This window comes from Pantherophis guttatus, chromosome 1, assembly GCF_059756535.1.
Source record: "Pantherophis guttatus breed Tessera chromosome 1, ASM5975653v1, whole genome shotgun sequence".
NCBI classification, from domain to species: Eukaryota; Metazoa; Chordata; class Lepidosauria; order Squamata; family Colubridae; genus Pantherophis; species Pantherophis guttatus.
In genome coordinates this window covers 31,400,684-31,544,862 of record NC_142063.1, presented here as the reverse complement: position 1 = coordinate 31,544,862, position 144,179 = coordinate 31,400,684, and the positions used below count along the sequence as shown (strand labels likewise).

Sequence of the window (144,179 nt, the reverse complement as noted above, 5' to 3'; positions counted from 1 at the left end):
GAAGGATACTGCAAAATCTCCATTCCCACCCCACTCCAGGTGGAAGGATATTGCAAAATCCCCATTCCCACCCCACTCTGGGGCCACCCAGAGGTGGTATTTGCCGGTTCTCCAAACTACTCAAAATTTCCACTGCCCGTTCTCTGAACTGCTCAAAATTTCCGCTACCAGTTCTCCAGAGCCTGTTAGAACCTGCTGGATTTCACCTCTGGGTTGATATTAGCCTTTGAAGGTAGTCCTGACAAGAAATCCAACCAGAAACTGTCTTTATTGTAACACAGTACATTACACAGAATCTTGAATGAGTGAGAGTATTTCTCCCTTTCTCTCTTAGCCTTTGGAAAAATAGAGAGGATTCCGTTTGAAAAACTTCCCACACTTTTCCCTCACCTGTGGACAGAACGGCCCCTTATCAGACTGGCTGTAGGCCTTCCTGTTGCCTCCCAAGGTCACTCCCACATACCATCACGTCAGCATCAAAATGCCATAAGATTGTGAGTGTATAGCAAGACAAAGAGAGAAGTTGCCTGCAGGTCAGCCCTGCGAGATAGGCACACCAATAAGAACCTCCTGGATTCCCAGAAAGGTCTTTCTTGCCAGGAGGATAGAAATTGCCACAATCCCATAGAACAGGGGTCTTCAACCTTGGCACGTTTAAGACTTGTGGACTTCAACTCCACAAGTCTTAAACTTGCCAAGGTTGGAGACCCCTGTCATAGAAGAGAATATTTGTAGCTCAGGGTTGAACTATGGAGTCCTTAGTGCTCTCTGAGCTGGATTATTTGCTCACAAATGTTTCATTAGCCAACTAAGTAACATCCTCAATGGCACTAATGATGTTACCCAGCCAAGTAATGAAATGTCCGCCAGAAAATCACAGAGCTCCGAGAGCACCAAGGACTCCACAGCTGACAGAATCAGAGGGCTTAGTTGAAGCAGTTCTCCAGCTCAAATTAGACCTAGCATAATTCAAGCAGAGTTGATGTCCACCTCTTTCTCATGTCTCTCCTCTCACTGGAAGTCAGGAAATCTTTTCTACAACGGTGCTTTTTCTCTTCTTTTTTTATTATTCCTTTAACAACCTTGCTCCTCCACATTCCCAAGGTCTGTAAGACATTCCACCACGTTGTGTTACCTTTCTCCCAATTCCTGCATTTGAAATGAAAATGTTGTTGCCATTGGTGCTGCCTGCAAGTGCTGCTGATTTTAACACTCCGCCGCTGAGTGAGAGCAATGGGACTTAGTGCAGCACTTAGTGCTGATCTCAGCCAGATGCTTCTCTGGATGGGGAGAATGTGCAGCTCTGGCCTCAGGTGTAGCAGGCCACTGAATGGCTGCACCCCTAGCCCTAATTTGAGGCCAAGGACATGATCAGCAGCAGAGGTGGGATCCACATATTTTTACCACCGGTTTGCCTTGCGCATGCACGCTTGCTTGACATGTGTGTGCACCTTCTGCACATGCGCCCGGCCTTTTGCACATGCACTTTGCTCACACGCACACCTTCTGGAGCGCCAGGGCAGGCAGGCCCGCCCATGATTGCCGCTACCGGTTTTTCTGAATACCAGTGAATACCACCACTGATCAGCAGAGGCTGCACCAGGGGTGAAATGCTCCTGGATCGGACCGGATCGCCCAATCAGGTAGTGATTTTTCCTTGTGGTTTGGTGATCCGGTAGCAATCACCACCCGGGTGTCATTACTTCCTGGTTTTAACAGGAAGTAATTTAAGGTTTTGTGCATGCGCAGAAGGTGTGCACGCACGGTGCGTGCGCTTCCCACACCTGGGCTGCACCATCTTTGTTCCTACTACTTGGGCAGTGACAGCAGTTGTGCTCCTTCTCCTTGGGAAATTTGGGCAGCTGCCAAAAAAGCCAATGCAGTTCTAGGCTGTATCAACAGAGGAATCATATCAAGATCACTTGAAGTATTAGCATTGCTAGGTAAAGTCTTGGTGAGTTCAAACTTGGAATACTGTGTCCAGATTTGGTCACTATGATACCCCAGCTTTGCTCCAAAACAATGAAGTTTATGGGTGCTTTGTGGTATAAGAAACAGTCGTAGCATTTGAAACGCCAACTAAGGATCAATATTGATGCCTCTGCAATCATTTTGATTCTGATCTTGGTTAGATTTCTACTCTTGAGAAAGCTCTCCCTTGTACACACAATGCTTCAACTTCCGACAGCAATGTGAGGGAATTGGGGGGGGGGAAGTATAATATTTAGCAGTATCTTGCTACTTAAAGATCCATGTGATATTTTAGTTTAAAACTCTCCAAAAGCTCCTGAAATTGCTAAAAATGAACTTTCAACCCTCTGTTGATGATATTTATAGGCTTCTTTGATTTCAGAAGTCAAAATAATAATTAGAGAGTTGCTCCTTCCTCAGGCCAAAAAACATTGCATAAGAAGAATTCTCTTGGTTCAGATCAAGGCCCGAGTGTTACTGATAGTGGTCAACCAGCAATCTCTGGGATGCCCACAAGAAAAGAAAGAGATGTATCCTTCACTCACAGTTATTCTCTTGCAATGTTTAGCATTTAGAGCAGTATTTCTCAACCACAGCAACCTGAAGATGTGTGGACATCAACTCCCAAAATTATAAACAAAGCTGATGTGTATAAATAGAATTTGAAGGTGTTTGCACTTATATTTTTGCTGATGAGTTGTAGGATTTAACTTGGAAATACTTCAGGAGTGAGAGTGAAGAATTTTGTGTGAGAATTTTGTGTTAGCTTCCTGTTCAAAGCAGGAAGCTAACCTGATGGAAGATTAATAGCTCTTAATGAATCTTTTATCCACAAATTTACCCAATTCTTTTTTTAAATAATGCAAATTAGTGGCAATTACCATTTCATGTGGTAATGAAAATTTCAGATTATTTATGCATTGTGTTAAGAAATACTTTGTGTTGTCTGACTAAATTTCCTTCCACTCAGTTGCATTATATACCACTAGTTCCAGGTTTTTGAGAAAAAGAAAACTCCCTAGCCATTAAATCCTGTTATAAAGTTCATTAGCTGCATGGTTTAGCATTGTAGGAGTAGAACCACCATTGGAGGACAGGTTTGAAGAGACCCACACAGGCACACCAGTGTAATATGAAAAACCTTATAATCAGAAGCTCTTATCATCTTGACTAAGATAAATTGAACTGCTAGATGCATGGCTGAATTATACAGGGAGAAGAAATTGATTTCTATGTCTTTGATACAGCCCTTAGCCCACCAGAGTTACTAAAGGCTTTTGCCAACTTATAATTAACTACCACAAATATATTTCTTCGCCATGTCCCCATGACGATGCCTTAATGTCATCTTCAGTTTATGAATAAGCTAGACCTAAGTCATCCTTAGCTATACCAGTGTTAAAATAATAATTTCCCCCATATTCTTTCCATGGGCAGTCTTATAGTCTACAAAATGGTTGGCTTTGTTGTCCATTATGGAGGAAAATCAGGAAATTACGATGACTTGATAAAGAGGCAATAGAGCAAATGAGTAATAGAGATAGCAAATTTCATAGTGGTGTAGTTTTCTGCCAACTGAAGGATACATAGAGGGCATTAAAACCTTGGATAAAATCCTGCTGTCACACTACATGCTCCATCCTTTTTGGATGTGTATGCAGCATCTTGCAAGATTATGATGCTGCTTTTATCTGAATTATCATTTGACTCTACTGTAATTCAGTAGTGGGGGTAGGGTCAACTGTTCCATCACAGCCCTAACCTGCATCAAACCTGCAATATTTACTAACCATTCTGACAGTCCTGAGGACGGGTGACTAACTTCAGACATTGCTAATAGTGTCTCTTGACCATTTGGGTTAGTTGAGAACGGTGGTGAAATCCTCCGCGGAGTGCCATTGGTTTGCGCATGCGTGGTGTGCGCCAAATGCGTGCTGTGCATGCGCATGTGCATTGCATGCCAAAAGCACACTGTGCACGCATGCACGTTGCACACCAAACGCACGCTTCGCACGGAAAAAGGAGGCTTAACAAGGTAAGTAGAACAGCGAGGGGGGGAACAGCTGTGCTGCGTGATTTAGATTCACTTGAAAGCAGGATTTTCCGCTTTCTAGCAAATATAAATCACGTGGCACAGCTGATCATCGGAAATACCAATATCAGATGAACTGGTAGCTTTTTTTACTACCGCTTCACCTGAACCGGTAGTTTTATCACTATCGGTTCACCTGAACCGGTGCGAACCAGTAGCATTTCACCCCTGGTTCAGACATGGCTCCTCTCCCCACTTTTCAAAAACTGGCAAGATTTCTTGACAGGAGGAAATATTTGTAGCAGTAGTGGGTTTCAAAACCCGTCACTACCGGTTTGCTCATGGGCATTCTCGCGCTTGCGCAACACTTCTGCGCATGCGCAAAAGCATCTGGGTGGGTGGGTGGAGCCTCCCGCTGCCACCCACCCTGATCCAGGACGAACTGGTAGCAACCCACTGATTTGTAGGTGTAAAAGTTTTTAAATGCTTTAGCTACCTACTTTGTCTTGCAAGAACCTCCAGCAGGACAGTTAAATCTTTCAACCATACTAAATGTGAAAGACACAATTCCCATTAACACCTTGCCATAATGACACAATTTTAAAACTCAAAATAAGCTCATCTCAGTCTTGCCAATTAATAGAACTGATGCTCTAACCTTTAATGTCACTAATACATTTTCTAAGATTTTCTAGTGAACTAAATTGAGTCTGTTTTGGTTGCTTAGCATCTCTTTTGATAATGAGGCCTCTCTCTTAATTCAATTAGCATGACACTATGAAGAGGCAGAAAATGAAGACATTATATATAGAGGAGAAAATGGAATGAGCTACGAGAACACACCAGAATTTTAAACACAATGATTGGATTTGCATAAAGTGTTAGACTAGTTTACATCATCACTCTGTCTGCTCTGAGGAATCTTAGCATGATGTGTGAACTAGACCAATAAATTAAACCATAACATTGGTTTATTATTCTAGAGAAAGCATACAAACAAGGCTATTATGTTGCCTTAATCTGGGTTTATTTTGATATGTAAACCCAGTCATTGTTTCTCTACTCTTTTCTTATTGGCCGTATTTATAAGCATTGTTTTAAACAACTTGTGCAACACTTGACCCACAGCCTGATCAGCGGCTGGTGAAACTGGCACTTGTGGATTGCTAGAGTAGGAAAACCAAGTCAATAGTAAAATAAAATCTGATTCATTAAACAGCACACTTGCACCCTTAAAAATGCAGTGTCTAGAATTTTTCTTCAAGCTAAATGTCACTAAAATTATTGACTAAAATCAAAGCACATCAATAAACATGGCTTTTGCAGATTGAAACTTCAGCATCTGAATAACACTTGCATCTCAGAAGTGAGGAACGCAGGGGTGAAATCCAGCAGGTTCTAACAGGTTCTGGAGAACCGGTAGCGGAAATTTTGAGTAGTTCGGAAAACTGGCAAATACCACCTCTGGCTGGCCCCAGAATGGGGTGGGAATGGAGATTTTGCAATATGGTTTATTAAATTTGTATACCGCCCTTCTCCCGAAGGACTCAATAGGATCAATAGGAAGGACTCAAATAGGACTCAATAGGAGTCCTCCTATTGAGGACTCCCGAAGGATTCAATAGGACTCAATAGGATCTATTACAATATCCTTCCCCTGCCACGCCCACCAAGCCATGCCCACAGAGCCGATAGGAAAAAATTTTGAACTTCACCCCTGGAGGAATGAACCCAACTTCTCAGATTGCTTCTTTGGCCTATAACTTTTTCCTCCCACATTATAGTGTCTGAGCTAGTTATTCTCTTACAACTTTGTGTGACTTCTGTTCTTCCAAAAAACCAGGAGATTTATATCCATAAAGTACTTTTCAAAAGGCAACCGGACTTTCTTGGTTTTTTTCGCCCCCTTTGAAAACATTTCACTTCTCATCCATGAAGCTTTTATGAGAAATGAAATGTTTTCAAGGGAAAAAACTAAGGAAATCCAGCTGCTTTTTGAACAGCCCCTTTGGGACAACCATAACCTGGATGATTGAGAATCTTTCATTGACATTCAGAAGAACTATCGTTTCCATTTTCCATAAGTCTCATTTTCCCTACGTTCTAAATTCTAATGGGGATGTATAGAGTGAAAGAGAATGCACAAACCAGATTTCCCTTCTCAAACATTTTTTAAGACCACAGAGGAAAAAAAGGAAGATTTTTAAAAAATCTATCAGGAATGCTTCTTGTAAACTTTCCTATGTTACCAGGAAGCTATTTGGGATGTAGGCAACAGTTGAGATAGTCATATATTTTGACATGCTTGGCAGTTATCTTATTTTTAGCCATTATTCTAACCATATACATCATGGCATTGGAGGGTTTTTTTATTGTATTCCTAAGCATTTATATTGGAAAAAAAAATCAATTTTACTCATCGCTGAATGGCAATAAAATAACAGAAGTGTTTAAAAGAGTGAAGGTGTGTTTGCAAAATTACATTTTGTGATTGTGCCTATCATATTTTAGTTTTGTATGTACCATAAACACAACCTGTGAAGTCAATGCATGGTTAAGTGTGCTCTATGAAATCAGAAAATTGGGATTCAGGTGTATCCCTAACAGGGAGTTGGGTCAGAAAGGGCATGTTGCCTGCCCCAAGAGGAAAATTTTGATCATGAGGCTGCCATTTTGATTTTTTTTTACTTCTTGGAAGATACCCCTTTTGGTACAATTTAAGAAACCGTGGTTAATTGCTCATACATAAACAAAGCCATGTTGTTTCTCTCAATTAGGGGCTAAGCTTTTCCATTAAAAGTTTGTTTCCAGACAAGATTTATTGAAGTATTTCATTTGAAGGTGTGCAGTGAACTGGATTCAAAGTGGAAAGGGTGGTTGGAACAAGTGTGGGCATGTATGTCACACCTGCTGGCATTGCCTTAAAGAAGCTGCACCCACAGATTTTGGTGCCAGGTTTCTATTACAATAACCTAAGTGGCAAAGAATATAATTAAAAACTGTCATGCAGCACAGTAGAAATGATTATTACCTTGAAATAATTATAGACGGTTTTCTTAGGCCAGAGAGCTTTCATGATGCTTACTTTATGGTAATTTCAGTTATTCCCAGAATTTTTAAAAATGTGTTTTGCATATATTTTTTAATATCCACTTCTGTCTCTTTACTGAAATGTTTTATCATGCAATTTTTGGAATGTTGCTAATGGTTCTTTTAGAAAACTGTGTATTTAATTGTATTTTTGTATTTTTTTTCTTTTCGAGCAGAGCAGACTTGTACAAATATTAGTGAATTGGTGAATAAGAAATGTGAATTCTGACAACACTTTCACTCACTATTAACACTGCCTAGTGAACCATTTAAATATGGAACTACCTCCGTCACAGTTAATTGCAACAATCTTCTGGTATTTTTCCATGCTAGCTGTGGCAAAACCAGGTTTATTAGCTCAGAAAATACATAATTTCTTCTTAAATTTAATTTGGGGGATAGACCATTAACAAGCACTTAAAGACATCACTTACATCGTAAACTATTTTAATACAATATGATATATAATTTTAGCAGTTGTATTAAAATGGATTATAATAAAAACTTATAATACTCTATTCTAAAATGGAAAAATAGCATTATAGTAATATAATATAATATAATATAATATAATATAATATAATATAATATAATATAATATAATACAATACAATACAATACAATACAATACAATACAATACAATACAATACAATACAATACAATACAATACAATACAATACATCATTTTAGTCATTGTCTACCTAATGCAGGATGAAGACCTCTTCAGCATGTTTCCAACCAATACAGTTTTGGGTTTTCTTTTGCCAATTGGGCCTGCAATACTTGATGTTGTCGATCCATCTTGTTTTAGGTATCTTTTGTGGATGCCTTTTATCAAGTGGGATGCATTCTAGGACTGCCTTGGTCCACCTGCCATCAGTTCTTCTTGCTATGTGACCAGCCTATTTCCACTGCAATTCTTTTACTCTCTTGATGATATTGTATACTTTCGTTTGTTCTCTAATCTATGTGCAGGCCTTTCTATCTTGCCTTGTAATGCCAAGCATGTATCTTTCCATGGCTCTTTGCGCCACTTGTAGCTTTTGTATCGATTGTGAGGTTAGTTTCCATGTTTCAGCCACATATATTAGAACAGGAAGCACACATGATGGAAAACTTTTGGAGGTTGTTCTTGAAAATTATGCTTAGTTTGCTGAATGCCTGCCAACCACATTTAACACACCATTCAATTTCCTTTATTGTATCACCTTCCATTGAGATATAATATAATATCATCATAATATCTATAATAAAGAAAAAATATATAGCTTTATTTTCTGATTAGTGAAGAAAATCACTTTTTCAAATCAAGTAAACTGCATAAAATATTTCCAAAATCCACTCCTAAGTAACTGGAATATTGTCACTTTTCTGATTTCTCAAAATAATTTTCTTAGCAACCCATCCTCTCTCTCCCCCCCATCACTCCCTTGGGCTTACCACATGTTTGATATGCCATAGTCTAAATTAGGGGTGTCAAACTGGTAGCCTGTGGGCCGGATGTGTCACGCACAGGCTATATCCACCACAGCTCCGCGAAGGGAAAAAAACATCACAATATGTCATGTGACAGCAGTGTGACGCAGCAAGTTTGACACCCGTGGTCTAAATACTGTAAATAAATTAATTAAAGTAACTATCCTCACTTCTGTCTATATGTTCCAATAAAATATTTTACCACCTATTTTTAAAACAGAATTGTTAGAAAGTGTTAAATACTTATGAGGCTCAATATCAAAATCCAAGCTGAACCCCAATGGAGCCTCCAAATTTCTTCCAGCATGCATCCCTGGAAGTAAAACACTCTTACTAGTAGAGTATATATTCATCCACAAACTTACCAGGACCAAAATAAAAAATGAATAATAACTTCCCAGTTAGACCCATTGAGGTTGACTCTTTCCTAAAATTTCAGTCCATGGTCCATAGAATCGGAGCCATATCCAGTAATTTAAAATCACCTCCATCAAACAATAATCTCAATTTAACTGATGAAAGTTTTGGTAAGGAGCTATAAGGGTAATTGTGAGTGTTCTTATCCTGATGTTATATTTTATCTTTTCAATAGCATAATGTTATTGGAAAGAAATATTATAAATTATTTCTCATTTATTCAGAAAAATAGTTGAATATGGACAGTTAAAACTTTACAGTCATATTATATGAACAGATCATGCAGACTTTGTTTGTTGTTTCTGCTTCAAGGTGTATCAACCAAATTCCTGAATGTTTCATTATAGGGTTTCTTTCTTCTGTTATATATTGCTTATTAATCCCTTTTCTTTTTTCTTTATTCAACTGCCAAGTGTCTGCTTTTTTTTTTAACCCTTCCGCTTCCTGCATTTTCAGCTTCCATTAAAAGAAACTGACAATTAAGCCTTTATTTGTTTTAGTACAGTAGAAACCAAGTCCAGGATCATACAATCCTGAAAATCTAATTGATAAAATAAACAATAAGAGCCAACTTCTGTTTCACCTGTTGTCAGCCCTTCTGTCAATTGTCCAGTTGGTGAATCCAGAAAAAAAAAACCCTCCTGGGACATTATTCTACCAAGAGTATAAACTTTACTGAATAAGTCCAAATTGGCACAGAAGAAGCAAAACCAGCTCTGAGCTTCCCGCGCAAATGCATGCATAATTTATTTCCCCTTTCCCCACAGGTCACCCACAGTCCATTAAATCCACCAATCACTTCTGTTCATTTTGTTTTGAGAACCAGCCGATCATGTTGTGGCATCTGCTCTGAGTGTCCTTGAGGAGGGGAGTTATGTCTCACAGGGAATCAACGATGGTTAGATGCCATTCCCCCCACCCTTGCATTCCAATCCCCTCCCATTCTTTATCAAGTTGCAAGGAAAGTGGAATATAGGTGAAGTCTATGGAGATTCTCAGTCATCCAGGTGCTGAAGAAGCTTCTTGGATGAGAAGCGAAAAGTCTTCGAAGAAAAACAAGAAAGTCCAGTTGCCTCTTGAAAAAGCACCTTTGGGACAATATAGATGAAGGTTCGAGTCACTCTTAACACCTTCAAGGTAGACCAGATTAGGTAACAGACTCAACTGGAAGACTAAAACTATATCTGAGACAGATCAATAACAGAGGCTTGCAAACCTGATTGGACTTTACTCCCCTCCCTCTTATATCTCAAGAACTCAGGAAGGATACTGCCTAAGTCTCCTCCAAACATAGTACAAGTAGTCCTCAACTTACGATTGGTTGATTAACAACTGTTTGAAGTTACGATAGACTGGCCAAAAGCTACATGACCTGGTTCTGAAGTTTTGATGGCTGTCCCTCACAGTGGTCAGGTGACTGCATTTTGGGCACTCAGCAACCAGCCTTCATCTACACCTGTTTGCAGTATCCCGCAGTCACATGACCACATATTAGTACATTTTGCCAAAAACTGGTATTTACTTTTGGTTTGGGCAAAAATGCCCCATAGAGAACAATCGGTTCACTTGACAACTGTGGCATTCGCTTAACAATTGCATGTTTGCTTAGTGACTGTGGTGTTTGCTTAATAACAGCCGTGAAATAAAAGTTTGTACAATTAAATCAGTCATGGGATGACCACTGCATGACTATCATGACTTATGACCATAATTGGAAGGACAATTATGGTCATAAATCACGGATTAACTGTGCTACAATATCTTTTTTCCAGTATTTAAGAAGTGTCTCGGCCCTCTTTGCTTAGTGAATATTTGGTGCCCAATTCCCTCAAGGGCGTCTCCCTAATGTTTACTTTCATCCCTTCACCAAGTTCTAATTAAATTTAATTAAAAAACCGTTTATTGACATTTCTACTCATCTATAGTAATAGAGATTTGAGTAGAGGCATGTGCAGGGAGAGAAGTCAAAAAAGTCAAGATGGGAGCTATAGCTATGTGATCAAAGCTTGTTCTCTTTAAAGCTTTGTAACATAGAAACAGGCAGGGCCTCAGTGGCATGGGCCTGGCTGCCATATTGACTTCACGGACATCCTTGAATTAGATCAAAGTATAGGTGGGGGATACCAGTTGGAATGAAAGGGCTAAAAAGCCAAAGGAGGATAAGAAGGACTGATAAAAATCCATTTTATCATTTCAGATTTCTGCCATCTCATTCAGACACAAGTGCAGGTTGCACCTGCTCACCCAAATTCAAAATGAGTTGAAATTATCCTGGGAAGATGGATTGGTAACATCCTTTCTGGGAATATTGTCTTAATTTTTTCCCCTCCATTTCAGCCTTTTCCTTCCTTTTTACTCTGACCTTATTAAGAGAATACATGGGAAAACAGAATAGATGTGAGATTATCTGGAACAGCTGGGGCAGCTCTTAGAAAATCAGTCCAGTGACACAGATAAATGAAAATCGCTCTGAGGAACTGAGGGAGGAGGTGTCTATTATTCACAAATTCACATTCAGTCCAGAAGTATTAAATTTGTGTCAATTTATGTCATATAGGTAATGTATACAAAAGAGGTAAACGGAATGAAATTTGGATGTTATAAAATTATAATGAAATTTACCTAAATGTAACTGCTTTGTGAGGACTACAGATGCAACTGAGTGGTCCATTCTTTCTGAGGGATTGTCTAAACAGAAATTGTGTATTTGCACTAAATGGGGATCCAGTACCTTTATTGTTTGGACATAAAACTAGAAGAATGTTATTTGGTTGGGTTCACATAAGGTGTTAAACACTAAACTTCAATTAACATACTTATTATACTTATGCATAGTTTTTTATATTCTACCACAATCTGACACTTAACCTTTTATTTATGCTTATCCTTATTCATTTATGTTATTTAATGCTATTCCCAAATGAACAATGTGCAGTATGGCTTACTATAATATTCTCATTTAGTCAGCAGGTTCTTACTGCAGAATGTATTCTTACCCTTATTCTGAAGTTCATTAAGATTAAGCAGATGAAACTTGATTTAGTCAGCTGGTTTATCGGCATCAATCTGTGAACTGTAGAAGAAAGACTAACAATTTGTAGAGGGATATCAGGTCATATTGAGGAAAATCTGAAAGCGGGATCTTCCTAGATCAGACCATACAGTTCTTCTAATATAGGGTATGTTTTTCTCAGCGGCCAGCCAGATGTTTTAGAGAAGTGCACAAGCAGTTCTTCAACTGGTATTCTAAAGTAAATTTCCAAAGAATGTGGAGACTCGGTTTATCTCATCCTAGCGCAACCATAAAGGTGAATCACTTGTAAAACCTAGTGTATACAGTGGCCTCCCATCTCATTTGAGCTAATGGCTATTTTCTTTCCTCTTTGAACTTGGGGGGATCAAATTGGTAAAGTAGATCTAGGAATCTGTAACAAGAACTATTATTGTACTCTTACTGAACTATACTCACTACAGTCAACTGTACTATATGTGACTGTGGCTGGCTTCAAATATAAGGAGCACAACTAGATTACCGTAAACCAGTCAAGACTCTCCTGGAGCTGACCAAGAGAAAGCATTAGAAATACTGCTGAGTCCTAGCCATGAGCTCCAGCAGCTCCTGCTTTTAAAAAATCTCATTGCTAATGCTTGATGACATGAGAAATCTCTCCCCAGAATGAATGTCTACTCAGGCTACTGATATGAGGAAAACTACTTGGATAATTTCCCAAATCTCTTGTTTTGAAGTTCCATTAAGTGCTATTAGCAAAATGATGACTACAGAAGAGGTGTGTAGGGTTTTCTTTCTTTCTTTTTTCTTTTTTTCTTTTTTTCTTTTTTCTTTCTTTCTTTCTTTCCTTCCTTCCTTCCTTCCTTCCTTCCTTCCTTCCTTCCTTCCTTCCCTCTCTCTCTCTCTCTCCATGCATACTGTGTGTGTGGTGGTTTTGTTGGAGGACAAGCTACTATGTTCGTGTCAGTGCAAAATGTTGTTTGCAACAAGGCTGTGGACAGAGTCAAGAAGAGGAAGTTGTGGTCATCATTGCCCTCTATAACGTTTCTCGATTGATATTGATTGATTGATTGATTTTGCACACAGTGAATTTTTTCATGGCTCCCCTTTGTGTATTCATTACCTTCTCAATTTCATTCATTCACAGTTAAATGTGTCTCTGTGCATCTTTGGAAACCCAACAGCTATTTCTGTTCCACCAATTTGCCTGCTTTCGGGAGAAAAGAGATGGTTTTCCATCTTGAGAGAGAAGAGCATAGATTTCTTTTGTGCTTTAATACTTAACAAAAAAAAGTATCTTTGTTTTATTTTCTTCTTTTTTGTGTGTGGTTTCTACAAAACAGGCCGAGAAGTTGCTTAAGTTGATTATACCTTTGGATCAAAGGGGCAATGATTGGTTCTACACTACAGAAGATTGTTTATAAAAATGTAGAAAACTGCTTTCTGCTTTGCCAAACCATTGGGTCACCTAAATTGATACAGTCTAAACTTAATGGCAGTGGCTTCCTAGCAATTTTTTTTTTTGTAGGAGACCTTCCCTTGTTATATCTGGAGTTAAGTTAAACCTAACATTTTTAGATTGTACCCATTTTTTCAGAAGGGAGTTTTTCCTTTCTATGAAAAATATTTGTTAAGAACAAACCAAGGGCTTACTTAGCCCATGAAAATGCATAGGAAACAAGGAAATAGAAAGGAATCAATTGCAGATAGTTTACTTCCTAAATAAAGTGGTGTTAAAAATACCATAAAGTATTATTAGAGCAAGTAGAAGAACAAGTTTTGCTAAACAATCAGGACAATTTTGGTCTAAGTCAGGGGTCTCCAACCTTGGCAACTTTAAGCCTGGCAGACTTCAATTCCCAGAATTCCAGAAGTTGAAATCTACCAGGCTTAAAGTTGCCAAGGTTGGAGACTCCTGGTCTAAGTCATATTAATGGGTTTGGAATTCCATTAAAGTAGCATTTCTCATATTTGGCAATTTTAATAAGTGTGGATTTCAACTCCTAGAATTCTGGAAGTGTTCTTAGCTTTGTGGACAGTGAGTTGGCTATATTTGCTGTGGGACAAATGGACAATACAAATCTGGATGGTGCCATTTTTAACTTCTTCTGGGCCACACTTGACCCCCACTTTCAGTTTTAGTGGTCTGGTTTCTCCAAACATGAGACATTGAGAAATTAATGAGTTGTGAGAATATTTATATAAAAAAAGAGCCAGAGTATTCTGCTAGCTAATCTCCTGGGAATTAAATTTAATCTGAACCAGACCAAATTATGCACAAGGGCACACTAATGTTACTAATCACATTGGACATCTTTTACAAATCTAATCTTCCAAGAAAAAAACAGCTGAAAAGTCAAGCTTATCCATCACAGAACTGATTCTCAAGCCTGTCACACAAAATATGTTTCTTAAGCACAGAGAGATTGCAAAGGGTATCATACATGGGCTTTAGGTCACTCTGTAGCTATGTATGCCTCTGTCTGGTATGGATGTATTTATCACATTATTTTCCATATTTTTCGGAGTATAAGATGCTCTGGACTATAAGACACACCTGCCTTTTTGGGGGAGGAAAACAAGAAAAAAAAATCTGCCACTGTCTCCCAGCAATTTGCCTCCTTGCAGCAAAGAGCAAGTTTCAGTTTCAGTTTCAGTACAGCCTGATTAGCATAAGGGGAAAAAAATCTGCCCCTGCCTCCCAGCAATTTGTCTCCTTGCAGCAAATGGGACGTGCGGCAATAGGCAGTGGCAACCCCTGCAGCCTGAAACAGTTGGTGGTTGGGAGGCTGATCCAACCGACAATCAGCTGCTTGTGCTAATCAGGCTGTGCTGAAACTGAAACAGGCTGTTTGCTGAAAGGAGGCAGATTTCTGGGAGGCAGAGGCCAAAGGGTGGGGGCCGGTGGGTGGGCGGAGCTACATTCAGTGTATAAGATGCACCCAAATTTTCACCCTCTTTTAAGGGGGGGGAAGTGCATCTTATACTCCGAAAAATACGGTATTTAGTGTGTGGTTATCATATCTACAAGATGAGCATGCTAGTATTTTGGTTTCCCCCCTACTCCTATCACTACAAATCTTCGTGCTTTCCCAACTCCTTATTTTTCTTCTAATCAGAAAATTCAAAATCTTGATTGCTTGCATCCCACTGAAGTTCTGCAGCCTTAATGAGTTGGGTTCCAGTCTTCGCTGCACAATTAACTTTAGCATGTGAAGTGGGGGCTCTGGGAGGGAATAAGAAAGTATTTCCAGAAGCATTGAAGAATGGCCTTATTCACTGAGAACAAGGTGTGCCAGTGTTCAAAGGGAACTGCTCAGATTTTAAAATACCATGGCTGTAAGCAAAACCAACATAAAAAGTTGTCACTAGGAAACAGTTGAGCAGAAATAACAAAACCAAAAAGAGAAGGAAAAATACAGCCCAAGATATATTTTAAAGGGTGTGTTTTAGGTTTCCTGTGTTGTTTCGATGCCATTTCAGGAACGGATGTAGCCATAGACAGGTGATTAGTTCTAGGGAGCATTACAAGCGGGTGCTGTTTGTTGTACAAGCCAACCCAGAGAATAACTAAAATACACAATTCCAGTTGTGATGTGGCAATGAGCTTGGGTCTCTCTCCTCCTTTTCCTTGGGGGGGTGGGAGGAGGGAACAACATTTTGTGTTTGGAGACAATTTGCACTGAAAAAAATGTGTGTATTAATGTGTCAGTTAGAAGCACTCCAGTGACATCAGTTTTAAAAAGAGGTTCTTCTTTATGGTTAGACAAACCATACTTATATTCAGCCTTCCACAACCTGGCTGTCTTCCAGATGTGGGAACTACACCTATCAACATTCCCAGACAGAATGACCATGGTTAAGAAATCTGAACTTGGACAGCCACAAAGTTGGAGAACCTTTCCATAATGCATTGTTGTTTCACTGTGGCTGGCATATGATTGAAAGTGTTAAGGTAATGATTTAATAACTGAACAGCTGCTGTAATGCTGTAATACTGAAATGATGATGCAATGAGAATGAGTCAGCAGGGTTATTTAACTGTTATCACTTTAAGAGGCTGTTTTATAAGAGAGGCCCTGTGAGGGCGTCTCTCTCTCCGTGTTTGCTTCCATGCTATAGTTGATGATTGATTGCCTGGCTTTGCCTAGTACATGAATGTATATATTCCTTGTAGATAAACCACTATTTAAAAAGACAAACCTCTGTTTACTGTATTTTGCTCAAAATAGTCACACTGTGTGCACTCTGACAGAAAGCCAAAGAGATTTCATAGACATGAGCTCAGCTAGCCCATCCTTTCTCATTCTGATGTCCTCCTGGTGTCCTCTGGATGCAGTTTTACTGGTACAAGAATATAGTAAGACTAGTGATACTTGTGGTACTAAAACAGCTATGGACCTTGGACATTTCTCCCAATGTTCCCATTTGCAGAGCCTGACCATTACAGAAATTGGGATAGGAATCATGGTCCAAAATCATCTGGAAGTTTAAAGATTGCACATTTTTAGTTTCACTGGGGGAGGAATCAAAACAGAAGCAAACCTTTGTTTTCTCTGGGATTATCAGCATTTCTTTGGGTGGGGGAATGTTGCATTCCCAATCCCATCCTTCTGAAGAATTGTACTACACAGGAAAGGTTAAATAATTCCCTCCCCCTTTCTATTGCTATCAAATCGCATGTCATCCTATTTTGAAGTGGGGGGAAAGGTGGGGGGATTTGTGAGCTCTTTATTTCTTTAAAACATGTATACTATATTCTTTGGCTTGCAGGTCTCCCAGATATGTTTGTAGAACAAACAAAGCAAGACAATCCTCACCTTCAGACTTGCATATTGAAAGGACATGGCACAAAAGGAAAAGGAGATGGGGAGGAAAAAGGAAAACAGGCATCGGTCCGTAAGTGTTCTTACCAGTGGCCTGCTGTGATGGAAACAGATGGTTTTGCTGATCTTTCTCACGTAATGGTTGGCCCCTGTGACCTTTGAAGAGTAAGGGGCATCCCTGCTGGAAATAACAAGCAGGAACAGAGGTGACGGTGTCTCTGTGGCTGCTGCTTGTGTTTTGACACTTCCCTTATTTAAATACTTCCTAGAAAGATGGTAACAATTATTATATTATTATAATAATTCTTTCTGAGATTTTCCCTTCACTGTAATCTTTTTTTAAAGGATTGAGTAAAGAGTTTCTATGATGATCAGAATCCTGGATATTAAACTACATTTAAAAACAAGGAGGAATTGTTGCAGGTAGGATAAATGCTATTCAGAAGCAGAGGTTTTCTAGGTCTGGAATGGAGGCTTTATGTTTGCTCTTGCAAAATGTTCTGGTCCCTCAGACCTTTTTTGGATCTGACCCCAAAGAGCTAATTAGATGTTACAAAGGCCTTTCTGGAAACACGCATGAGGTTTTTTGCTCTGTTCAGCTGGCTCACTCTGTAATTTGAGCTAAGAACTCTGTCGTTCTGCCAGTAGCTGATGTCAATTCATGCTATTTAAAAAGCAAAGATCAGGACTGATGTCCAAATAAATCCAGTTATTCAGCAGGGGTTACGGAATGTATTGAAATCAACATGCTTCAGAGAGAGGGGGGGGAGGGGGAGAGGGAGAGAGAGAGAGAGAGAGACCAAGTTGGTACTGTGATGTTTATTAAAACAGTGCAGCATTTCACTTCACAATGCAACTGAATGCCTTAACTCTGTTCAAACCTTGTTTTTATTGCCAAGATGCACTTCTAAAATGTACAAGGACACCCTTCCCATACCAGTAGTCATTGCCCAAGCTGTTTCCTCACCACCATCACACATTCTTAATTATGTTTTAATTTCAAGAAAGAGAAGACTATTGTGTGTGATAGCGCCTGAAGTGGAATGTGGATAAATACATACACATCGTTTTCTCTCTCTTGAGAATAGAAAGAAGAAAATAGAAAGAAGTAGAAAAATAACTCAATACTGGCATTCTAACAAAAGGCAGGGTAGTGTTATGAAAATCCCTGTAATGTACCCTGTAAAGATGCCCATAAATCTTTATTTGTAAGTTTCAAATTAATGTTGTGTCACTAAAGATTAATGTTTGAGTGGCCTTCTGTGACAAAGCACAAGTCTGGATGGCCACAGAAGGTCCAGTATCTGATTTTTTAAAATATAAAAAATGCTGTGTTTCAACAGTTAGATGGCCTAGACCAGTGATGGCTAACCTTTTTGCCGTCGCATGCCAAAAGCGGGGGGAGTTGGGGGGGATTGCGTGCACGCGTGCCCACACCCATAATTCAATGTGCTCCATCCCCCCCATGCATGCGTGCGTGACCCCCCCTGCTTTTGGCACGCGATGGCATGGTGGGCCCAGTAGGCCAATTTTTTGCCCTCCCCAGGCTCCAGAGGCTTTCTAGGAACCTGGGGAGGGCAAAATTGGCCTTCCCCACCCCACTGGAGGCTCTCCGGAGGCCCGGAAACAGCCCATTTCCCAACTTCCAGCTGGCCAGCGTGCTGGACGCTTGTGTGCCCACAGATATGACTCCGTGTGCCACCTGTGGCACCCGTGCCATAGGTTCGCCATCATGGGCCTAGACATTGGAATTTGAACATAGATCTTTTAATTTTATTATGTTTTACTTGTCTATATCAAACGTTAATATATATTGCTAGTCCATGGATGATATACAGAATACAGAATAACAGAGTTGGAAGGGACCTTGGAGGTCTTCTAATCCAACCCCCTGCTCAGGCAGGAAACTCTAGTCCAGTGATAGAGAAACATTTCAGCACTGAGTGCCAAAAAGATTGCACGGAAATGTTGTGTGCGCGCATACTCCTCAGGGCCATGCTCCGGAAAAGCCAAACTTCTGGGTTCTAGTGCGGCTGCATGCCTGATGATCAACTAGCCAGTGTGTATGCGCAGGCCAGTTTTGGCATTGCCGTGTGCGCAAAGGGATCACGCTGTGGAAAAGCCAAAATTCCAGGTTCTCGTGCACATGCACACATGTGCACGGACAGCTGATGCACACCAGAAACCCAGAAGACAAACAGGCAAGGCCACACGTGCCAGGCGACATGGCTTCGCGTGCCACTTTGGGCATGCGTGCCATTGGTTCACCATCCGGGCTCTAGTCTATACCATTTCAGACAAATGATTGTCCAATCTCACCTTAAAAACTTCCAGTGTTGGACCATTCACAACTTCTGGAGGCAAGTTGTTCTGCTTATTAATTAGTTTCTATCTGTTGCTTCTTGTTCTGCCTTTGGCGCTTTGGAGAATAAGTTGACCCCCTCTTCTTTGTGGCAACCCCTGAAATATTGGATCACAGCTATCATGTCATCCCCTAGTCCAGTGATGGCTAACCTTTTTGCCCTCGCGTGCCAAAAGTGGGGGGAGTGTGGGGGGTCGTGGGTGCGGGTGCCCACATCCATAATTCAATGCGCCCCGCCCTCTTGCGCATGCGCACGTGACACCCCCCCATACTTCCCCCTGCTTTTGGCACGCAATGGCATGGTGGGCTCGGTAGGCCCGTTTTTCCCCCTCCCTAGGCTCCAGAGGTTTCTAGGAGCCTGGGGAGGGCAAAAACAGCCTTCCCCATTCCCCCGGAGGCCTTCCGGAGTCCAAAAACAGCCAGTTTCCCGACTTCCGGAGGGACTGGAAGGCCTGAAAATCAGTTGGCCGGTGCATGCATGCGCGCTGGAGCTGAACTATGGCAACACTCGCGTGCCCACCAATATGGCTCTGCGTGCCACCTGTGGCACCCGTGCCATAGGTTCGCCATCACGGCCCTTCTTTTCATTAAACTAGACATACCCAATTCTAGCAATTGTTCTTGGTATGTTTTAGCCTCCAGTCCAGTGGTGGGTTGCCCCTGGTTCGGATTGGTTCTATAGAACTGGTATTAAACTGGCGGGAGGCTCCGCCCACTGACCCTGATGTCATCAGAAGCTATCTGCGCATGCGCATGTGTGCATGATCCTGTTGCAAACCGGTAGTAAAGGTAAGTAGAACCCACCCCTGCTCTAGTCCCCTAATCTTATTCGTTGTTCTTTGTACTCTTTCTAGAGTCTCAACATTTTTTTACATCGTAGTGAACAAAACTGAATGCAGTATTCCAAGTGTGGTCTTACCAAGGCATTATAAAGTCGCCACGATGTAAAAAAGATGTTGAGACTCTAGAAAGAATGCAGAGAAGAGCAACAAAGATGATTAGGGGGCTGGAGGCTAAAACATATAAAGAACAGTTGCAGGAACTGGGTATGTCTAGTTTGATGAAAAGAAGGACTAGGGGTGACACGACAGCAGTGTTCCAATATCTCAGGGGCTGCCCCAAAGAAGTGGGAGTCAAACTATCCTCCAAAGCATCTGAGGGCAGGACAAGGAGCAAATGGGTGGAAACTAATCAAGGAGAGAAGCAACCTAGAACTAAGGAGAAATTTCCTGACAGAACAATTAATCAGTGGAACAACTTGCCTCCAGAAGTTGTAAATGCTCCAACACTGGAAGTTTTTAAGAAGAGATGGGATAACCATTTGTCTGAAGTGGTGTAGGGTTTCCTGCCTAAGCATGGGGTTGGACTAGAAGACCTCCAACGTCCCTTCTAACTCTGTTATTCTATTCTATTCTATTCTATTCTATTCTATTCTATTCTATTCTATTCTATTCTATTCTATTCTATTCTATTCTATTCTATTCTATTCTATTCTATTCTAAAGTGGTATTCATATGCCATACGGTAAGTACATAAATAAATAAATGCTGATTGGCTTATATGCCTCTTTGTCATATCTGGGGCATCACCAGAAGGCTGGGAACACAGCCACATTTCCAACAGCTTGTGGCACTTTTGTAGGATAGCATGCTGTTGCAGAGGCCAAGGGCTGCTTCAGACAAGGTATCTGTTTTCTCGAACAGCATCCCTGTGGAGCAGCTGCCCTACAAAGGTTCCTACAAGAGTAAGATTAAAATATAAAACAACAAAAATATATGCCAGCGAGGCTTTATCTGAGAATATTTCCAATGAAATGCAATGCGATAAATATAAAAAAAATTAAAAAACAATAACTGGCTGATCCAGACTATGGAAGTTGCAATTATTTCCCACCGAAATCTAGAAGGCTTTAAATTGTGGCTAATTTATAATCCAGCCCATCGTAAGCAATAACAAATATCAATAACTATGTTAATAAGCGGCATTGTGCATTGGATTTGGCCACATCCCAAACTGAACCAGGTTATTTTTATAACAATTCTAAAGCTCTGCCAGGAGCAATGTCTTTTCAAAAGAGGCAGTCATGAGGTTTTCAAATGTTTCTTGTTCAGAGGGCTGCATGGAGAGTCCCTGCACCTCAAAAACAGATTTCACTTTTAGATTTGTATCTCTAAATAAAAGAGCAAAGGGGGGGGGGAATTAGAAGATGTAAAACGTGGCATAACTATCAGGGCTACATTGGGGAAATGGTGATTTGGGACACATTGATCAAGAGTTTTGAAGGTGGGATATTGAGCTCCGCCTTATCTTCTCTCTCTCTCCCCCTCCCCCTTCCCCCCCCCCTCTCTCTCAAAGAACTGTTTTATTGGGCACATTTTATAGACACCATTAAATGTAAAACCAACTCTAAATATTTCCCACGGTTTCAGTATCATTAAAGTAGCAAATGATCTTATTATTTTGCTTGCAAATGCCATCTCCTTCTATTCCAAAATTAGAGCTATAAACATATTACTTATTTGGGGAGAATGTAATGGGCTGCAAGTAGTCCTTGAATTACAACCACAACTGAGTCCAAAATTTCTGTCATTAAGCAAGACAGCTGTTAGTTTTGCCCCATTTTTACGACCTTTCTTGCCACACAGTTGTTCAGTCAATCATTACAGTTGTTAAGTTAGTAACACGGTTGTTAAGTGAATCTGGCTTCCCCACTGACTTTGTTTCGTGACTTTGAAAGTCACAAAAGATGGTCATGTGATCCCGGGACACTGCAACGGTCATAAATATGAGTCAGTTGCCAAGCATCTGAATTTTGATCACGTCACCATCGAGATGCTGCAAGTGTGAAAAACGGTTATAAGACACTTTTTTCAGTACTGTTGCAACTTCGAACGGTCAGTAAATGAACTGTTGTAAATCAAGGACTACCTGTAAATACCCGGAAACATACCAGTAACCAATCCAACTCATGCTGAAGTAATATACTTTGTGCCGTATATCTGGCATCACTTGCTACTCGCAAAGCCACGTTCTGCATTAGTTGAAGCTCCCAAATGCTCTTCAGGGGCAACTGACTTGAGTGTTAGACATATCTAGATGGGTAACTCAACCTTGTGCTTTATGATAATACAGATTAGCAAAACACTTCTCTGTAGAGAGCTATTTTTCAGTTCTAGGAAACAATTGGATTATTTTAAAGTCCTCCTTCAACCCCAGAGCCCAGGATCTGACTTGACTTGTCCTCTTTCAATTCATCCTGATGTGGTTGAGTCTGAGAACACACTGGCGTCTTTTGTCCTAGTAGAGAAGAACAAGCCTAGATTGTCCCTTGACCCTGCACAACTCTCCCTCCCATCCTGGCATGGCACAGCACAACCCAGTACTGCCTGCTTTCACACAACAGAATGTCATTGACAAGAGAAGGGGCATGGCTTGTGGTGAAAGAAAAGCAAATCATAAGGAGAAATAAGTAGGGTCTGTTGGTTATCAATATTTATTATTTTTTCATAAGTGTTCAAAAGACAATAGAGGGAAAAGCGAGTCATATCCAGCCGTGACTGCCAAGTTTACCATTTCTTTCCCAGATTAGAAAATATTTATAATCTGTATTTTCATTGTGATTTTTATTGTCTTTTCATATTGGTGTATATATATGTGTATGTATATGTGTATGTGTATGTGTATGTGTATGTGCATGTGCATGTGTATGTGTATGTGTATGTGTATGTGTATGTGTGTGTATATATATGGTTTTATTTTTTTATTTTTTATTTTTTAATTTGAGTTATATGCCGCCCTTCTCTGGAGACTCAGGGCGGCTTACAATGTGCTCAGCAATAGCCTTCATCCTTTTGTATATTTAGACAAAGTCAGCTTATTGCCCCCACAAACTGGGTCCTCAATTTACCTACCTTAGAAAGGATGGAAGGCTGAGTCAACCTTGAGCCTTGGCGAGATTCGAACCTGCAGTAATTGCAGGCAGCTGGTCTTAATAACCAGCTTAATAACAGGGTGCCTTAGACCACTGTACTATCAAGGCTCTTTTTTTGATGTTGTAAGCCGTCCAGAGTTGCCTTGCAGCAAACAAATTTAATAAATACATAAATACATTTGAGTTACTAACAGAGGGAATGGATTAAGAGATTCTGTTAACTACGAATTTGAACCAAGGACTTAATTGAGATAAATTCAAAGGAAGCTCAGGAACTCTGCAAATCATTAGATTAGTAAACAATAAAACCAGTGACAAAGTCGCATCTAGTTGCCAGAATTTTGACTGCACTATCAGGGCCGCCATCTTGATTTTTTTAAACCACGTCCTGCAGACACTCCTGATGGAATTGGTTAAAAAGGCTTGTTTCTATGGTAATCCATGCAAGGTTTAATTTAAAACTACATTACACAGTTTCAATATCACTGTAAATTTAAAAGATGCCAAAACAAATATACACCTTCAAAATTCACCTTGATTTTGCATGGCGTTTTATGTGTAAAAATTTCTGATGTACACTGATAATTTGTTTTTGCTGCTGTTTTCCCAGCTAATGTGTATATTGCCCTTCCCGCTTTTTTAGAACAGAACTTAATTTATACGGTACAGAGTACTTCAGAGTTCAAAAAACAACTGTATGCCAATCACATATTAGTCTGAAAGGTAAGGATCAAATAATTTTTTCTACTCTAGTTCTTAATCATTTTTGAGTCATAGCCTGCTGTATATTAGTTCTCCTTGGCTGATTGCAAAAACTAAGCAGGGTAGACCTGGTTAATGCTTGGATAGGAAATCCCCTCCAAATCCTAAATTTAAAGGCTAGACCAGAGAACCAAAGGAGACCCTGGAAGGAAGGAAAGGCATACCACACCTGGACAGTTTCCCAGATACCTTCTGTGCATGAAGATATATGTGTATGTCCATGAAGACACGGATGCCATCTCAACTTTTTTGACCATACTTTGTAAATGTGCCTGATTTCTATCAATACTTTACAGCCTTTATTGTCGTTAAGAAAATCAAGAAGACAAATATCTGCCTCCTGCAAGTGAAATCCCACTGCTGGATAAGCAAACAGACTTGAAGTGCATTCAGTGAAGGTTATGCTTAATGAAGCATGTAATTTTGTTTTCCAGACTATACAGTCTGCATCATAGTGCAACCCATGGAAAAAAGGTAAGGAAATAGCAAAGTCCCATGGGAATGCACTGCTCTCTAAACAAGGCCTTATTTATGTAATAGGGCTTGGCATTTGTTTCACTACAGCTTTCTTCCATCTATAGATCAGTGTTTTTCCAACTTGGCAACTTTCAGATGCATGGACTTCAACCTCCAGAATTCTCCAGCCAGTACGGCTGACTAGGAAATTCTGGGAGTTGAAGTCCACGCATCTTAACGTTGCCAAGTTGGAAAACCACTGATCCCTAGCCTGACATTGCTGGTCCTGGCTCCTTTGAAAGGCAAACATTTTTTAGCATCCACATCATGGTGACATTGCTGAGCAATACTCAGAGAGCACTCTGGGATTCTGCTGAAGGATTTTGTGGATGTGGTAGAACGTATCTCATTAAAGGCAGTTTGAAAGGAAACACACTACTGGCAATGGGGTGGGGGGGAGGGGGAAACAAGTGCAGTGGCAGCAGTATCATTTATCAGATTAAGTGGGTAAGATTTTGACTGTCTATTCTGAAGAGGATGAACAAGATTTTGAAGTTTTAGGCTGCCTGAAGATGGAGGTATGACACACATGCATCCAGAATTATAGAATGCATTTTTAAAAAGGGATCTTTGACATTCTGATTATTGGTTGGAATTCCTAACCTCCTACGCTTGTCCTTCTGCTCTGCAAGGAATGTTGCAAGGGCCTTTTCTGTCCACTCATTACATTAATTCAGCTTTTTAGTCAAGATTGGCTTCAGAAGCAAATAGCAACAGAAACTTGTATTTCAATAAAATTAAAGGGGGGAGAGGGGAAAATAGGCTGCTCATATGGAGGGAGATCTTAACCCAAAATATGCTTAATGTTTCATGATCACGTGATCTCATAACGTCAAGCCAATAACCCTGAACAGTTAAAATAGAATTATGATTAAAATATGGTACTTTGATATTTTCCAACCAGAGTTTTTACTTGAGGCACAAATGACCAGGCTCAAATGACCCTACCAATGTAGGATAAAGACTGACAGAGCCTGGGGGGAAGAGTCAAAAGAGGAATCAGCCTAGAGCTTCTTCATTGCCACAAACGGACTAAGTCCAACCTTCTTGAATTCCAAAAAATCCTTATCTAGCGCCAAAATAGTGCTAACTATTAGTTGACTAGATTCTTGTGTATAAGCATGAGCAATAAATCAATTTAATTGGAATTTCATGTGTGGCCCTGGTCTTTCTCACCTGACTACCTCAGACACATTATGCAAAGACTTAGCTCTTTGGAAAAGGCAGTTTATTATTGTCTTATATATCAAGTCACAATCTTCCATGTGCCAAAGTGGTTAGTAAATGCGCCCATAGATATTGGCCTGTTCTGCTCATCACAGCTTTGACCGCCTGAAGCTTTTAAATAATATTATTTAGTAGATAGAGAAGATATATCTAGGATGCTAGCCGTAGTTATGCCCTATGCAACATTCTCGAAGAATGATAAGGTAAGAACGGTAGAAATCAGTTTGACCATAGTTTGATAGATGTAAATTTGGATGAGTTTGTCATGGATTGAGTGTGGTTTTCTGATACACCTATTGGCTGTTTTGCTAAGTATGGTCCTGAGATGGCTATTTATGATTAATTATATTTTTCAATATAATGGTCTTTAGAAGGCCAGATCCTGAAGATGAAACTCAAATACTTTGGCCACCTAATGAGAAGGAAGGACTCACTGGAGAAGAGCCTAATGCTGGGAAAGATTGAGGGCAAAAGAAGAAGGGGACGACAGAGAATGAGGTGGCTGGATGGAGTCATTGAAGCAGTTGGCATGAGCTTAAATGGACTTCGAGGGATGGTAGAGGACAGGAAGGCCTGGAGGAATGTTGTCCATGGGGTCACAATGGGTCGGACACGACTTCGCAACTAACAACAACAATATTTTTCAAATTTTGCCTGTTGGTTAATTCATGATTCAGTTTACTATGAAAACACATCAATGGATTACTTTACTAACCAAACTAAGAGTTTTGTGAGGATGCAGCCACCTAGACATGAATTAGCCAAGGTGGTATGAGTACAGCTGTCTTTAATTTTACGGTTATCACTCCAGTGGTCTGCAGACTCCCTAGCTTCTCCTATTTGCTTTAAATCCCATGGGAACAATTCCTCTCATTGGTCTTTTTCCTCGGTATTCATATTGCCTGGAGAAATAATTGGAGAATTTCTCTTTTCCCTTGAGAAAGTTGGAGAAATGGTTCCCACTTACATTTCTATATTCACAAATTGGAACAGAAAACTTCAAAAGGCCATTTGTGCCTAACTTGAAACTGTCTCTGCCAAGGGGTTAGTTTTAAAGACAGGTAGTTCTCGACTTACAATCACAATTGAGCCCAACGTTTCCGTAAATACCGTAAGTAAGACAGTTAAGTGAGTTTGGGCCCATTTTATGACCTTTCTTGCCACAGTTATTAAGTGAATCTCTGCAGGTGTGAAGTTAGTAATAACGTCAATAAGTGAATCTGGCTTCCCAACTGACTTTGCTTGTCAGAAGGTTACAAAAGGGGATCACCTAATCCCAGGACACTGCAAACATCATAAATGCATGCCTGTTGTCAAATGTCTGAATTTTAATCATGTGATCCTGTAGTTGCTACATTACAACAATTGTAAGTATAAAATACAGTCATAAATCACCTTTTTCAGTGCCGTTGTAGCTCTAAACAGTCACTAAATGAATGGTTGTAAAACGAGGACTACCAGTATTTGAGGAAAAAGAAATTGTGGACAGGAGAGAGTTGATGATGGGTCTGTAAAGATGCCTTGGACACTTAACAATCCACAAACACTTTTTTGCAGTCCTGTTTGTTGAAGAGGTTGATAAATATTAGTATAGATCCAACCACTCCCAATAGATAAATCATAGCTGGATGAGTTAGCTGGAGTTCAGTTGGGCTTCTGCCACCATTAGCCTCACAGAACAGGCTGGAAAGGTCTCCCAAGAGTCAAGTATTTTTTTTTTCTTATTGCTGTCATGGCTGACTGCATTCCAATTGCAGAGATGCCAAGCGAAACCAAATGGCCTTTGTTGAGAGCAGAGGGATGGCAAGGAAAAAAGATGCATAGGATGTACTAAGACAGCACCGAAAGGATTAGATCTATTTTTTTTCCCCTAATGCCCTCTCAGAGTCATGCTGTGATGTGAGACTATAATAAGCTTTAATGGAGTTTTGGTATTATCCTTAACCAGACTTGGGCAAGTCATCTGCAGAGTATAAATATGCAGTGCGTATTTAAACAGTCCTGGTCTCTAAAAACAAATAGCAAATCCCTTTAGTGTTTCTCAAGCTTGGCGACCTTAAGATGTGTGATGTTCCACTTTCAGAATTCCTCAGTTAGCATGGGTTGGTGGGGAATTCTGGGAGTTGAAGTCCATCTTAAAAATTATTTTTTTATTTTTTTTTATTTGTCAAGCATATATAAGGTAACAGGTAAAAGTATAAACATGATTATGAATACATGAAATGAATACAAATAAAAAGGGACATTAGGACAGGGACGGTAGGCATGCTGGTGCTCTTATGCATGCCCCTTACAGACCTTTTAGGAATGGGGTGAGGTCAACAGTAGACAGTCTAGGGCAGTGATGGCTAACCTTTAAATTATTGGGGTTTTAAATATGGTTCAGCCAAATTTATCTAACTTGTTTTATTTCTATTTTAAATTTTGTATTGATATGTTTTATTTCATGGCTGTTCACCGCCCTGAGTCCTTCGGGAGTAGGGCGGTATACAAATCTAATAAACTAAACTAAACTAAACTAAACCTTTTTGCCGTCGCGTGCCAAAAGCGGGGGGAGCGGGGGGGGTCACGGGTGCGGGTGCCCACATCCATAATTCAATGTGCCCCGTCTTCCCGCACATGCGCACATGACCCCCCCACATTTCCCCCTGCTTTTGGCATGCAATGGCACGGTGGGCCCGGTAGGCCCGTTTTCCCCCCCCCAGGCTCCAGAGGCTTTCTAGGAGCCTGGGGAGGGCAAAAACAGCCTTCCCCTTCCCCCATGGAGGCCTTCCGGAGGCCAGAAACAGCTAGTTTCCTGACTTCCGGTGGGACCGGAAGGCCTGAAAATCAGTTGGTTGGTGCGCGCATGCGCGCTGGAGCTGAGCTAGGGCAACACTCACGTGCCCATCATTATGGCTCCGTGTGCCACCTGTGGCACCCATGCCATAGGTTCGCCATTACGGGTCTAGGGTTAAAGTTTTGGAGGTTTGGGGAAGAGATCACAGAGTCAGGTAGTGCGTTCCAGGCATTGACCACTCTGTTGCTGAAGTTGTATTTTCTGCAATCGAGTTTGGAGCGGTTTACCTTGAGTGTGTATCTATTATTTGCTCGTGTATTGTTGTGGTTGAAGCTGAAGTAGTCATTGACAGGTAGGACATGGTGGCAGATAATTTTATGTACTATACCTAGGTCAGATCGAAGGCGGTGTAGTTCTAAGTTGTCTAAGCCCAAAATTTCAAGTCTGGTGGCATAATAAAATTGTCAAGGTTGAGAAATACTGCTTTGAATGGCACAATAGTTTTTACTGTTGAAGACAATGTCAGGACTTGGAGCCTTCTGCCAGCCACATAAGCATATTTTCTCTAACATGAACTCTAACTCATATCCTGGCTAGGAGCTTGGGAGTTGCAGATCCACCATCTATGGAGGATATCAGATTAGGAAAGGCTGAGCTAAGCCCAATGCCTTTAAAGACTTATTTTGATTCTAAGACCAGCACCATACAAGTAGTCCTCGACTTACAGTACAACAGTTCATTTGGAGACCATTAAAAGTTACAACACCTCTGAAAAAAGTGACTTATGATTTACCAGGACACATTCCTTAGATCAGTGGTGAAATCCAAATTTTTTTACTACCGGTTCTGTGGGCGTGGCTTGGTGGACGTGGCAGGGGAAGGATACTGCAAAATCTCCATTCCCTCCCCACTCCAGGGGAAGGATACTACAAAATCTCCATTCCTTCCCCACTCCAGGGGAAGGATATTACAAAATCTCCATTCCGACCCCACTCTGGGACCAGCCCGAGGTGGTATTTGCCGGTTCTCCGAACTGCTCAAAATTTCCACTACCAGTTCTCCAGAACCTGTCAGAACCTGCTGGATTTTACCCATGCCTTAGATTATTGTCAGGATGCTACCTCAAGCTTGGTGCTACTTAAGGCCATGGAAGGAGATTAAGACCCATTGTTGTGCTTTTGCATCCATTTAAATGGAGAATAACAGAGCAAGGAGCAGGCTGAGTAATAGTAAAGATATTTAAACTGGCAGAATACCTAGCAGTACAATTTATTACTGGTACATTCAGGTCACAAATTTTTCCATCCATCACCCAGCTTTTTCCAATCTGGTTTCTCCATATTGTTTGATTAGGATTCCCTTGCTCCCGGGCCAGATGTAATCCAATAATCTTCCTGCTCCCCAATATTCTATTATTATCCTTCTACTTTCACAAAGCTTTTGAAACTATAACACGTTTTACAGGTGGTACTGTGACCTTAGATTAACAAAACATTATGGCTATGTGCATATAAAAGTTAGGGACAGATTTGTCAGTTTCAGTTTCTCAAAATTGTTTTTTTTTCTTTTCTGTTGTTAGATCAGGTGTACCCATTCTTGTATTAGATTGTTAATTTTTTTATTTATTTTTTTTCAAAAAGGTATTTTTTATAAAAATAAACTATTAAAATATATTTGATCGTGGAACATATTATGCTCCACTTGTACCCAGCCACAGTGGAAATATATCTTGCTAACATTTTTTTTCTGCTACCGTACATCCCCTTGACATTTATTTATTGGATTTTTAAGTCCACTTGATTCCAAAAACATTCCGTACGGCTTATAATATTTTAATAAAAGCAACCTTAAAAACTCAAAATATTGCCTTTGTTTCATTTCTAGCCCATGAATGAGAAAGGCTTAAAATGTCCTTAGCTGTACTGGTAATAAAGCATTGCTTCTCTTCGTGTTCCCTCCTTATTCGAATGTTATCCAAATATTATCAAAACGTGTAAAATCTTTAAGGCTTTTGCACCTATCACCTTGGAGAGAAATCAATTGACTGCAGATATGAGATCAGAATCAATATATATAGAATAGGGATCATTACTAAGGACAGCGAGGGAATCAAGCTATTCTCCAAAGCACATGAGGGCAGGACAAGAAGCAATGGGTGGAAACCAGGGGTGAAATCCAGCAGGTTCTCACAGGTTCTGGAGAACCAGTAGTGGAAATTTTGAGTAGTTTGGAGAACTGGCAAATACCACCTCTGGGGTGGGAATGGAGATTTTGCAATAACCTTCCCCCTGCCACGCCCACCAAGCCACGCCCACATAACTGGTAGGGAAAAATTTTGGATTTCACCCCTGGTGGAAACTAATCAAGAAGAGAAGCAAGCTAGAACTAAGGAAAAATTTCCTGACAGTTAGAACAATTAATCAGTAGAACAACTTGCCTCTAGAAGTCGTGAATTCTTCAACACTGGAAGTTTTTAAGAAGAAATTGGACAACCATTTGTCTGAAATGGTATAGGGTTTCCTGACTGAGCAGGGGGTTGGACTAGAAGACCTCCAAGATCCCTTCCAACTCTGTTATTCTATTCTGTTCTGTTCTGTTCTGTTCTATTCAGCAAATGTCATCTCAATATAGTTTATTGCTGATTCAAGGATGGTTGGATTAAACTCAAAAGTGGGAAAATGTCCAGGGTACTAATGCATTGAAGTAGAAAATCCATAGCTTATGCATCAAGTACACCTTCTAGAACGCTTTATCAAATACTGCTTTTGGCACAGATGGGTTAGAGGGAGATTCCAGCTAATTAGAAAACAAGCAAAAAAAAAATGAAATATGACATTGTTCAAAATATATGCACAGAATGGGAATAGGGAGCACGCGAGCAACGGTTATCATCCTGAGTCCAGTACTGCCGTCACTTTTGTGCTTTCTGTTTCTTTGCTGCAGTGTTAGCAATGTTGCATTTCAAGACCAGGAGAATGAGAAAGGAAAAAGGCGAGGCTTTGTCTTAGCAACTTCATGGTGCCAGCCATGTTCCATGGGCAAAGGGCAGTGGAGGAGGGAAAGAGGGGAGAAAGGGAACTCCTTCAGTCCCAAGGTCTGTTGAATCATTCATCAGTGCGAACAATGAGAGGCCAAGCATGTTGGATGTGGGCAGCTGCTAGTAGGAAGCAGGAACATTCATTTATTTGGCAGGTGCACTTATCTAAAATTGCAGAAAGGTCAAAAAAATTGCAGTGGTCAAAAAATAAGTATCAGGAGTATGAAATGATAAATTAGGTTAACAAAGGAACTGTCAAAATGACAGGCATGTCTTGAGTTTTCCTTTGAAATATCAAAGGAAACTATAACTGATCAATTTATGTCACTGCATTAGTGGAACCCACACATGCATTAAATTGTGTTTTACTAACCAGTTTTCTAAATGACCTACCAGTAACTGCCATTCTTAGCTCAGTTCTAGCTTTCCTAAATATGTAACTGTAACCTAGCATATATTCTGAAGCAAAGGCATGTGAAATCCGACCTTAAGGTTTTTATCATTCATAAAGATTCTACACTTGTTCACAATTTTTCCTATAGTGCATGTTCATCTTGACTAGTATTTACATAATTGCGGACTAAAAAAAAACAACAACCTCCAAGCAAATCAAGATGCAAATATATAGAACTAATTGGCTAGATAGTTTGCAGTGTCAGAAAGGGTTTCTCAAGAAATGGCCAAGTCTGTGTTGTGATTATAATCAAATGAAATGTGGTGGATATTTCATCTCCAACTATCTATCTTAGTGTAAAGAAATATCAGCTGTAGAGATGCAAATTCTAGTGATGGCATACACTATTTTATTGCTATGGCTCTTGATAAATGATTGTTAATATGTGGGGCAACTACTGTTTAGGAAAGAGAGGAATCATCTTTATTATGCATTTTGGGTAAAAGAACAAGAGGACCAGTTCAAAGAAGGGGAAAAAAAACCTTGCTGAAATGGTTTAACCTCCAACTCCATCTGTAGGCAGTGACCTTTGCATAATTAGAGACTTGTTCTGCATGCAAAATTGAAGGAGCGTTTCTTTGAGTTGGTTGATTACAATCTTTCCTTTATGGACTCCAATTCCCAAAATGGGAATGTCTGGGTGACAGTTTGCACACTGTGAACATTTTGGAACCCAAAAGGTTCCAATTAATGAAATGTGAGAAAGTGAGGAGGGTACTAGAGAGAAGCCTAGCTATTTAATTTAATTTAATTTATCGCATTTCTATGCTGCCCAACTCCCGAGGGACTCTGGGAGGCTTATAGCAAAAATAATGCGAACATAGAAAAATTATTTAAAAACATTATAAAAACATTTTAAAAACATTAAAAGCCCATGCACACCATTCATGGCCGGATCTCGCAAGATTGCAACAGCGAGATCAACGGCCCCAGGCCTGCCGGAAAAGCCAGGTGTTCACCGCTTTCCGTAAGGCCAATAGGGTGGGGATGGTCCGGACCTCAGGAGGTAACTGGTTCCAGAGAGCTGGGGCAGCCACAGAGAAGGCCCTCCCCCGCCAGCCAGCATTGTTTAGCTGATGGGACCTGGAGGAGACCAATTCTGTGGGATCTTACCGGTCGCTGGGAGGTATGCGGTAGAAGGCGGTCTCGAACATAGCCTGGCCCTGAGCCATGTAGGCTTAGGCTACAGCTGTACTCTGCATCTTCATTCGCAATAACTGATTCATACAAAACAGCCAATGGTCCAATGGTACCAATGGTCTCTGTGGTACTGTGCCCTTAAGTACTACTTGGGTCAGAATGTATAAGGAATTTTATTTATTAAGCAGTGTTTATCTGCTGTTCTTGTACATTGGCTGGGAATTTGAACTTCGAAGTCCAGGATGAAGAACAATTTTTGCAGTAATTTCTTTATTTGGATTATATGCTGCTCCATTCACATATGCATCTGGGCATCTTACATTCCTAAAGTCAGGAGAAAGATTAAGGCAATATAAGAAAGCATCAAAATATAATCAATTATTCCTCCACGAGGAGCCTCCAATCACCAATTAACTGATGCTCTCCCTGCAGAACTTATATTCAGCCTATTAGAATTGAAGGCTTGCTGAAACAGCCATGTTTTAATTGCTTTTTGAAAACCCAAGACACTTGGGGTTAATCAGACCACAGGGGAATGCTGTTCCAGAGAAAAAGACAGCAACTGAGAAATCCTGTTCTTGTGGTGCACGCAGATGCCAGGGATAAGAGGAAACCTTATTTTGCATTTATCTTTAGATGGGTAGATGTCACCGGGAATAAGCAGTCCCATATATCTCCAGAACCTAAGCCAGACAGGGCTTTACAAATGACAACCATTTGACAATTGCACTCAGAAACCAACTGGCAATAACTATAGCTCTAGTAAAGTCACTTGGGTAAGCCCATGATTGGGAGGAGAAAGAATGGCATCTTTCTCTGAGTGAGATACAGAGAGGGACACTACATGAGGCTTCTGGAGTGAACCACCAGGAGTTAGTACCACAGTCCTGGGTGACAGAAAGGGAAGTAGATAGGATTAGTTAATCGTGAAGGAACTAGTGAAGGGAGAGGTGCAAAGTTGGTTGGAATTATTAGCCCTTAGAGATAAGCCATGTCAGCAAACAGACTCCACACATTTGATTGGAATTATACTTTATTGTTATGTTATAGGGTACAGTCAGGGTTGGATTCAGCCGGTTCAGGCCAGTTTGGGCAAACCAGATGTTAATTTTAATCTGGTTCACCGAACCGGTTGTTCCAATGACTGGCTGACCCCGCCCACCCTGCCCCGTTCCTTCCAGGAGTCCCCACACGGCCCATTTTGGATGCCAGGTAAGTGCAGGGCACGCATGGAGGCTCTGGGAAGACGAAAAACAGGCCTACTGGAAGTCAGGAAACAAGTCTGTTTCCGGCCTCCAGAGTGCCTCCGGTGCCCGGGGGAGGCCGTTTTCACTCTCCTGGAGGCTCCAGGAAAGCCTCGGAGGCCTGGAAAGGGTGAACAATGGGCCTACCGAAAGTACTGGAAGTCCAGAAATGGGCCTGTTTCCGGCCTCCAGAGGGTACGTGAAGCGAATCGGTTGTTACACCTGGTGAATCCCACCACTGGGTACAGTTATAGAATCTTGGAAGGCCTGTGTTTTCCCTTCCATCCTTTTAGACCCAAGTGACTTATGGACCCACTGTTGGGCCTGACTCAAGAACAGCAAAACAATCCAGCCAATGTTTAGTTCTTTATTTGCTCATATCATGTAGACAGAATCTTGCCAGACTAAACCTATACTATGTCAGAGTATATTCATCAACTAGAATAGGACATAGTAACAAAGTCAGCCAATCGGGAGCTGAGGAAGACAGACTGGAGCCAGGGGGTGTCTTAGTCTGCAGCTTCTGAGTCTGCTCAGAGCTAAAGTGAAACTAGTCTCTCTGCTGTACTCTGTGTGTGAATTTGTCTGGTGATCTGAGCTGAAGAATCAACTGTTGGTATTGTAAATATACTTTATGTGTTATTATGAATATAAAGAAGTTAATGAATCTAGCTGATTCAGTTTATCTGTGTGTGCTTCTGGATTTGATTTTTGCAAGAAACTCTGACATACTACTCTAATGGGTATACCTTGAAAGAGTCTAGGGAGTGGCTATCCTAAAGTTTTGCCTCCTTCTCTGATCCTGCTCAGGGCTGTGTAGTCTCTTGTCTCATCCCCATCCTTGGAGTGTGTTCCTTCCTTCCTGGGAAATTGCTGTTTCACTATAGTCCGAACTACAGCCAGTCTGAACTATTTTCTAACACTTCCTCTGGAGCATAAAGCATGTTCTTGCTTTTCTAGCAATTTCTTCATAGTTCTTCCAAGTTTATTGCTGTGTCTCTGTATAATAGATCAAGTCAAGAAACAACCACCATAAGTACTGCTGGAATGCCAAGTTTGAAAAACACTGTCACAGATTGATCCAAGAGAAAGAGAAAACCACTAATTTTTCAGCACTGGTGTCCTATAGGAGCCACTTCATCAATAAGACCTGCTTTAAGATTTAAGATAGGTCTTACCGAGTTAAATCCCTCCATTATTAAAAAAAATGGCAATAGATTTTAAATCCTCTTTTTCCTAAAAAAGAATTTGAACAACACTAGACTATTTGATGGAATGCAATATACCACTCGTTTCCCCAGTTCAAAATGCATGATATCAACTGAAATAAATAATAGTAAATTTAACTGAGACCATTATCTCTTTATAGAACAAATATTATGTATGATACAACTCTCCATGATTCATTTCTGTTCTCATTTTGAACTTTACGTTCAGGATTTATGATCCAGACATTAACTGCACTGTGTACCTCTGCTTTTGATTACGATTTCAGCTTTGATAAATTTAGCAAGCAGACCTGTCTTTCTTCTGCAGAAATAACTTCGATAAAAACCTCTCTATTTTCTTTTTAGTTACAATCATGAAACCTCGTTATTATGGTTTTTAGTTTGATATTTTCATTCATCCTTTCCTCTATTTATTTATTGAATCAATCAAATTTATATACCACCCATCTCGTGAGAACTTGACTCTGGGTGGTATACAATAGTCAATAAAAAACAACAACACAAACATAAAAACAGACATTTAAAATTAGAAAATTCATCATTAAAATGAAGTTAATTAAAACTAAAAATATACTGTATACCAGGGGTCTCCAACCTTGGGCATTTTAAGCCTGGCTGGGGAATTCTGGGAGTTGAAGTCCGCCAGGCTTAAAGTGGCCAAGGTTGGAGACCCCTGCTGTATACAAATCCCAAACAGAGTGTGAGTGAGTGCATACATCTTAATAGTGGAGCCATCTAAACAAGTTCCTGGTTCCTTGTGATTTCAGGCCTAATGGCAAAACTAGGTCTTGAGGGACATCCAGAACATCTCATCCAAATGACCCTCCCATCTTCTCCTAATAGTGGTGATGTACATACAAAAACAAAACAAACCCTGTAAGCACAGTGGACCTGTAAAAAGAATATACCCATGTCCCACCCTTCCATCCATTCCACAGGCAAAAGCCTCCCCCGACCCACATACGGGTAATCCTAGACTTATATATTCGTTTAGTGACTGTTTGAAGTTACAATGGCACTGGGGGAAAAAAAAACTTATGACCATTTTTCACACAGCAGTTGTAGCTTGTCCATGGTCACGTCATCAAAATTTGGATGCTTGGATACTGGCATGTTTTATGATGGTTGCAGTGTCCGTGTCCGTGTGTGTGTGTGTGTGTGTGTGTGTGTGTGATGTGATCACCTTTTGCGACCTTCTGACAAGCAAAGTCAATGGGGAAGCCAGATTCACTTAGCAACCACGTTACTAAGTTAACAACTGCAGCGATTGACATAACAACTGTGGCAAAAAGTTTGTAAAATGGGGCAAAGCTCACTTAACAACTGTCTGGTTTAGCAAGGGAAATTTTGAGCTCAGTTGTGGTTATAAATTAAGGACTACCTGTACAAAGTTATAAAAACCGCTTAAGAAGTTTTCATGCTATGTAGGCTGAAATTGACAACACGTGTCTCCCCAGGAAGCCAGATAATACCTATGAATCAATCAGGAAGCAAAATCCCCTCAAGATAGGGAAATCTCCTAATCACAATACTGCTCCCAATGCCAGACTTCTCATTCAAAGCTTTGATGCCAGACCCCTCATAAAATTCCACACCTAGAAAAGATCAACGCACCCCACAGGACAAGAGAGAGAGAGAGAAGGAAAGAGACAGATTTCCTCATTGGACTTTATTTATTTATTTATTTATTTATTTATTTATTTATTTATTTATTCGCATTTCTATACCGCCCTTCTCCTTTCGGACTCAGGGCGGTGAACAGCCGGATAAAAAACATCTATAACAAACATCACAATTAAAATAAGATTAAGATAATTTATAAAATTGGCTCATAATTTAAAATTTGTCAATTAAAATAAATATTAAAATTTTAAAAATTTTAAAACTAACCCTAAAATCAGGACAGACCAGCTAGTTGAAAAAAATGAGTTTTTAGGGCCCGACGAAAAATCCGGAGGTTGGAAATCACTCGTATCTCTGGGGGTAGATTGTTCCATAGGGTAGGTGCCACCACAGAGAAGGCTCTCCTCCTGGGGGTCGTCAGCCGGCATTGTCTGGCCGACGGCACCCTGAGGAGACCCTCTCTGTGGGAGCGAACCGGCCGGTGGGAGGCTATTGGTGGCAGAAGGCGGTCCCGTAAGTACCCTGGCCCTAAGCCATGGAGCGCTTTAAAGGTAATCACCAACACCTTGAAGCGCACCCGGAAGTCCACCGGAAGCCAATGCAGCTCGCGCAGGAGAGGAGTCACATGGGAGCGCCCCGTCGCTCCCATAATCCCCCGCGCAGCCGCATTCTGCACCAGTTGGAGCCTCCGGGTGCACCCCAAGGGGAGCCCCATGTAGAGAGCGTTACAATAGTCCAGACGAGAAGTGACGAGTGCTTGAGTGACCGTGCGTAGGGAGTCCCGGTCCAGAAAGGGACGCAACTGGCGTATCAGGCGAACCTGACAAAAAGCCCTCCTGGCCACGGCTGTCATATGCCCTTCTAAGGACAGCCGCGCATCCAGGAGGACACCCAAGTTGCGGACCCTCTCTGTGGGGGCCAATGATTCGCCCCCAATAACCAGCGATGGCGTCAGCTGGCTATACCGGCTTTACACATCTACAGGGCAAAGCACTTCAACTGACACATTTACACACCTCACGATCAAAGCCCATTATTAGTACAAATATTACTTCTCTCAACATTCCCAGTTTTGGCCACCTTTGAATTGCTGATCCTCAGTTTTGCCGTCCAGCTTTTCAAATAAAATTCTATCTCTACATTGAGCAATTGTCCTGCATTCTTCATTGGGTAACTTGGCTCAAAATCGGTCTGAAAATTCTTTTAACAGAACTAACATGTTGTATGAATGTGGACCAAAGATCAATCTATGATGTTTTTTAAACTTGGCAAAATTAAGATGTGTGGCTTTGAACTCCCAGAATTCCCCAGCCAGCATCTTAAAGTTGCCATGTTTGAAAAACATTGATCTATGATTGTGGTAGAACATTTTGTTTTAAGCTTACTTACCTTAATTTAAACCAACTTGTGCCATCCAATCACAGAAATTACACCAACTCTAGGGTTAAGTATCTCTTCCACCCTCCAATCACAAAGATGGGAGACTAGAGGAGCTTCAAAATAGGTCTAACTCTTTCCATGTCACTGTCTCCCTTAAAAAAAAAAATCTTTTGCAGACACATAGGACAATTAAATGAGAGTTTGGAGAAAGGGTTACTTACATGTTCTATAGTCTAGATTTCCAAATTCATGTTTCTGAATAACCAAAATGATATTCATTTGGGATTGGATTACAAGGCAAACCATAAAGATGGGTTGAAGTATGGTGCTGGTGAGGATTGTGATGATGACTTGCACAGATGAACTGAGTTCTTCAGCTCTGTGGATTTCTGCAAACAAGCCTTTTGTGGCATCACAGAGGTTCATCACAGGCACCAGTGAATTCCTTACAGCACTGCCATAAAACACATAAACAATGTTCAGAGTTCCTCCCGGCGGGAAAGGTGATAACCCTAAGCAGAGGCCTCATTTATTTTGTTGAAATGAAAGCCATTTTTTAAAACTACTGCAAGGATGCCAATAGCTGGGGAAAAGAAGCTTGGCCAAAGCTATTTGTAAATGTCATTGAAGAGGAGAACCCTTCAACAAAAGGCCTCCTTCACCACTTTAGGAAGTCGGCCTGAGTAATCCCAAAGCCCCACCTACGAGTTATTTAAAGTTCTTGCCGATAATCGACTGCAGCTGCGGGAGCTCTCCTAAATGACTGCTGTTGTGGAGCTGCTGGGAAAGTATTTGTTGCTTCAGTTACAAGGAGGAATGTCTGCAACTGTTAGAAATTGTGGTTCGGTGCTTCTTCGTCACAGGAGGCCATGGAGGAGGGAGGGAGGGTTCACCCGTATGTAGAAAGACAGATTGAGATGTCTAGTTCAACCCGTCCTGTGAAATATGAACATATTTCCCCCTAACCCCTTTACAGAAACAGAACGGCCCTGCAAGAGTTCAAAAATGGTGAGGAAGAAGAGGAAAAGAACTAAAACAGTCCCTCTTGACCTGATGGCCTTCAGTTAGTTTCAGTCAACGTGTCTCTTGGACTATAGCCTCTGGTATTCCTGACATACCACATATGCTGGTACCAGGTTAGACACCAATAGCCATGTGTCCTATATTACAAAGGAGACTCAGAGGTGGTATTCAGCAGGTTCTGACCAGTTCTGGAGAACCGGTAGCAGAAATTTTGTCTAGTTTGGAGAACCGGTAGTAAAAATTCTGACTGGCCCCACCCCCATCTATTCTCTGCCTCCCAAGTCCCAGCTGATCGGGAGGAAGTGGGGATTTTGCAGTAACTTTCCCCTGGATTGGGGATGGAATGGAGATTTTACAGTATCCTTCCCCTGCCACGCCCACCAAGCCATGCCACGCCCACCAAGCCATGCCATGCCCACCAAGCCACACCCACAGAACCGGTAGTAAAAAAAATTGAATCCCACCACTGAGGAGACTCTTTTATTTCAGAAATAAGAAATAGAGTCCTTTAGATTTATTTATGCTTTTAAAAAACATACTTTTATCCTTGTAGCATAGGTATGTTAGAAACTGGATCTAGCCCAATAACTCAAAGACATAGCCCAATTCTTTTCAGTAGTTTTATTGTTGATCAGTTGGTACTGGAGGTCACTGACCTTGTACCTTTCTCTTTCAGGTATACATCTGGAATGAGCTGTGGACCATGCGGTTGGACCTTTTGTACCCAGGAGGAGGGGTTAAGAGGTAAGGAGTGGTTATAAGGATTATGGGACATGTGGTTAGTTAACCCTTGAGGGTCCGGGGGATCAGGGAGACATGGCAGTTAGGCATTTTATCATGACAAAACCCCCTCTAAATGCCTAACTGGGTACCTGAGGCGGTGTTAGCATACATACAGAGAATACACTGGTACGGGCATGAGTTATAAGCAAACACGCATTTTTGACATGAGGTAAGCATGTTGTTTATGTGGTAGGGGTTTAGTGAGAATATCTGCTGTTTGCTCCTCTGTGTCACAGTGCACTGCCCTAATGAAGCCTATCTCTGAAAACTGCCTGACGTGTTTGTATTTAATGTCAATGTGCCTAGAACGCTGACCTATGGCATCGGCCCTAGAGATTTCTATCGCTGCCTTGTTGTCTTCGTGGATAACTATTGGATATGAGGGTTCAGCCCAGATGTCGCAGAGCAGGTCATCGAACCATACTAAATTGTTTGCGGCCTTTGATAGGCAAACAAATTCTGCTTCCGTGGTTGATGTGGCCACCAGTTTTTGCTTTCCAGTGTACCAGTGGATGGGGCAATTGTTGAGTAGTAGCACGTAGCCTGAGGTGCTTTTTCTGCACTCTATGTCCCCAGCCCAGTCAGCGTCAGCATAGCAGGTTAGCTTTGGTTCCTTGGATGTTTCTGGTTCTAGGCAGAGTAGGGCATCCGCACTAAATTTTAAGTATCTAAGTAGTCTTTTGATGGCGTTCCAGTGTGTTACCGTAGGTTTGCTTACATGTCTGGACAGCAGGTTGACGGCCAAGGCGATGTCGGGCCTGGTCCAGTTGGATATGTACAGCAGTGACCCTATCGTTGATCTATATAGTTTGTTGTCTGTGAAGGGTTCAGATTCCTCATACATGGTTTTCAGGAACTCGGGTTGCATGGGGGTCTCGCTGGGTTTTGCTTCGGACATGTTGCATTTGGACAGCAGCTCGATGATCTTTTCTCTCTGGGAGAGTCGGAAGCCCTTGTTGGTTTTTATCACTTGGACCCCTAGGTATCTGTCAATCTTTCCAAGTGACTTTAAGGAGAAGTGGCTACCCAGGTCAGTGGCGAACTTGTCACATCTGTTCTTGTGCTTGCTGATGTACAAGATGTCGTCCACGTAAACGAGCACACCTTCGAATGAGTCGTTTTCTCTCCTCGTAAAGAAGCATTTGTCAGCTGAGGTGGCCTCGAAGCCCATGGATCTGAGGGCCTTGGCTAAGCAGTCATACCACCTTTTGCCCGACTGCTTGAGCCCGTACAGGCTTTTATTCAGCAGCCAGGTTTGGTTCTTGTCTTTGTTGTACCCAGGCGGGGCTTTGACGTATATTTCTTTATCCAGCTCGGCGTGCAGGTATGCTGTTTGTACGTCGAATTGGAAGACCTCCAAGCCCAGGATGGTGGCCACCACCAGGGCGCTCTTGACGCTCTCTGCCCTGACGGTTGGCGAGTAGGTGTCCGTATAGTCTTCGGGGTATCTTTGGGCGAAACCCTGCGCGACTAGTCTTGCCTTGTATAGGACCTTGTTGTCCTCTAATGTTTTGACCCTGAACACCCATTTGGTTCCTATTGGTTTTTTGTCCTCTGGAACTTGGGCAGGTGAGTATACCTGAAGGTCCTTTAGGCTTTCCATCTCCTTCTCCATGGCAAGCATCCATTTTTCTTTCTCCTCCCGGGGGAGCCCGAGGATGTCTTCATATGAGCTGGGCGTGAAATGGGTGTTGTGGATGGTCATAACGTAGTCCTCTAGCTTCTTTGGTAGCTTGTTTCTGGTTTCTCTGATTGGCCTGCTGGGGGTTGGCTCGGTCTCCTGCATGATGTCTGCCTCTTTGTCCGTCAGGTCATCTATCTTCAGTGAAGGGTGCCCTTCTTTCCAACCTTTGACGCTTGTCTTGCGATGGTTGGCCTTGTGCCCTGTGACCTCTCTGACCTCCCTTTCCTCTTGGCCATGCTCGAACGTGACTCTATTGGCTGGGATGTCGTTGGAGTGTACCTTCGACCAGTTTGCGTTTTCGTGGAAACTGGCTGATCTGGAAACCACAAAACGGTTATTGTTGTCGACAAATCTGTAGCCCTTTGTGCCCGGTTCGTAACCCACGAACCTTAACCTTTTTGATAATTTTTCCCCTTTTCTTCTTAGCTGTCTGGGAATGTGGACATCAGCTGGGGCGCCGAATATGTGTAAATGTGCAATGTTGGGCTTTCTGTTGTATAGCATCTCGTATGGTGTCTTATTGATAGAGCTTGACCACAGTCTATTCAGGGTGTAATTAGCGTAGTGTATTGCCTCTGACCAGAAATGCTGTCCCATCCCAGCATCCTCCAGGGCGCATCTCATCATGGTTTGCAACACTCCGTTCTTTCTCTCTGAGACTCCATTTTGAAAGGGAGAGAAAGGTGAAGAGGTGTAATGCGCTATGCCCTGCTCCCTCAGCCACCTTGTGAATTCTTTGGCCATGAATTCTGACCCCCTATCAGTCATTATCTGCCTTATTCTCATGTTATGTTGCATATCTACTCTTCTGTGGAATTCCTTAAACCTTTGGAACACTTCGTTTTTGTGTCTGAGGGAGTAGACATACCCGTATCTGGTGTAGTCATCTACAATCGTGAGGAAGAATCGCTTCCTATGTCCTACAGAGGGTTTCATTGGCCCTACCAAGTCCATATGCACCAATTGGAAGGGGTATTCCGTGGTTCGTTTGGATCCCCTGGGGATGGCCTTAACCTTGATCTTGGAACGCTTACAAACTGAACACTCTAAGTAGTTTTCGCAGTTCTTTACTTTGAGACCTTCGGTACATTCCGTCATTTTCTTTACAATGGGGAAGCTTATGTGTCCCAGTCTCCTGTGTAGGAGGTGGGCGCAGTTATCATGCAATGGTTTGCCGATAGATACAGACTTGTTTGTCTTCTCATGGCTACATCCTGCCTCCTGCTGCACCCCCTCTGTTTCTGGATGCTTATCTACCTCGTGGTTTGTGCTGGCATCAATGCCTTCTTCCTCCCTTGCGTTGGGTGTGAAGTAGGGAAGCCCCTCGTGTATGGTTACCTTTCCTATCTCTTTCCCTTGCTTGACCAAGTGTGCCTTTCCATCTTTAAATTTTATTTCTATATTTGTGTCTCGTGTCAGCTTTGTGATGGCTAGCACATTGTGGGGGATTTCTGGTACGTACAGTACTCCTTTTAGGTCCCCTACCTGTGTGATGTGTACGTTTCCCTTTCCCACTACTTTGACCTTGCTTTGGTTTGCTACCTTTACTTCTGAGTCTATTTCTGTGAGTGAGTCTAGCAGCTCTGGGTTACAAGTAGTGTGACTTGTGGCCCCTGAATCCAGGAGCCATGTGTTTCTCTCTGCCTTATGTTTGTCATTTGGGTCATCGTGCCTGATCCCATACATGGAGCCAGAGTTACTGTCCCTGGAGTGGTCTCTGCGCTCGTGGTGTTTCCTGGGGTTGGGTGACCACCCTCGCCCTCTTTCCTTTGGGTGCCTGCGTTCGGGTGACCTTCCCCCTCTACTGTCGTGCTGTCCCCTATCCCTATGGTTCCTGGGGCAATCCTTCTTTAAGTGGTTCCTTGATCCACAAGAATAACATTCTGAGGTATCCCTGGCCCTATCCTGGAAATCCACCCTTTTTGTGTGTCTAGGGTCCCCTTTGGCTAGTTGGGGTTCCCTCCTCAGAGTGTCCTCTGCAACGAGCTGACTGGTCAGTGCGCTTAGTGTGAGGTATTGCAAGTTGAGGCTATTTAGTTGGGTCATGAAGATGTCCCAGCTGCTATCAAGAGAGTTTATGATTATGCTTATCATGCTCTCTTCAGTGATGATTTCCCCCCTCTGCATGAGTTCTGCCCTTGCAGCATTCATCTTTAAGATGTGCTCACTCATGGGGACCCCTGCCTTATGCTTGGTGGAGTGGAACTCCCTAGATAGTCTAGTGGTAGTGGCTCTGCTTTGGCTATAAAACAGGTTACATAGTTTTTGCATAATATCATAAACAGTTAGATTGTCCTCAATAGATGGATACATAGCAGATGGAATGGAGGTTAACATGATACAAAATGCCCTGTGATGAATGCAGTCAATTTCCAATGACCAGGGCTTTTGGGGAGGTTTGTTAGCTAGGAACAGTGCATTCTCTCTCATGAGAGCAACCCTTAATTGTTGGCTCCATTCTATAATATTACCCCCATCTAACTGCAGTTTTGGCAAATTGGCATAATTTGCCCCAGAAATGTTAGTAAGGTTACTTACTGGGGGGAGCTGTCCATGGTCCAAGTTGTGATTAAACTCACAATAAGGCTTTGGGATGTCTGTGGCCATTCTGTACTTGCTTGGATCTATGCAATTTGCTTCTCTTATTACAGGCAGGTACTGGGCATGCGCGAAGCTCATTCCGCGCTGGAGTCCATCGGGTGAGGTTCCTGTTGCTGGAGCTCCCAGGCCTAGGCCTAGGCCTGTCGGTGGGAGGCTGGACCCGCCCCCGGTGGGTCCGAAGATCCCCCCTGAGGCTGGACACCACTGCTGGACGGCCGGATCCCCGGCGAAGAAGGGGAGAAGGTGAGGGGGCGACGCGGTCGCAAGTCGAGGACTTTCGCGGGTCGGCGGCGCGGCAGCAGCGGAGGTCGTAGGTTGAGGATTCCCTGCACCCAGCGGCTCGGCGGCGATGGCGGCGACGGCGGCTGATCCTCCCTCGTGGTCGCTGGTCCCTGGTCGTGTGGACTGGCCTGATGGGTGTCGTGGCGTCGGTGAGTAGCCGGTTCTTCTTCTCTGCCTCGGGCCTCGCGTTGCCGGTGTAGCGGGTGGTGAGTTCGAATTCTGCGGTTGATTTTTCCTGCAGGTGGGCGGTCTTTTGTGCCGGTTGTTGGTGCGTGCGGGGTTTTTTGTACGCTGTGACTCGGTTGCCTGGTCTCTGTTGGTTGTTCTGGCCTTCTTGTGCCCTCCAGGATTTTTCTTTGATTTTTTGAGTGCCGCAGGGGGCTCGAAAGCGGAGCCTAGAGCAGCGGTGATGGTCTCGATTGCCTTTTGCAATTCGAGATCGGTAGGCATTTTTCTTTTTGTTATTGCGATCTCTTCGTGGTCGCTCTCAGAGCTGGGTTCTTCGTAGTCGCTTTCTGAGCTCCCCTCGTCTGTTTCGGGGTTCGGGCATTTTCGCGCCAAGGGATTCAAATCCTGGCTTCCCATTGGCTGGTGCTCGTCCCAAGATGGCCGCCGGGAAGGGGGCGCGGAAATGGGTTCTGCCGGCTCAGGATCATCGGGTTGGGGTGGCTTACCCTTTTTTGCTGGCTTTTCTTTCTCGGTTGTTTTTGGGGCCTCAATCGCTGCTTCTTGTTGTTCGAAGAGGCTTTGAAGGTCCGCGATGAGGTTTTCTTTGTCGCTGTTTCCCTCCATCAGTTTCAGGATGGAGAGTTTGAATTTTTTCATTTTCTGTGCTGTTTCTTCTTCCGGGGCGGTGATTTCTTTGGATGGCCCCTCTTCATCTGATTGTGAGTCCAGGCTGGAGTCCTGCTCGCTTCCAGCTTCTGTCTCCTCCATGGCTGTGGCTTTGGTGGGAAGCTTCTCAGCCATCTTCTTGGTAAGAGCTCTGGTCTGTGCTCTGTTTGCTTCTTCTGGGAAGGCGTTGGGTTCAGTCATTGTCTGAAGTTATGGGCAACCGACCTCTGCTACCAATTTGTTAGAAACTGGATCTAGCCCAATAACTCAAAGACATAGCCCAATTCTTTTCAGTAGTTTTATTGTTGATCAGTTGGTACTGGAGGTCACTGACCTTGTACCTTTCTCTTTCAGGTATACATCTGGAATGAGCTGTGGACCATGCGGTTGGACCTTTTGTACCCAGGAGGAGGGGTTAAGAGGTAAGGAGTGGTTATAAGGATTATGGGACATGTGGTTAGTTAACCCTTGAGGGTCCGGGGGATCAGGGAGACATGGCAGTTAGGCATTTTATCATGACAAGGTAGCCCTGAAGTTACCATACATGGGCTTTTAAACTACCCTTAGGACCAGAGCTGCCAACCATTCTTTGTCGACCTGTATTATATAGGTCAAAATGAGAATTTTCATGCTGAGGTTTTTTTTGACAGACAAGGATCCATTTATCCCCTATAACATTGCCAGCTTTTGCTCACAGCAATTATAATTCATAAAACGACAATAGTAAGTACAGGGCAAGAGTAAACACACTGATTTGTTAAAAATCACAATTACAAGTCTTGACAGGTAGTATTTTAAACTGAGATTAACCCTCTTCATTTAGACAGTACATGTAATACAGTACATTTCCTTTTTATTAATCAAACAAATCTTATTGATCCTGGGAAAGCTTAACTGATGGTTGGAAGATTATGGGTTTATTAAAATAAATAAATTTGATTCTGGATTCTTGGGTTACTTCCTGGATATTTAAGGGTCTTCCTCTTCTACTGTTCAAAATTATAATCTGATGGTAATCATGGGGATGATTCTGCATCTCTGCTTTGAAGCCCAGGAAGTACCTAGATCAGTGGTGGGTTTCAGCAGGTTCTGACCAGTTCTGGAGAACCGGTAGTGGAAATTTTGAATAGTTCGGAGAACCGGTAAATGTCACCTCTAACTGGCCCCACCCCCATCTAGTCTCTGCCTCCCAAGTCTCAGCTAATCGGGAGGAAATGGGGATTTTACAGTAATCTTCCCCTGGAGTGGGGTGGGAATGGAGATTTTACAGTATCCTTCCCCTGCTACTCCCACCAAGCCACTCCCACCAAGCCATGTCACTCCCACCAAGCCACACCCACAAAATTGGTAGTAAAAAAATTTGAAACCCACTACTGACTTAGATGCTGATTAGTAAAATCCAGGATGCATGGCCTTCTTCTATTTCTTTTTAATAAGTGTCTACTTTGTTAGGCACAAATTATACAACCACAAGAGGTTCTTATTTTATATCACTTTTTTTGCCAACTTCATTTCCATAGACGAGGCCATTCTGGACACGTCCCTATCAAAACAATAGAGAAATGGTAAATTTATCTGGTACTGAATGCCTATTCTCTCTATTTGAGGTCCAAATCTACTGACCCAAAGTGATAATTTCATATAGACAAAATATTAACAATTTACTCTGTGTCTTCCCCTCCCTCACCTCCTTTACCTATCATTCACTCTGCTCCTTCTTTCTGAGTTTGCTAATCTGAGATCTCTTTCTTTTGCCTTTCTTCTGAAACACACATTCACAGAACACACATTCTTGGAGTATCTTTGGAATAGGCTATAGCTAACCAGGTGCTAGGTTTTGCATATTTTTATAATGTATTGTATAATGCAGAGGTGGGTTTCTGGAGAACCGGTAGCAGAAATTTTGAGTAGTTCGGAGAACCAGTAGTAAAAATTCTGACTGGCCCCACACCCATCTATTCTCTTCCTCCCAAGTCCCAGCTGATCGGGAGGAAATGGGGATTTTGCAGTAACATTCCCCTGGGTTGGGGAGGGAATGGAGATTTTACAGTATCCTTCCCTTGGAGTGGGGTGGGAATGGAGATTTTACAGTATCTTTCCCCTGCCATGCCCACCATGCTACACCCACCAAGCCACGCCCACAGAACCGGTAGTAAAAAAATTTAAAACCCACCACTGGTATAATGCATTTTCTTTATCTGAGTAGATTTCTACTCTAAGAAGTGCTAATACATAGAAAGAAAATTTCTATCTCCAACATTCTTGAGGTATTTCCAAGATGAATCCTGGAACTAATCAGAAGAATATAAGTCTAAACGCCTTCAAATTCTTTTTTTAAATAAAAGTCAGCTTTTCTTCAGCAGAATTTTGAGTTTTTGCATTCTTTGTGGTCTATGAAACAGCTGGAATATTTGAAACTCCAAAACAGAATACTTATGAGGTCTCTTTGCAATAATTCTGATCCTCTGTATCCTCATAAGCTTCAGTAGCTATCCTATTATTACCTTTCACATACTAATGGAGAAGAGGACATTCTTCGACTTATTCCAATTTTTTTAAAAAAAGGTCAAATGAGTTAAAGAACATTTATTTTTCTTGGATAGGAATATACCAGAAGAACTAGATAATCAGCACTTTTAGTAGCTCAAAATCGGTCTCTCCAATTGTAATGTACAGAATTATATTTTGTATGTACGCTACATGGTTCTCTAAAATCCACTTGCATACATTCATGATTATATAGTGCACCTTTCCTCAAGCTTGTGCTATCTGAATGCACTAGGACTACAAATTACAGAATACCCAACCAGGGAACATTAGCTTCAAAAGCCAATGCAATCCTAAATTGCATTAACAGAGGGATACAATCAAGATCAAGAGAGGTACTAATACCACTCTATAAAGCCTTAGTAAGACCACACCTAGAATACTGCATCCAGTTCTGATCACCACACTATAAAAAAGATGTTGAGACTCTAGAAAGAGTGCAGAGAAGAGCAACAAAATGATTAGGGGACAGGAGGCTAAAACATTCGATGAAAGGTTACAGGAACTGGGCCTGGCTAGTCTAGTGAAGGACCAGGGGAGACATGATAGCAGTGTTCCAATATTTGAGGGGCTGCCATAGAGAGGAGGGAGTCGAGCTATTTTCCAAAGCACCTGAAGGCCAGACAAGGAATAATGGATGGAAACTGAACAAGGAGAGATTCAACCTGGAAATAAGGAGACATTTTCTGACAGTGAGAACAATCAACCAATGGAACAGGTTGCCTTCGGAAGTTGTGGGAACTTCATCACTGGAGGCTTTCAAGAAGAGATTGGACTGCCATTTGTCAGAAATGGTGTAGGGTCTCCTGCTTGAGCAGGGTATTGGACTAGATGACCTACAAGGTCCCTTCCAACTCTGTTAATTTGTTAAACTTTTCAACAAATGTGGAAGGGAGCGGATTAGAGAAGATAATTTGCTTAGTTTCGTCGGGAATAGTGTGCAAACCCACCTATTGGCATGTGTAAATTACTCCAAACTGTTGTCCTGGTAGTTTACCACCTAGGGCTTCCTGATCTAGAAAGGGTGCAACTGGTACATCAGGTGAAGCAAAGCATAGATCTTCCTGTGGATACTTCCGGCTGGATTCCAGTTCTTTTTTTAATCAGTCCTCAATAATCTACTTGGGTGCTTTTAACTAAAGCAAGATTCTGGCCAGTTAGTTTTGGATTTATCCGATACTATTTATTGAGAGACGAATGAAAAATAACTATTTTAATTTAGAAAGAAGAAGAGAAATGCAAATCTTTAGATAACTGCATTTGGGGTCAAATGTGAGAAATAGGAAGAAGATATATGAGTGATGCTCAGCTGTTTGTTTATTTTTTATTCCTTGCTTGCTTTATGCACAAGCGTGTGTTCACTCTGACAGTGAGTTATGGCACAGCTTTCGTAGCTGCAGCCTCATCCTAATAAAAAAGATAACTATGTAATAATTCAGCTCTTGGTTTTAATAAAATCTCATCCTTCTCCTTGGAAGCAGATAGGAACACTTTCTATGTTTAAAGATTAGCTGCTTTTCTCCATTTCCTCCTTATCGCTGGAATGAGCAGCAGAATGTCTGTGCCAAAGAAATTAATGGCCAGATTTTGTTTCAGTCAGGGCTACTTCCCTTACCCTAGTAGATTAATAATTTTGACTGGTGTCAGAAGAATAATTTGGGGTTCCAACTTGAGCCGGGGTTGCACAAGAATAAATAAAAATGAGATCCAGACAGCTGCGAGGAAAGAAGAAATATTTATTCTTAAAAGCAAACCAGTTTGCTTTTAGGGGCAGGCTGCACAGAAATGGGGTACAGTGGCAAAAATTTATAGGGGGAGCTTGTCCAGGGTGTGGAAGTGTCTACGTGCTGAGGTGTGTGTGTGTGTGTGTGTGTGTGTGTGTGTATTCTTGTGAACATACAGTTCTACTGGGAGACTTAATTTAATCAACTCTGTGTTTGCAGACTTTGATATGTGGATTAAGTCTACTTATTTTGGAGTTTGAGGAAGTTTGCTAATTTTATTAACTTGGAGACACCGATTCTCAGACCATTATGGATTCTGTTCATATTTTAAAGGAAGATGGAAACTGTATAAATAATAAAATATATTTGGATATAGAACTTCTGACACTGGCCTGGAAGAATCTGAAACCTTTCCAGATGGACCAGTGTATGTGTTAGGTAAGTGCTGTTGGTGAATTATGGTATTTCCTCTAATATCTTTGGAATCCACAAAATATTTGCCCATAATTTTATTTTTAAAACACATAAAGTAAAAGTAGAATAAAAAGTAGAATAAAGTAAAAGATTATGCAAAAAGAAAAAAGAAAAAAAAGGAAGATGATGTTAAAAGTTAAGAACCCACAAATATTGGTAAGGGAAAATGAGATGGAAATAGAGGCTAAATTATTGGAGAAAAGCTGGACAACCATTTAAAAAGTTATGCTCCTACCAAATTTAGTCAGCTTATTTCCCCACCACAGTCTGTTCTACAAACATTAATGGAATAAGTTTTGGTGCTGAGATGTTTGCTTCTGTCATAACTGAAAACACTGAGTAGATTTTAAGGAATTTGATTCTCAAGAGAGAAGGAATGCTTTTTGTTACTTGTTGTTACTGCTTGATTCTTCAATTCCCTGTCTACCCTTTAACAAATTGGCTCTGAGGGACGGCAATCCTTAGCAGAAAGAATATTTGTCATTCCTGCCTGGGAGAAAATGGAACAGAAGTCAGCAGAACACCACTGCAAAGCACTGCCCAAAACACTTAATCAGAAGTACTTTTTCTAACTAACAAATGATTTTTTCATTTTAATAACATTGTGGAATAACACAAAAGGTGATACCAGACCTCTGATTTGTTGGTAGCCTAGACCAGGGGTTGGCAACCTTAAACACTCAAAGAGCCATTTGGACCCCCCACAGAACAGAAAACACCGGGAGCCACAAAACCTTTTTGATATCTAAAATGAAGATAACACTGCATATATCGTTTTTTACCTTTATGCTATGTATAAAAAAACTACCGTATTTTTTGGAGAACAAGATGCACCGGAGTATAAGACGCACCTTAGTTTTTGGGGAGGAAAATAAGAAAAAAGCTGATTGGCAAGTGGATAAGCCTCCCGGAATATCCCCAATCAGCTGTTCCCAGAGGTGAATTTTAGCAACAGATTCCTTGGTTATGAGCTCTGTGCCTTGTTTTTTTTTCTGCCTCTGAAACTTCTGAAACTCTGTTTCAGAAAAAAACTTGCTTTTCTGCCTCTGAAAGCCTCCGAAACAGAGCTTCAGAAAAAAAGCCTCTGAAGCTCTGTTTGGGGGCTTCTTTGCTGAAGCTTCTTTTCTGATGCTTTTTCAGCCTCTGAAACCTCCGTTTGAGAAGCTGCGTGGGGCTACACTCGGAGTATAAAACACACCCAGATTTTCACCCTCTTTTTTGGGGGGAAAAGGTGCGTTTTATACTCCGAAAAATATGGTATACTGTGCTGCATTTATGAAATCAACGAACTGCTACAGAGATACACATTTTTATTTCTGCATGCAACAAAAACATTTTGAACTCTGAAAAAAAGATGGGTTGAAAAGCTCAATAAATCGCGTGCCGGCGGATGTCACATATTGGCAGTTGTGACACATATTTTGAGCAACAGGGAGCCACAGCAGAGGGATGAAAGAGCCACCTGCGGCTCCAGAGCCGCAGGTTGCAGACCCCTGGCCTAGACTAATGCCGCTCTTCTCCTACAATGTATAATGGAATATATTGACCTGGATTCCCAGGAGGGAGAGGGTGCATTTAATGCTTTAAGCCGCCCAGAGTCACTTTGAAATGAGTAGGGCAGGAAATAAATGTTATAAATAAATTTCAGAAGACTAAGAGACAAGTTAATTCAGATAGTTTGTGTGAGAAAAAGAAAGTGAAGGCAGCCCCTCTCTAATAGTTCCCAGAGTACTTGCTTCATATAGGAAGTAGCCTGCTTTAATTTGGCAAGATTCTGTCTGTAGGTGAAGAACAATAAAGAAATGTGTTTGGAAGAATCACTGTGTATTTTTCTTGATTTTTGGAGCCTGACACCATGTCTACAGTGCAGAGCTTCCTCAGTTGGTACTCTTTCCAGGCAGCATGACCAAAGCCTTACTAGGGCAAATTTTAGGACCAGAAAATTTAGACATTTGGAAAGGATCACACTGGAGAAAGTGTCCATAAAACAGATGAGCTCTGTTATTTTAACATGAGCTGTGAATAGAACTGAGGGTTATTTTATTAAATCTGCACTTTCCAGTGATCCCAGTCCTCTGAGTTCATTGGCCAAAATGGTCCCAAGTGGACTGTTGGTGGAATATAGCCTTCACATTTTTTGTGGACGGGAGCAAAATTGATCACATATGTTTAACAGCACATCTTCCAACATCTTCATCTTCCAACTGCCCCCATAATTTATCTTATTTTTTTGTAAGTATGCATAGGATTAGTTCAGAATAAGCAAGTTTCAGACTGCTCTGCTGAAGATGCACTGGTAGGTTTTTAGATAATGAAGGTCCACCCAGCTCTCATCCTTCATATGGTTCCATGTTATGTTAAACAAGTTTAGAGCATGAGTGAAGCGTAACAGAATAACACAGAGTTGGAAGGGATCTTGGAGGTCTTCTAGTCCAACTCCCTGCTTAAGCAGGAGACTCTAGACAATTTCAGACAAATGGCTGTCCAATCTCTTCTTGAAAGCCTCCAGTCTTGGAGCATCCACAACTTCTGGAAGCAAGTCATTCCATTGATTATGGTAATTATTCTCACAGTCAGGACATTTCCAGGTTGGTTCTCTCCTTGATTAGTTTCCATCCATTGCTTCTTGTTCTGCCTTTAGGTGCTTTGGAGAATAGGTTGACCCCTTCTTCTTTGGGGCAGTCCCTTAGATATTGGAACACTGCTGTCATGTCACCACTAGTCCTTCTTTTCATGAAATTAGAATACCCAATTCCTGCATTCAAGAATATCAGAAATAAACTTAGCACTCATGATTTACATGCAGTACCAGTGTTTTAGGTAATACATATACCTGTTGTTGTTTTTTTTCAAATAATGCCTAGTAGGGCTACTGTGAGTTGCACAGTAAGTTCAGGAACCTTCTAATTATCTAAACTCTAAGATCAATTTATGTAGAATGTGAGAGCGGGGCTCTATAACACAATGCCTAGATATGAAGGTATTTAACCTGAAAGCAAGCAAAGCAAGAACGGCGTAGAGATTTCAATGGGTTAAATGGAAATAAGACACTGGGAAATAAATTGGAAAGCTGAAGAGAAGAGAAGAGAAGAGAAGAGAAGAGAAGAGAAGAGAAGAGAAGAGAAGAGAAGAAGCAGAGAGTGAAAAAAAAGTAGAGGAAAAAGCACATTGTTAATAAATGAAAATGGTTGAAGAGCTGGGACTGGGGAAAAAGTTATCCCAGACTTATGAACAGGGAGAGCTAAATCTGACAAGCAACAGAGGTGACTGTGCATCACTGAATCGTAAACACTCGATCCCAATGGCACAGAGGGAGGTTATGGATTTCATATGCCAGTTAAGTAGCCAATGTTCAAATACATTGAGCACTTCAGGTTTTAAAGAAATAAACAATGCAAGACAATGACAAAACTTCCTATCTTAGATAATCACTTCTGGAAAACAAAATAAAACAGGCTAAAGATAGGTACTTAAACATGTTTCAACTAGACATTAATTGATTCCTTTCATCCAGTAGTGTGCAAAATGGAAAGATGAAGAGAAAGTGTTCCTTTTAAAGAGAAAATGGGCATTTTCTCTTTAAATGGGACAGACAAATCCTTAAAGAGAAAAAGAAGCTAAAATAAAAAGATTAAACAGCATATAAATGACTCCAAAGTGGAAACATGGATTTAAAACATTTTTAGAGTGTTAATAAAAATAGAGTTTTCTTTTTTTAAAAAAAATCTCTGAACAAAGAAACTAGCAGTTAAGACAATTTATTTTAGTCTCAAAAGATGAAATTGAATAGGTGGGTGAGACTTCATAATGTCATTTCCAATTGCTGATAAATTACAATTCACAGAAGATGTGTTTTATTTCAGCTGCATGTTCAACAGAGTGATCCCCAGATAAGCTGGGGTGAATTTAAATGGGCACTGGCTTTGAAAACCATATGATCTGCCAACTGTAGGTTTCTTTTCCCAGATACTGCTATATCTTTAAAAAAAAAAACACCCTTGCAGATTGGTATCATGAGAAGATGGGTGCCAGGAGAAGATCCATTTAAATCCTATATTTGCCAGGCTTAGGATATTGGTTAGATGACTGGAATTTTGATTAGGCTAAAAGTAGACCTACCATTAGGCTATGGTGTTCCAAGTTGCAATGTATGGCTGTGAAAGTTGGACCATAAGGAAGGCTGAGCGCCAAAGAATTGAGGCCTTTGAACTATGGTGCTGGAGAAAACTCTTGTGAGTCCCTTGGACTGCAAGGTGATCAAACTGGTCAGTCCTAGAGGAGATCAACCTTGACTGCTCTTTTGAAGGCCAGATCCTGAAGATGAAACTCGAATACTTTGGCCACCTAACGAGAAGGAAGGACTCACTGGAGAAGAGCCTAGTGCTGGGAAGGATTGAGGGCAAAAGAAGAAAGGGATGATAGAGAACGAGGTGGCTGGATGGAGTCACTGAAGCAGTAGGTGTGAACTTAAATGGGCTCCAGAGGATCGTAGAGGACAGGAAGGCCTGGAGGAATGGTATCCATGGGGTCACGATGGGTCGGACATTACTTTGTAACTAACAATAACAAGACCTACCATTAAGCCAACTAAAACAACTGACTCAGATGGCAAATAGTTCTTGTGTGTCACGTTAAGTAACCTTCTCCCCAAAGCTAGGCTGTAAATTTCAGATGACATAGAGAAGGTAAGGACAACTTTTGGGTGTCTGGGAGTAGCACTTTGGAGAGGGGATGCAGTGACACCCACAAAGGGCCTTCCCCCATTGCTGAACCAAAGGCTCTTCTTTCTTGCTTGAGTCAGCAGAAAACTTCCTAACTTGAAAACTGCTATTCCCTTTATTGATCCCTACACTACCTCAGCTTCTCTCTTTCAACTGACTGCTAATTTTGCCTCCAAGGTGATAAAGCCTAATGCTATATGCCTTGAAGTTACTCTTAGACTGTGATGGACTAAGAGGGAAAATAATCCTCTAACACTAATATGGTGACTTAAGCCTGTTTCAATCATAGACTGGGGATATGATGAAGGCAACACCATGAAGACCCTGCAGAGGAAAAAAAAAGATACTGTATGTGGTTGTTCTGGTTGCGTTATGTGGGAGATGGCCCTGTTTTAGGGGGTGTTGAGATTTTTAGAGTTGTTTTAGTTTATTTGTTGCTTGTTTTTTTGCAGGGAAAGGATTGTTTAAACTAAAATTTAGTACATTTGTTTTCAGCTGCTTTCTACAGAAAAATGATAGGAAATTGCACCTCCATGCCTTATCAATTTGTTGTTGAGATTTAACCCAGAGATCTAAACAATGAATTGCAAAAAAGTAGGTGTGGGAGGATGGGTAGGAATTGCATGCATTTTGTTAGCCAACAAGTTGCTCACCCTGCAAAAGAAGGCACAGTGTAGTTCTGTGGATACCAACACATACATGCATACATGCCCGTCACATCATATCCATGTGGTTAAGCTATGATTATGCAGAGCACAGATAGAATAAGACATACTGAGAGCTAAAGAGACAAATAAACATAAGATAAGATAAGGAAATGCAAATGCAAATGCAAATGCAAATGGAAGATATGGGGTAGCAATGGACTGAATGATATTCTTCTGGTTCTGCTTTTGGACTGCTGGAAGGATGAATTGGCTGAAGGCATTCTCAGTTTTTACGGTTGGTAGCAATGACACAGACCTCAGGTTGAAATTGCTTGTGAAGGACTGTGAAAGGAAGGTGCACACTGTGTAAGTGCTGCATATCTATTTTATGTGCAAATATTGGTAAAGATCTGATTGAGGCTGCCACATTCTCCATGGATGCTAATCGAATATTCCAGAAAAGCTCACACTTATGGCATGAAGACCAGATCTCTTTCCTTCTATGCTTCCTCAAGAACTAACAGCAGAGTTTCTTAACCTTGGCAGTGCGAAAATGTGTGTGGACTTCAACTTCCAAAAAGAGGGCTATGAAAATATCTACAGACCCCTCACATCCTGGACATAAATTGTTTCAACTTCTACCTTCAAAACGACAATATAGGGCACTGCACACCAGAACAACCAGACACAAGAACAGTTCTTTCCCAAATGCCATCACTCTGCTAAACAACTAATTCCCTCAACACTGTCAAACTAGTTACTAAGACTATATTACTATTGTTCTTCTCAACCTTCCTATTACCTATTTCCTCCCACTTATGACTATAACCTTGTTGCTTGTATCTCTACAATTTATATTGTTTTTATTGTTTCCTAGTATGATTTGATTGCTTATTAGTATCCTATGACTAAATGTTGTATTTTATGATTCGTGATTAATATATATATATATTTTTATGTACACTGAGAGCATATGCACCAAAGAAATTCGTTGTGTGTCCAATCACACTTGGCCAATAAAGAATTCTATTCTATTCTATTCTATTCTATTCTATTCTATTCTATTCTATTCTATTCTATTCTATTCTATTCTATTCTATTCTATTCTATTCTATTCTATTCTTTGTCCACTCTTAAACTTAAGCTCATATTCATTAAGTCCTAAATGCCGTAATCCCGTTCCGACCTATTCGATAATTGACTACAGTACAGAAGTCAAGTATTGTAGACAGGCTTTTGGCAGAGGGAGGGAGGGACAAAGCCTCCGGTAGGCGGCGCTAGACAACGCCTGTCTTTTCTTACGAAGGAAACGTCGATTTAACAGGGCAGCAGCCCTTTAAGAACTTCCCCCTTTCCCTTTTCGTACTCTATGTTTACATAACAGACTGGAAGATACCATCGCGGTTTTTGACGGAAGGCGAGGGGAGCGTGGAAGGGACCGGAGAAAGCCGAGAGGAGGGGCCATTCCACGCCTCCTTTCTGAGTAGGCGCTCTAGTTGGTCTCTCCTCATCCCCCCCTCGGGCAGTCGTGTCTGTCGCTGTTGGCTTGAGCGCAGAGAGGGGGAAGTGAAGGGTCCGCGTCGGCGGGCGCACCAAGCAAAGGCAACGCGTAATTTCGCCCGACCGACCGACCGCTGGCTGGCTGGCTGGCTGGCTCCGCGACTATGAAGGAAAGGTCTCCAGCCAAACGTCCTGTTTGGTGACTGTTATTGCTATTCTTTTGGCGATTTTTGCCCCGCATGGGATTATAGCGACGACGACAACCGTGGCGGTGGCCCCATGTTTTCTCCTAGCCAGGAGGAGCACTGCGCGCCCAACAAGGAGCCCGTCAAATATGGAGAGCTCATGGTTCTCGGGTAAGGCGGCGGCCAAGACTGGGGCGCTGCGCTGTGTCGGGGCTCCGGCGGGGTATCCTCCTCACCCCCCCCCCGCTTTGAAGGCTGAGGGGAAGCCGGTGGCGGGAGAAGCGCGAGTGGGCAGGAGACCCCCCCTCCTACCTTCCGCCCACCCCCTTTTGCCTCCGGTGGGCAACTCCGCAGCCCGAGGGGCGCTAGTTACGAGCGGGCTCTACCGGCGCTCTTTCGGGGTGGGCAGCTGTGGAGAGCCCCCCCCCCCCAGAGTGAGGCGAGCCTGGGAGCTGCTCCGCTGAGAGAGAGAGAGAGAGAGAGAGAGAGAGAGTTGCGGGGTGCGCGTGACCCCCGAGGCCTCGGCCCCATGGTGGGGGAACAGGCGGGCGACGGTTGGTGGAGGGAGGGGGGGGGTTCGGAGGTGTAATAAGCCTGAGGGAGGGCGAGGAGGGCCGGGGTGGGAGCAAGAGGGCCTGGCAGCTCAGGTCACCCAGAGGGCTAAAGCCGGGGAAGGAGAAGGTGCGCGCCTAGATGCGTGGAAGGTCGGTCGTCCGGCTGACGAGCGGGGCAAGAATGATTTCTCCCTCGGGAAAACATTCTGAAGCGGGAAGAGGGCAGGGGAGTCGGGTCTCTCCTCTCTCAGGGCCTCCGGGGCAGCGAGTGTTGGACGTCATGCGATGAAAGGATGTGCGAGAACGTTTTCATTAGTGGCCTTTTTTTTCCTCCCCCCCCCAAAAAAAGAAAGAACCCGAAAAGTTGGGTTGAGGCGAGAGAAGGCGCGGATGATGGGCTAGACACGGAAAGTATTCCGGGACGCACTTAAGGACGTGTGTGTGTGTGTGTTGGGGGGGGGGAAGAGTCTCTCCGTCCACTTTTTGGAAGTGGAAGTGTGTGTGGGGGGGGGGGTGGGGAGAGAAGCCTAACCGGGTAGGGAGGCATGTATCCGCTTGTTGGGAATGGTGGGTCTTGAAGGTCAGCGGGGAGGAGGAAGCGGGGAGCGGGGTGGGGTGGAGGGGGCGAAAGGAAACACAACATGCCTGGTTAGAAGGCCTCCCCGCATGGGCAAAAGGCGTGCCAAGGAGTGCTGCGTTCATCGTGATAGAGGGGTGGGAGAAATAGGGGATTAATGAGTGCAGGTGAGGAAAGAGGAAACTTTATATTGAGAGAGAGAGAGAAATTGAAAGGAGGGGGGGTTGAGGAAGGTGGGGCAGGCAAGTATTAGCATGTTTGTACTGTAGTCCCATGCTGAATGCTTAGCAGTGAGATTATTATAAACACTGATTATAAGGGGAGGTGAGAAAGGGCCCTGTTTCATTGGGACTGAGCAGATCCTACTTCTGCCTGTGACTTATTCTTGCTCACCCAATATCTTTATCCCATATTCCGCCTGAGATGAAAGATCTCAAAAGGGGTGAAATATGGTGATAGGGAAGTGTAATGCTGAGAGCCTGCTTAATTGGCTATAGGTCCCATAGATTGGGATCAGGGATTGGCTCTTGTCAACCTCGTCTTGGGTTTACCTTCTGTAGATCGTAGATATAGTTTGTACTGTATTGCAGGATACTGTATTTGTTGGGACTAATAGCTGTTCCAGAATTAAGACTGTTTCCTTGGAGTTATGTGTCTCAATTGTTGGATGGCCAACAATTACAACAATGTAATTCTTGGACTTTGTTCTACAGGAGCATTCTGGATGGTAAAAGAGGGGCCTTCTGAAATGTGTACTGTTGGGAGGAGAGCAATCTGCAGTATTTTTTTTTTTAATGAATTGCTTCTAAGTTGGATACTTTTTAGCATGCTTTTTGAAAAAAACATACAGTGGAGAAGGTAAATTGACATTACCCATCTGGTTTGGAGATGTCTGTCGTCTACTCTGGGGTGCTTTTATAATTAATCTCATGCCATTCTAGAATGTATTAATTATTATGATAATTGTTGTTTTACTTCTCTGGTGTGCCTTGTGATAGAGAAGACTGGAATGGTGTTGGTGAATATATGAAATAGTAAACATGTGCTTTACTAAACAGCAGTGGGGGTTGGGGGTGGTGGAATCTGTGTCGCTAGTTTGATGTTCTTCTCCACTTCTCCATTATTGTTTGAATGTGGAGTTTATATCTGAGTGCCGTAAAAATTGAATATAAGACATTTAAATTTGTTTATTCACTCCCAGCAAACCTTGTGTTTAGACATGTTAACTAAAAGTGCATAACATTTGCATGATCAAATAAATAGAATATGAAAACTAACTTTCAAATAAAATTTAATGTGTAGAAGTTTTACTATGAAATAGCACTATTGAGTGCTTTATAGTAGCTGTTTGTTTATTTCATAAGTAATATGGAAGGATTAGTCTTGAAAGAAGCATCATTAGCAGAGACCTTTTACTTAGCATTTTTTCTAAGTAGATCCTTATAGGGTTGTTTTTTTTAATAACACTGAATTTGACAGTATAAGAAAACTTGACAAAATCTGATTCCAAAGATTATTTAAAATACTTTTTCTGAGAATATAAGTGAAGTAAATATAAAGGCTCCATCAAATTGAATTCAACTCCTGATGACCATACAGGAACATCCATTTAGTTTTCCTGGAGACACTGTGAAAATGGTTTACTATTGTCACCTTTTTGTAAAATCCATTGATTTTAAGTTTACATGATCTTGAATTGCCTAGTGGTCTCCTCTTTAAGACTAAACAGGTTTAATCTGATTTAGCTTTTTTAGGGATGAGGCACATTGATGATGCTACCTCCTATAGTTGATTTCAGAAAATTATGAAAATATAACATGATTTCAAATATTTGAAAGATATCAAACCTTTTCCACAAAAAACCTATTTGTAGAAAAGCTGTTTATCTAAACAATAATTATTGGAAATATCTAGTTTATGTTGCTATCAGGAAAGAACACTTTACTTGGAGAAGAGGTGACAGCATGGACCTCATAAAGTCTTGTCACTTCTGGAACTCTGTTTAGCATGTAATCTTTAATTCAGCTAATTGTACTGTAGTTATTTGCTTTATGCAATTGGAAGCCTTGGAAAAAATATTATAGATATAAGTTCAGGATAATTGACTGCAGCTTGAACCATTTCCAAATATTTATTATTTTTATCATCATCATCATCATCATCATCATCATCATCATCATCATCTATTTATTTCCTATGAACCAATTGTATGCACTGTAAGGCTTGTGGAGAAAAAATTATTGCACTATGAAATGGCAAAAAGATTTTCTCCCACAAAATCTTATAGGACTGAATTTATCCTTACTTCTGTTTTGAATATATTTCTTGCCTCCTCCACCCTGCAATGTCTTTGTGGAAGCACTTGAGATTTTTAATGCTAAATGACTACTTTTGTTAGTTATTAAGGGTCATTAGAGAGGCACTTAATATGCATGAGTATTTCAGTTTGAGCAAGAGATATGTTTAATCTTATTCTATCTGGATTGTAGCATGACACATTTAATAAAGCTAAAATTCTGTTTAAAGCATGGAATACCAAGAATGAGAATTGAGACTGGAACAAAATTAGCTTACAATATGCAGAGAAACTGTAGATTTTATTTGTTGTTTTTATTCTAAACTTCTATATCTCTTCTAAGACACCTTTTCAAGAAGCTTAATCACTCAGTAATTCCATAAATAGCATAATGCTACTTCTTCCCAGAGCTGGATCATTAGTAGAAAATAATCACAGAACAGCTTGAACATCTGTTCAGCATTTTTTTTTAAAAGTCTAGAATAAGTAATTGTGTAATCATTTGCTTTTTGTTGCCTTTGAGAATGAAGAACTCTAGGTAACAAGGTTGTGAATCAGATAATCACATTCATAAATGGCTAGAGATGTTGAACAGCTTATGTGTTAAAGATGTAACTATTTTAATTATATTGTGACAATTAAAAATCTATTGGCAGAAAAATGAAGTATTCAATCAATTTGTTCTATGAATTTCTCTTCCTTGTCAAAGATTGATTGTGATGGAAATGGCTTAAATAAAAAAGAAATAAAACTGAATCAAATCATCATTTCCTAAATCAAAGAAAGTTGGGCTGTGACAGGGGGAAAACCACCTGCACAATTTGGATTGAATAAAGAAAATCTCCAAGAAAAAGGAAGTGATTACAGTATATGCCATGAAACAAAAGAGTTTTTCAAAGAAAAATACAATGTCATTTTAGATTATGTGATAAAAACCATTAATATTTCTTATCATAAAACTGACCCTCGTATCGAATGATCTAGTAATACCACAGCAATGGAACTTGAAGCAAAAAAGAAAAGAAAAGAACATAAAGTGACCTGGGAGGCGGTGTTGAGTAATACATGATTTGCTAGTTAGGAAGACTTCAAGAAGTGATAAAAGGTGTTAAACTTAGACAGCCAGCTATTCCAAACTTGGAGAAGTATACCAATATCATAGGAAAATATTCATTTATAAAGATATTAGAGAAAAGAATATTGCATACTTTGGAATGGGAGAGAATGTGGCAATAGATCATATTAAAATCTGATAAATATCAGATATGAGATTTGAACAATTAAGTAATGGATTAAAAAGACTAAAAGAAAAAAAAATCTGCTGAAGCTATTTGAGCTATCCCAAAAATCCTAGATTTGTCTTATTTTATATTTAGATAGATACACTAAGCGGATTCATTTTTCAGCAAGGCTTATTGTAATGTAACAGTGAATTAATGTTATGAATTCTTTGTGCCTTTACAGTTTTGTCTATTTTAACTAGTATTGTTTTTAGTTTTTTTAAAAAAACCTTTTTTGCTTCAGTTAATGTTTTTTTTTAAAAACAAAGTCCACAAGAAATTTTTTTCAAAGAAAAAATGTTGTAAAAAGTTGTCAGTATCTGAAAACTTTAAAATAGTGACATAAAATGCAGTTTTGTAAGTTGCTTAGCATTTTATCCTGATCTGTGTCAAAATAGGAATACCTGTACAAATGTAAACTTGAAGGAAAATCAACTGTGTTAGAAAGTGCTTATTGCAACCATTATTTTTTTTCTGCTGATTTGTTTGCAGTTTAGCTTATTTTGTAAAGTATTAATGCATTTTAGTAATAAAATTATTTAGCAATAAATTATACACCTATTCAAGTCTGCAGATATTACCTGTAGTTGTAGATTAAAACTAGTTGATGTAGCAATAAAATGTATATGTACACTTTTGGACAGACGAGTTGAATTGTCTGAGAAGGAAGATTTGTGTGATTAGAAAGGATTATTCTGGTTTGCAATTTGTGTGGTTAGACTCTGTTTTTTAAAACCTTTTAGATTGTACATGTGTAAGTACTGGAAATACATAGTGGCTATATTTTGATTTTTTTAAAACCATGGTTGATTGACTATTTCATCATTAAGATAATACTAAATCTATGATTTAAAGATAACATTAACTGAGTTTATAAAATGTGATTTGTTTGGCTTTGGCTTAATATTTTTTTTCTTTATTAAATTTGTTTGCCGCCTATCTCACCATGAGGTGATTCATGGTATTTTGTGAATCAAGCTTGTTGCGAGTTATAAATTATGATGTAGGAGATGACCAAGCTAAGGGTGAGGGAATGGGCAAGCATGTCACCAGTCTTGAGTCCCTTTGTGCACACAAGAGATCTACCGTGTTTCTCCGAAAATACAACCTACTCAGAAAGTAAGCCCTAGCTTGATTTTTATATGTGCCCAATAGAAGCTCTATTCCCAAAATAAGCCCTAATTAAGATCCCACCCACTCCAGGGTGCATGGGTAAAAATTAAGCTGGGGTGGGGACGGGGGGGTGGAACTGCCCTACTACTTACCTTCGGATAGTTGCAGCCAGGCCTAGCACACCTCGGCCCATTTCTTCTGCAGCCCGTAAGGCTTTCCTGAAGGCCTCTGTAGCCAATAACAGAGCTCCGGATCAATCTGGAGCTCTGTTATCAACTACAGAGGCCTTCAAGAAAGCCTTACTGGCTGCAGAAGAAATGGGCCAAGGTGTGCTAGGCCTGGCTGCAACTATCTGAAGCCAAAGAAGTTCCTGAAGACCTCTGACAACGAAAAGGAGGCCGGGAGCGACGTGCACAAGTGAGGTGAGTCAGTGGATGACACCCCCCCCCAAAATAAGACTTGGTGCCTTTTTTGGTGGAGATATATATATATATAAAATAAACCACAAGGTCTTATTTTCAGGGAAACATGGGTAAGTCCAGCCCACCTTGAATTCCGTTGACTCTTATCTACCACCAATTTGCTTTGACCATTAGTAGTTCATATTCTTGTAGAAAGCGTTAGCATGCATTAAACTGGTATTCGTTTGGACCACCTTGGCTCCTGATTTCTTGCACCTGACATATGAGTTATAAATTATAGTTATAAATTATACTTCTTCACTTAACATTTTATGCCAACCCAGTCATTTGTGGTTTTATACTACAAACAATAGTTAACCTGGAACTACAATATATAAACTTTGTCACAATTGTTCTGGCAGTCACATCACCTACATTATCATGACTACATAAAAATGTTAGTTTAGAATTGGGTATGTATTCTGTAGGAAACAGTAAAGAACAGGTTAAAAGAAAAGGATTGAAACTTGAGAACATAGCAACACAATCAAAGAATACCAATTACTTGGACTGTAAAGTCGAGAATCAGATGAATTTCATCCTAGGATAGTGAAGTAATTTGCTGATACTGAAGAACATATGAAGTGCTAGTCACATATGGACTGGCATTTTTGGGGGGGATGCTTATGGAATAACGGTGCTTTGTACAATTTATATGAAATATATCTTAATCCTGATCTTTACACACAAAAATGATTTACTGGACTATATAAATGTCAACCAATAGCTTATCTCTGGTATATTTAAAATAGACCATATTCCCATTTGGTACATTGTAAAACAGCTAAAGTACTGACAATGGCCTTTTGCCCTGAAATTGTTCTCATCCTGTGGGCCTTTTTAAATATTTAGATACTGCACACTTTGCAGACTGCTCAACAACTCAATAGCCATTACCCATGTTCTACCCTCTTCAAATAATTGATTTTTCACAGAAGATGCAGTATATTAAAGGGGTACTTGAGAAGCTTATCCTTTCGATGGACTTTGTCCTCTGGCATAACATTTGATGCAAAGCCAATGTACTCCAAGGGAATTTAAAATTTGTAAAATGTGCTTTCTATATTTTGTAGCACATAGGAATTGACTATATTTTATTTGTACTAGAATGCTGCTGTCAGGAGTATTAGATATGTTTGCTACTTTGAATTATTTATAAAAAAAATAAAGGCTGGATAAAAAAAATCTACACACTCGACCCCCCTAGAAATACAAAGCTGTCGGTACAAGAACTATAATGTACCCTCTAGACTGCAGAAAAAAACTTCAGTGGTAACAGTTGTGAAATATTTAGAAGAGTACATAAATTTGTGATATTATGACACAATACTACAGTACTAACAGAGCGTCATTTAAATCTTAATGTAAGTTTAGGTAAGTATGTAAAAGTTTAGGCAGTTCTTAAATTGTACAATGTGCTTTAATGAATCTTTACTTGAACAAAAGCTGACCCTATCTGTATAAGGTTAAACAGGATATCTTTCTGCTTATTAGAATCATAGAATTGGAAGGAATCTTAGAGATCTTCTAGTCCAACCCTCTGCTATTTAAGTACAATTATTTTCAGATTGAAAATAAGAAAACAGTCAATATGACGGATGCATAAATGTGTACATTCTTTTAGACCATACTTTATAGCTCCTATTGTGACAGAAACAACCATTTCTAAACATTTCCTATAGTCAGCCAAGATTTTCTACTCTTGCTTTTGAATTTTTTTCTCACTTCTCCTTACACATCTTTTCTAGGTTAAAAATATTCTCTGCAAGATTTTTAGTAGTATTCAATTGTGGAGATTTTGAGGGCTGTTCCAAAACCTTTATCTTTTTTCAAATAATCATGGTTGATTTGGAGGTATATTTAGATTGTTGTCTTGCTGAAATACAGAACATAAGAATGTGGTGGGCTATCTATAGTGTGAAAGAAATAATCATAGCGTATTGGATAATGTAATAAGAAATACATGTTTGGTCTGGTCAGTGTCATCAGAAACAACCTAAGAGGTTTGAGACAGATAATCCCTATAAAGAGAATAAAATGCAGGTGTGTGATACATCTTGACTGGGAAGTGATCATTGCAGTTATGATTTCAGAATATCATCCATTTTGCTTATATCTAAATTTTTAATTGCAGCAAAGCAGTTATAAACATTATGGCTCATTACTTTTTAACTCTTACAGTACTGCAATTGTAAATGTCCACTTGACATCTTTGATTGGCCTTTATGAGGCAATTAGATTTGAAAGTGTGTTTAATAATGAGCACTTTTCCCCTTACTTTTACCATTCTGGAAAAGAGGTCGCCTCTCTTCTTCTCCCCATGGTGCAGTTCTTATCTGGGATGGAGTGGTGGAATGCAATCTTGGTAGCTTTCTCTTTCTGTAGTTGGGTAACTCAAAGTCATAAAATGATTGTTGTTTTCCTAATAGATGGGGATCAGAGGGAAACATTTCGTATTGCAGTAAATATAAAAAATTTGGTATATAATAATGTTAATGGATGAAATTGTTGGTTGTAAAATTGTATCTCTAATTGTCTATAAAAAGTTTGACAGATGACAGTCATTCTACACACATATAATGTATATTTCAGAAAACAAATAATTATTTTTTTCTTATTACTATCTGTTCTACTCAGTTCCACTGTCTGTTTCACTGTAGAACAAAGGAAGTGTTTAACACTATTTCCATTTTTTTAAAGGTGAAATAACACAAATCTTTCTAGATAAGGTTTCAGATTGATGTAGTTCAATTCACGTCTGTTTTGAAAAAGTAATCCTGAATTCATTGGGACTTATTTCTAGGTAGTTTTTTGTACTGTGTGTTGTTTGGAAGTGTGGACAGTATCTAACTTGCTTTTGTTCATTTTGCTTTACTTTCTTTGAACAGTATTCTACCTTGATGTACTTTTACCAGGAGATGAATGTGAAATGAGAATGTTTAATATTATTTTAGTAGTTTAATGCTTTTGAACTGTGACTTAAATTTTTGGAAGAGATCTAAAATGAACAAGCATATTTTTGCCTCTACGAAGAATATGGCAGTATTGTTTTTGCTTTTTTTGGCTTGAGGAATCTCAAAGATATTTTGTAGCCCTGAGGCTAGAAAGGAAACGTCTAGAGAGAGATTTGATTTTGCTGAAATTTGAGTTGGTCCAGCCCCTCCCCAAAACATAAATGAAGAGAAAGCACAATTAAATAACATAATGGGTGAGGTAATATTGATAATATGTCTAACTTCTTGTTTCTGAATAAAAATGTATAATTTGTACTGTGTGATCCATGAATTTATAATCACAATTTGGACTGGAACTTCTGTTGCTAAACAATGCAGTTGTTAGGTGACTCATGCCTGATTTTATGACTTTTTTTGCCATAGCCATTAAGGGAACCACCATGATCATTAAACAAATTATGGCCGTGGCCAGGGGGGCTTTTTATCAGGTTCGCCTGATACGCCAGTTGCGCCCCTTTCTAGATCGGGACTCCCTACGCACAGTCACTCAGGCACTCGTCACTTCCCGCCTGGACTACTGCAATGCTCTCTACATGGGGCTCCCCCTGGGGTGCACCCGGAGGCTCCAGCTGGTCCAGAACGCGGCCGCGCGGGGGATTATGGGGGCGACGAGGCGCTCCCATGTGACACCTCTCCTGCGCGAGCTGCACTGGCTCCCGGTGGTCTTCCGGGTGCGCTTCAAGGTGTTGGTGACCACCTTTAAAGCGCTCCATGGCTCAGGGCCGGGGTATTTACGAGACCGCCTTCTGCCACCAATAGCCTCCCACCGGCCAGTACGCTCACACAGAATGGGCCTCCTCAGGGTGCCGTCCGCCAAACAATGTCGGCTGGCGACCCCCAGGGGGAGAGCCTTCTCTGTGGCGGCGCCCACCCTCTGGAACGACCTCCCCCCAGAGATACGTACAATAACAGACCTCCGGATTTTTCGTCGGGCCCTGAAAACCCATTTATTTCAGCTAGCTGGGCTGGCTTGAGTTAAATTTTAAAATTTTAAACTGATTTTAAATTGGAATCTTTTAATTACGGCCAGATTATTTAATTATTTTAAACAGTTTTTAGATTTTGTATGTCTTGTTTTTACTTTGGCTGTTCACCACCCTGAGTCCTATATTGGAGAAGGGCGGTATAGAAATTTAAACAAATAAATAAAAATAAATAAATGTGTTTATTAAATAAATCCAGCTTCCCCTATTGGCTTTGCTTGTCAGAGGGCCCATTGGAAGGCAAATAGCAATCACCTATCCCCAGGATGCTGCAACTGTTGTAAATCTTTCAGGGAGATGGGCAGTTTAGAAATATGAATGAATGAATGAATGAATGAAGTGTCTGAATATTAATACCATGAGTGCACGAATGCTGCAGTAATTATAAGTGCAAGGACTGGTTATAATCACTTTTTTAGTTTTGTCATAACTTCGAATGGTTGTTAAATGAATGGTCATAAATTGATGACTACCTGTATTAAGATTGAATTCTAAGCCCACCTTAGCCATGAAAGCCAGCTGGGTTACTTTGGGCCAGTCACACACTCTCGGCCCAACCCACAGGTTGTTGCTGTGGAGAAAATAGAAGGAGGAAGGAATATTATATAAGTTTGCCACTGTCAGTTATTTATAAAAATAATACAGGTGGGATAAAAATAAATAAAAATAGTTCCCTCTCGTGTCCATCTTTTTCTTTTTTTAAAAAATCAACGCAAAAACATTTTACCATGAGAAGGATTGCTTTTAATTAATTCCACAATCTTATTTCAAATTTATCTGGATCCTTAGTAAGTTCATTAATAACTTTCTAAAATCAAGTTTAATTTTGCTGTTTATTTTTTTAAAAGTTCTTAAACTGAACACTTCTTTCGCTAAGAATTGAAGAACATTTATCTGGTGTTGGAAAGCCTGTAGATCCAAAGATTCCTTATAGCTGAAAAGCAGTCAACAAGCAATTTCTGAAAGTGATTAGAAAAGGAAATATGCAAATTTAGTGACCACTAGGGTCTCCTCACGAGAAGCAGCTATCTGGAGTATTTGTGGGCAATCTTAAATCCTCTCCTTATCAAGAGAGAAATTATCAGAGTCAGTCTGCTTGCTGGCTTTTTATTCCATCATAATCAGCTCCACTTTTCACAGAGCTGTCTTTGATATTTATTCCCTGAAAGTCTTTATTTTATAGGTCTTAAGACCAGGACAGAATGTATCAGAAATGAGCTCTCTTCCTTGCAAGCAGTGTATATTCCTCCCTTCTATCTTGACTGGGAGATCTATACAATTATGATTAGTCTCAGATATTCAGTTTCTGGGAATGTTGTGGCCGTATAGTTTCAGATGTATCTGTTTGATCCAGATTTTCTAAAGCCATATCTATCAGCTTTTAACCAAGATTTGGTATTGAAATAGCTTTGGTTGCTATAATGGATAATTTGTGCCAGCATTACTAATATTATCAGATGTTATGTAACCTTCTCTAAATAGATATTATAAGATGAATAATTAAAGGTAATGTCATTTATCATCTGACCATTAAGGTCACTGTCAATATTTTGTACATAAGGAAGTCAGACAAGATCTTGTATAGTTAGCAAAATCTTTACCAACCTTCAAACTCATAGTTATATAAACCTCATTGAAGGAGGTTGGAAAAACCTTATTACAAGCCTTATTTCAATGTTACTAGATCCCTAACAGCATTGGCCTAAATCAGGGGTGGGCAATTGTGGCTCTTTTACAACCTGTGGACTTCAACTCCCAGAATTCCTGAGACAGCTGTCTCAGGAATTCTGGGAGTTGAAGTCCACAGGTTGTAAAAGAGCCACAATTGCCCATCCCTGGCCTAAATAACTCAATTTATGTCTTACAACATCAAAGGGATAACTATCTTGAATGAGAGTTCTTTCTGTTTCACACAAGAGGCATAATAAAAGTAATCAAACCAGACAGATGCACAAATCCTCATAACTGATTACCTGGGAGAACAAACAGGTCTTCAAAGCCTTATGAGAGGCAGGCAGGATCAGGGCCATCTGGATCTCAGGGGTAATACTATTCCATAGGAAGGTGCATCAATAGAGAAAACTCATCTCCTGGCTTTCATAAGATAATTTTTTAAAGAGACAGGGCCTGGGGCATGCTGGCATTGTCTGATCTTATTGAACAGATAGAGATAATTACATTTGACATGATCTGATATAGCTGGTGTTCCTACTTACTACGGTAACCTGTTCAACTAAGATACCAGGAAATGTGGAACTAAACACAAAAGTACATTTTTATCCTAAAAAATTTATCAGTTACTATACAACTACTTAATTAACTTCTGATGTTCAAGCTTGCAATATTTTCCATTCTGTACTAGAATTGCGTTTAGATGGAGCAATTTTGTGATTTAATAAAGGATTGACAATTTGATTAAATCTCTAGCCATAATTTTGCAATACGTAGCCAAACTAAAACTATGACTGCTAAGTGAGTGATGCCATGGATGTCTTGTTTCAGTGCCTGGAGGCTATAAGGATCTGGATGAGGTGCAGGGGACTTTGACTCAACCCAAGCAAAACAGGATGCCTTCGGTATTTGGGCCTTCTGGTGATAAATTCTTTTCACCATTAGTCCCTGATAGGGTGACACTGCCACAAATAGGCCCCATGTATAATCTGGAGAACTCAACAGTTCCTGCTAGAAGAGCAGGTGGCAGCAATGGCCAGGATGGTCTTTGAATACCTTAGGACAGTGATGGCTAAACTTTTTGTCGTCGCGTGCCAAAAGCAGGGGTCGCGCGGGGGGTCGTGCGCATGTCCACACCCACAATTAAATGCCCTCCCCGCATGCACGCATGACCCTCCCACGCTCCCCTGTGCATTTGCGCATGACCCCCCCCGCACCCTATTTTGGGCCTAGCAGGCCTCCGGAGGCCGAAAAAGGCCCGTTTCCCAACTTCTGGTGGGCCCAGGAGGCCTGTTTTTTTGCCCTCCCCAGGCTCCAGAGGCTTTCTTGGACCCTGGGGAGGGCAAAAACTGCCTCCCCCCCCGGAGCCCCTCCTGAGGCCAAAAACGCCCTGCCAGAGTCTCTGCGTGAGCTCTGTACTTACCTGGCATCCAAAATGGGCCACGTGGAGACTCCTGGGAGGGGCAGCGTGGGAGGGGCCATCTGAAAATCAGCTGGCCGCCGCGCACATGTGCGCTGTAGCTGAGCTAGGGCAACGGCTCACGTGCCCGCAGATATGGCTCCGTGTGCCATGCCACCTGTGGCACGTGTGCCATAGGTTCGCCATCACGGCCTTAGGATGTTCCTGGATTGGGAGGCTTTGCTCATAGACACTCTCATTGGGATTACTGCAATGTGGTCTATATGGGGCTGCCCTTGAAAGAGCATTCAGAAGCTTCAACTCGTGCAGAATGTGACTGTAGTAAAGTGTGTCAGATATTTGGCACATGTAACACCATTGCTTTCTGAACTGAATTGGTTACCAGTGTGTTTCTGAGTGCAATTCAAGGTACTCGTTTCTTTAAAACTATCCTTCTGAATCACTTGCTTTTCTTTCCCATCAAAAATGTTGAGCATTTTTTAATAAGAGTTATTATCTCTGTATCTATCAGAATTTTCATTTGTGTATACTTGATCAACCTATCTCCTAGATGAGATGCTTTTGTGGAAAAATACGATTTCCCTATCCTTCAGCTTTTGGTTGCCTTCACCTTCTGCTTCCCTTATCTTTGCCACAGATAATAGTTTTTTTTCTTAGTCTATCATCTCTTCATTTCACATGCCCCAAATAACGTGTGGATTATTTGAGTTTAGTTCTGTGGATTATCAGCTTGAAGAATAGCCAAACTAATTTATTGTCCATAATACTCTACTCATACACATTAACTTAAAGACATCTGTATTCTTTCTCTATATTGGAAAGAGCATTCTTTTCATTACTCTGTACTTTAATCTGATATTAAATATCCTTACGCTATTCTTCATGATCTTGCCTCACTTTGATATGACCCTCCTTTCTTCAGCCCACTGACCTCCTTTGTCTATTCTTAAGTCTAAGAAAATTGAATTAACAATTGTTTCTGCCCAAAAAGTCAATTACTATTGCATTTGTAATATTCAGCATTAACCTTGATTTTTTGCTTTCCATTTTACTTTCAGAATGAGTCTTTTTCACTTTCAGATAATGCAATAATGTTGTCTGTTTATCTCAAGTTGTTACTGTTTTTTGTTCATTGTAGTGGTTCATCAGGAGAAGAATATGATATTGTGGCATGTGCATTAGTGTCTTCCATATTCTAGCATGAACTTCACAACCAAAAGTCTTGCTGTTGTCAATAACAACAGGAATGAGCCTGGTGACGCAGCAGACTAAACTGCTGCTGTTAAAGTAGCACTTAGCTGCCAGTTGCCTGCAATTACTGCGAGTTCAATTCTCACCAGGCTCAAGGTTGACTCAGCCTTCCATCCTTTCGAGGTAGGTAAAATGAGGACCCGGTTTGTGGGGGCAATAAGCTGACTTTGTATAAAAAAGAACACTGCTTAGGGGAGGCCAAAAAGCCCTACTAAGCAGGTATATACAAAAGTATGAAGGCTATTGCTTAATGCATTGTAAGCTGCCCTGAGTCTCCGGAGAAGGGCGGCATATAAATCGAACTAATAAAATAAATAAAATAAATCAATAAATCAATAAATCACTTTCTTGTGTCCTATTGCTTTTCCCATTAGCCATTCCAGTAATCCTGTTTCTTCCTTTGTGAATAACTGTTTCTTTGTATGGGTGGGCATGATGTGTGTTTAAGTGTGCATACAAAATTTCTTTCAACATTGAATATTGGAATTTTATTCTGCAGCTAGGTTAACATTTAGTTATTATAGTAGGATTTTAAGTGTAACTATTCACCTTGGAATAAATTGTTATAATCTGTTAGGACAAACTGTTATTTGGATAGTGAAACCATTATTATTTGAAAAGGTCCAGTGCTATAACAAAGATCAAAGCTGTTCTTTGTGAAGAAGTAATTAAGGTCTCTCTCTCTAAATATGGAAAAAGGCAAATTTCCAATGTTACTATCAGAAGTTCTCCATCAAACTCACCAGCCAGAGCAGGGTTGTCAAACTCACTGCCTGGATGTGTCACGCACTGGCCACACCCATGCCTGGTTTAGCAAAGGGTTGCAATGTATTGACACCCCTGAGCCAGAGGATGACGTTTAGCATGAACTTTAGCATGCACATACAAAATTATTCATTATATCTTATTCTAATAAGAGATAAGCACCAATACTTCACCACCTTGTCTTGATATATTGTAGGTTAGATTTTGAGCTTTACCTGTCCTTTTATTTTTGTTTTAACTTCTGTTGGTTCCTCAGGTATCTTTTCATCTTCCATTGCAATATATTTAATTGCTGTTGGTTTTGCTCTTTGGGGAATAGTAATTTGGAAAAAAATTGCTAACCATTACTGGAAATTAAAACTCATACAAAATAGAGAACAGAATTCATCTGATAGAAGAGAATACACGTAACTCAGAATTAAACTACTGAGTCCTTGAGAAGGAACCAAGAAGAAGGAAGCCATACTTCCACCAAAACAGGATAAGCAAACCTTACTCTCACTCATACTGAAGGAGCTACCTAGTCTGCAAGGAAACAACCAAGCTCAAAGAGCAAGAAGAACCCAACAAGAATTTATTCAATATTATTCAGCAGCATGTTTAATCCCCTCTGCTCTGAAGAATCCCAGCAATGGAAATGGTTGGCTATTATCTTCTTTCAGGATGAAGTCTGTAGTCCTGAGATTTTTTGCAAAGGATTAACGGACTGATCCAGCTTTGATTTTTGAGTTGAATAAAGGTTTGACTAGGTCCTATTAACAAACCTGTAAATATTTGCTGGATTTATTTATTTATTGCATTTATATTTGCAATGAGCATTAACTCATCAACTCACCATGAGTACTCATTAACTCATTAATTTACTAAATCAATTAATAGTCACTTATTGTGAGATGGGTTGCATGGTAAAAGCCTACAAAGTAAACGCCCAGTTTATTATGCACATTGCTCCAAATCTGTGTGGCATAGTTCTGAGACTGTAACCAAGAAAAAAATGTAATTAGCATTTCAGATTAGTTGTATAAGAAGAAATGGAATTATGATTATAATTATCAGGAAGCAGATATATGTTGATAGAAGCACTGATGATGTTACATAGTTGGGTAATGAAATGTCTGCAAGCAAATAACAAAGCTCAGAGAATAAAAAAGAACTCCCTTGGGAGTTGGGCGGCATAGAAATGTGACAAAATAATAAATAAATAAATAAACTTCACAAAGCAGATATATATCTGTAAAGTCAATAGGCAGTTAACCACCCCCAGTTCAGTTAATTGTTGTTGCTACTGAGAGGTTATTTTTGCCATGGTGAGATTGTTATTTTGTCAAAGAATAGTTATAGTTATGCTGCTTCTTTTCTACGGACAATATTCTGTATATCTGCTCATTAACTTTGTTTTACCATTTTGAAAGTGAGTTTGGTAACAAAGCCTATTTAACTTAACTCTCATTTGTGTTTTAGTTGTAGAATAAAATATAATTAGAAGAAGATATATTTAGAGTTATGCACATCTTTAGAGTCAAAGGCAAAAAGGCACTTTCATGGTATTTGTATAATGTCTTCAGTAACATTTTAAAAAAGATCCTTATGGATTGTGCGGCTTACCTTTGTTGCTGTAGAATGATCCCAGAAAAAGATGCATTTGGTTTAAAGAGTTCCTTATTTTTTCCCCTTCAACTCTGAAGTGTTCCCTAGCTCTACTAATATCTTTGAGTTTATATAACTTTTGTATATTTTACAGGAGGTCTTCACTTAATGACCACTCATTCAGGGATTCCTTGAACTGATGGTGGTGCTGAATTAGTGGTTGTCATGATGAATCTTTGTACTCAGGTTGGTCACAATATCCCCATGGTCACATGACTTATAATTGTGATATTGCAGCATCCCGCAGTCACGTCATCGTCATTTACAACCACTTTTGTCAGATTCCTACAAGCAAAGTCAGTGGGGAAGCCAGCATGAGGTCACAGATGGTGACTGCATGATGTCCTTGCTTAATGGCTGCAATGATTCGCATAATGACAGCAACTGGAAGTGCTGGAATTATTGTCGCTAGGATCCCAGTCATGTTGCCATTGTGCTTTACATTACTTAGCAATGGAAAATCCAATCCCAATTACTGTCACTAAATGATGACTACCTGTAACAAATTTGAAAATCCAATTAAATTAGAAAATCCAATTTAAATACAAATATTTCTTAATTCATTCTGCTTTGATCACTTAATAACTCTGGGCTATGCCTTCTAAGAATCAGGATAAATGTCCTGACTTGAGACTTGTTTAGATTTCTATCAAAGGATTTGATGCTAGAAACAAAGGAGAGATACTGTTTTGTACTTTTGAGGTTGTTATGCTGCATATGCTTTGTTACCAACAACAGAGATGATACAGAGATGATAGAATTTCATCATGGATTATTTTCTTGGTAGAGCTTTATGTTGGCTATTCAAAGAACCACATGTATTGGCAAGGATATGCAGTATACAGTTCAATTGTTTCTCAGAGGATTTCCCTAAAATCCAATCAGTTGAAGAATATAGTCTACTCTCCTAATTTTAATTATTTATGAAGGCACAAGTATATATAAAGCATTCAATTCTCTTTTGTTTCTAGTAGACCTTTAAGTCTATGCCAGCCAGACTATCTTTCAGTACACAGAATGGATCTTCAAAAATATCAAGCAAAACACAAGGCACCAAAACATAGTGTCTAGACATCCATATCTGAAATCCTTCAATAATAATAAACGTTCATTGATCATCACCGAGAAGGAAGCATTTCTTAGTGCTGAGTTTAGAATATCTGTAGGCCACAGGCATTGCATAACTGTCACAAACGATTGAAACATGCACATACAATTGTGATAGATTATTTTACTTTTTTGTTCTTATACAACTCTTTAGCTGAAGTTTACAGTATGTGAACTCATAATTCTCACAAAACTTACAGCTTATGTTTACTCATGCCTTTGTCATTTCCTCATTGGATTATTACAATATATCCATATGAGGCAGTCCTTAAAGACTATCTGGAAATGACATCTGGTTCTAAATATTGCAGTGCATGCACTTCTGTTTACTCATATTACATTGCTACTGCAAGAACTGTCAATCAACCAGAATAGAGCTGGAAGAAACCTTAGAGGTCTAGTCCAACCCCCTGCTCAAGCAGGAGATCCTATACAATGTGAGACAAGTGGCTATCCAGGCTCTTCTTAAAAACCTCCAGTGATGAAGCACCTACATCCTCTGAAGGCAAGCTGTTCCACTCGTTAATTGTCCTTGCTGTTAGGAAGTTTCTCCTTAATTCCAGGTTGCTTCTCTCCTTGGTTAATTTCCATCCATTGTTTCTTGTCTTGCCTTCTGGTGTTTTGGAAAACAAGTTGACCCCCTCTTCTTTCTGGCAGCCCCTCAAATACTGGAATATTGCTATCATGTCACCCTTAGTCCTTCTTTTCTCTAAACTAGCCATACTCTGTTTCTACAACAGTTCTTTGTATGTTTTAGTCTCCAGACCTATAATCATCTGTTGGATAGAGCCCATTGTTCAAATGGAAGCAATATGGCTTCCATTTTCCCCCAGTGCAATTCAAGGGGGATTATTACCTTTAAAGCCCTAAATGATTATTACCTTTAAAGCCCTAAATGACTTGCAGGACCAGTCTCCCTGAGGGTATCCCATTCCACCCATTCCCCCAGGTTAGATATGATAGGCATACTCCAGATCTCTTCCTTTAAATGTTGTCATTTGGCAATGTGCCTTCTCCATATCTCACTGCCCACTAGAATACCCTTCCTCCTGGAGATCCAGCAGAGCTCTATTCCCCTGTTCTTCTGGAAGGTGTTCAATAGCTGGGTCTTTCTACAAGTGTTAGGAAGGAATGAGATTGGAGCGCAGAAGGTAGAATGCTGATGCCTGAGAAAGTATTGTCTTAGGGTGCCAGGAATTGTTATTGCAATTGTTGAGAGTTTTGATATTTTTTATTGTTTTGTGAAGTGCTCAGGGTTATGGTTCACAATATAAGCAGCTATATACACATTTTAAAATAAAGTTGAATGCTTAAAGGGAGTTTGGGATACATTAGAAACTGAAGTATGCAATTTATGGTCAGATAATTTATCTGAAATTGTTTTATTTGTTAACTCTTAGGTAATGTGTTATAGGTTTGGCTAGTTGAACAATCTGGTGGTCTTTTATCTATCAGAGATAGCTGAGAGTTGCTGCCCCTGTATATGTGTCTACAAAGACTTTAAATTTTTATTTCACTACATGCTCAGCAAATGGAAATAACAAACACATATCTTTTTCATAGGTACAATGGCTGCCTCCCTAATGGTGACCGGGGTCGTAGGAAAAGCAGATTTGCCCTTTATAAAAGACCTAAAGCAAATGGCGTCAAACCTAGCACTGTTCATGTGATTTCAACACCTCAAGCATCTAAGGTATTGTCACTAATTCTCAGAGCTTGGGCCTCAATACAAAGTTTTGCCGAGCAGCAATGATTGAATGTGTTGGTAACTATATATATATATATATTTAGTGGTTATTCCTTTCTGGTACTAGGAGGTATTTTTTGCATTGAGCATACTTTATTGGGTCTTTGAGTACAATGATGTTTGCATTCAGAATTCCTTCATCTGGGCTAATAAATAGATGTTGACAAAATGTTTCAAATCTACAGTTTCTGATGCTGCTAAAGAGAAAGTGAAGAGGTTCTGCCTCCTGCAGCACTCTACCAGCCAAAACGGGCCACGGGGGGCCCCCGTGCTGCCCGTTTTCGGCCTCCATGGCCTCCTGCAATACTCTGCTGGCCAAAAACGGGGGGAGGGGGCTCACAAAGCCCCCATGTGGCCTGTTTTCGGCCTCCACAGCTTCCTGCTGTTGATCCTGAAGCTGACCTGGCTGAAGCCATATCCCTCGCTCCAGTGTGGCAACACTGAAGCTCCAAGATGGCTTTGGCCAGGTCAGCAGGTCAACCTTGACACCTGCAGCAGGTTTTGGCCAGCAGAGGCACCGCGGGCCACTCCTTTGATATTTCCAGGCCGGCCCTATGGGCCAGATCTAAGCAGCCTGCGGGCCAGATTCAGCCTGCAGGCCTTGAGTTTGACACCCCTGTCTTATTACCTGTATTATTCAATCTAGTTTTAGAAGTGCTGGTAACAGCACTATATCCAACAATCAGATTTACTGGATAAAATTGGGAGACATGATGTATCTTTTCTCTCTCTCTCTCTCTCTCTCTCTCTCACACACACACACACACATACACACACACTATTCTTCCCAATGTTGGAGAGATTCTTTTTAAAAAATCATTTTTTTTCCACTTGTCATGTGATAAAGCTATACCCTTTTGGTGTAAAATTTTTGGGGATAAGTAACATTACTAAACAAAAAATTGATGTTCCCAAGTTGGCTTATTGCATTTATTTTTAAGCCTAAAGTTTCATCTTGTAAATAAAGAACTTACAGTATCTGTGTAATTTTAGCAGTCAAAACAATAATTGCACAACATTGGAAAACTAGATAACATTTAAGATTTGAATTAACAAGGTCTCTTCAATTACCACATTAGAAAAAAAATCACAGATAAAGTTAAATTACGTAGTGAGACATCAGAAGCAGTACAACAGTTTTATCAAATTTGGATGGATTTTATGATTTATCTCAATAACAACAGACCAGTATATAGTATACTTTACATATATGATACATTTGTATATGCAGTATCTGTCTCTTTATTTACATTGTAGTAATACTTTTTTGTATTTTCTGTACATGTTTCTTCTTTAAATGCATCTTGGATTTATAATGCAGTTACCTAATATTGTTTCTCCGCATAGTAGGGAAACAGCTGTCACTCTGGGGGTCGACAGTTCCATGCAGCATGTGACCGAGTCTACAAATTAACATAGCTCCGCCCTCTTGGCCCAGTGTTTCGACTCGGTCTATGCTGGCCGGTCGTGTCTCCCTGTGTAGCCGTTTCCTTACTATACTGCTTCAGCGCTGTTTTCTTCCAGTTCTAGTATTTTTGGACTTTTTCATTGTTGCTAGCATTTTTCTTCGGAATTTGGCTGGCTCACATTGTCAGCGCAGCGTTTTCGCCGCCTTCGCGCTCCCCTCATCCATCGGGTTGAGCGCAGCGGTGTGTTTTTGCGCGCTTTTCGCTCCGATGCTTCCAGCCATCGGGTAAGTGCTGCGGCGACTTGTTTGCCAATTTAAACTTGGAGCTGCTTGTTAGCCGGCGAGGAGAGCACTCGGTGGATCGCTATTTGGCCACTTGGGCTGCGATCGAGCTTCGGTCTCTGGTTGGGCTCTCCTACTTGCTCCTTATTGGTGCTTTAACAGCCGTTCGGCTGGTGGCGCTTTTTGGATTGACAGCCCACTGACTGCAATTATAGTTGGCTGCGATCGCAATAATAGCCCTTGAGCTAGCGATCTTTCTCATTGCCGCCTGGATTGGCCCTTCTAGTACTCAGAGTAGCGGCGGCGACTTATTATTGTGTCGGCCTTGGACCCGGCGGCCATTTTGAACTAATTTGAACTAAATTGGTTACTTCTGAGATGGCGGCTAGACAACAGTCAGCTTCAGTTCAATCGGGCAGGGCGAACAAGAGACCTGCCCAGGACGATCCATTAGAGGGCCCCTCTCCTAAACAGCCCAGGGCCAGTCGGGCTAAAGGCAGTAAGCCTAGTTCTGCTTCTCTGACTGCACCCTCTAAGGATGAGCAGCGTCGCCACAAGGCCATTGAAAAGGCCTTTCGCAAAGCCCAGTCTCACGTGGGCCAGGCCACTCCCACTGTTCCACTTGCTCCCTCGAGGGCTCGGTCTCCTGCTAGTTCCATTCGGGAGCTTTCTCCAGATGATTCGGTTTCGGCTGAACCACGTCATCTGCCTGGCTCTGAGCCTCTTTTTCAGACTTCACCTGCTCCTGAGGCTCCCCAAGAAACAACTGAGGATGATCCAGCCCCTGTGGCCCCGCCCAAGATTTCTGCTCCCTCCATTCCAGAGGCTTTTGAAATCATGCTAGCCAGGGTCATCAAGCAGGGCTTTGCCCAATGTCTGCAACAGGGCAACCTCGCCCCTGATCCTCCTGTTTTACAACATCAACAACTGGATCAGGCAGGAGATTCCATGTCCGAGCAAGACCTGGCTGATTCCATTGCTTCTCTGGACCAGGCTTCTCTCTCTGAGCTGGATGAGGTCCCTGATTCGGCCCTATCTGATGATGAAGGACTGGTTCCTGACCAGACTCCCTTTATTGGCCTTTTTAAACCGCAGCTTTTTAGATCTTTATTGCGCAAGACCATTGTGACTACCCATTTGGGCACTGTGTCTTCAGCGACAGCTGATACCGTTGTTTCAGATCCAGCTTCAGCGGTTTTTGCGGAGCCTAGGGTCGATCCGGAGACTATCCCGGCTCCTAAACTTTTCTTAGATGTCCTTCAGTGCCAGTGGACTCTACCGGGGGCTGGTCCCAGCCCCAATGGCCTTGACAAGAGGCTTTACAATTCTGCTCCTACTCTTTTGGATTTATTGCAGCCTCCCTCTGTGGATGCTCCGATCGTGGCCCTCTGCAATTCATCTCATCCTGTGGGACCTCCGGAGGATTCATTGCGCCCTGAAGATCGCAGAGCAGAAAAAACCTTGCTCAAGGTCACCAGGCGGCCGCCTGGGCCATCAGGGTCTCGTCATCGGCCTCTTTCTTCAACAGAGCCGCTTTGTTATGGATCAAACAGCTTCAGGACCGCCTTCCGCCTTCCATTCCCGTCAGGATCTGAACAAGATCTCAGCAGCCCTGGAGTATTCAGCTGACACCACTCTTAATGCTATGAGATTCGCTGCTAAAGCTCTCAGTTCCAACATAACATCACGTCGTCTCCTGTGGCTGCGCAACTGGAACGCCGACATGCAGAGCAAGTGGCAGTTAGCTTCTTCGTCCTACACTGCAGGATCCTTGTTCGGGCCGCCATTGGAACCTCTACTTGTGGAGACTAGAGACCGTCGTAAGATCCTTCCCTCGGTTTCCAGACGGGCAGATTCTCGTTTCTCAGCCCTTCCCCGGACCCAGTCCTTTCGTGCTCCCGATTCTGGTCCGTACCAGCACCGCTACCAATGCTCCTTTCCTGCCAGGTCCCAGACCCAGGATGCCCAGGTTAGACAGGGAAGTCGATTCTTTCCAAAACGTTCCTTCTGGGGGGGGAAGGGGTCGTTTCCCATGAAGGTCCCGCTAGTTCGGCTCCCATAGGGGGACGCTTGTCCCTCTTCTTCCATCAATGGGAGGTTTCTACTTCTGATGCCTGGGTCCTATCTACCATCAAGTCGGGCCTTTATTTGGAGTTCCTTTCCCCTCCCCCTTCAGTTTTTCTCCCTTGCCCCGTCTCTCGGGATGTCGCTAAGAGGGCTTTGGTTTCTTCAGCTATCTCCCACCTTTTGGAAATTAGGGCTGTCCAAAAGGTCCCTCGGGGGCAGTGGGTCCGCGGCTTCTATTCCCGTTTGTTTCTTGTCAAGAAGTCCTTGGGAGGTTGGCGCCCCATCCTGGAGTTAAAAGCTTTGAACCGGTACGTTATTTACCGCCGGTTCAAAATGCACTCTCTGGCTACTATTCTGGAGTGCATTCGTCCAGATGATTTTCTATCCTCTATAGATTTAACTGAGGCATACCTCCACATTCCCATCGCCCCCTCCCACCGTCAGTACCTTCGTTTTAGTTTTTCGGGACAGCATTATCAGTATAGGGCCCATCCCTTCGGGCTTTCATCTGCCCCAAGGGTCTTCACAAAGGTCAGGGCCGCCCTCATTGGGCATATCCGGACCCTTTCAATATGTTTGCAATTTTATTTAGACGACATTTTGGTGCTGTCCTCGTCTCTCCCTTCTGCCCACCGGGATTTGTCTACTGTGCTATCCATCTTGCAGGCTCATGGCTTCTCGATTAATTGGGCCAAAAGTCAGCTTAACCCTAGTTCCCGTATTGTCCACTTGGGGGCTGCTATAGACACAGTTTCCTCTATAGTTTCCCTCTCCCCAGAACGCCATGTTAGTCTTTCTTCACTGGCCTCTCAGTGTTTGGTAGAGGGTTCCTGCATGGTTCTAAAGCTGTCCCGTTTGTTGGGAAAAATGGTCTTCACGTTTGGAATAGTTCCCTGGTCTCAATTGCACAGCAGGCAGCTCCAGTGGTTCCTGCTTCCTCATCAACGGGCCGGCCGCAGTTCTTCGCTCATTCTCCTTCGGTTGCCCCCTCAAGTTTCCTCGTCCCTTCGGTGGTGGACTTCAGATGCCATTGCTCAAGGCAGCTTCTTTCACGAACCTCACCGTCTGTCTCTGGTGACTGATGCCAGCCTTTTGGGTTGGGGGGCCCATCTTCTGCAACATCAGGCTCAGGGCCTCTGGACGGTGCAAGAATGTCAGAACAACATCAATTTTTTGGAGCTGCGGGCCGTCCGTCTGGCCCTCCTTCGTTTTCAGCATCTCGTGGAGGGCAAGGACGTTCTTGTCCTAACGGACAACATCTCTATGAAAACCCACCTCAACAGGCAGGGGGGGACTCGCTCCAGGTTGCTTCTAGCAGAGTCTCTGCGCCTGGGCTTCTGGGCCGAACGTCATCTCGAATCCCTCAAGGCAGACTACATCTCGGGGGCCTCGAACGTTCAGGCGGATGCCCTCAGTCGCCACGTCCTGGACCCTGGAGAATGGAGCATTCCACAGTCCCTGTTTCAGGAGATCATGGGCAGGTTTGGGACACCTGTTGTCGATTTATTTGCCTCCTCGTCAAACCACCGAGTTCCCCGGTTCTTCTCCCGTTATCTGGATCCTTGGGCGGAGGCCACGAACGCCCTCCGCAGTCCCTGGCCGCCCGGCCTCCTCTATGTGTTCCCTCCTCTGTCCCTTCTGGTGAGGGTGGTTCGGAAGCTCCTGGAAGAGAGAGCAGAGTTGATTCTCATTGGCCCCAACAACCGTGGTATGCGGACCTTCGCTCCCTATCAGTCGCGACTCCCTGGCGCATTCCTCGGGCCAGTCTCTCTCTCTCCCAAGGGGCACTTCAACATCTGGACCCTTCGAGCTTCCAGTTGACCGCTTGGCAGCTGAGCAGTGCCTTCTAACCGACGCCTGTGTCCCTCCACGGGTCATTTCCATTATGCAGGCTGCCCGCCGCAGTTCGACTACGTGCATCTATGAGGCAACATGGGCCGCGTTTTCTTCCTGGTGTAGTCGTACGGGGGTGGATCCGTTGGCAGCTTCTGTCGTTAGGGTCCTTTCCTTTCTTTTGGAGGGATTTGATGCTGGTTTGGCTCTGTCTACTTTGCGTCACCAGGTGGTGGCTCTTTCGACGATTTTGACTTGTGGTTCTAAAGGAATCTCTCGCCTATCATCCGCTCATCAGATCCTTCCTGCGAGGGGCGGCCAATTTGCGACCTCCTGTGGTCCACCGGTTTCCGACCTGGAATTTGAACTCCGTTCTTAGGGCCTAACTGACTCTCCTTTTGAGCCCCTTCGAGAGGTTTCTCTGCGTTTTCTGTCTTTCAAAGTTTTGTTCTTGGTGGCGATTACTTCGGCTCGTCGTATTTCCGAATTGGGAGCTCTCTCCATTTGTCAGGACCTTTGTATTTTCCACAAGGACAGAGTGGTGTTCCGCCTTGACCCGCCCTTCCTACCCAAGATCAACTCCCTTTTCATCGGGCACAAGAACTGGTCCTCCTTAATTTTTGTCCTCGTCCCTCTCATCCCTTCGAATGATCCTGGCATACCCTGGACGTACGGCGAGCCCTCCGCATCTATATTTCTCGGACAAGCTCCTTCCGTAAAACGGAAGCCCTGTTTGTATCGTTCCAGTCTGATTCCATCAGCTCCCGGGTCTCGGGCCCTACCCTGGGCCGTTGGATATTGGCCACCATCGTGACAGTTTACCAGCGTCTCCGTCTGCTGGTTTCTCCTTGGATTACGGCTCACTAGACTCGGAGTGTGGCGACTTCAGTGGCCTGGGCCACCCGCGCCCCATTGGAAGAGGTGTGTCGTGCGGCCACTTGGACATCTCTCACGCCTTTCATTCGGCACTACCGTGTGGATGCATTTGCCTTATCGGACGCAGCTTTCGGCCGTCGGGTCTTGCAAGGGGTACATCGTTCCTGACTTCGGCCGGTCCGGCTTTTTTTCCCGCCCTGGAGGACATTCAGCTCTGGTATGTCCCCAGAGTGACAGCCATTTCCCCACTATGCGGAGAATGGACATTGGACTTACCTGATACGTCCGTTCTCGTTGTAGGGAAATGGCTGTCACGCCCTCCCTTCTGGGTCCACGGGGTGGGAGGTGTACTAACTCTTTCTCGTTCTAGGGAGATACGTCAGTCTACGCCAACGCCCTCGCCGAAACACTGGGCCAAGAGGGTGGAGCTATGTTAATTTGTAGACTCGGTCACATGCTGCATGGAACTGTCGACCCCCAGAGTGACAGCCGTTTCCCTACAACGAGAACGGACATATCAGGTAAGTCCAACGTCCGTTCTAATCACAGTTTAATAAATATAGTGGGAAAACTTGAAGGAGTTTTTATGCTTTTAAAATTACTGTGTAAGATATAGCTTCGGGTGTCTGCCCAGAAAACAGTAATAAAATGAGTTACAACTAGTGCTCTTTTTGAAATGCATAAATACTTCTGAAATCTTTAGCAAATCCTTTACTTTATATTGCTTTTCTGGTGGCTTAAGGAGCTGTAACCTAAACGAAAAGAACTAAATGTACTTTTACATGTTTTATAGTAGCATGGTTTCAAAACCGAGAACAGTGCTGTTCCATTCTTTGAATAAAATCCATGTTAGAATAAAAACTTGCATATTTTAGAGACAGTTTCTTAGTACTGAATTGTTATTCTTCTGTAAACTAAATGTAAATTCCTATTGATTTGTTTTATTGAATAAGATCTGTTTGGGGGTATGGTTAGTATACTATGGAAGTTATGTGATATAATCAACTGCACTGTATAGGTAGTCCTTGATTTAACTCAGCTCCAGCGTGCATGCGCGTGCCAGCCAGCTGATTTTCGGGCCTGCCAGAAGTCGGGAAATAGGCCGTTTCCAGCCCCTGGAGGGCCTCCAGGGGGTGGGGAAGGCCGTTTTTGCCCTCCCCAGGCTCCTAGAAAGGCTCTTGAGCCTGGGGAGGGCGAAAAACAGGCCTTCCGGTCCCACCAGAAGTCGGGAAACGGGTTGTTTCTGGCCTCCGGGGTGGGTGGGGAAGGCTGTTTTTGCCTTCCCCGGGCTCCAAGAAAGCCTCTGGAACCTGGGGAGGGCGAAAAACAGGCCTACCGGGCCCACCGTGACATCGCGTGCCAAAAGCAAGAAGAGCATGGGGGAGGGTCGTGTGCACATGCACAAGGTGGGGGGTGCATTGAATTATGGGTCTGGGCACATGCGCGCATGACTCTCCTGTGCTCCCTCTGCTTTTGGCACATGGCTGCAAAAAGGTAGCCATCACTGGACTAGCACATATGTGCAAGGGAAACTTTTACTGTTACCTTATAGATTCATTGCTTTAGTGTTTACATAATGGTAAACTATAATCTGACATCTGTTTTTGACTGAATGTGATGTGTGACAAAATAGCAGTAAACCATAGCTAGTAAACTGTTGATTTATAAATCTTGATTTATTTTACTATGTATGAATCCACTATCATGGTTCATTTTTATGTGTTTCCCCTCTTCGCTAATTTCTTCTATAGTAAGTATTCAGAAAAAAAGAGATAAGAATATGGAATAGGCTAAGCAAGGTATAACTGCTTTGTCTGCAACTTTGGTTTGTTCAACAAATTATGCTTAAAATGAAATCTGATTAAGTATTATATAATTATCACAACAATTTCTTTCCAAATGTGTACTTTTAAAGGCAGCCTTCCTCAATCAGGGCGTTCTCTAATTACTTAGACTTGCACAGGCAAAATACCCAGTGATCTCCTTAAACCCTTCAGACTAGATCAGAGTAGGATACGAATATCATGTACATCAGTACTACTACATCAGTACTACTTTTATTGTAAAGTTTCAATAACAGAGTCTTTCACTTTACCTCCCTTCCCTTTATCTTTGGGCATACTAGGGTGGAACCTTTTACTCACATCACATTGTTAGCCCAAGCCCAGGCTTAACTAACCATTGCTTTAGCAGTGCCTTTTTCTTGTGCCTCTGCCCTCTACATAGCCTGCCCATTGCATTCTAAAAGTTGAAAGTGCACATACAGTATGTGGATATTGTCCACATTGGCTAAAGCTGTTTTCATGGAAGAAAGAGGGGTAGGAATTGAAATCCACAAAATGTCTATCAGCTCTGAGTTTCTGGCTCTTCTTTATTTTGAACATTAAAAGGCAGCTTCTTCTACCATGACTACCACCATTCCTTTATAGAGATACTTTACTTAAAATAAGTATTTAAATTGATTGCCATTAAGAGACTGTAAACTGAAAGCCAAATCCTGCAGAATGTTAGTGAGATATAAATAGGCATCACTCCCTGCTTTATAAGTTGAAAGACAGACGGGGGCATAACACTGCTTTTCCGAATATATAATTATTCTGGAACCAGAAATGCATATTTATGGCAAGTGACTAAAAAGCACTCCCAACACGTCATCTGCTTTTCCCAAGTCGTCCTTTTCATTGTATCTTTTTATTTATGTATTCATTAAGCTTATATGCCACCCAGTTCGCTTAGAGGTGACTCTAGGCAATTTACATTCAATTAAAAACAACAAGATAAAACATTTAAAACATTAAATAATAACACTAGAAATGAGTTAAAATTGACAAAGATGGGAGGGAAGGGAGCCAATTATACACAGAGGTGGGATTTATCTTCATTAACCCCCCCTCCCCCAAGAATAATAAGCCCAGACCAGTTGGTAAAACCAGCTTTTCAGGCCCTTTCGGAAGTCCAAAAGCCTTTTTCTGACTGACTATATTTGTACTCTTAGGAGTTAAATGTGAGCTGAGAAAACTCTAATTAAAACATCATTCTAATTATTTTAAGATTTATCTCTGTCTCTGACTCAAACACATACAAACACAATTTTCAGGAGAGATTGCAAAAATGAAACATAATAGAGCTGGGTAGGTATTTATATTCAGGGGGAAAATGGAGATTCGGAGTCTGTAATATATGCCCATGTTGTATTTGCTGATAGGGCTCAAGGTTGACTCAGCCTTCCATCCTTCCAAAGTCGGTAAAATGAGGACGCAGATCAGGGGTGAAATCTACTTACCTTCGCTACTGGTTCACAAATGGGAGTGCTTGCGTGCCCTCCTCCACACATGCGCAGAGCAATCTAGGCAGGTGGGCGGAGCTTCCCAGCGCTACCGGTTCGCCCGAGCTGGATAGAACCGGCTGAATTTCACCACTGACGCAGATTGTTGGGTGCAATATGCTAACTCTGTAAACCACTCAGAGAGGGCTGTAAAGCACTGTGAAGCGGTATATAAGTCTAAGTGTTATTGCTATTGCTAATTCCATAAAGAAATTAAACCTTTGCTCAGTCCAGGAAAAGACTAATAGACTGAGAAATCAGAGGGATAATAGTGCAGATTTATTAGACCAGCAGGAAATGTCTCATATCAGGTTGGAAAAATAATCTCTTAATCATTAGTAGTAAATCACAACTTGTGTTTCATACAAACATCAGAAACAAGACTGAGAACAATGGAAGAGGTTGAGGCAATGAACAGACATTTAGATAATAAAATGCAAAATAGATTTCATTAATCATTGGCCACAATCCCAATGTTTGGGATTGAAAGAGAAAGCTGTTATTGGTTTCTTCTTTTTATGTGGTGGTAAATTGAGGGCATTGTGCATTTCTGTTTTTAAAATAATAAAATAGTTGTGCCCAATAGCCAATTGTGCTTTAGTCTGGGAAAGAAATTGAAGAAGCAATCAAGTTTATGTGGAAAAGAGAATACCTGTCTTTGAATGACATTGGCAGTTGGAGCCCTTGAGTTACGACTGTAACGGAGCCTGCTTATTATGATCAGAAGTTTGGAGGGCCGTTATACTGTGACTCCCTGACCTGTATATACGTTTCTCATGAGAACACTGAGGTATTCTGGGATTCCCATTTTTTTCTGAGTTTTCTCAAATCCAGCATTCATCACCAATAATGTCTCATATTCCTCAGCCTTTTCTAAAGCCAGCTTGAACATCTGGCATCTCTTTTCCCATGCAAGACTCTAATCTCTGTTGAATTGTCTTAAGCATTATTTTGCTAGCATGTGAAATTAAGGGTATAGTACGATAGTTTACACATTGTTAGTGTCTTTTTTTGGTATTGTAAATTGATTTCTTCTGATTTGTTGGCCACTGTGCCATTCTCTAGATTTAATGGCATAGCTCAGTGGTGGTTTTGGTTTTACTTACCAAGTGCCAAACAGGTATGCGCTTCGCTTACACGTGGCTCCCCCATGCGCTGCACGCACAATTGCACCATCTGTGCACTTGCACGGCTTTTGCACGGCTCCCCTGTGCGCTGCGTGTGCAATTGCACCATCTGCGCATGTGCATGGCTTTTGCACACACAATGCACACACACAAACACCATCTGCGCATGTGTGTGCTGCGCACAGCTACTTGCACACACCTGCGCAAATACGCACGAATGCACATGAGAGCTCCGAAGACCAGCTGGGTCTCCAGAAGTTCGCACATGTGCACCGGAGGCCTGAACACCAGCTGGGACGCGAACGCATATGCAGCTGCAGGTGAGTTGGGCAACAGTTCATATGCCTGGAAAGATGGCTCTGCATGCCACCTCAGGCATGGGTGCCATAGGTTTGCCATCATGGGCATAGCTTAATTAAAACCTTTACTGATTATTCTTCTGCTGCTTCAGTGGGCATTCCATCAGTTAGTAAGCTGAGTTGGTAATGAATGAAGTGCTGATCTAACTTCATCTTCTTGTACTAGGCATTTTTGTAAGTAGGGAATATCTTCTAAAATATCTTGGATGTTGACATCACAACTGTATAGTGTTTCAATATGTTCCCTCCATTTTCCTTTGATCTCCTTTGAATAGTTACATCTGTCTACTGGCATGCTTTAGCATACCAATTCAAGGTTAGAATCTCCTTCTGAATTCAGAAATCTTTTGAAAAAGTCCTTATTTTCCTATGTCTGTTTCCATCTTCAGTGTTTTTGCCAATGTAATACTGTTTTGTGTCTTTTCTAACAGGTCTCTAAAACTCTTTGTTAAGTTCATTTCTTAGATTTTTCTTTCTTTCTTATTCTGGCTTCTTTTTTCATCTTTTCCATAGTTTGTTCTGAAATCCAGTTTTCTTTTTTTCTCTGTCTTCATATTTGGCAGACTCATATCTTTACAGGTAGTCCTGATTTAATATCCAGTCATTTAAGCAGCTGTTTGAAGTTACAACAGACCTTCCCAAAAGTTACTTGACCTCATTTTGAAGTTGTAGCACGGTCATTGGCCCTTACAACTGATCACAGGGATGCTGCAGCACTCCCTGTTTCTCTTCCCCCTTGATCCTGCACCGCTGGGTATCTGCAGGCTATGTGCCTGCGTCCCACCTCTCCATCACCCATCACTCTTACCTTCTGAAGATTTCTGGACCTCATGTTGGGGAAGGAGGGCAGTCCATACATGTCTGACCATGTGGCTGCCTCCTGGAAACAGTCACCATTTTCAGAATGCCCACAATTCCTTACAATTGCGCCAAAATGGCATAACTTCCTTGGGAGGCAAAACCCAAGGGCCTTGGGGACCCCAAGGGCAACAAGCGGAGCACAGGATGTCTCAGGTTGGGAAGGCCTTGGGAGGCCTGCATCAGGCAGTAGGCGGTGGTGGTGTTCCAGATATTTTGGGTTGCACCCATGGTGCATATCAGGGGTGGGTTCTAATTTTTTTTACTACCGGTTCTGTGGGCGTGGCTTATTTTGTGGGTGTGGCTTGGAGGTCATGTGACTAGGTGGGTGTGGCTAGCTGGTCAGAGTCATTTCTGGAAGGTCCTCGCACTTACGACCAGTCCTCGCACTTATGACCCGACTCATTTGTTTGCTTTTAACACTGATCAGTTGTAGGATGGCCCTTTGAAGCCCCGCAGCAAGAGTTTAAACAGTTTTTTCCCCTCTAGTCATCAGCTGGGACTCAGGAGGCAGCAATAGATTGGGGGTGGGACCAAATAAAAGGTAAGAATAACGTGGGGGGTGGGAGGGCGGGGGGGAGAACCGGTTCGGTGACGTCATATCGTCACCGCTTCCGGCTCGGTTGAACCGGACCGAATCGGGAGGAACCCACCACTGGTGCATATCACTATTACATCTTTGCTTTCTATTGCCACAGTCATTCTACTTCTATTTGCAGGTTTTAGTATTTGTGTTTTTTTTCCAGTGCTTTCTCTTCTCTTCTGCTGTCTCCGGGGACTGCCATATTATTATCATAGGTTTATTCTAGGGTTTAGTTGTTTTACCCTACTTGGATTTAGCTGACAATTCCATGTTAGAACCTGCTTTAAATAATCCTAGATGTATGCATACTCTGTCTTATTCCAGGCCATTGCTTTAAACGTATTGTTTGTTTTAGTGTACAGTACACACATTTGTTTACTAGGCTCTAAGCTAGTTTTATTGAATCAATATATAATTATTGTATTGTGGTTTTTGTTTAGTTTTTGTTTGGTGCTGTGCCATGGTAATACTGTGTAATTTATTATTGGTGCTGTTGTTTATTAGTTGAAGTTTCTAGAAGTTTCCTTTAAAGACAGTCCTAAGTAGAGTGCTTTGCTGTTTTCTAAAGGTGGTAAAGGCATGGCTAATTCTTACCAATTACTGTTGCCTTATTTTTGAAAAGCTTCCAATTTCCAATCTGTAATCTACTTCTTAATAGATAATAGCAGTGCTTCTGAAACTTTTTTTTCCATTATCCCAAACAATATGTTTCTGTTGGTGCTAAATCTGTATGTAATAAATCTATATGCAACTATATTTTACATTTTGTTAATCCTGGAATGTACTCTTGCTTGTATGTGGCCTTTCCTGAAAGCGTTGTCCTCTCCAATTGCAATTTATAGTCCCTTTCTCGTTGATTTAACTTGTTTATTCAAAGAAAGATAGGCTTGTAGAATTGTTTGTTTGCAGTATTTGTTCATTTTGTAATGAATTTTGACCATGTGTATTTTTACAAAAAAAAAAAGCAACAAGAAGCCCATGAAGTATTCTTTATAGTGCCATAATAGGAAATCGGTATGTGTTTGATTTGCACTGGCAATGTTTCATTCCCCCCTCCCCCCGTAATTGATTTCTATCAACTTCTTTCAGTGATAAAATCAATTTCAATAATATTTTAGTCTAGCTGTCATCCTTTCTTGTCCTGCAATATAATATGCCCTATAAATTCTGATCTTGTAATTGTGAGGCCATAGTTCCATAATTGCAAGAACATATCTTGAGTTTGTCTGGAACAGATGAGAACAGAATGACATTTTATATTGTTCAGGGGAAAAAGTCAGTTCAGCTTATCTGTGTATCCAAGAATGACAGATTTTTCTGTATTATGATAAATAATAAATAAATAAATAAACTTTATTGTCATTGTATGTGTATACACAGTATTCACAAACAACAAAATTTACTTGACACCCAAAGACCAGGTCCCACACACGTAATCCCCAAACACACTCCCACCCACCACAATTCCCCACCCCTAAACCACCCAAACATCCACACAACAGACCAAGTAATACTGCCCAACAGCTCACTGATGGTGGCCCTTTTGTTCATTGTTGAGTGCAATTATAGCTCTGGGATAAAAACTATTCAGAAAACATTTATTTATTTATTTATTTATTTATTTATTTATTTATTTATTTATTTATTTATTTATTTGATTTGTATACCGCCCTACTCCCGAAGGACTCAGGGCGGTGAACAGCCAACAATAAAATACATAAATACACAAAATTTAAAAACCCAATAAAATCAAATTAAACTTTTTGGCCCAGACAAATTAAAATACCCCAATAATTTAAAAATAGATTAAAATTTACATATTTTAAAAAGGGAAGAGATCAGGCCAAGCCCGCTTGATGGAATAAAAAGGTCTTCACAGCACGGCGGAAGGAGCGCAGATCCGGGATCCTCCGTATCTCCGGGGGGAGCTCATTCCAGATGGTAGGTGCCCCCACAGAGAAGGCTCTCCCCCTAGGGGCTGCCAGTCGACACTGTTTGGCTGACGGCACCCGGAGGAGTCCCTCTCTATGAGAGCGTACTGGCCGGTGGGAGGCTATTGGTGGTAGTAGGCGGTCCCGTAAATAACCAGGCCCTAAGCCATGGAGCGCTTTAAAGGTGGTAACCAAAACCTTGAAGCGCACCCGGAAGACCACCGGGAGCCAGTGCAGCTCGCGCAGGAGAGGTGTTACATGGGAGCGCCATGTCGCTCCCATTACCACCCGCGCGGCCGCACTCTGCGCCAGTTGGAGCCTCCGGGTGCTCCTCAAGGGGAGCCCCATGTAGAGAGCATTACAATAGTCCAGGCGGGAGGTGACGAGGGCATGAGTGACCGTGCGTAACAAGTCCCGATCCAGAAAGGGACGCAACTGGCGAATCAGGCGGACCTGATAAAAAATCCTCCCGGTCACGGCCGTCAAGTGCTCTTCTAAAGACAGCCGTGAATCCAGGAGGACGCCCAAGTTGCGAGCCCTCTCCGTGGGGGCCAATGATTCGCCCCCAATAGTCAGTGATGGCGTCAACTGGCTATATCGGGACGTCGGAAACCACAGCCACTCGGTCTTGGATGGGTTGAGCCTGAGCCTGTTCCTCCCCATCCAGATCCGTACGGCCTCCAGGCACCGGGACATCACTTCAAGGGCATCGTTGGGGTGATCCGGGGTGGAGATGTACAGCTGGGTGTCATCAGCGTACTGATGGTACTCCACCCCGAAACCACGGATGATCTCGCCCAGCGGCTTCACATAAATGTTGAACAGGAGAGGTGAGAGGACCGACCCTTGCGGCACCCCACATATGAGGGGCCTCGGGGTCGACCTCTGTCCCCCTGTCAACACGGACTGCGACCGGTCAGAGAGAAAGGAGGAGAACCACCGCAACACAGTGCCTCCCACCCCTAACTCTTCCAACCGGTGCAGCATGATACCATGGTCGATGGTATCAAAAGCCGCTGAGAGATCTAACAGGACCAGGACAGAGGAGCACCCCCTGTCCCGAGCCCTCCAGAGATCATCCACCAACGCGACCAATGCCGTTTCCGTGCTGTACCCGGGCCTGAAGCCCGACTGGAACGGATCCAGATACGTCGTTTCATCCAGGTGCTGGGGAAGCTGTTGCGCAACCACACTCTCAACAACCTTTGCCACAAAACGAAGGTTGGAGACCGGACGATAATTTACCAACATTGCCGGGTCCAGGGAAGGCTTCTTGAGGAGAGGCCTCACCACCGCCTCTTTCAAGGCGGCAGGAAAGACACCCTCACCCAGCGAAGCATTTATAATCCCCTGGAACCAGCCTCGTGTCACCTCCCGAGAAGCCAGCACTAACCAGGAGGGACACGGGTCCAATAAACAAGTGGTCGCGTTCAGTCTACCCAGAATCCTGTCCACGTCCTCAGGGGTCACAGGATCAAACTCATCCCAGATAACATTCTCAAGACCTGCCCCAGTCCCTCCCCCTGAGACTATCCAGTCGGAGTCCAGATCTTCCCGAAACTGAGCGATTTTGTCATACAGATATTGGACAAAATCCTCGGCTCTACCCTCCAAGGGGTCCTCCCGCGCTTCCTGGTGGAGCAGGGAGCAGGTCACCCTAATCAGGGCGGCCGGGCGATTATCTGATGACGCAATAAGAGCAGCAAAATAGCTACATTTCGCTGCTTTTATCGCCACTAGGTAATTCCTAATATGAGCTCTTACCAGTGTCCGGTCAGATTCAGAAAGACTGGCCCTCCAACTACTCTCTAGGCGTCTTTTCCGGCGCTTCAACTCCCTCAGCTCCTCAGTGAACCAAGGAGCTAAATGAGATCGGCGCCGGGTCAGAGGCCGCAAAGGCACGACCCGATCCAGAGCTCCAGCGGCCGCCCTATCCCAGGCGGCCACTAGGTCTCCAGTCGAGGCGTGTGCCAGAGCCTCAGGGAATGGCCCAAGCTCCATCTGGAACCTATCCGGTTCCATCAGGCGCCTGGGGCGGAACCATCTTACCGGCTCCGCCTCCCTGCGGCAGGGTGTAGCGGTTCGAAGGTCGAGACGAAGGAGAGAGTGATCAGACCATGACAAGGGCTCGGTGACTACATCCCCTATCTCGAGATCACTCAACCACTGTCCAGAGACAAAAACCAGATCCAGCGTGTTTCCCCCCGTGTGGGTACGGGCATGAATTAACTGGGTCAGGTCCATGGCTGTCATGGAAGCCATGAACTCCCGAGCCACCTCAGATGCCTCACCAACGGACGGCAAGTTGAAATCCCCCATGACCATAAGCCTAGGGGTCTCAACCGCCACCGTGGCGATGACACTGAGTAGCTCGGGCAGGGCTGCTGCCACATGGCAGGGAGCCAGGTATGTGATCAGCAAACCCATCTGAACCCTGTGGCCCCATTTCACAAGGAGGGATTCACAGCCGGCCGTCTGAGGAACAGTGGCCTCCCTCGGTCTCAGACCTTCGTTAATAATAACCGCTACCCCCCCGCCCCTACCCTGCAACCTCGGCTGATGGAATGCGCGGAAACCTGGTGGGCCGTGTTTTAATTGTTCTGTATCTTCTGCCAGAAGGCAACAAAGTTGGGTACTAATGTACCTTTGTAAGACTAACTGCTTTTCAGTGTGTACAATACACTGCTTCTTCATTCATTTCTTAGCTCTGGATCTCAAAATGTCACATTTGTTTTTAATGTAAATTATTTTGTATATATTGGACTCCCAGCAAAATAATTTCTTCTTCTATTAGAAAGTCTCTATATCATTTACTTCACTTTTATGACTATTTACTGATTTGTTTCTCTGCATTCATAATCTTCAATGGCATTTGGGATTTATGGTGTAATTTGGATTAATATCAGAATATAGCCAACTTCACATAAGATTCCTTCAGTTTTTGTTTATAAATTGCTTCCTTTCCTAATGGAACAGTTTTATGAGGTATCAAGAAATTCTGCCTGTCTTATTTACCAGTATAAGGTTTTTTTTCTGTTTTAATGGATAGATCCTTTGTGTGTTTAGCTATTTCTGAAGGGTGCCATATTCCACTAGGGAGATCTGTTTTCTCTTGGCAATATCTTGGTGCTTCAGGCAAGTTAGGGAACATTCTAATTAGATATGCTGTACGATATTTTGCACAAACATAATGTTATATACTATATGTTATTTTGCACAGATATAATGTTAATATATTTGCCTTCCTAAAGATTTTCAGTTTTGTTCATTTGAATCAATATTTTATTTTGTATATCTTTTTACCTGCTCCAATAATCCCTTTAGAATTATCCAGGCACTTCCTGGGCATTCACTATGTAGCTTAGATGCATTCCTTTAAGGCATTTTTTTTGTTTATTTCTTTGTAATATGTTGCCTAAGGAAGGCTTTCTGGCTTCACATCAGCCACAAGAACAATTAGAAAGCTCCGTATTCTGGATGCTGTAGGAGTCCATTCCACTACAGCACCTGTAATGTTGACAGCAGACCTGCAAAGTATTTATTATGTTGCGACTTGGTCTGAAAAATCTATTATCTAGACAGATCAAAGCAGGTGCTGGTTTTTTTTGTTTTTTTTTGGGATGACATATATTCTTGTTTGTGTTTCATTGTCCTCTGCATTGCTTGTAATTACACCTAGCAGTTTTCCTCCATTTACGTTACAGAGAAGCCATAGTGAAGGAGAGAACAAGTTACCAAACTGTACTTGCGGTTTTTCTTTTTGACTGGATCATTTGTGCATTTATATAAACCATCCGCTGTCTCTTTTTAGGGGGATATTTGCATTTTAATAACTTCTAATTTGAAGAATACTATTTATGATGCAGAGTATTAACACAACACTTTTGGAATATTATCTCAATTGTTCTTTATAGTAATTGAATGAGACAAGTCTAAAGCATAGTATATTATCCCATGAGGAAAATAATGCATTTCCTAAAATTACCTTGTAGTTTCTATCCTCGTTGAAGTGAGAATTAGGGACCAATATGTAACTCCAACATAAATCAGTGTAGTATTTTCTGTATTATTGTGTATAGTGTTATCTCCCATTGTGGTTTTCATAATTGGATAAATAGACAGTATCTTTTTAGCACCCTGAACTTTTGCTAAACATTCAGCATTGCTAAGAAATATAGCAATGCTTCTTTGAATTGTGGTAGAGTTTTTTTGAGTGTTTGTGTGTGTCTTTCAGTCTGTCCTGACTCCTGGAAACTGCCCGGATTAGTCCCTGTAATTTTCCTGGCAAGATTTCAGAAGTGGTTTGCCATTGCCTTCTTTCCAGGGCTGAGAGAAAGTAACTGGCCTAAGGTCATTCAGCTCACTGTGTGCCTAAGGCAGGACTACAATCCAGTCTCCTGGTTTATAGCCTGATACCTTAACCACTACACTATACTAGCTCTTCTCTTTAATTGATACATAGAGACAAATGATCAAAAGCAGAGAAAGAGATAGGAAAAAAAGTAAACAATACTGTTTCTGTAATTGAGGTGATAATATCCCTACTAACTGTGCAGTGTTCATTCTTTCTCCATTCTGTGATCAGAGCAGGACTTGGCAATCAGCAATATAGGTTTGCCAGGTAGTGTAGGATAGAGGTATAACTTGTATGTGGTGCAAGGCTTTTTGCATTTCTATATTCAGTTTGGTATGCAGGTAAGCTAGCAGGAGTTTATGTCCCTATATTTTGGGTATTGGCTAGGGTCCACTCCAGCGGTCCATATAATAACAAAAAAAAGTTTGTTAGCTTTGCCTATTTGTTAGGTTCTGGTTTCTGTACCTGTCTTGGTACTATTTGAATATTAAAAGCCTTCTATATATTTATAGAAGATAACTGGAACTCCTTTTAAAGCTATGAATAATTTTTTTTGTTTTCTTCTTAATAGCCTCTGAGCTTCCATTTTAAAGAATGTTAACTTAATCATCAAGAATAATGGGTTATCTAACTCATAGACCCTTTAATGTTTTGTATTTAGAAAGAAATGTTGAAAGAAACTTGATAAAGGCACCAAACTCCTATGAATGTGGTTTTTGAATTGTACAAATGGCTTCAGTGAAATAAGATTAAGTACATGTAGTACTAAATGAATAGTTGTTTTAGAAACATAGGACATTAATTTTCTGTAATTACGAACTAAGGACACCCTGTATCTATGTGGGAGGAACATATGTATAATTTACCTAGTAGAAAATAGAACTAAAAAAACAGGATTTCTAAAGGATATTTTAGAATGCCAATCTATGAAGCTGGGGTTGGTTTGTAGTCTCTAATCAACTATTTCCAAATAACCTTTCAAACATATCCTTAATTCTAATTACTTGACTGGAAGTGGCTGAATGTTTTTCAGCTGTACCTGGATTCTTAAGCATATCTGTAGTACAAATATTTGTTAAATATCAGTGGCTAAGCATGTGGTAGATTGAATTTAAGAGATATTTAAGAGATTATGTCATTTAAAATGAGGAAAATAACAGATGCAGATACTGTCTGTCTGGGAACATTCAGATGCATAGCCAGCTCTGTAATTGATTCATATAAACATATTTGGCTCACCTTTTGAAATCAACTTTTAGTTTATGTTTAAGATAGAATTCTGAGTAAGAGGAGCATTAGAGACATTTTTTCTTTATTTTAGTGGAAGTTATATCTTGAAGCTTTGATAAGTTCCAATATTTGCAGAATAATTAAAATAGATTAACTATATGACTAGGCAGTCACAAAGGTACTGTCAGACCTGGAAGCCATATTTCTACCTTTGTGCCTTCAGGCTTCAGGCCTGCCACAAATCCTACTGTGGGAAATTGGGAGGGGGGATTGCATAGAGAAAAGAAGATATGTAGTCTCAATAAAATTCTTTATAGAAAGTCATGGCTATGGGGTCCTGCAGCTGTGTGGAGAAGAATGAGGAGATATCTTCTGTTCTGGACAGCAATTGATTGGATGTGTGGTGAACATGTGGGAGAGGGGCAAGGTCTTGAACTTTCTTTTGGATGTGGAAAACCCGGAAGCTCTCAGATTCGGGTTTTCACAGATGTGCCAATATGACATCTCTAATAAAAGTTAACTTTGAGGAAATTCAAGCCTCAGAGTTTGATTTCGTTGGGGGTGTTACTTGGAACACTGACGGGTGCTTTTCCAAAAGGCAATTGGACTATATTTTTTCCCTTGAGGAAGAAGATTGATGTTTCAAAAGCACATTAATGCAAATAGATAAATAGGTACCACTTTGGTGGGTAGTAATAACATTCTGTGCCCCTTGGTGTATAGTCAAGCTGGCCACATGACCACGGAAATGTCTTTGGACAACGCTGGCTCCCTCGACTAAGAATTACAGATCCTTGTTGGACTATGTTGCAGGCATTGAATCCATCTGTCAATCACGTAATAGTTTTAGCATTTTCTTCTTTATTAAGGAAGGGGCTGTAGCTGATACGTATAAAGAACAAAGATGAAAAAAGTGTGGTCAAAGTGTAGTCATTTATAGAAATCTTACCCAACATTAGCTTTTTAAATCATTATTTCACAATAATTTCTGCTTTACCAACAGATAAATGACAGTGTTCAACTATATCTATTGGTGCTTTAAAATATTGATGCTTGATCTATTTATGAATTGTTTTTAAATAAGAAAATGCTGCCCCTGTTTTATATGGGCATATGCCTTGTAAAGACCAGTGTTTTTTTTAAGGAAATAATTTTTTAAGTAAAGTAGACTTCGAGGATATATCCATATGGTTTTCTTGGGAATGGCTATAGAATAAATTTGCTGTTGTCTTATTCCAGGCTGCTTTTTAAAAACATTTTAGTCTAGTATACCTCTCTGGTATGTTATAATGGTTTCCAGTCCTAAGTACTAACCATGCCCAATGCTGCCTAGCTTCTAAATCCATACTAAGCCGTCTAATTATTTCTATTTAAAAGTCATCTGAAAGGTAGGCAAAAATATCTCTCTTTTTATGGAGACAAATATTTGTGGCCTCTTTCATAATGTTATGTCATAATATGGTTTGGTTTTGCCTTAACACTATGTATAAAACAGGTTACTATTACTGAAGTTAACCCTGATTTTTAAAATCCTGGTTTATAGGTGTTCTTTATAAACCTTTTAAAATTAGGTATATACTGAGACAGAGGGTGAGAGAGGCTTGGATTACTGCATTTAAGATTTATTTGTCTTAGTTGTGCTCAATTGTTTTAGTCACACCAGTAGTCTATATAGCATTTTCCACAGAGTAAAAAGAAGAAATGGATCTATAATTTCCTGTGACAGCAAATACTGTAGGTTTAAAAACTGAAATAAGATGTTGAATGCATCTGTAAAAATAGGTTTTCATGTATAAAATATGAATTTCCTCTAGAAAATCTTCATCAAGCAGTATTTCCAATGTAAAATAATACAAAACAACAAATAATACTATAGAATGAAATCACAGAAAGGCACTTTCTTTTCTTTTCTTTTCTTTTCTTTGTGAAGTAGATAATGCTTTTTTAAAAAAACTATCAAAGTGTAGATCTCAGTCTTTTCTACCTGCTGTCCCATTCAAAAACTCATAAATGATTATATCTTACATGAGAGATGATTCTTGGTTTCCAAGAAATTTATTTTAATTTTATTTGTTATGATTACATTAATAACTACAGTATATGCTGTACTGTACATAAAATTAAAAACTCAATTTGAAGAATGTAGTCATGTTTGTAATTGTATTTACAAGTTTTTTATACTGTTCTTTCCCTGGTATAAATGTTATTTAAATAAAGCAGAGAATGTTTTATTCTACAGGCCATCAGTTGTAAGGGCCAACACAGTATCTCCTACACGTTGTCACGAAATCAAACTGTTATAGTAGAATATACGCATGATAAAGATACTGATATGTTTCAGGTAAGTGTACTAACATTACATAAAAGTAATTGTGTGTGGTATGGTAAAATAGATTTCCTAGAGATTTTAATGTTTCATATGTGCCTTATGGATTGGAAATTTGTCATATGAAAAGTAATTCTCAGAAAGCTTTTATGCTGTGCCATGTCTCTGTCTTTTATATTAAGAACACATGAACTACCATGCTGGATCTGACCCCTAGACCATCTAATCCAGCAGTCTTTTCTCATAGAACCAACCAACTACACAAGGAAGCCTTCTGGCCTCCTAGTAGATGGCCTTTAGAGACAGTCACACTGCCTTTAAGGCTAATAGCCATTGATCCTAATATTGCACTGTTCTCAGATTTAACAAATTTGGTATGAAATAATCTGTATAATTATAATATTACAATGGCTGAAGAAGAATGTTAATTGCTTCTCTGTCCAGTTTATGGCTTTGTACAGAAAAATATACAGTTTATGTATAATTGCAAAAGAGACCTATTTCGTAGTTATCTTACAAGTTACAGGAATGTACACTAGGAAGCTGTGGTCACTTGTGTAGTTTCCTAGCTTAAATGCATGCAACAAAATACTTTCATGATAGTGATATGTAACTGCAAGTCCATGCATTTTCTGCCACTGAAGAGTTTTTCATGTGGAATATTTAAAATGTTTTATAGCAGATCTTTTGAACAATTAATATTTAATTAACGTTTCTTGTTATGTACTTAATGGATCATGCTTTTGAAAATTAGTTGGTTGACACATGAGCAGTGCCTTAGAATAATGTTCCTGAACTTGGATGGATCTTATTCAGGCAGTTTCATCCCCAAACCCCCACAACTTTAACCTTAGACTGTCTACTGTTGATCTCACCCCATTCCTAAGAGGTCTGTAAGGGGCGTGCATAAGCACACCAACGTGCCTACCATCCCTGTCCTAATATTCCTTTTTACTTATTTTTTTCACGTATTCAAATTATGTTTATACTTTTACCTGTTATCTTATACATGCTTGACAAATAAATAAATAAATTTTTGAAAGCTCTCTCAATGAGAACTAGTGGTAGCTGCATTGTTTATACTTTGGTCTTCTTAATATTATTTTGAAAGTGTGTCCATGTACACCATGTAGATCATGCCTAGTATAACAGATCCACAGAAGCACCCCAACTCCCCAGTCCAACTGGAAAGGCCTTAGTTAATTTTCAAGATTTGTTTGGAAATAGATGAATTCAAGTTTTTCTTTGGATTTTTTTTAACGATTTCCCCTACTTCAGTGATTTTCCAAGCTCAGAACATGTAGTTCTATTTGTTAAATTGATCTCCTGTTTATTTTTTGAAAAGCTCAGACTGGCTTCATATGACTAGGTCTCCCATCTAGGAATTAATCATGTCATATTCCCTTTGTCTTCACCATTGTTCAGCAATTAAATGCTTCCTATACATTGACTCTAATCTAGAATGTAAAAAAAAGTGTTTATACCACAAGATAAGCAATCCTGAACCAGCTTGGGCTTTCTGAGAGTCATAATGCTTGCTGAAATTATACAGTCTTGAGGTGGTTGATAGCATCTGATACAAAACTTATGTAAACCTGAACCACACCAGATAAACAAGAACAATCATAGAAGAAACAATAACTAACTCAAAAGCAATCCAGAAAGAAGCGATGCCTCAATCAGGGCTGGTCGGACAAACTACTTCACCTATACAATCAATAATCTCCACTCCTCTGTGCACTGATAATGTTACCTAGCTTTGTAATGAAATGTCTGTAGGAAGAAAAGCAAGCTCAGAGAATGCCAAGAACCCAGCAACTCAGCCCTGAACTACATATTTTCACTATGGCAACTATCTGATACAGCCTGGTATTTAAGCCTTCTTTGGTAGCCTGGACAACTAGGAATTGCTTCAGAGGCAATTGAACAGATTGGATTGCTCCATCCCCTCTTTTCCAGTGCACTTTATTTCCATGCTAGGACAGGAAGCCTCTTTCTCCATAATTAGCATGGAAATGTAATGGGCTGATGGAGAGGGACAGATTGTTCCACTTTTTCACCAATTTGCTTGACAGAAGGCCATTAAAAAGATACCCTGAATTTCTACGTGGGCTACAGATAGGAGGGGATTGTCCCTCCTTCCTGTCTGTTAGCAGCCTAGTTGTTTTTTGGAGCATATTTCTAACACTGGTCTCCTAGTTGACAAAGAAAGTCAGATGGATATTCAAATGGGAGAAAAACACTGTGTTCAGCAATATGTTTCACATTTCTCACCTATTAGAATGAAAGCTATCAGATAAAGTAGCGTCATGTCTGAATGGCAAACAATGCATGAAATTGGAAGTGTAGTGTTTTTTTCAGGTAACTCATCTGGCAAATATTGAATTTTATTTTTTAAAAAATATACAATTGAATTTTTTTTTCAGCAATAGTACTAAGTTTTGATATGTTTTCCTGTAACTTACTACTTTACCCAGAGATGAATTTTAAAAAATGGATCTAGAAAGTAATACTTAATAAAGTAATTTCTCAGACCAAACTGTATTACAGACAGTTGTTTTGGGGCGGGGGGGGGGGGAGTATGGAGCATTGTATATGTTAATTTGAGTCCTCTACTAAAGAAAAGGGGGAAAAAAATCAAATAAACACATAAAATTTCTAGATAATAATTGCATCTGTGGCAATATTCTATTAATATTACATGAAAAAACATACTTCAGGCACAGATTTTAAAAAGTGTATGTGTGCTTCAGATATTTCATACTTTTGTAGCAAGTTTATTGATTCGAGTCCAGGCTATCAAAAACAAATATACACTGCGATATCATATTCTTAAATAAAACATACTGGGACAACATTTTTGAGGGCTTGCACATAGGCAAAACAGGTGTCCTCAACTTATGACCACAGTTGGAACCAGAATCTCAGTTGTTAAGAGAAATGTCACATGATTGTTTTGCTCAATGATCATAACCCTGGCACTCCTAGTTGTTAAGCAATCTCTCAGACTGTTAAGCAGAGTCCCAGGAAAGGCATGCAGGATGCCTCAGGGGGTTGGGAAAGACCTTGGAAGATCTGATGCAGGCTGCATGTGAGTTTCTGCTCAGGAGTAGAAAATCTTTCCTGCTAAAATCCAAGCATGATTTTCAGCCCCTGAGTGGAGAGATACCCACATGGGGCCTGCACTGGTCCTCCCAGAGACTTCCTCATCTACCCGAGGCACTCTGCACTCCTTACGTTATCATACTGCCTCTCCGCTCAGAGGCTGAAAATCATGCCTGGATTTTGGCTGCCTCTCGTTTCTGGGGGCTGGCTGAAAAAGCTTCCTGCTGAAGGATTTGAGCTCTGTGACTGCTTGGATGTTGGAGCAGGCCAAAATCTTTCAGCAGGGAATTCTTTTTCTCTGGGGGTTGGCTAAAAGAGCTTTCTGCTGAAATCCAAGCAGGCATGGAGCTGAACTCTTTTGACGGGGAGTTCCTTCAGCCACCCTCCAGAGACAAGAAGGAATCTTCTCAGCAAATGGCAGCAACTTGAACATTCCCAGCTAGCTTCCCCATTGACCCCATTGACTTGACAAAAGGTTGCCAACCACCCAGATTGTGATCATGTGACTGGGGTGTGTGTGCATGCAAAGTTTTGCATCCTTTCCAAGGCCATCATTAATTCAAACTGACAGTAAATGAATGGTCATAAGTTGAGGACTACCTGTATGCAGTTATCTTCTATTTGCAATATTTATTGTGAACATAAGACATTCCTAAGTGCATCTAACAGTACATCTAGTGTGGTGTTATTTAATTGAATGTAATACAGGTAGTCCTCGACTTACGACACAGTTGAGCCCAAAATTTCTGTTGCAAAGTGACAGTTAAGTGAATTTTGCCCTATTTTATAGCCTTTCTTGCTACAGCTGTTAAGTGAATGACTGCAGTTATTCAGTTAGTAACATGGCTATTAAGTGAATCTGACTTCCCCATTGACTTTGCTTGTCAGACGGTTGCAAAAGGTGATCACATGACCCCGTCATAAATATGAACCAGTTGCCAAGCATTTCAATTTTGATCATATGACTGTGAGAATGCACTGGTCATAAGTGTGAAAAACAGCCATAAGTCCCTTTTTTCGGTGCCGTTGTAACTTCGAACAGTCACTAAATGAACTGTTGAAAGTCAAGGATTAACTGTAATTTTCAAGCCTCAAATCTGTTATCTCAGATCCTCCCAACTGTGATTAAATATAAGATGATTCGCATCCTGAAGCAGCATTTCCCATGCTGGCTGGGGAATTCTGGGAGATGAAGTCCGCACATCTTAAAGTTGCCAAGGTTGAGAAACACTGACCTAAGCTATGCCCATTTCTAGTTTGGGGGTGGGGGGTGGGGCTTGTGTGAAGTACAGTTAAACTGTTCAGTTGTTTTGTTCACAGAGCTTCACTTAAGAATTTTTTATATACTATTAATTCTTTCAGGTTGGCAGATCAACAGAGAGCCCCATAGATTTTGTTGTAACAGATACGATTTCTGGCAGCCAAAACAGCGATGAAACTCAGATCACCCAAAGTACTATTTCCAGGTTTGCATGCCGCATTGTCTGTGACCGGAATGCACCATATACAGCCAGAATTTTTGCTGCAGGATTTGACTCTTCCAAAAACATATTCCTTGGGGTGAGCATACCAAGATTTCACATAAGTCAGGACATGACCTCTATATCATATGATGCTTCAAATAATAGCTTCTCTCAGAGCAATGGCTGTTTCTTGCAAATCCATCCGTTTTATAAAAATAGGAACAAAGAGTTCTGAAAATAGTCATACTTTTATATATGTATTTATATACCACATTATCATCCCACTACAATCACACACTAACTCTTGGTGATTCACAAGATAAAACTAGCAATAACAATGAAAATAAATCCAACAGTGGGAATAGAGAAACCTGCCCTCCAAAAGGCATCTGGCATCAAGCACCCAAACACCTCCAGAAAAACTGTTTTAAGAAGCTTCCAAAGCTTGGGCTAAAAACACATCCAGAGAGTTGGGCCGGTGATGAAAACAGTGCAACTGGGCCTTGAAATCCCAAAAATGAGGGGCAACCATTTGCTTTTCCCAGCATGATCAAAATTGTGGTGCTGATTTCAGAGAGATGTGGACAGGAAGATAACATAGCAGCAAGCCATAGAAAGCTTTATAGATTAAAACCAGTAATTTAAATTGCACTTGGAAGCTGATAGGAAGCCATTGCAGGCTTCCAAAATAGATATAATGTGTGTCCAATAGCAAGCACCCATGAGCACCAGGGTCACTGCAGTTTGCATCAGTTGAACCTTCTGGGTGGTCTTTAAACGGAACCCATGCAGAGCGTTCTAGAATGCTTAATCGTCTTATCCAATATTGTGGACTTAAACTAGTAGCAATTCTCCAGAACTTCAGATAGAAGTAGATAGTTTGCTGGGTTGGCTGACTTGCTTGTTTGCTTTCTTGTTTTTGGCTTTGTTTATGCTGCTCCCATCACTGCCAACTTAGAGCACCTTAAATATGTTTAGTTTGTATATAGAGTTAGGAACCAAAGAAAGCAGTCAATAATATAATAAGATCATTTACCAATGGTATCGATACAAAGGAGGAACATTTTTATTTTTGTAAAAAAAATGAAGCAAGAAATTAGAGCTAAGTTTGACTCACTATACAAACAGTGCTTGCTTTGAAAGTTTGGTCAGAATTTGTCCATTCTTTCTCTGAAAACACTATTTGGTTTCTTTTTTAATTGCTATATATCTCAAAATAGACTTCATCTTCTCCTATTCCTTTCCCTATTAATCCCAGATAATTAGTTCCAATTACATATTATTTGTTGACTAATGTTATTTCTGCATCTCTCATAATAAATGTTAAAGCAGTTTACAGATAAAGCCAAAAAAGGCTGCTATATATCATCTATTGGAAGGCCTGTGATTAAAACATCCATATTTTCTATTTGAAATGGATAAAGGAAAATTGTTAGCAAAAATAGTACCAGTTATACAGCATTTAGTCCAAATTATTGATAATTTGTTTTTGATTCCAAGCTATATTCTTATTCTTCTATTTATCCTTTGATATGAGGTTGCTAATACTTGGCTGTATTAGGCACTTGGTAATTCAAGTATGGAAAGCCTGAATAATTTATTTTTTATTTCTTCTTGTTGACATTTTGTCTAGGAAAAAGCAGCAAAATGGAAGAATCCAGATGGACACATGGATGGATTAACAACTAATGGCGTTCTAGTCATGCATCCTAAAGGAGGGTTCACTGAAGAATCGAAACCTGGTGTTTGGAGAGAAATTTCAGTCTGCGGTGATGTATATACTCTACGGGAAACAAGATCTGCTCAACAAAGAGGCAAGCTAGTAAGTTAATGAAGAAAAACATGATTTAAAATTATTTCTAGCCATTATTTATTTTATTTATTTATTTATTTATTTTTCAATTTATATACCGTCCTTCTCCCTGAGGACTCAGGGCGGTGCACAGCCAGAATTAAAAACATGAAATACAAATATTAAAAACAATTAAAATCTATATAAATTTGGCCCAAAATTTAAAAAACCACAAACCAATTAAACATTTAAAAATTTTAAAAAATTTCTTCCTAAGCCAGCCCGGCTTGCTGGAAAAAGTGGGTTTTAAGGGCACGGCGGAAGGCACTGAGGTCTTGGATTCTCCTTATCTCTGGGGGCAGCTGATTCCAGAGGGTAGGTGCCTCCACAGAGAAGGCTCTCCCCCTGGGGGTCACCAGCCTACATTGTTTGGCTGATGGCACCCTGAGGAGGCCCTCTCTGTGGGAGCGCACGGGTCGCTGGGAGGTCGTCGGTAGCAGCAGGCGGTCTCGAAGATAGCTAGGCCCTATGCCATGGAGCGCTTTAAAGGTGATAACCAACACCTTGAAGCGCACCCGGAAGACCACCGGGAGCCAGTGCAGCTCGCGCAGGAGCGGTGTTACATGGGAGCGCCATGCTGCTCCCGTCACTACCCGCGCTGCTGCGTTCTGGACCAGTTGGAGCCTCCGGGTGCTCTTCAAGGGGAGCCCCATGTAGAGAGCGTTGCAGTAGTCAAGGAGAGAGGTGACGAGGGCATGAGTGACTGTGCACAGGGAATCCCGATCAAGAAAGGGCCGCAACTGGCGAATCAGGCGAACCTGACAAAAGGTCCCCCTGGTTACAGCCGTCAGATGTTCCTCCAAGGACAGCTGCCTATCCAGGAGGACTCCCAGATTGCGAGCCCTCTCTGTGGGGGCCAACGATTCGCCCCCAATAGTCGGTGATGGAGTCAACTGACTATATCGGGATGCCGGGAGCCACAGCCACTCAGTCTTGGAAGGGTTGAGCCTGAGCCTGTTCCTCCCCATCCAGATCCGCACAGCCTCCAGGCACTGGGACATCACTTCAAGGGCATCGTTGGGGTGGCCTGGGGTGGAGATGTACAGCTGGGTGTCATCAGCGTACTGATGGTATCTCACCCCGAAGCCACGGATGATCTTGCCCAGCGGCTTCACATAAATGTTGAACAGAAGGGGCGAGAGGACCGATCCCTGCGGCACTCCACAGACGAGAGGCAACATTAAAGTGGTTTTTAGTTAAACAAATAGTAAAGTTTGTTCAAAAGAATCTTATTGAACAAGACAACATAAAACTCTCCAATGGTAAATAAGAATGCAGAAAACCCTTATAACAGGCCCTCAAACAAGCATTTTTATACTTGTTTGATTATTTGAATGTGTTTGTGACTAATTATTAGATGTCTACGAAGTTTCTCAGTATCCAGGTCATGGTTGAAAAAGCACCTTTGGGACCAATTATTAGACTCGGGCAAGGGGGGCAGCTTATAAATCAGATGGACTGATATTGGGACATGTGTTGGCTAGGAAATTCTAGTAGAATGAACTCACAACTCTTAAAAATGCAGAAGTTGGAAAAAACTCTGCTAAAATAATAAAAACATAATTGCCCGTTGCTCTAGCTCTTATTCAGGTATTGTACAGATGTCATTGTCTGAGTGAGAAGGCTGGATGGCTCATCATAATATAAGACATTAAAGAGAAGAATGAAAGTTTCATTGCTTTCCAGAAGTGTGGGGGAACATTGCGAAAGGAATTGTTTTCAATTTGTTCTTCTTTTCTGCCTGACGTTTTAGGTGGAAAATGAAACCAACATCCTACAAGATGGTTCTCTCATTGATCTATGTGGGGCCACCCTCTTGTGGAGAACAGCAGATGGCTTATTTCACACACCAACTCAGAAACACATAGAGGCTCTACGACAAGAAATCAATGCTGCAAGGCCCCAGTGCCCCGTGGGACTGAATACACTGGCTTTTCCTAGCATTAACCGTAAAGAAGTGGTAGAAGAAAAACAACCGTGGGCTTACCTCAGCTGTGGCCATGTCCATGGTTATCATAACTGGGGACACCGCAGTGATACAGAAGCCAATGAGCGTGAATGTCCCATGTGCAGAACTGTTGGTCCATATGTTCCTCTTTGGCTTGGGTGTGAGGCAGGCTTTTATGTTGATGCTGGTCCACCAACTTATGCTTTCACCCCTTGTGGGCATGTGTGCTCAGAAAAATCCGCCAAATACTGGTCTCAGATCCCATTGCCACATGGTACTCACGCATTCCATGCTGCCTGCCCTTTCTGTGCTACCCAGCTATCTGGAGATCAGAACTGCATCAAACTTATTTTTCAGGGTCCAATTGACTGATAATGCCATTTTACAGATGACCATTATACAGCTCACTTTGTTAACAATTTACTGTGAAGATAAAAAATTGCCACTAACTCTAGATTTTACCTTTTTTAAAAATAAGATTGTTATTAATGAGGGCTTTGGGGTGGGATTAGCAGCTGGGATGTGAAGTTATTTTGATATCTGGAACCAAACAGTTATCGGTGGCATTGCATGCTGAACAGCAGCATGCTCATGATGACATCTTTTTTGGTTAAGCTGTAGTGTATTTGTAAGATTTGTAAGATTAGAAGAAAAATACCAGTGTCTTAATGATTTTTTTAATATTGGATTTTTTAACAGAAATGTTTTCTTCTACACTTTGAATGACAAGCCTTTAAAACACATATTTTTTCAATCTAAAAGAAGCATACAGAATGTAATTTGTCCTCTCTTTTTAATTTGCAATATAGTTAACTTGAATAATTCATTCTCAAAGAGGATGTATCAAATGTTTGAGTAAAACTAGGTGAATATTCACTTAATACATTGAACATAGAGTGAACATAAAAAGTTGGCTTTATCAACATAGCACAAAACATTACGAGATTCTGCAGTGTTGTCTAATATAGCTATCCAAGAGACATAGTTACTTGAAAGTTGGGGATCTCTGGCTGTGGGTGACTTTCTGTGTTATTTTTCTTTTCTTCAAATAAAAGTTGCTATGTTAAACAATGCTGGTAAAACTAATAGGGGAAGTTTGAGGAACAGGTTATTTGCTCCAACCTAAGTTTAAGACAGTATATGCAAAACGAGCATTTCTTTCTTTGCTTCTGACTCTTCTGAGTCAACTCTGTTATCTACTGGTAGCAGGGACTGTACTATCATTCTGCCCTGTATTTTACTAAATTAACACAGCATAGAATGGTCTGTAAGGATTAGCATTAGGCCAATTATCAGAGTAGCACAAGAACCATATTTCTTTTTCCATAGTATCCATGGCTCTTATCATGCACTAATAAACTTTTCATGCATGTTCTTCCTAGCTTGGTTGGTCCTGCTTAGGTCTGATTCTTTTATGGTGCTCTTGCAACACCATGGGCTGAAGCAAAGTGGTTCTCCCACCAGTGAAGTGATGCTAAATGTATTTCATTTAAATTCAGTGGTCGTAAGTCACAATGTATAACAAGTCTTTTTCAGTTTTGCATCTGGTGTCATTTGTAATTTTCATGCATATCTACCTATTTGTAGCATCTTTCGTCTCTTTCTAATTCTGCCTTTTGGCTTTACTTGTATTAACTTGCCCTTGCATGTCTGAGACCTGTGAGCAAATGAAAATGTAGCAACTTATTAATCCAGTTTTTCAGTAGTTTCACTTTCTACAATAGTGGGAACTTTTGGATAATTTTTTGTAGAACATAACATAAACTGCCCTTGATCTTATAATCAGTTTGATGCCCTCTTCAGTCTTAACAAACTGCAAAAAATTCTGCATAATTCACATGTTTAAATTCTTGATAATGATTTTGAAATAATAATTTAAAATAGGTGGTTTTGTAGCACCTTCTTTTATGTTTCCCATAATGTGCAAATCTTTTCTAATAATACTGTTGACTTGTTAATGTTTGGTTTGCTATTTTTCTTTTCTTCCTTTTATTAATTTGATTTAGAAGTTGCATCTAAAAAAAAACCCTTTAAATGTTTAGGATCAATTCATGTCTTAACTTGAAATTCTTGATTTAGTATGGGAGGAATGGTGGATAGGAAACGGGACAAATTACTGCTCATTTTGAGAATTATTTTACATGTACTCTGTTGTTTTGTGATAGAAATTCCATTTTTGTTTTGTTTTTGTTTTATACTCATGCTATCAAATTTATTCAATTTTTCATATTGCCATAAAAAAATTAGTCCCTACCAGAGAGAAATTAATTGCATATCTTGAGGTAAATCTTGCATTTTGGATTATCTGTTAAAATGCAGAACAGTCCATTGGTTTACTTTGTCCTTTGTTAAGTATAGAAGTTATATGATTTTAATATATTAACATACATATATACACACACATACACTTGAATTGGCCTGTTCATAGTTAAAACATTATAGTCAGTTAACCTTTTAAACACTTCACATGTCCATGCCCATTGACATGTATGTTTTTATTTGCTGATGTTTAATACACTTTTCCTATATAAAAAGTTCAGTATTTTTAATTAGAAACATTAGTTTCTCTTTGTCTGAAAGGATTTTACTTATTGCAGTATATTGCATCAAATACCATACTCTAGCTTGTCTAGCCCATGTGATAGATTGGGAGAGCCAGTTATTTTCAAAACATTTCGTCTTAGTGCCTTCTAAACAAGATAGCACCTTTCTCTGATTTCCTGATAAAACATGTAACTCAAATCTTGATTAGCTGTTATCTTTTAATACAGATACTTTAGTTCTTTTAATGACTTCCTGTTAATTGGTAAAATGCTATAAAAACTATTCTCTTTGTTACTTTAAAAGGTGAAAAAAGAAACATGGTTGCCAGGTTTGACCGTTTCATATACAAGGTTATATTGAGATCCTATGCTCTACTATTTGCTCCAGCAATGAAATTAGTTCCAGATATATATTTTTCTTTTTAATGGGTCATATGAGCCCACTCATTCTGCAGTTCGGAATCCCTTTGTAATCTAAGCAGCATGTATAGAAACAGTCCCATATTTCCTCATACTGGAAGGGAGTCTGAATCCCATTTTTTCTTATGCATTACAGAATTTTGCTCCTCTTTCTGTTTTAGAGGGCTATTGGCTATATGAAAAATTCCCTATACAATTTGCCAGTACGATTTATTAAAAGAGCATTCTCAGTCTTTTCCTCTGTTAAGCTTTTGAAATTTTAAAAACTATTTTGGATATTGTTCTCCTGAATTCTGTCAGCAATAATATTTTCTACAAGTTAAAATTTCTGAAGCAGTCTCTTTGTCAGTGTTGTCTGAATAGAATTTAAAACTCTTGTTATACAAACTTACTTCAAAGTGTGCTTTGTGTCTTATTTTAAATTTTGTTTATTGGTTCACATATTATACAACTCTGTCATTCCTCATACAGGAAAACATTTTTTTGCTTGTAATAAGCCTGTAACCTACATGTTCATGTTCTTCCTCTGAAATATAATTCTTGTTTAGTAATCCTTTGATTCTTTCCAATCTAAACCATCCAACGATGGTTCTTCAGTGCCTCAGGCTTGCCAGACACAAATGGAAGATATTTATTTTGGATTCCAGGGTGAAGGGGTGAAAGGGAGCATTGAAAATTGTGTGCATTGTGGCTTGTGTGCACAAGCCAACTATAGTGCAAAGCAAGCCACTGAGTGGCTTTTTTTGCATATTTTAAATATTGAAATTTTCCCCAAAGAGCTATGAATTTGTTAGTGTACTTTTTCAATCAGTCATTTTCAGCCTATATTTTACTTAAATGGACATATTTGTGTCACATGCTTCACCTAACTCTGTGGTTTTATAGGGCTCACCTGAAAGTGGTAACACAGACTAAATTGCACAAAACTCTAAACTAAAATGTGGTTGGGTACTTTATGATTTGATGTGTCATGCAAACTCAACCAGCGTTATGCTCCTCAAAAGTTTCTGTGGACCCTTTTGAATGTGGTGCTTTCTATCATCATCCTTCTTTTTCTGTAATTTCTTAATGTCAGATTGAGAAATCTTGACTCATTCCTTGGTCATGAAATAGTTTAGAAATATTTTGGTACTTTTCTAAAAAAAGATAAGCACGAGTCTGAACTTTGTTTCAAAATATGTTTGGGGGTGTTGATATACTTTTGTATACTTGATGTCAATATCTCACCCCACCCAGTTGGACACAGATTCAAAATATATACAGGAACTGGCCAAAATTGCTTGAGATATCTGAAATTCATCTATGCGACAGATTCCAGTGGGTTTTCTCTAAAATAAATCTTACAAATATATGTATTTTGAAATAAATTGGAGCCTTTATTCTAAAAAAAAGGTTATTTAATCTGATACTTCTAGATGTGTTGGGGCTCTAACCTCAAGGATACTCAGTCCTTGAGGTTACAAAGATTTTTGGAAATTGTAGTTCTGATACAACTGAAGAATACCAGGTTAAGAAAAATTGCCCTATAAAATGAATTTGTAACATGTGCAAATTTTCTGTTCCCTGCTTCTTCCAATAACCAAGTACTACCTTGAAAAATATTGATTTAAAAGTCAATACAAGTCACACTAACCTGTGTTGGGAGATCCACTAATGTCTGTGTAAAATATTAACTGAGCATCTTGTAAGTCTCTCTGGACAATTCCTCCTCTTATACCGTAGTCAGTGAGGAAATGTTTCTGTGTTTTTTGTGTTAGCTTCTCTGCTCTAGAACCCAATAATTATTTATTTCATTGCTGGTGTATTTTGTTCTTTATGAACAGCAGACTTTCTGAAGTCTTCGTTGTCCCTGCAGTTTGAATTTCAGAAAAAAGATTTTTCTGAAACTTCATGAGGTTTTTAAGAATTTCTATCTGTCAAACAAATTGCAAATACAAAATACATTTGAACAGGTTGACCTGTGCAAATAAGTCAAGATACATAGTTGCTCTCCCTTTTGTTAAGTAAATAAGAACATTTTATTATATGCATATATAATTATCAGTACCATGGGTCATTAAACAGTGCCAGTTTAAAAACTGCAAAACCTCAGATTTTTTTTATGCCATTGAAAGGATTCATTGTTCCATAACAGCAATAATTGTTTGTCAGCTGATGGATTTGCCTATGCGATTTGCACTAAAAGCAATGCAATTATCCATTTTTACTATACTAATTCATTACTAAATGAATTCAGATATTCGAGCTGTGTCTCCATTTTCTTGTTTATGCTTATATCTTCTTATAGTTTCCAGGCAATGGCACAAGAACAGTTAATAATTTCTATAAAGAGATTATGAATGTTAAGCCATCCAGTTCCCTGTGATGGATTTAAGAAGGCAGACTGTTTCATGGAGATTGCTTCAAGCAAATTCAGATGATTCCCTCCAGTACATGTGCTTTTACAGATCTGAATCTGATTGGAGAAATTGATAGTTGTTCATCTAACTTAGTATTCATTCCAAAAATTATATTAAAAAAGGACTTGCGTTAATTCTATGGTCAAATATCTCTGAAACATTGAAATAGGATAGTAGCTTCCTTTCATCTAAAAAATCTTAAATAGTCCTAAATTGTTCTTAAGGTGATGTTTTTAATTAGTTGGAAAGCTGTTCTTGTTTAATAAAACAACCTAAGTTGTTGAGATATCTTATACAAAAAAATATCTTCGCTTCACTGAGAGGCATCTTGTAGTTTTAGTGAGTACATCTAGTAAGCACAGAAGCAGGAGCTAGAGGACATAAAAGGAGGCAGTGCATGGTATGTAGGATATGTGAGATATCTGGGTATCAAAGTATTGTAATTGTTATTGGCATTATGTTATTTTAATAGCATTTGGTATGGCTGGAAAGTGATCAGGATGAATTCCTGCCCGGAGTCAAGATGAAAATATGACTCATGAAAGACTGCATCAACAGCTGGGATAATTACCAAGAAGCTGTTCGGAGGAAAAAGAAATATTTTTCACTAGTTCCCTTCCATATGAACATAAGTAGTCGGTAATACTTATTTTAAATGCAGTCTTATTTACAGTAGTTTTGACATACATTTCTGGATGTCTTTTTCAAACTCCCGGTGTTAAAAATACTTCGAGTAGGAGTGTCAGGGATTGAATCGGGGCTTGTATTACAAAATGGTGACTTACTAATCAGTTAAAAAATAGAACCTGAAAATGGATATGTAACAGATCATACCAAAATCAGGTTGCATCAAACTTCAGATACATGTGAAATAGAAAATATGTTGTTCAAAAATTTTCATTGTTCTGGATTTTGGATGAAACAACACTCCAACAGCACTTTATGAAGGAATCCATAAAGATCCAGGAGTGATATGGGATGAGTAGGGTAAGGCCCCTTTCTAGCTGCTCTGGGTCATACTCCAACCGCCTGCCTGCCTGCCTCCAATCTCCCTCCTCCTCTTCTACAAACTACTGTGTGGAACAGCATTGTTTTGTTCTATATATAGTCCAAAGATTAAAAAACATGCATGGTTCACTTAGAATATTGGCTACTCAACATAGTTGTTCCATGCACGGAACAGTTTGCACATTCCTACAGAAAATCCATTCTATGCAGGCAACCATTATAGTAACCTTAGGGTCTTGAATGATTCTAAGTCTTATATCTTTAAATGATTCGGAATAGGCAAAATGTATATTATTGGTTTATTCCATAAAATTGAAAACAAATTTGTGTTAGATATATTATGTACCTGTATAAGTGATACTTTAGATTTGGAGACCCTTTTATACATGATTTTATTTTTAATCTGATTACAAGTTTCCTGATAACCCTCTTCACCTAGAAATAACTACTGAAAGCCACCAGTTTGCACACTAGAGTGGGTATTGATTCGTTTGGGTATTAGCCAGGCTTTGGGGCATTCTGTCCTATGAAAACAGTGTTCCCTGGGATCTTGATAGGAATCTGGGCCTCTCTTAAATGGTATTTTCAGCTCACTATTATCTATTACTAGATAATGCTTTAATCAGTCCAGATCTATAGTAGAGGGGGATAATGCAAGTTGTAGCTCAACCACATTTTCCACTTCTACCCTAAAATATAATCAAGATTGCCTAGTTAGAAGTTGGGGGATATCAGTAATGATGAACAAGCAAATCATTTGGCATTTTACTAATAATAATAATAAAAAAAACCTCAGTAATACATGTAGGAATCTCAGCTTTATAGGAACAGCATATTGAAACTATTATCTTAGCTGTTGATCAGGTTTGGTAAAACAAATATGCAAGAAACTCATCCTGGTAAAATAAGTTATTCAAATAATTATCCAACTTAATTTTTTAGTGTAACACCTTTTTCCTATGTTAGGTAATTCATAGTCTAGTAAGAAGACTAAATTGTAAGGAGCATAGATAGAACTCATTAATCAAAACCATTCCTAGAGATCTTATTTTGGACAAATCCACTTGAAAGATGGAAATGGCAATATTGACTTCAGAGTGTTATCAGCTGTTAATGTTCTGAATTATATTTGTGAAATTGGCCTTTTGTACAACAGTGTGAATGAATATTAACATAATTTAACTATTGTATGTTTTGGAAGTACAAGCCATTTTACAGGAGGGGGGAAATAAAATAGTATTCCAGTATTATCTCTTGACTCCTTTTTTATTCTTCATATTTCAAAGCTGTTACAGGAATCCAGTGTTTGTTTATTTATTTATTAGTCCAATTTATATGCCGCCCTTCTCCGTAGACTCAGGATGGCTTACAATGCATTATAGCAATAGCCTGCATACTTTTTTTTTTTTTTTGTATATACCTGCTTATTAGGGCTTTCGGCCCACCCTAAGCAGTGTTGGTCTATACATGCTCCCACTATGCTCCCACAATCCGGGTCCTCAATTTACCTACCTCGAAAGGATGGAAGGCTGAGTCAACCTTGAGCCTGGTGAGATTCGAACTTGCACTAATTGCAGGCAGTTGGCAGCTAAGTGCTAGCACTTAACAGCACTTTAGTCTGCTGCACCACCAAGGCTCTTTGGTTTGTGAATTAAAGTCAGCATTATTCTTTAAGGCTATCAAATAAATGGTTATTATAACACTTGGTGCATGGAAATTTGAATTTTAGCAGTTGTGTTGGTCCTTTGGCGCAAACTGGACCCTTTGCCATTAAGAATTCTGGAAAGGAATATATTGGTGGATGTATGAGATTTCAAGATAAAAACAGCACAGCAGTGAAATTTACCATAAAGACTGTTAATAACAGATGTATGTTAAAACCAAGCAGCAGAAATTTTTTATATCTTACTACAACTGTTCATTCTCACCTGAGAATTTTCTCCAATTGCCATAACAAGATTAAACAGGCCATTCAGAATGTTTATTGCATATAGTTTTGCATGTACTTTCCTATACTTGAAGTGAAAATTCATTATATTGTTCAGGACATAATGTTTAATGTGACTGTTCTTAAGAATGCAAGCCAGGTGATTTAAGACTTAACAAAAGCCAGATTTTTTGTGGTGTTTTACAAAATTAAAGTTGTGAGTGAAAAAAAAAAAAGCCTTGTGCCAAATGAAACCCCAGAGCAGAAGTCCCGTTTTCGTAGCAGCCATTTTGTTCACATATATCATTCTGTCTTCAGGCTCCCTCCAAACTTAATCATATTATTCTTTTTGGGGTAAGTAATGTTACACAAAGTGTAGAAAAATAGTAAAAAGTAATCAACAACTAAAAAAGCAAGAAATAAACAAATTCAAGCCATCCTTAATATATTGTTCCCTGCCAGCTCCTTTTTCTGAAGAATTTTATCAGGTTCAACCATCATTTTCTCAGTCTTCCCCTTTGTCTTGACTTATTCTGCCTTCCTATATTTGTTTTATAATATTTGTGTAGGCCACTTTTTTATTCAATTTATTTAAACAATTCATTAGCTATTCTTTTTTGTTCCTGTATCTTTTACCACAGACACTTCTTAAATAACTCATTCTCACTGTATTGAGCATTAATGTTTCTTATATACCTCCCTTCTCCATATAATAAAGTAGCTAGAAATGCAAATATTTTTGCTTCTTTTGGTAAACTTTTCATTCCTCACAATAGAAAATTTATTACCCCCATATATCTATCAAAATTGACACATATTAAATTTTTTGATTTTACTCATCTTAATAAACTTACTGTCTAGGTATACAAATTCATTGTCAACTCGCAAAGCATCCCTGGCCTGTTCTTGAGTTGCCATAGGCAAGGGGGAATGGGAAAACGAACTCTGCAGCTGCAGCAAGGCAGCACGTCAGTCAAACAAAAGCACATTCCAGCCATATCTCTATCAAGGCCGTCTCCGAGGTTACCCACAGTGGCCAGAGGGGAGTGATCTCTACAACTTGTCGTTGGAGAATGTGACTGATGACATACCGAGTGGGGAGTGGGGAAACGGTCAGAGCTGGAACATAAATTACATGGGGTCAGAGTTGGCTTCACTTGGAAGGTGCTGACATGAAGCTCTTAATAAATTAACTGGATTTCTTTTGAAGCTTGGCTCGAGGCTCATGATTTAATTAGGGCATCAGTTGGAACCCTGACATTCATCTGTTTACTGTTATTTTTTGCAATTTATAGAAAACTGACAATCTTTCATTCCATTTCCCCCAATTTACTTAGTTCTTTGATACATTAATATTGTGATCTACAGTCCTCATTACAATACAGCATTGTCTGCATAAAAAGTACACACATCCACAGTTGATCATTGTTGAACTGTTCACTGACGATTTTATTATTCTTACACATGCTTTACTTCTACCATTTATCTTGAGTCTCCAAATAGCTCAGTCGCTTTTTCTATACTCTTGTTTCAGTTCCCACCTACATTTGTCACCTAAAAGAATAATTATGATTCTTTCATTATTGGTATTCCCCGGTTCAAAAACAGGTAACTACCACTAACTTCTGAATGCCTATTTTTATATGCACCCATAATTGCTTAATATCAATTCACACTCATCATTCATAATTAAACTTTTTTTTCACTTCCATGTGTGTACTAAATGATCCCCCTTTGTTTATGGTACATATTTTGGTTAATTTTAGGAGAATATACCTACTTTCATTCATGATTCATGCTCTAGCCTACACTCTTCTTACGTTTAAGTTGGTATATTGTGGAGCCCAAAACCAATTCCATCACATCTATATACCATGATCATTGCAGATGTGTCCATAGATGGTAATCTCCACTATCCAATACAGTGGTGGGTTGCTACCAGTTCTCCCCAGTTCTTGTGAACCAGTAGTGGAAATTTTGAGTAGTTTGGAGAACCTGATCCAATAAGACTTTGATCAATTAAATGTTCATACAGCAATTTTTAATAAGCTAGAGATTAATTTACAAGCTTCAGTCATATCCATTGTTCTATGCAGTCTATTCGCTATTATTTTTGTTTAATTAAAACAAAAATAAATTGGAAAATTCTGTAATCACTAATTTTCTAACACCATTTTTATTTGCAATCCCTGAAATTAGATATGCTTCACAGACAGTTTTTGAAAATGATGCATCCATTGCAAGTCAATGGATTGTTTTGAAATATGCTCACTTGCCCCCCCCCTTCCAAAGTGACAAAGATAAACTGGGTTTGTCGAAAAAAATCTTGCAAACTAGAGAAAGCAATGGTAAGCAATTTCATTTATTTGCTTTTTAATTTAAAAAAACAACAACTCTCTGATGGTTCATGCCTCCAATAGCAACCATTTATCAATTTGCAAACACACCATGTCAAACTTTCTTCAAGAAAGCCATTTTGAAGAAATATTTCGCAAATGCGTTATCACTCTCTTCTGGAAAGTTTTAAAAGAGCAAAAAGTTTCCCAAAGACCAGAAATGTATATTTCAGGAATCATGGGAAAGTCACCATGGGAACCTAGAATTTTATCAGATACTGAAACAGGATGAGTAGGTGGTATTTAAAACCTTAAATGTTTCTACACCAATGCACAGAATAAACAGAAAGAGAACTAGAGAACTTAACTGGATCAGTGATACAGGCAACCAGTCTTAACGAAGCACAAAATCATAATCAGAAGTTTCAGTTATTCTAACACGCATAGGGTAACTCCAGGGATTTAATAGCTTGAAATCATGAAGGAGAAAACTGTCCAGGAAGAATGGGGAATTTTCTGAAATCGGATGCTAAATGTACAGCTGCAAACTCCCCTCAAAAAAAGAAATATGGGAGAAAACTGAAGTGGCCAACATGGAACACTAAGTGGAAATGTGATAATAGCCTTTAGGAGGATTGTCACAGAGAAGGAATGCACATATCCTCTATAGCATTGTCCCAGGGGGCAGGGCCAGAGCCAATGGATTAAAATTACAGATTCAAATCAGGCATTGGGATAAAGTTCAGACTAGACATCTGGAGGAATGACTAGATGAGCTGTCAGCTAATGCATCAAGCTGCCATATTAAGTGATTGGTTCTCCTTCGTTAGGTCTAAGTCCTCAGACAAAGGCTGGAGAGTTAATTACTGTATCTGAGATGTTGTAGTGGATCCTCCACTGGGCAGGGAGTTGGATAGCAATAGCAATAGCACTTAGACTTATATACCGCTTTACAGTGCTTTACAGCCCCACTCTAAGTGGTTTACAGAGTCAGCATATTGCCCCCAACAATCTGCATCCTCAATCTGCATCCAAAGTGCATCCATCCTTTGAAAGGATGGAAGGCTGAGTCAACCTTGAGCCTCGTGAGATTTGAACTGCCAAATTGCAGGCAGCCGGCAGTCAGCAGAAGTAGCTTGCAGTACTGCACTCTAACCACAGTGCCACCTGTTAATTGCCTACAAATCAAGGAAGGTACCTAATAACATCTCTGGCTGGATGCAACTTGTTCTGTGGTAATTTTACTTTTGCTGCTAGTACAAGATCATCTGTCTGTCTGTCTGTCTGTCTGTCTGTCTGTCTGTCTGTCTGTCTATCAAGGGAGAGGCAGAGTTTGCTTCTAAATGTAGTGGAAACAACATCTATCACAACATTCTACCAGCTGGCAAATGATTGGCAAGTTGTCACTGGGGCATGTAGGGTGAGGCTCTCTTACCCAGAGAAAAAAGTAATTTAGTCTTCCACAATTTTATTAAAGCTTTGCTGTAAAAAAAAAAAGGGTGGGACTCATATAACTAGATTTTGTCATGTTACATATTGTATATTTTTATGCATAGTTCCAGTTCTTCCATTTTTCTGCTGTTTCTGTAATAAGTTCCTTCAGATTTGTAGAGAAATAAATAAAAATAAATAAATAAATAAACACAGACTTCAAGGAATGCCTTCAAATCACAAGACCGCAAAATATCAAAAGTGTCTATGTTTGTCTCCTGTATTTTTATGAAACAGCAAATATTAATGTACTGCTTAAGGGATGGTGGTGCAGTGGCTAGAGTGCAGTACTGCAGGCTACTTCTGCTGACTGCTGGCTGACTGCAGTTTGGCAGTTTGAATCTCACCAGGCTCAAAGTTGACTCCGTCTTCCATCCTTCTGAGGTGGGTAAAATGAGGACCCAGAGTCAGAGTATGCTGACTCTGTAAATGGCTTAGAGAGGGCTGTAAAGCACTGTGAAGCAGTATATAAGTCTAAATGCTATTGCTATCTGTCAAAAAAGCCAGGCAAGAAAACCTTTTTTAAAAGTAAAATAAACCCTAGTGGGGCTTTTATCTGAGCATCCAGTTTAAGTAACTGAGACAAAGTTATATTTGTCAGCTGATGGCGTATTTGATTTTTGTCATTCAGACCAGTCTCAGTTGTGTGGGATCAAATAGAGGCAAGTTTGATTATGAATCTTGGCCTTTTTGCATTTTTTTAAAAAAAAATGTTTTCTTGGCCACAGAAGTTTACACTGCTTTGCATTTTGTTGCAATGCTGCATTAACTATGCAGCTGGCTGTGAAGTCATGGGCAGTTGGCTGTCTCATCCTGACAAAGCAATTTATGCTGAAGATGAGGGGGGGGGGAATAAAGCTTTTCAGTTTGCTTCCAAAAATAGCCTGACTTTCACAGCTTAATATAGTTGTTGATGTATCTACTTTGACAGAAGTAGCATTGAAGAAATGGCTTAAAACAGCATGCAAACCCTGAAAATAAGTCCCCAGTTTTGATATTTAGTAAATAAGTGAATAAATAAATTAAATGTTCATGCAAAGATGCTCTTTTCAAGGAGACAAATTCCTTGTGTGTCCGATCACACTTGGCCAATAAAGAATATTGTATTGTATTGTATTTTAATAACCCTTGCCTCTTTTCCCTTCTTCTTGTCCCCTTTAACAACTTAATAGGGAACAGAGAAAAGAGAGGGGGCAGCATATAAATGTAATAAATAAAAATGGTGAAAGAAAGGTTAATCACTTACTTATAAGAAGAGGCACTACTGTGCCAAGCTCTCTGGTCATTCATTGCTGTAGCAATCTCTTTTGAGGCAGCGCCTCCTCTCAAAAAATGGAGATGTTTCTTTTTTTAAATCTTTCAGCAGGAAGCACTAAGATGGGGCTTTTTACTTCTCCCAGTTAAAAGTGATAGCAGAAGTGTCTTCTGTATATCAAAGGCTAGTGAAGGGGTTGTGTCAGTTCGTACTCAGCATCTTTTAAGGCTTTGCACAGTCTTAAATTGTCACCAGTGTCTGCTTAGTTTTCTGAGTAGGAAGTTAGTCGTTGTTGGGAATGGCAAGAGTCATAACTCAACACACCTGAATGGCAATAAATAAGAAAAGGTTGAACTGCATCCCACTTTTAAAATTTTCATTTTGTTTTTGAATCCACTTTTTTAATGCAATAATTTTATCGTCATGTCTATATAATTCTCGTCAGTCAAATTGTAGCATAGCTGATAAATTAGGAGTATACCCAGTGTGGTTTTTCTGGTTCTTAATGATAGAAAATTAGCCTCCAGAACACTGATCTAAGCAGACAGCTTGTTAGTCATCTGTCACATTTGCGAAACCGGCCAAATATTTGCTGAACAACTTATTCTGAGCCTTCAGTTGTGCAGAATGATGTCATTCTGCTACTGCTAAACTTCGACTACAGTAAAAAAAAAAAGTTTCTATTGTTATGTAAGTATTCAAAGTAAATATTTTGAATCAGCTTGCAAAAACCTTTCCCCAATTTGTTTCACATGATCTGCAATTTTTTTTTTTTTGTTTCTTGAAGATTTGTGATAGATTTCAACAGGAAAATAACAAGCTAAAACATGTAAAGAACAGTTGCAGGAACTGGGTATGTCTAGTTTAATGAAAAGAAGGACTAGGGATGACATAGTAGCAGTTTTCCAACATCTAAGGGGCTGCCATAAAGAAAAGGGAGTCAAGCTATCCTCCAAAGCATCTGAGGGCAGGACAAGAAGCAGTGGGTGGAAACTAATCATGGAGAGAAGCAATCTAGAACTAGGGAGAAATTTCCTGACAGAACAATTCATCAGTGGAATAACTTGCCTCCAGAAGTTGTGAATGTTCCAACACTGGAAATTTTTAAAGAAGATATTGGATAACCATTTGTCTGAAGTAGTCTAGGATTTCCTGCCTAAGCAGGGGGTTGGGCTAGAAGACCTCCAAAGTCCCTTCCAACTGTTATTTTTCCCCATTTGCTTAATGTTGGATATAACTTAACTTGGATCTCCTAAATAGACAATATCTTAAGATGCCAGCATTCATTTCCCCCAGAACTGACAAAATTTCCATCCGTTGTAATCTTGTTGTAATCACATAGGTCTGACATATCTGTGGCTCAGTGACAATTTCTCAGTGGCACAGACCAAAACAGTCCACTTATCTTCAGCAGAGCTTTTCTGAGATTCTCTATGTTCTCTGTCACAAAAAAGAGGGGACTGATTTATTCTCTAGGGCACCAGTGGGCAGGACAAGAAGTAATGGGTGGAAGCTTGTCAAAGAGAGATCCAACCTAGAAGTAAGGAGAAATTTTCTGACAGTGTGGGCAATTAATCAATCAAATAGCTTGCCTCCTGGGGTTGTGGGTGCTTCATCACTGGAGGTTTTCAAAAATAGACTGGACAACCATTTGACTGGGATGTATAAGACTCCTGCCTTGAGCAGGGGGTTGGACAAGAAGGCCTCTGAAGTGCCTTCCAGCCCTATGATTGTACGATTCTATGTCAGTTAAAGAGGAAACATGTTCATAGACATTAAAAAAAAAAAAGAAAACGGTCAGCTGGTTAGTTGACTACAAAATGTGTTTGCAGGTTTATTCTATTTTCCACTCAGGCTTTTAGTCACGTTCGCTTCATCCTCCACCTCCTGGGGGAAGAATCTTCTTATGAAACATACAATTAGTCATGGAGGAAACCAAAGGGTCGGTGCATTAATAGCTCCCTCCTTTTGTTATTGCTACTGTTGCACAATGCTTTATGGTTAGACAAAGCGCTGAAGGCCAGGATGTGCTGCAGGGCCTGGGGTCTCAAGGTTAGATGACTTGCTGGGAGTTTTCTGTTGTTTTGTTTGGGCTTATCCTCAGCAGCCACTGACTGTACATTTTTAAACATTTGTTGATTTTCCCCCACTACTGTTTTTAACAGGTTAGCCACTCAGGAGTTGGGATGTGACAGTCATATGAATCTATTTAATAAATAAATGAATAACGCCAGCAATAAAACTTATCAGGAGGAATCCAAAGTGCTCTTGGAGGCATTCAAAGTAGAATTGTGCGACTTCAGAGCCTGCAAGCAATGTCTGGAAAGCCTATGAAACAGTGGTGGGTTTCAAATTTTTTTACTACCGGTTCTGTGGGTGTGGCTTTGTGGGCGTGGCATGGCTTGGTGGATTTGGCTTGGTGAGCGTGGCAGGGAAGGATACTGTAAAATCTCCATTCCCACCCCACTCCAGGGGAAGGTTACTGCAAAATCCCCATTTTCTCCTAATCAGCTGGAACTTGGGGGGCAGAGAATAGATGGGAGTGGGGCCAGTCAGAATTTTTACTACCGGTTCTCCAAACTACTCAAAATTTCCGCTACCGGTTCTCCAGAACTGGTCAGAACCTGCTGAAACCCACCTCTTCAATGAAAGTAGTACACTTGGCTTTCATTTTGCTTGTTTGCAAAGACAACATACACGAAGCAAAGACCATTTATGGGACAAAGACTGACAAAAAGAATGTTGTGCTGGTGCGACACAAGCCCCCAGCCTTTGTACAGGCAAATGCCACATGCAGAAAGGGGCAGAGCATCTGTCTTCCTTTGGGAAGCGGGAGGTGATGGCTAATTTGATCAAAGGTGTGCTACATTCTTTGCTCTGATCTTTCTGTGATGATGTTGTATCAGATAACGAATGTAAGGAACAAAGTGATGAAAGCGGCACTGCACTGTGGTAACACAACCTCCACCCCTTCCTGCATGCGAGATTTACATGTACAAAGAGCCTAAGCTTGGGCAATGTCAGCACAATAACTTTTTGTTGTTTTTGCTATCTATGGCTAGCTCTGCAGAGACAGGAACAAAAATGGGTTAGAGAAAGACAATCTTTGATTCTTAGGCGGACTTCCTATTTTGGAAGGAGGAAAGATATATTTTGGAGGAGGGAATATCTATCTATCTATCTATCTATCTATCTATCTATCTATCAATCAATCGATCAATCATCTATCTATTTTAACAGATAACAGATTAACAAAGTTGGAAGGGACCTTATAGGGAGGGAAGGGACCTCAAGCAGGAGACCCTACACCATTTCTGATGTGTCTGTCTGTCTGGTCTGGTCTGGTCTGGTCTGGTCTGGTCTGGTCTGGTCTGGTCTGTCTGTCTGTCTGTCTGTCTGTCTGTCTGTCTGTCTATCCATCCATCCATCCATCCATCCATCCATCCATCCATCCATCCATCTATCTTTCTTTCTTTCTTTCTTCATCATCTTCTTCCACTTTTATTATTTTTATAAATAACTCATGGTAGTTATTTAGACACACACAATACTTGTTTTCCCCAGAATTGGGGGCAGAGAGAGTGACTGGCCTTTTCATGAAATATAGAAATATTTGCAGCATAGAAGGCTGCTTCTTAAATCAGCTGCATCTTCTCCTGGAATAGAGTGGCTGTCCTCAGCTTGCTGATTCCCTGAAAAATGCATTTGATTGACAGAGCTGAAGAGAAGTAATAAGTGTACAGCTCCTGTCTACTTCAAAGCATTTTTTTCACATTCAAAGTAAAGGGCTTCCCTAATTTGGGAGTATTGTTTATTCTATCTAAAAAAATACGCAATGGTATAGATAACTTTATGTAAGAATTTTTTACAGTTTACAGAGTCTCATCCTTCACTTTTTGACACCCCGTGGCAGTAGATCTCCCTGTTTCTTTACTTTCCTTGACAAACCCTCATATAATGATTGTGCATATAAAAAGAAACCCAAAGCTGGGAGAGAAAAAATTTGGGGAAGAAATTGAAAGGAAAGGGGAAAACAGCAATTAGAGGAATACAAAATACATTGCATTAAGTTATGGTTTGTTTCAGTGTGGTTTGTTGAAGAAACCATAATTTGTTGCTGGATTTACTTTACTCACTAAGCTATAAACCATGATTTATACTACTCAAGCGATGGAGTCAGCCCATAGGCAAGCCAAAATGAACAAGGCAGATTTTGGCTTTGTATAATGTTTGAACCCAGCCTTTGGACAATCTCTGGCAAGACTCACTGGTGTTACTGTTTTACCTGGGCCTCAGACAGCTATGATTCTCCATTTTCAGGTCCTAACCTATTTGCTGAAGATTGGGTTACTTCACAACATGACATTAAAACAAAAAGCAGATACTAAGGTAGGCAAAAGCCTCTCAGACCTAGAGTCGGTCTTGATTGGCAGGAGAATAAATCATGAGTTTTCTCATCCAGCATTTCATACTTACTTATTAAAAGCCCAGTTCTTTAATTTCATAAAAAGATTGGGCCTTTATAGTTGCTGACAGAATTGTTAATGAATCATCATTATTTTTATTTTTATCTCAATTATACTCTTTATTCACAACATTTAAAATAAACAAAATAAAGTGCACTGTGTTTTAGTCTTGCTGCCATCCCCAGTTGTGCAAAATCACCATGATCAGTACAGGTAATTGAACCTAGACCAAGTGAGCTCTTTTCAACAGGATCAGTTCAGGCAGATAATCATAGATTTAACAGACAAGTTGTTGGTCCTCGACCTATGATCATGTGGTCAGTGGCTACTCTAGGTTACAAGGGCGCTGAACAAATGCTTATGCTGTTTTATGGAGTTCTGTCTGCCCCAGAACACTTTATAAAATGGACTAAAATCCATTCGAAAGAAATTGATGTATGTTTTAATTGGTCTCAGGGCATCAGTATTCTGTGCTTTACGGTGCATGACCAATCTAGGGAGCTGATTTGTTAATGTACCGAGATAACTGGGGATAGATTTGGCTTTTATTCGTGGCCAAGTGGCTCAGCAATCCATCTCCCTGTCATTGATTGATTAATGATGTCCTATAATTGGCAGGATGCTTATAGAGAAATTCTTCCTTTATTTGAAAGCTGTATGTGTTGGGCCTGCAATTCCTGGAAGATGCAGTTCCATTTTATCTGGAGAAAGCATCAAGAAGGCTTTTGTAGAAGACAGTCACATCTGGGATTGCGATGGGGATTTTTTAAAACCGTCCCCTTGCCTGCCCCTTCTCCATTATTAACCAGAAGAAATGATACTTCACAGGAAAGTATTTACAGGGACTCTATAATTCATTTCTTTCTCCCCATTACCTTATTTTCAAGCATGGCCAGCTTTCATTTATCTGTATTATCAAGTAACAAGAAATTGTTTTCACCCTGAAGCTGGAGCCTGGAATGACAAAGGGGTTAAGTGTCACGTGAAGAATCTAAAACTGTGGATTATTAATTATTGTTGTTTGTTCACAACAATATGAAGTCACAGCTGCCACAGCTGGTGTTGGCCTTCATATGCATTGCATACCCAAGAATCTAGGTTGTTGTATATGCAGTTGCACACAATGGGGCATTTTGCAATTGACAGATGGAAATTTTGTGAATGTGCAGGTTTTCTAAATGCCATCCACATTTTTTTTATTTGGCATCCAGTGTGCCAGTAACCTCTGGGACCAACATGACTGGTTTATGCTACAATCTTTCAATGTCAATTTTCAGATCTTGACACTTTCTGATCTCTTCCAATTGTTCTATTGTACTATCCCCTGGTATTGTTACTTCACAATACCACAATTTCTTCTTTGCAACTACAGTTACATTAGTGGGCTATGAGCCAACACTTTGTCTACAGTTAGAAATCCCATAATATTTAAACCTGCTCACTTTTTCATATTTTTTTCAATTATATGTTCCCAGCAATTTTTCATTACTGGTATATGATAATTTTTACAGATGTTCCAGTGAATTATTTTGGTGAATGTGATCTTGCACTAGCAAGAGTATATATCTGTGTGGTTTTCTTACACTAGCTGAGCATATGATCTCTTGTTTCTTCTGCTTCTTTGCACAATCTGCGCTTTGAATCATTTGATGATTTTTCAGTTCTGCTTTGATTGCATTAGTTTGAACAGTTTGCTCTTGAGCAGCCAAAATCAAGGCTTTTTTAAATGTTACTCACATTAATCTTTATTTACTTTTATAACTTTTTTACACTTCTTTTTAAAGAATGAGATGGTGGTAGTGAGGGCTTGGTGGCAATCACAGCTGTTGCTTTGGCATACTCTGCTGTTGCTGTAGAATTTTTCAATGAGGGTTATCTGGTGGTCCTGAAAGGGATGACAAAACAAAACCTGCAATGAATGGGGTGAGATCACAACTCTGAGCAGCCTGTAAGATTTGGTTATTACAACATTTATCCCAATAAATCTTCCCTAGGCTAAAGCTGATGATCATTAGGACAGGATAATGCCTTCTTGGTATTGGTCTCTGGCTTTAGAATTCTTCCCAGAAAGGATTACTTGGTGTTGAGTTTATTGTCCACTTTGATTCCAGTTTGAAACTTTTTTTAAAACCCCAGACCTATTATTTTTCAGTTGGATATTATATCATTCAGGGGTGAAATTCAACAGGTTCTGACAGGTTCTGGAGAACAGTAGCGGAAATTTTCAGCAGTTTGGAGAACCGACAAATACCACCTTTGGCTGGCCCCAGAGTGGGGTGGGAATGGAGATTTTGCAATATCCTTCCCCTGCCACGCCCACAGAACTGGTAGGGGAAAAAATTGAATTTCACCCCTGATGTCATTGGATTCCTGCTATTTTTAAAAAGTGGTTTCACATTTTAAAAGGCTTTGTTTTATATTTGAAACAGAACCTCCTCTCTTGTTGTAGAACTGAATATTAAAAGTCTACATGACTTAGGATCTGGATGTCTATGGGATGTCCGTCTCCTTCTGGCTTCCGCTCATCCAATAAGATATAGATGAGTGGGTGGGTCAGAGTCCCTTTATGGGTGGGGGAGAGGTTGTCATCCACAGCATCATGGAGTCAAGCCTTCTCTGTCGCAGCCCCTTTGTTTGCAACAGCACAACTTCTGAGATCAGACTTACTACAGTTCCCAATGTGTGATGGTTTTAAACCTTGGGAATAAAACTGCTACGAATAACAAACCCCTATGGCTTTTTGTTCAGTCTTTTTTTTTTTTTTAAATTTGATTTATATGCTGCCCTTCTCCGGAGACTCAGGGCGGCTTACAATGCGTTAAGCATTGACTGTTCCTTGGAAACCAAGGAACCAACTTGCTTTGGAATTTCCATTGTAATTGTTCATTTTTATGCAGTTACACCTTGTTTGTTTGTTTGTTTGTTTGTTTGTTTGTTTGTTTGTTTATTTATTTATTTAAGCTAATTTTTATACCGCCCTTCTCCCGAAGGACTCAGGGCGGTGCACAGCCAAGAAATAAAACAAACACATATATAAAATTAAAAGCAATTTAAAAAAAAACATATTAAATAATTTGGCCCCGATATCATTAAAAAACTAAAACAACCCATTCAAATTAATGTTTAGGCCAGCCCAGCTTGTTGGAACAATAACGTCTTGAGGGCACGGCGAAAGGTGCGTAGGTCAGGGATCATCCGTATCTCTGGGGGCAATTCATTCCAGAAGGCGGGTGCCCCCACAGAGAAGACTCTCCCCCTGGGGGTCGCCAGTCGACATTGTTTGACCGATGGCACCCTGAGGAGTCCCTCTCTGTGGGAGCGTTTTGGCAGGTGGGAGGCTATCGGTGGCAGAAGGCGATCTCATAAATACCCAGGTCCTAAGCCATGGAGCGCTCTAAAGATGATAACCAACACCTTGAATCGCACCCAGAAGACCACCGGAAGCCAGTGCAGCTCGTGCAGGAGAGGTGTTACATGGAAGCACCGTGTCGCTCCCATAATCACCCGCGCGGCCGCATTTCCCTTTCTCACGTTCTTACCATAAGAAGGGAATACAGTATAAGTGCTCAGTGTCTTTTTGGATTGGAGTTATGTATAAGCCCTTGTAAGTAAGCATGTAAATAAATAAGGCAAGTGAGGACAATGAAAATATTTGACTAATTTTTTTTTTCCTCCTTGCAAAAATACAAAGCAATTACTGCAAATGGAAAGGGAGATGCCGAAAACAGAGGAGAGATTTTCTATCCACAGGGCAAAACTATACGGTTAAATGAACAATAAGTACTGTCTAATTTTATGAGTTGTCCTGTTTATAATGAATGATTATAATGAATAAATGAAGAGGGATTCAGCCATTCATGATAACAAAGCCCTGTGAATCCTGCAATATATTGCATGTTGATCATCACCTCTCAAAAGTCATATTCACAGAATATATAAAGGAGCCATGACTTTATATACTCAAGAATATCATATGCGCTGGGAGACTTAAGTGAATAGTTTTCCAGCACATCTTCATTATATGATTCATACAATAAAATTAGACATGTGCAATTCCCTCCCACTCCTTTAAATGATCTCACTCATCTGTGAACATCCCTATTCCCAGAGAGAACTTTCTTCCTTTATGGAATGAGGCTCACTGTGTGGTCTACCGAACTTTGGGTGCCTTCCAGGATAAAACATAGATACTCCCTGATAATTCTTATTTCCAGCTGCATCCAGTTCACATTGCAACCTTGAAACTGGCTTTTGGATAAAACTTTTCAGGGACACTCAAATATTAAACAATTAATGCTAGGCAAAACAAAGGTTTGTTTTCTTAAGAACTGTGTTATATTTCTTTCTAAACCAGTGTTCTTGATGGCCGTGAGCTGTGTTGCCCTTATCTACACCAGTGGTGAAATCTGAACTGGTTTACTACCAGTTTGCTGGCTGAGCATGCGCACTGCGCACCAAACGCACAGTGCGCGCGCATGGGCAGGGCGCACCATACACCAAATGCAAGGTGCACACGCACACACACACATGTCCGCGCAGTGCATGCCAAAAGGAGGCATGGGGTAAGTAGAACAGCGTGTGGGGAGGGGTGTGTGATCAGCTGTGGCGTGCGATCTTCGGAGCCTTTTTTTTTTTTACCTTTTAAAAGCATTTTTTTACAACCTGTTAGGTTGTAAAAAATGTTTTAAAAGGTAAAAAAAGAGGCTCTGCCGATCGTGTGGCACAGCTGTGATCATCAGAGCTTTTTTTTTTCTTTTTAAAAGCATTTTTACTACTGGTTCCGGAGAACCTGTAGTAAAAAATGCCTAAAAAGTAAAAAAAAAAAAAAGTTCCAACGATCAGCTGAGCGACACGCAATCTTCGGAACTTTTTAAAAAACTATTTAAAGCATTTTTAACTTTAACAAAATGCTAAAAAAGTTTAAAAAAAAGTTCCAACGATCGCGCGTCTCTCACCTGATCGTCGGAACTTTTTTTCTTTACATTTTTTACTACTGGTTCGGCGAATCAGTAGCCTTTTTTACTACTGGTTTGGGCGAACCAGATCGAACTGGGAGCATTTCACCCCTGATCTAGACCAAATTTACTCATCAGTTGCCTCACATGGATCCCAAACTTATCTCTTAGAGGCCAAATTATTACCTGATTGAAACTTGTCACAACATCACCAGATTCTTCATACACTGTCCAATATTGTTTCTTTAACAGGGCTGGTGAAGTACTTGTCAATGATTTCCTGAGGCCAAGCCAGGGTGTAGGGCTGTTTGTAGTTTATTTTGCACACCCATTAAGAACAAAACTTTGGCACATGGCACACTTACGAGTTTGCTGCGGCTCCCCAGAGCGCCACGTGCATAGTTGGGGAACTATGTATATATAGTATTAGGAAAATTGTACAAGAACATTGGATTTGGAACTCGTGTATAGACAAAAAATACAATTGAAAATGATTCATAAACTCTGAGGTTGCTACCACAAGTGTAGTGACAGCTGCCAGCTGGGAGAGCTGCCCACATTCATGGCTATTAGTGGTTACTCATCATGTCAGAGTAGAACCAGAGAAATTCAGACTTGATTTCCCTGGTTCTACATACACAGCTATGCAGGGGTGAAATCCAGCAGGTTCTGACAGGTTCTGGAGAACCGGTAACGGAAATTTTGAGTAGTTCAGAGAACCGGCAAATACCACCTCTGGCTGGCCCCAGAGTGGGGGGGAGGGAATGGAGATTTTGCAATATCCTTCCCCCAGGAGTGGGGAGGGAATGGGGATTTCGCAGTATCCTTCCCCTGGAGTGGGGTGGGAATGGAGATTTTGCAGTATCCTTCCCCTGCCACACCCACCAAGCCACGCCCACCAAGCCACACCACATCCACCAAGCCACGCCCACAGAACCGGTAGTAAAAAAAATTGGATTTCACTACTTCAGCTATGGAAATATACTGAGTAATACTGGGTTAGCCATTCTTTCCCATACCAACTTTGTATGGCCAGGGTGGAGATAACGTCGGAAGAGAGAGTATTGTCCTGCTCCACCTGCCAATTTTTAAAATTCCCAATGGCCACATTTATCCCATCTACTTTGAGATGCTGAGAAACATCAGACAGACATCAAGCAACAATTGTTCTGTCCTCAATTCCTAGACAACAATAACCTGGTAAGCTACTATACTGAAGAGGGAATTAAAATAAATTGCTGGCATGTTTTATTTTATTTAAAAGATTTGTGTGACTGTCCATTTTACAGCATAATCTGGGCACCTGACAACACTACATCAACAAACCCTGCTTAGCCATCAATCCTCATTTTCCATACTGCTCTACAAGTAGTCCCGGAGTTACGACCATAATGGAGTCTGGCCATTACGGTTGTAGGTCGTAATGATTGTAAAATTTTATGGTTTTTGTGGTGGTTGTTAAGTGAATATGTGTTCTGCCCCAGCTCCGGATTCCCGAGGATATAGACATAAACCAACGGTCCTTATCAAATTTATTAAGTAGCAAGAATAAACCAACGTCCGGCAAAGGTTGGCAACTAGCCCAGAAAGCAAGATAAGACTTTTCCAAAACTGCTCTGATGATAATTACAAGTTGTTTCTAGCAAGAAACATACTAATGGCGTGTGACTTAAATAGGCTAAGGGAGTGGCCAATTATCCTCAAGCCTTACTCTCGAGGAGACCTCCTCCTCCTGAGTAGCCACTCCTGCCTTATGGCAGCACTGCGTGCTCGAGCATTGAGGAGAGGCTCCTTCACTTCACTATCTCCACTTGAAGGAGCCTCTGGAGGTTCTGAAGGCCCTGGCTGAGTCTCTGCCTCTGGCACCACATCCTCTTCAGCCTCCTCGCTTTCTGACGCAAGCACTGGCTGCTAGCGCGACACCACACCAGCCTCCTCGTTGTCGGGATCAGCCACGATCCGTGCAGGCCGCTGGCGGGCCACAACAATATGGCAGTCATAAGTGTGAAAGCCATGGTAATCAAGCAAATGTCATGGTCATTAAATGAACCAACTGTGTGCTATTGCATGGTTTTGCCAAAACCAGATGTGCTGATTTTTGGCAAAACTTGTAAGTCATAGTCACATGACTATGGGATGTCTGAGATAGCCATAAACTTGGTCACGTTACCAAACACCTGAAATGCAGTCACATGACCGTGGGGAGACGCATCCATCAGAACTTTGGTTGTCTCATTTTTCAGGTCGGTTGTAACTTTGAATATTCACTAAGCAACTGGTGGTAAACTGAGGACTACTCATATCTGCCTTTCTCGTGAATCGGTACACTTTTTGACCTAAAATATCTTCTGGTCTTCCTGAGAAAATCTAGAGGATAATTTTGTGACTTTCGTACATCCGGCTGGGAATGATACTTCAAGAACAGGAAGTGGATTGCCCTGAGAATCATTGAGTTTGAAATCTCTAAACCCCTTTGCTACCTCACTTCCTGAAGTTTTGATTTGTTGAGGGTGATTTTCCTCTGAAACATAAAGTTAAAAAAAAAAAAGGCCAGGTTGAAAACCACCATATTGATCAAGTTTAAAGCATTCGAAGCAGAGCCTTCTGTTTAATTTTAGAGGAAAATCTCCATGGTTTTTGTTTTAATTTGAGCTTGGAAGGAAGCCCAGAAATTCCAGGGGTGGGGGCAATGAAGGTGGTGGAGGGAGTGGTGAAAACAGGAAAGGGAAAAAGAGAGTGTTAATGTTACAATGAATATACAGAAAAGCTGATCAGATTGTTTTGGGGGGTTCCTGGTCACTTGCCAAAGTTTTAGGATGTAATTCCCTATGTAAACTTTGACATAGTAATAACATAGGAATAGTAATATTTGACACAGTAATAACATAGGAATAGTAATATTCCTAAAGGGCCATGCATTTTAGATTTTATTTTTTCCATTTTATGCTTTTATTGTTGTTTTATCTATATATAAAATACAAAGAGAAGTAGAAATGGGAAATTAGGGGAAGAAAAAAGAAAGAGGAGAAGGTACAAGGGAAAAAAGAAAAAAAATGTATTGACTTCCAACTCTTTTTAACACAGTACAAGATAAAAACACTCCAGCCTCAACTTTTTCCTTTTACACCTTAGTATATAACTAGTCATTTCTATAACGAAAAATTTAATTGACAAAACCAAAGTCAAAGAGTCATTTTTTTATCACAAGCACAAAATTTCAGAAGTGTTATCCAAATGAAAAACGTACTTAAATATATTCTCCTCTTTGAGTAAAATGATCAATTTAACCATTTCTGCTTTATCTTCCTTGCTGTGGAAATACTATGTATTTCTATTTGCACCTAATAATCTTTTTGAACTGTCACCATTTATATTAACAAGGTTCACTGTATTCTTTCAGATTCTTTGACCTTACAGGGAAATATACTCTTTTTTAAAAACCTTTTTAAAATGCTAAACTTTTCTTCAAATACATTTCTAAAATCAAAAGTTTTTAATACACCTTTTCCTTTTAACTTCTTAACATACATGCTTTGAACTTCAGTATTAAATTTAGGTCCCTCCCTCCAAACTACCCTCATAGAATATTTTTTTTCTTTTGTATACATCCTTTTTAAAACACTAAATTTTTCTTTAACCTTTGTTGTTGTTGTTAGTTGCGAAGTCGTGTCCGACCCATCGCAACCCCATGGACAACGTTCCTCCAGGCTTTCTTTTCCTCTACCATCCTCTGGAGTCCATTTAAGCTCATGCCGACTGCTTCAGTGACTCTATCCAGCCACCTTCTTCTCTATCGTCCCTTTCTTCTTTTGCCCTCAATCTTTCCCAGCATTAGGCTCTTCTCCAGTGAGTCCTTCCTTCTCATTAGGTGGACAAAGTATTTGAGTTTCATCTTCAGGATCTGACCTTCTAAAGAGCAGTCAAGGTTGATCTCCTCTAGGACTGACCTGTTTGTTCACCTTGCAGTCCAAAGGACTTGCAGGAGTCTTCTCCAGCACCATAGTTCAAAGGCCTCAATTCTTTGGCCCTCAGCCTTTCTTATGGTCCAACTTTCACAGCCATACATTGCAACTGGGAAAACCATAGCCTTGACTATATGCACTTTTGTTGGCAGGGTGATGTCTCTGCTTTTTAGTATGCTGTCTACATTTGCCAAAGCTTTCCTCCCCAGGAGCAAGTGTCTTTTAATTTCTTGGCTGCAGTCCCCATCTGCGGTGATCTTGGAGCCCAGGAAAATAAAATCTGTCACTACCTCCATTTCTTCCCCATCTATTTGGCAGGAATTGAGCGAGCCGGATGCCATAATCTTAGTTTTCTTAATGTTGAGTTTTAAGCCAACTTTTGCACTCTCCTCCTTCACCCGCATCAAGAGGCTCTTTAGTTCCTCTTCACTTTCTGCCATTAGAGTGGTATCATCTGCATAGCTAAGGTTGTTGATATTTCTCCAGGTATTATATCAGTGTTAAACAAAAAGGCGTAGCAAGCTCTGACTAAAGAGATCCTCTTTTAACTTAGTAAAGATTAATAGTGCTTAAAGATTTTAATTTTTGACATGTGTTATTCTGCATACATTATGTACTTTCTTCCAATTGGCCTTCCATTAGATTGGTTATTCCAGTAATTCTTTTGATGAGAATAACTAAATGAGTCCATCTAAACCCATGAACGTAAGAGCGCTCCCGCTGCGAACAGGTAGTAAAGGTAATTGGAACCCACCCCATACAGATATATATATAACCATATAGAAATAGAGATAGTTTGTGATAAGTTGTCTTCTTGATAAGACCTCATGTCAGGACTTCAGCTGAGAAGTTAAATACTTCTCAACACTGATCTTATTCTAGGGAGATCTTTCTTGTTACTCTAGGCCAGTGATGGCTAACCTTTTCCGGACTGAGTGCGCAAAGAGTGTGTGCGTGTGCGTGCAAATGCGTGTCTGCACCCCCAACCCCCCAAAATGCAATGCGTGCGTAGTGCCCGTGCATGTGCCCCCTGCGCATGCACACACAGCCCCCCGCATGTGCCCCCCATGCATGCATGCACAGCCCCCGCACACACCCTGCCCCCCGCGCATGTGCAGCAGAGACCCAATGACCAGCTGGCCGGAGGAAGGTGTGTGTGCATGTGCGGTGTAGCTGAACTGGGTCGATGGCTCGCGTGCCATAGGTTCGCCCACATGGCTCTAGGCAGATTTCTCCTCCCCTCTTCCCAAATTTCCTAGTCCAATAAACCTTCTGCTGCTTTTATTTTCTAGGTCTGTGGGGGAGTACAGGTAGTTCTCGACTTACAACAGTTCATTTAGTGACCATTCAAAGTAACATCACTGAAAAAAGCGATTTATGACCGCTTTTCACACTTATGACCATTACAACATTCCCATGGTTACGTGATCAGAATTCAGACGCTTGGCAACTGACTCATATGTATGACAGTTATAGTGTCCCGGGCAATGGTGGAATTCATGTAATTTAACAACCGGTTCTCTGCCCTAATGATTTCTTCCAACAACCAGTTTGCTAAACTGTTCAGAAAGTTAACAACCGGTTCTCCCGAAGTGGTGCGAACTGGTTGAATCCCATCACTGTTCCCAGGGTCATGTGATCACCTTTTGTGTCCTTCTGACAAGCAAAGTCACCAGATTCATTTAACAGCCATGTTTATTAACAAGTAATAAGAAGTTTTGGGCTCAATTGTGGTCTGTAATCCTTCATACCTGCCAAACATTTCAGAATCAGAAGAAGTGATTTCAATGTGTATTTTTCTCTTTCTCTTAGTCTTCAGTATGCATTCTGTCTCTCAAGCCCTAAAGGGAGAGTCTTTATATAAATCCAAGTAAACAAGTCGTCCAAATATTGATTTCTCTATGTTTTCATCATTATATGTTTACACTAGGGTGAAGGAATCTTTTATAGCTGAGTTCTGGGAAAGGTTTCCAGGGCCACTTTCCAGGTCTGATGCAGCCAAAGATACAATGAAAGCCAAAAAGTCCTAAGCAAACAAACACATGGACTTTTCCAAAATAAGCTAAAATGTCGGCTGTAAACACGTTTCTATGGCATGCCTGCTAAGGAAGGGTGTTAGCTGAAGAGGCATTTTTTTCTGCATCCCTACAGAATCTGAATCTTATTTGATATAGGCACTTCTTGCAAGCAAGACTTTCAGCTCTTCTGATTCCAGCTTTAAAAAACATCTGAGATTGATCCAAGTTGTTCATATTCAGCTACATGATTTTGGGTATGATCCAGGGGTGCTATTCAGCAGGTTCTGTCAAGTTCTGGAGAACCGGTAGCGGAAATTTTGAGTAGTCCGGAGAACCGGCAAATAGCACCTCTGGCTGGCCCCAGAGTGGGGTGGGAATGGAGATTTTGCAATATCCTTCCCCCAGGAGTGGGGTGGGAATGGGGATTTTGCAGTATCCTTCCCCTGGAGCGGAATGGGAATGGAGATTTTGCAGTATCCTTCCCCTGGAGTGGGGTGGGAATGGAGATTTTGCAATATCCTTCCCTTGCCACGGCCACCAAGCCACGGCCACCAAGCCACACCACACCCACCAAGCCATGCCCACAGAACCGGTAGTAAAAAAAATTGAATTCCACCAATGGTATGGTTGTGTGTCCAGAGCCCTTGTGGAGCAGTACAGCCAACCGGTGCTCATCTTTTCTGAACAAGAAATAAGCATAGAGAATCATCAGTCAGTCAGTGCTTGCTTGCTTGCCAGCCAATAACTGAGAACTTTTGTCTTGCCCCATCAGATCCATGTCTAGGCACAATGCATTGCTTAATTCTCATCAGAAAATAAAATATTCTCCCTCATGTTTGCTTTAGTAGAAAATCAACAATTTTGCGCGTGTGAACCTCTTGCTTCAGCAGGATTCCAGAAACTTAAAGGTTGTGGGAGTCAATTCCTTCCAATGAAGAAATTTCAAAAACAGGAAGCAATGCCTTTCCCCCCCTGAAATAGAAACCTCAGGTTCAAAACAGATGTTCCTTGTCTATTATCCATATAAATCCAGATGTTTCTTAATTGTAAGCCTCTTCGTGACATCATCTGATTACTGTATACCAAACCAAGGCAACACTGAGAACTGCACCTGTCTGAGGCTTATTTCCATGTGTGTATAATACTATAGCCTTCTTACAGAGAATTAAACTTATGACCAGTTGCTTAGAAGTTATGACGGACCTCCCTGGGAGAACTACTGACCTGGCTCAGAAGTTTTAATGGCCAACCTCCAGCTCCGGTCCCTGTGTATTGCTGTTTGCAATGTCTCATGATCATGTGAGTGCATTTTACAATGTTTTTGCCAAAAAACAGCATTTACTTCTGGTTTCTGGCAAAAATGGCCCATTGTGTACAATTGGTTCATTTAAAAACCATCACATTCGCTTACGTTATGTGCGGCCAGAATCAGAAAATAACATTTAACACAGCACAGTATTTAAGCAAAATGGTTCAGCTGAGATCTCCATATGTAGGACTGATTGGAGTAGATTGTAGGGGTGACACCGAAATATAATTTTATCATATTTTATCTACATCTTAAATTATTGTATTTTATTCCAATTTCGTTATGAAACTGTACTTTATCCAATTCCATTTTAAATTGCTTTTATCAAATTTTAGTAATAATTTGTTTCTGGAACTCTGCACTTTGATATGGCCCATGGGCCAATCAATCAATCAATCAATCAATCAATCAATCAATCAACAATGTTTTTGCCAAAAAACAGCACTTATTTCTGGTTTCTGACAAAAATGGCCCATTGTGAACAATTGGTTCATTTAATAACAATCATATTTGCTTAACTGCTGCAAAAAGGGTCATAAAATCACATCAGTCATATGGGTGATCTGCTTTACAACTATCACAATTTACGATCTTAATGGACAGACTCTATTACAGTTGTAAATTGAGGATTATCTGTATTTTGCTTAATTTTATATATCCCAGTTAATTAACTGATCAGGCTTGTGCATGTTTCTCTTTTAACTAACATCTTTGCTTTTCTCTAGTATTTAAAATTATTTATCTTTGTCTTGCAAAATCTAAACAATTATGTTTCCCAAATTATTCCAAATTTATCTGGACTCTTCATCCATTCTAGGATCTTTCTAGGATCAAAGTCTTATTTAACTTTTTGCTGCTTATTTGATTTTTAAAAACATTCTTAAACTTACGTTTTAAATGTTCTTTCATTAAGGATTAAAGGAAAATTCACTTGGAGATTCAAATGTCTGTAATAGCTTAGAAGTAGCTAACAAGCAATTTCCAAATGTGATTAGAAAATGAAATCTGTGAACTTACTATGTAGGTGCAAGCACGATGACTATTCCCATTGTCACCCTGTATGTTAAAACCCACTGTCTTTTAATCTCATTGTGAGGAGCAACTGTTTGGAATGCATGTGGGCAGTCTCCTATCTTCTACTTATCTGGAGAGATTCTGAGTCTACTCACGAGCTCTTTGTTCTTTGCTGCAGCCAACAGCTCTGTATTTTGTGGAGCTGACTTCAGTCCATTTCTCCTTCTGGAAGTCAAGAACATAGCAGTTCTGAGAATGTTTAGAACAACTGGCCTGTTCTGTCCATCATGCTTCTCCCATGCGTTCCAAGCTGGACCAAGCTAATCTGAATTCTTGAGGTCTTGCCATTTCCTTATATACTACTTCACAGTGTTTTACAACACTCTTTAAGTGATTTACAGAGTTAGTGCATTGCCCCCAACAATCTGGGTCCTCATTTTACCAATCTCGGAAGGATAGAAGGCTGAATCAACCTTGAGTCATATTCCTTTGGAAATCCTGATGAATTTGACTTTGATTCATAATATTAAAGACAATAAATAGTCTAAAAGCACCTATATTCACCTTGGCAACTTACATAGATTGTAGAGCAGATAGTGAGAACAAAACAGGGCGTAGGTTCCTGGTTTAAGGCATTCTAAGCTTATCTTTGGGTCTAAGGTTCTTACTATGTCTATCATGGTGAGAGAAAGATTATTTTGAACAGGTCAAGTTTGTGGAAAAATGTTTCTCAAGAGGTTGGTGCTTGCCAATACCCGTGTAGCTGATTTGGAAATCCCTTAAAAACGGTCCTTCTATCAATGAAAAAACAACAACAACACTCCGACAAATTTCCAGTAGCCAGACAGCTTAAACAAATATGGCCTCTTCATACCATCCAAGGTTTAGGTGGAGCTGGGACAATTGTTTGGTCTGGGCTGGGGTGCTGGCATGCAGCCTCTCACAACAGGGCTTTCACAGCAGTGTTTGGTGCCATTGCTTTTAGAGTGCTGATTGCACTAGAGGAAGGAAATGACCTTGGATGGAGGGTTGTTTTCTGGAGGGCAAGAGTGACGCAAAAGAAGAGAGGAAGGCACAATAGAAGGAAGGAGAATCTTCCACCAAGTTCCAATTTCCTGCCTACTAACAACTCAGTTATCCTAATTTCTAACTTCTGTTTTCTCCTCTTTTCCTTTCCTCCCTCTGCTTTTTGGGGAAGCAACAGCCTCCAATCTGTAAGCCTTTTTTTTTGTCTATGCACCATCCTGTATCTCTGGTGCTTCTTTCATGTATTTTTAATAGCTAAAACATGAGAGTCAAGCATCTGTACTATAAAAAAAATACACCACCAAGTGGTTAGGGACATTTAAATATTTTTGGTGTATGTGGTTTCCAACAGAAACGCTTGTTATATGCATGACTCAGCGTGAGTTGCTATTCTAGATATACCATTTAAATGGAAGGAAGCCAATTTAAAAGAGTAACTCTCACATAGATAGACTAGCCTCACAATCTTGTGGCTTGAGATAAAGTGAGGGAGACGTGAAGACTTTCCACACAAGAGGGCTTACAGCAGCATGTTATCCGCAAATTTGTGGATTTAAACACCACTGTGCAGCTTTTTAGTCATGCTTAAACCATGAGCTCTTCTGTCAGGTTCTTTCTGTGAGTAAAAAAACCTGAGATTCCTCTGGTAATCAGACTCTAGCTTCTTCAACCCAACTGCTATCTCTATGGTTTTGGTTGTGGAGAAAGTGGAGAGATTATCACTGGTTTTGTGTTTATCCATTATGAAAGTTAATTCATTACTGATTTCCCAGAAGGGAGACATTTCTCCTCTTCCTCCAGCTCTCCTATCTATCTATCTATCTATCTATCTATCTATCTATCTATCTATCATCTATCTATCGTCTATCTATCTATCTAGTTTGTCAAACATGTACAAGATAGCAAATATAAATATGAACATGGACATGAACGAAGGAAATGAATACAAATAAATGGGGACAGTAGGACAGGGATGGTAGGCACGCTGGTGCACTTATGCACGCCCCCTTTACGGACCTCTTAGGGATGGGGTGAGGTCCACGGTAGACAGTTTAAGGTTGAAGCTGTGAGGGTTTGAGGATGTAACAACGGAGTCAGGTAGAGCATTCCAGGCGTTGACCACTCTGTTGCTGAAGTCGTATTTTCTGCAATTGAGTTTGGAGCGGTTTACCTTGAGTTTGTATTGATTGTTTGCCCATGTATCATTGAGGTTGAAGCTGAAGAAGTTGTTGATAGGTAAGATGTTGTAGCAGATAATTTTGTTTACTCTGCTTAGATCGGACTGCAGGTGACGCAGTTCCAGATTGTCCAGATTCTTTCTCTCTTCCTTCTGAGCTAGGCTTACATGGGCTTTGTGCCCATCTTCCCACTCATCTTGAGATAAATATCCCTTCCTACAAAGGATGGTTGTGGTTAGAACAGGCAAATTGTTGGACTAGAGGGCATAAAGGAGAAGGAATCCATTCAGTCTGATTTTCATTCTATTGAGTTTCTCTGTAAAGGTCTAACTGTGCTTGCAAGGTATTAGCTTCATGTCTACTTTGCTTGGATAGAAGGAACAGCAATCTAACAGAAGACCAATTTTAACCAATTAAGATTTAAGCTGCCCAGCGGGACCTACAAGCAAAGCAAGGCACACTTCAAGACGGTAAAGATGATGTGACAGATTATTTGCTAAAGGCGAGATTGGATATTACTAAAATGTCGTTTAGAAATTTTGTTTATTGGTATTTTAAAAAAGACTCTGGATTCTAGAGCAAACATAGCAGTCATGGGATAAGAGAAAGGGTTCTCTTATGGTCCAGGAATTGGCTAAAGATCAGGAAACAGAATGAAAATAAACAAAACAGGTTAAACAGTTGAAAAAAACTGTATTTTTTAATCTTGAATTTAGATGGGGTTTGTGCATTATTAACACAAATTCAATTCAACATTGGAAAGCATGTGCATCTCTTAAAAAATTAACTTCACAAACAGGTGAGTAACTACTATAAGGATTTTATTTATTACATTCATGGGCTGCTCTTTTTTAAAAAAAAAAGCCCTAACATTTAGGGTTTCAGAAGAGAACTATTATGAAAGATATAGAATTCATTCTGGGATCATGAGAAAGAAATTAAGAATTGAGATTGAAGGAAGCAGCTTAAGTGGCAAACATTAAACTGTACCGTCAATAGCTTTCCAGTGGTTCTTTTTTGATTCCATTTATTTATTTAGAATTTATTATACACATTTATATGGCTGCCCAGCTATCCAGTGGAACTCTGGTTAATAATCAATTACAAGGAATAGCTGTATTTTTAACATTCCTTGACATACAGGTTTGATTTCCAGCAGCTGTAAGCTATGTTACAAAACGGCTTTCTTAGGTGATGATCTGCAAAAGTTTTTGATGAGAAACAGAAGTCCTGTCAGCAAAAAGTTGGGAACCGCTGGAGTATTCTAGGGAGAATTCTTGAGTTAACTCATTGGAAATCTTAGAGTACCCTCTATTGGATTTCACATGCTTTTGCATCAAGCATTAACAATAAATAACAACCATTTTTGGAGATGAGATCTGAGCTTTAGATATTTTCAGAAGTGCTGCTGTTGTCACTAGACCTTTGAGTCTCCTTCAATAAGAATGTACTTGTGAGTTACTCATTACAAATAAGTATAGCTTTTCCTGGATATAAATATTTTGTTTGTGTACTATTTACTGGGTTTACATAAACTACATCAACCAAACTAATTCTGAGCAGCTTATAAGTACAATATACCTCCCTAAGTACGAAAAGCTAATATGTCGAGGACAAGAACTTTGACTTTTTTTTATTCCAGGTGTGTGGATTTTTAGCACAGGGAGATGAGTTTTGTACTACCCTACAAAATGTACATGCAAAAAAATCAAGATGATAGCTACAACATGTGCAACATTTGTAAACAAGGCATGGCACTTCAATCATGTGGTTGCAGAAGTGTTGACTGTTTTGAACTTTCTTATTGGACACTCATGTCCTACATTGTGAAGTTTCCCCCATATGGCCACCTAGAAGGTGACAAATGTTGCAAGGAGCAGAAAAGGAGAATGGTTCCAGCGTGTTATTTCACTGAGCGTTTGGCTTGTAGTGTGACAGAAAGAAACCGTCTGATGTGATGCTGTGTTTTGATTAGCTTCCTTTCATGTGGATCAGTTCGATCATGTTTGCACCCTGCCTGCTGTGCACTACACAGATTTGTATGAATGGAACAGTTTACAAATTCATCGATCAATCAATCAAATAAATTTGGGTCTGCTGCAGCCTCCTTTGTTCTTATTTGCAGCCAGACAAGTACTCATTTATAAACCTGCTGTTTATTTTATAAATTCTGTTCCCATCGCAAATTATTTATTCCCAAGTAACTGTACTGAATATGCTTGTAGCCCAAGAGAACTGATGCAATAGTTCCAACTCTCATTTTATATAGCAAAACTCCACCTTATTGCTGCAATTATGATACGGTAGCATAATTAAAGTGAGTGTCTGATACCAAACAGCTCGTGTACCAAAGAATTATCAAAACTGGCAAGTTTGTTGGTTCACTTAACATGATATGAAATGTAGAAGCTGTTGTAAAAGAAAGTTTTAAGAGGAAGAAAAGCAAGAGAAAGAGTTATTTTGACTTGGGCTCAACTCCTAGCAATTGCAGGGGTGAATGCTCGACCCCCTGCCCTATCTCCAGCTGTTACTTGTAGCTCTTCCAAG

The 144,179-nt window shown here is 40.6% G+C and overlaps 1 protein-coding gene and 1 long non-coding RNA gene across 2 annotated transcripts in view; one reads left to right on the top strand and one right to left on the bottom strand.

Annotated features, from left to right (window-relative positions):
* The first annotated feature begins 57,191 nt into the window (after positions 1-57,191).
* On the top strand, positions 57,192-111,679 carry PELI2 (pellino E3 ubiquitin protein ligase family member 2). The gene is made up of 6 exons (XM_034433466.3): positions 57,192-57,683; positions 77,215-77,344; positions 99,871-99,972; positions 104,425-104,622; positions 106,159-106,347; positions 108,131-111,679. The coding sequence occupies exons 1-6, from the start codon at positions 57,607-57,609 to the stop codon at positions 108,695-108,697; spliced, it is 1,263 nt and encodes a 420-aa protein (XP_034289357.1). The 5' UTR covers positions 57,192-57,606; the 3' UTR covers positions 108,698-111,679.
* Positions 111,680-127,888: 16,209 nt separating this feature from the next.
* LOC117675122 (uncharacterized) overlaps positions 127,889-144,179 on the bottom strand; it is an 18,882-nt gene continuing 2,591 nt past the window's right edge. Inside the window, exon 2 of the long non-coding RNA XR_004594131.3 lies at positions 127,889-128,055. This is a non-coding gene — a long non-coding RNA (uncharacterized LOC117675122). The remainder of the gene's footprint in view (positions 128,056-144,179) is intronic.

Coding starts and splice junctions, on each gene's coding strand:
- PELI2 (XM_034433466.3), top strand. CDS start 57,607: ATGTTTTCTCCTAGCCAGGAGGAGCACTGCGCGCCCAACAAGGAGCCC. Junction 77,345..99,870: donor CAACACCTCAAGCATCTAAG/GTATTGTCACTA, acceptor TTTATTCTACAG/GCCATCAGTTGTAAGGGCCA. Junction 106,348..108,130: donor CTCAACAAAGAGGCAAGCTA/GTAAGTTAATGA, acceptor CTGACGTTTTAG/GTGGAAAATGAAACCAACAT.